Source organism: Thamnophis elegans, chromosome 1, assembly GCF_009769535.1.
Source record: "Thamnophis elegans isolate rThaEle1 chromosome 1, rThaEle1.pri, whole genome shotgun sequence".
NCBI lineage: Eukaryota > Metazoa > Chordata > Lepidosauria > Squamata > Colubridae > Thamnophis > Thamnophis elegans.
The window spans coordinates 145,938,279-146,082,457 of NC_045541.1; the positions used below are offsets into that span (position 1 = coordinate 145,938,279).

The 144,179-nt window shown below is 39.9% G+C and overlaps 2 protein-coding genes across 4 annotated transcripts; one reads left to right on the forward strand and one right to left on the reverse strand.

Annotated features, from left to right (window-relative positions):
- Nucleotides 1-837: 837 nt before the first annotated feature.
- Nucleotides 838-86,724, forward strand: EVL (Enah/Vasp-like). Of its 3 annotated transcripts, XM_032237302.1 has the most exons (14): nt 838-970; nt 21,700-21,868; nt 24,697-24,877; nt 59,074-59,137; nt 64,883-64,947; nt 73,334-73,551; nt 73,715-73,830; nt 74,392-74,452; nt 77,243-77,306; nt 78,602-78,668; nt 78,770-78,832; nt 81,049-81,115; nt 83,294-83,351; nt 84,888-86,724. In XM_032237302.1, the coding sequence occupies exons 1-14, from the start codon at nt 960-962 to the stop codon at nt 84,923-84,925; spliced, it is 1,242 nt and encodes a 413-aa protein (XP_032093193.1). In that variant the 5' UTR covers nt 838-959; the 3' UTR covers nt 84,926-86,724. The 3 variants fall into 3 exon arrangements, with proteins under 3 accessions (XP_032093193.1, XP_032093201.1, XP_032093209.1); XM_032237310.1 differs by lacking the exon at nt 78,770-78,832; XM_032237318.1 differs by lacking the exons at nt 78,770-78,832; nt 81,049-81,115.
- Nucleotides 86,725-88,014: 1,290 nt separating this feature from the next.
- On the reverse strand, nt 88,015-118,307 carry DEGS2 (delta 4-desaturase, sphingolipid 2). Its single transcript, XM_032223090.1, has 3 exons — nt 118,206-118,307; nt 101,001-101,743; nt 88,015-89,588 (listed from the first exon to the last, which is right to left on the reverse strand). Exons 1-3 carry the CDS (start codon nt 118,285-118,287, stop codon nt 89,442-89,444), a joined length of 972 nt encoding a protein of 323 aa, XP_032078981.1. The 5' UTR covers nt 118,288-118,307; the 3' UTR covers nt 88,015-89,441.
- Between the last annotated feature and the right edge of the window lie 25,872 nt (nt 118,308-144,179).

Sequence of the window (144,179 nt, forward strand, 5' to 3'; positions counted from 1 at the left end):
AACCAATCCAGGAAAGGAGCAAACTAGAACTAAGGAGAAATTTCCTGACAGAACAATTGGTCAGTGGAACAACTTGCATCCAGAAGTTGTGAGTGCTATAACACTGAAAGATTTTAAGGAGAGATTGGACAACTATTTGTCTGAAGTGATATAGGGTGTCCTGCTTGAGCAGGAGGTTGAATTAGGAGACCTCCAAGCTCCTTTCTAACTGTTATATGATTATTCCAGAACTTCATATCCTTTTCCAACAAAAACAGTGAATATTGTTTCTGCATTTTTTTCAATAAAGACATGATACAGCACACCTTTTGGATAGTGTTTGTTTAACCAGAATCCTTTTATTTATTAAGAGGACTTAGAGAAAACTGATCATGCTGTGGGTCACAGTACTGCACGATTTGTTCTAAATTGCTGCAAAAGGTTAGAATGTTGGATGACAACAGAGGTGACTCAGTTTAATCCAGGGATAGCCATGTAAACTCACTGATAAGCTTAAATTTATCAGACCAGCCTATTTAGTCTATATGCTTTCTTGAGTTCTTGGGAGGAGGGGAGTGTGCAATATAAATCTTACAGAAAAACAGTTCAACTGACTGCTATACATAGTAATAGTTTTTTTGTAACCTCTGCCCTTACCATTATGCCATCTTCTGAACATGAAGTTGATATTTTAAGAGTCTCGTATCTTTTTACAATTCATGTCTTTTGATCAATCATTGGGTGTGTTTTTTAAATCGAAAAGCACAAATTGTTTCCTGTATGTATGCTTTTTTTTTTGGTAAAGCTTCCTTTTCCTGTTTAGTTATGACTCTATAAAGTTAAAACAGTTGGCTTGGTTCTAACTGTTAATGTGTACTTCTCCTTTGCAAATTGAAACTACATGCTGTAATGCAGTATTTGTACTGGACAAATCATTAGTACTCTGATTTTCTCCAAAAATACATTGAGTAATTTCTGTGATGGCAGCAAGGTAAGATTTTGACAAGCCTGCTAAGAATGAAATACCATTTCTTTGAAGAAGAATACTCTGTATTATGATAAGTAAGAATTCAAATCTGAAATCATCAGCCCAAAAGTAAATTTAGACTTATTTATCATCACAGAGTGATTTTTTTCAGTCTTCAGATGGTTGAAGATTAAATCTTACTTGTTAGTTAATGTGCCTACCTAGTTATCTACCTTTCTCATTTTAATGAATCTTAATGATTTTTTAAAAAAATGTTTTCTTAAACTATCTTTATTATACAATCTGAATTGAATGCCATTCTGTTTAAGTCTATGAAATTATTTTGCCATGTGCTGTTGAACATGTCATGCAAGTTGCATATAGAATTCCTACAAATTTGCAACATTACTAATTCTGAATTCCGATAATCAATTCTAAACAGATTTAACTTGCTATTCTAGTTAATCAAATATATTTACAGAACTATTTCTTTAATGCTACTTTCCATGTCAATGTTTATTTGTGACACTGTGAAAAATAACATCTCTTCCTTAATGTTATATATTTAAAGTCTTTGCTTAAAAAAATCACCACTTCTTTACCATACTGTTAAACAGTGAGCAAAAAGATTATCTGGGTAGATGATAATTATTTGGCCTTTGAGTTATCTAACCTGCAAGGTCTTGAGTTTAGCTCTTTCCTTCTCCTCTCAATAACTGCAGGTCCTCCTTTGATATGTATACAAATGGCATTCCATCTTAGCTACCCCTTTCTTCTAAGCAAGAGGATAGAGATATGTTTATAGGCTTGTAGATATTCCAGCTGGAGTCCCTACATTTCTGATGCTATCTTGGCTATCTCATAATCACTCTAAATGGGAAAATATATAGTGGCTGAGATTACCACAAGGAACCATTTGAAGCAGTGGTGGATTTCAAAAAATTTTGGAACCTACTCTGTGGGTGTTGCCTCCTTTGTGGGAGTGGCTTGCCGACCATGTGACCTGGTGGGACTGGCTTACTGGCCATGTGTTCTCTCTCTCTCTACCCTTCCTTTTGTCTCTCTGTCCCTTTTTTCTTTTTTTCTTTCATCTCTCTCACTCTTTTTCTTTCTTTTTTCTTTCTTTCTTTCTTTCTTTATTTCTTCCTTTCTTTCTTTGTGTGAGTCTGTCTGTCTGTTTGTGTGTGTGTGTGTGTGTGGCTCTTTGCCTTTCTCTCCCTCCCTCTGTGTCGCTCTCTGTGATTCTCTCTCTGTGACTGTCTCTCTCTCTTTGTGTATCTCTCTCCTCCCTCCCTCTGTGTCTGTCTCTCATTCCCTCTATCTCTCTGTGCCTCTGTCTGTCTGTCTGTCTCTATCACACACACACAAATAGACACAGAAACAGACACAAACATACTGTGGTCACCTTGTTGAGTGTTCCAATCACATTTGAAACACTCAACAACTGGCCAGTATTCATGGTTTTTTGCAGCATTCTGCAGACATGGGAGCAAAATATATGGTTAAAAGTACCTAGCAGCGGCGTTCTTCCCTGGGGGGCTCCGCAGAACATCCCAAGACCAATGCCACCACATCTGCCCTCTTTGGGGAAAGGTCCTCTTCAATGTTCCCTCTAATTTTTTTTCAGTGTGTGCGGAAAAGTATAGTGTTTGAGCGGCAGATTTTCATGTCTGAGCACCTGAATTTTTTTCACAGATGTTTCACAGAGCAATTGGCTTGGTTCCGGCCCTTGGATGTGTGTGTCGAAGGGCCTGCCGGTGAATTCGACGGCCGGGGGAGAGGGTGGAGGGACCATAGATGCGGGAGTGGGCCGGAATATTGGGGTCATATTGGGGAGGGGCAGATATGGCGGGAACTTCAGGGCGAGCCATTACCGGAGAAGGAGGGTTCCCTATGTCAGAGGGATCCCTCCTTCCGGCCCTGTGAGTTCCACTCCAAGGCCAGATGGCCCGAGTAGTCAGGCCCCTGGTCTCAGGTTGCTGTTGCTAAATGCCAGGTCTGTGGTTCACAAGGCTCCCCTTGTCCAGGACCTAATTGTAGACGAGGGGGCAGACCTGGCATATATTACTGAAACCTGGCTGAGCCCGGAGGGAGGAGCCCCCCTCACCGAAATGTGCCCAGAGGGTTTTCAGGTGCTTCATCAACCGTGATCCCAGAAAGGGGAGGGGGAGTGGCCATTGTTATCCAACAGTCTTTAGTGCCTCGTAGGATCCCGGCTCCGGAGCTTGTCGGGTGTGAGTCCTTGCTGGTGAAGATGGACCTTGCGGGTCAAGTGGGCTTGTTGTTAACGTACCTGCCTCCCAACAGCGTGACGACAGCCCTCCCCTCGCTCCTCGAGTCAGTAGCTGAGCTGGCAGTTGAGTTCCCCAGACTTATGATACTGGGGGACTTCAATCTGCCTTCGCTTGGTGAACACTCTGATGGAGCGCAGGAGTTCATGGCTTCCATGACAGCCATGGGCTTGACCCAAGTAATCCAGGGTCCGACTCACTCAGCGGGTCACACACTCGACCTCGTATTTCTCTCGGAGCAGTGGAGCTGTGATCTTGGTTTGAGGGGTAGTGAGATCTTGCCCCTGTCATGGTCGGACCACTTCCTACTGAGGCTCGACTTTCGGAGACCAATCCCCCGCTGTAGGGAGGAGGAACTGATTAGGTGGTTCCACCCCAGGCGTCTTATGGATCCTCAGGGTTTCCAGACGGCGCTTGGTGTTATGCCTGATACTCTCGCCCGCAGTCCGGTGGAGACCTTAGTTACTACTTGGAACTCGGCAGCGCCTGAGGCTCTCCACCGGATTGCGCCTTTACGGCCGATCCGCAGCAGTGGATCCAGGAGGGCCCCTTGGTTTACCAAGGACCTCCGGGAGATGAAGTGCCAAAAGAGATGCCTAGAACGCCGCTGGAGGTCCAATAAATCCAAGTCAGACCGAGCACTATTAAAAGCTTGCATCGGAGCATACCTCTCGGCAATATGGACAGCCAAGAACACCTATATTGCCACTCTGATCGCGTCCGCTGAGTCACGCCCTGCCGCCTTGTTTAGGGTGACCCGCTCCCTCCTAAATGGGAGGGTTGCAGATAACCCCCTACAAGGTAGAGCAGAGGAATATGTCCAGTTCCTTGCAGACAAAGTTGCTCGGCTTCGGATGGACCTGGACTCCAATTGCGCAGAGCCAGCCGGGGTACTGGGGGAAGGTCTTGAACGACATCTCTGGACTGACTTTCAACTTGTTGCTCCTGATGAAGTGGACAAGGCCATGGGAGCTGTGAGTGCCGCCACATGTGTACTGGACCCGTGCCCCTCCTGGCTGGTTGCGAACAGCAAGGAGGTGACACGGAGCTGGATCCAGGCGAATGCCTCTCTTCGGGTGAATGCCTCTCTTCGGGAGGGCTTCTTTCCACCAGCATTGAAGACAGTGGTGGTGAGACCCCTCCTGAAGAAGCCATCGCTGGATCCAGCCATTTTGAATAACTACAGTCCAGTCTCCAACCTCCCCTTTATTGGGAAGGTTGTTGAGAAAGTGGTAGCCTCTCGGCTCCGACGGTCCTTGGACGAAGCCAATTATCTGGATTCCTTTCACTGGATTCAGGCCTGGCTACAGCACGGAAACCGCTTTGGTCGCACTGACCAATGATCTCTGGAGAGCCAGGAATGGAGGTCATCCCTCCATCCTAGTGCTTCTTGACCTCTCAGCGGCCTTCGATACCATCGACCATGGTATCCTTCTGCGATGGTTACGAGAGGTGGGGGTGGGAGGCACCCTTCCTACCTCTCGGACAGGTCGCAGTCGGTGTTGGTCAGGGGCAGAGGTCGACCCCTAGGCCCCTGAAATATGGGGTCCCACAGGGTTCGGTCCTATCCCCCCTCCTGTTTAACATCTACATGAAGCCGCTGGGTGAGATCATTCGACGGCACGGGATAAAATACCATCAATATGCGGACGATACCCAGTTGTATCTGTCCGCCCCATGCCAACTCAGTGAAGCGGTTGACGTGATGTGCCAGTGCCTGGTGGCTGTCAGGGTCTGGATGGGGGTTAACAAGCTTGCGCTCAATCCAGACAAGACCGAGTGGCTGTTGTGTTTCCCTCCCAAAAATTTGGTTAGTATTCCATCACTCAGGCTGGGGGGTGAAATTTTACACCCCTCAGACAGGGCTCGCAATTTGGGAGTCCTCCTGGACCCACAGCTGACCTTAGAACATCATTTGTCGGCTGTGACCAGGGGGGCATTTGCCCAGGTTCGCCTGGTGCACCAATTGCGTCTCTACCTGAACCGGGAGGCACTCGCAACAGTCACTCATGTCCTCGTGACCTCAAGACTGGACTACTGCAATGCGCTCTACATGGGGCAGCCCTTGAAGAGCATTCGGAGACTTCAGCTCGTCCAGAATGCAGCCGCGCGAGCGATTGTGGGTGCACCTCGGTACACCCACGTTACACTTATCCTCTGCGAGCTGCACTGGTTAACGATTGGTCTCCGGATACGCTTCAAGGTGCTAGTCGTCACTTATAAAGCCCTTCATGGTATTGGACCTGGGTACTTGAGAGACTGCCTGCTGCCAATTACCTCCCAAAGACCCATTAGATCACACAGGGCTGGCCTCCTCCAGGTTCCGTCTACCAGCCAATGCCATCTGGCTACTACCCGGGAGAGGGCCTTCTCTGTGGCAGCTCCGGCCCTTTGGAATGAACTCCCCGCAGAGATTCGGACCCTCACCTCTCTCCAGGCCTTCCGAAAAGCCATTAAAACCTGGCTGTGTCGGCAGGCCTGGGGTTGATGAGTTCTCTTCCCCTCTCGATTTGTGTGTCTGTTGGTTATTTTTAAATGCTTGTATTTGTAGTTTTTGTGTTTCCCTTGCCCCTTGGGTTTGTGCGCCGCCCTGAGTCCCGCTGGGAATAGGGGGGCATATAAATAAAATGAAACCTAAACCTAAACCAATTGATTTATAGGATCTGAATTGGAATGGAGAAAAATAGTTTTGTGCATGAGTGTGTGTGTGTGTGTGTGTGTTTGAGTGAGCGAGGGATCCGGTAAGGGAACTGTGCCTATTTAGAAAAGAAGGTAAATTATTGCAAACATGATCAGTCAAAGATAAGTATGGGGACAGGTTGGGCGGTAGAGAGAAAGTGATAAAAGAGTAGGAGGGAGGAAAAGAGGAAGAAAAAAGAGGAAAGAGAGACAGAAAGAGACAGAGAAGGAGAGAGAAAGTGACAGAAGAGTGGGAAAGAAGGAGAGAGAAAGAGAGACAAAGAGAAAGGATGAGACAGAAAGAGACAAAGAGGAGAGAGAAGGAGAGAAAAAGTGACAGAAGAATGGAAAAGAGACAAAGAGAAGAGAGACAAAGAGAAAGAGGATGAGAGAGACAGAGAGAGAAGAGAGGAAGAGGAAAGAGGAAGAGAGAACATCTCATTTCAACCCTGAGGTGCTGTCAGCTTCTGCTTTGCTGTTGCTTCAGCTGCCATTGAAACGGGGAGGGAGGGCATATTATTTGGGTGGGGTTACTTATTGTGCTGGAGGAAGATTCTGGAGATCTTTGGATGGACGTACTACGCATGCGTGGATGTTTCCCGCCTGGGTTAACGGCACCGACATTCCATCTTCGTGATGTCTTTTGAAGTTATCTCACACCTGACACTTGAAGGACTTATGATTGGACTAGGCCTATGATGCCAGGGGGGAGTGGAATGGGCTATTCTATATATCAACTGCTTTCGCGCCTAATTAACCAGACTTTGCTATGCAACCGCTCTTTAGCCATTTTTAATTAGTAAAAGTACATTTGATTTTCTACAAATGAAATCTCGTGGTCTTCTTTCCTAATTATTAAATGGAGAGGTGCTGACAGGTGCAAATATTCTCTTTGATTGGTAATTTTATTTGTCCATTTACTATCCAATACTCTCATTCCTCCTTAAGTTCATCAAGAATTTCCTTCTTTTTATTGAATTTATCACAATACCTTGAGAACAACTTTTTCAGCATAGCTTTACAGCTATTTAAAATATATAGAAATTTAGGTCATGTTTTCAGAACATTAGTCTACTATTTATAAGTCACTAAGTCAAAGAAACAGAATTCAGAAAGTTGGCTTCCCTTTTTGTAATTGCCTATTGCCTGCTTAACTTTTTACCTACATTTTTGATAACTGATATTCACTGTTGACCCAAGAAGCCCATCGTAGAAAGAAACCCTCCATATGAACTTTGTTTGGTTTCCATGGAATGAAGTTGGTCTTTTTCTCAACCATATAGTAGCATATTCTTTCTAAGGAGGATATAATCAAGATAGTCCATAATTGCCTACCAATCTAACAGTATAGCAATTGACAATCTCTTTATATTTCAACTCTAACTCTTTCAGTCTTAAAGGTTTGGTGAGGAGAAATCCAAAAATTCTTTTAAAGAGGGAAAAAATGCTTGCACAATTGCATCCATGGAGACATGTATATATTATGCACGACACACAGAGAAACAAACTTAACAAAGTGCTAAGTCTGCCCACCAACTAACTCGAGGGAGGGAGGGAGGGAGGGAGGGAGGGGGAGAGAGAGAGAGAGAGAGAGAATCCCTCCTTCCTTCAGCCCAACACTCTTGCTGGCATCCCGGCCAGATGAGAGGGACTGCAGAGGGTCTCCTAGAGTCTAGGGCAGTGAGTCATTCGATGGGAAAGTTGCCTCTTGGAAGGAATGACCTGGATTGGCTTCCGCTTTTGATCTGCCGCCCAAAGACTGAACGGAGAAGCAAAGAGGCAGGAGAGACGAGCAGGAGAGATGAACCGGGAGCCAATCCGGGTCATTCCTTCCAAGAGGCAACTTTCCATCGAATGACTCGCTGCCCTAGACTCGAGGAGACCCTCTGCAGTCCCTCTCATCTGGCCGGGATGCCAGCGAGAGTGTTGGGCTGAAGGAAGGAGAGATTCTCTCTCCCTCCCTCCCTCCCTCCCTCCCTCTCTGGCAAATCTGAGCAGCCGCTGCTGGGAGCCCATCCCATGCCTTCTCCCAACACCCACACCCCTTCTCTGAGCTACTTACTTTCTGCCTTGTGGATCTAGAACTGATTGCTGTCTCCAGGCTGGCTCTCCTCTCCTATTATGGTGGAAGGCGTCTCACGAAAACCACTGCGCGGCAGTTGGAAACTGCTGCACGGTGTTTTGTTGCCACAGCTTAGAGGGAACAGTGGTCTTCTTCAGAAGGATGAGGCCCCGCTGGTCCCCCTCACGTTCCTCATGTTCCAGCCATGGCCCCATGCTGTGGAGCAACTCCAAAGCCCATCTGTGACCCCCGTGGAAAACATATGTGCACACAAACAGCCTGCATAATTACAGGCCCAGAGAGTGAAGCCTCTACACAAACCCGGGCGAATGAGAACAAGTTCTGAAGGCTTCAGGATGAGGGACGGAATCTTTGCTGCGGGCCAGTAAAACTTCGTCCATCAGAGGCAGCAGGACCAAAGCCCCTCTCCCAACTGGCCCTTCCTCCCTCTGAGGGCAAGGGACCCGGCTGCCCTGCTGCCTCTGGCATCCTTCCAAGAGTCTCCACTCTCCAGGGCTGTAATTGTGCAGGCTGTGCGTGCGTGCTTATGTTTACAACGGGGGTGATGGATGGGCTCCAGAATCGCTTCATGCCTTGGAAAACATAGGTGCGCGCAGGCAGCGGGGCAGCTGGGACAAGGGAGTGCAACCCGCGCAGCTTGTTCAAACAGCAAAAGAAGAGAAAAGAGAGGAGTTTGGCTGTTTGAAAAGCCCCGCTTGGAACTCCTCTCCTGTTCCTTCTTTTGTTGTCTGTACATGCAGTGCGAGTTGCACTCCCTTGTATTTCATAGCCACCTCGTTTCCAATTGGGGTGGGGATCCATGGAGAGGGATGGAAAAAAACGATTTCTTCCCTCTCCCCCAATTGGAAATGAGGTGGCGGTGAAAGAAAAGGGAGCACAACCCGCACGGCTTGTTCAAACAGCAAAAGAAAGGGACAGGAGAGGAGTTCGGCTGTTTGAAAAGCCTCGCTTGGAACTTCCCTCCTGTTCCTTCTTTTGCTGTTTCTACATGCCGAGCTGGTCGCACTGCCTTGTCTTTCATAGCACCTCATTTCCAATTGGGAAGGAGATCCATGGAGAGGGACAAAAAAGATCAATCCCCCCCCCACATTGGAAATGAGGCGGCTTGAAAGACAAGGGAGCGCGACCCGGCTATGAAAGACAAAGCAGCACCACCAAAGGACCTTCCCGCAATTGCTTTTCTGAGCCGGGTATATAGGGCCAGGGGTGGGGCAGGCGTTCCGGAACTTACTTCCGGGTTCGTTGACCAACCGGTCTGCGAGGACCGGCAAGGATCAGCAGCAACCCACCCCTGATTTGAAGTGACTCTTCCCAGAACTCAATGAAGTTATTGAGGTAGAATTTGAACCTTGATTCATCCATACTGCAAAGGGAAAGGAAGAAATCAAGACATCATCTTGATCCTGTTTTCCATTCCGTTCTACTCTGTCTCCACAATATAAATATACATTTAGAATTAAATGTTCCAGTTACAAAAGAGACACAGACAGTATAGCAAAGCAAAGAGCTTTACTTCTCATATTCCTTGAAATAACAATAAATGTTTGTAAGTTTGTTCACTTTGGGGAACGAACAATGAGGTATCTACCACTGTGACTACCTGGTTTTCCCTTGTACATAGTTAAGTCTAGAATAAACACTGATGTTGAGAATTGGAAGAAAGAATTCCACTCTTTGGAACATTCCTCTATAAGATTTTGAATCAACTGTTAGTTTTTCATGGACTGAATTTGCGTCATGATTGATTTATTGATTATGAACCAACAAGTTGATGTGAATTCTTACAGGATACTAAGTTGAATTTACCTAAAAGCATCTGCCCCCAACCTGGCTCTTCAGGTCTTCCAATGGTGCACCTCTTAATACTGTAATTGAGTCCATCCATATTGATGCTGGTTATTCTCATCTTTTCTTCTTTTTCCAGCATAATATACATCTCCAAATTTCTTGCTGGTTCCCTTAGTGCTCATAGGCCAGTGATGGTTAATGTTTTTGGTGCCAAGTGCCCAAAACGTAAGCCCAAAACCCCAAAATGAAATGCGAGTGCCCCCCATGCATGCACCCCTGTGCATGTGCCCTGTGCATTCCCCCTGCACATGCACGTGTGTCCTCCGTTCATGGCCCACTCCTCTGTGGCCCGTTTTGGCTTCCAGGTTGGTGCAGGAGGCCTTCCAGGTCCAAAACGAGATTCGGGGTGTCCCCTGCATGTGCCCTCGTGCATGCACAGCAGAGACCCAAAGACTGGCTGGCTGGCGGGAGGCGCACATGCATGCACAGTGGAACTGGGCTAGGGCGGCGGCTGGTATGCTTGCAGAGAGGGCTCTGTGTGCCATCTGTGTCACGTGTGCCATAGGTTCGCAATCACAGTGATAGGCGATTCTTAAAAGGCAGAAGCTGCCTATCACTTCAGTATCTTCTTTGTTAGTTGTGTAGACTGGTTGCATTATCTGTTATCATAAGTGAGTTTTTATTTTTGGTCCCAATTTATCATTGTGCTCTTGACTTTTGTTACAAGAGCTTTGTAATCATTTGCATTTTCAGCTATTGGAGCTATCAGTGTAGTGCAGGTGGTTGATGATTTTCTTCAGTTTTTAAAACCCTTCTCAGGTTCCTTCAATCTTGCTCCCTTAATATATTTTCCACATGTAAGTTGAATAAATAATAGGAGCGTATACAACTTTGTCTCATTCCTTTGCCAGCCTGGACCCAATCTATTTTGCCACATTCTGTCTGCACTGTGACTTCCTGTCATGTTTATAGGTTTTGCATGGGAAGGAAACCCCCCACCCACACCAAAAAATTGTCTTTGAAAAGTACCTTTGGGACAACCATGACCTGGATGATTGAGAATCTCCATAGACATTGTGCAAACTATCATGCAATATCCTTAATTTCACAGATACGCAAAATAAAACCCAGGGGCATCTGATACAGATTGGAGCCCTAAATAATGTTTCATATTCTTCCACCTTTTCTAAAGAGGTGACATCTTTAGAAAAGGTAGAAGAACATGAAACATTATTTCAGATGCATGCTGGATAATTGACAAAACCAAAGAATACCAAGAGGAAGCCAGTATGGACTTCGTTGATTTCAGGAAGACATCTGATTGTGTCAATTATGTCAAAATATGAAATGTGCTCAGAAAAATAGGAATTCTCATCCAAGAAGCTTCTCCAGTTCTGATTGAATGGTGGGGAATAGAAGTATTCCACACTATTCTATTCCTTACCATTCTATTCCCTATCATTCTTCTATTCCCCACCATTCATTCAGTCACAACTGAAGAAGCTTCTTGGATGAGAAGTGAAATGTTTTTAAGGAAAAGAAACCAAGAAAGTCCAGTTGCCTTTCTTTAGTATTGATGTGTATGTTGTCCTCTTCCAATCTGTTGGCCACTGTAACATTCTCCAGATTTTCTAGCATAGGTTGATTACAAGTAATCCTCTACTTAGGACCACAGTTGCTACCAGAATTTCCATTGCTAAGGAAGGTAGCTGTTAAGTGAGTCTGTATCTGATTTTACGACCTTTCTGCCACAGTTGTTAAGCGAATCACTGTAATTGTTATGTAAATCACTCGATTGTTACCTCCCTGCGACCAATTAGATCGCACAGATTAGGCCTCCTCCGAGTTCCATCTGCCAGTCAGTGTCGAGCCTTTTCAGTAGTAGCTCCGACCCTTTGGAACGATCTCCCCATGGAGATTCATACCCTCACCACCGTCCAGACCTTCTGCACAGCCCTTAAGACCTGGCTAGCCCGTCAGGCCTGGGGATAAAGATAATATGTCCCCACCCCAATGATGAATGAATGTTGTTTACTATTTTACTTTTATGTATTGTTTTGCGTCTATTGTCTTGTACCCTCCCTTCCTTATTTTATGTAAGCCGCCCTGAGTCCCCTCAGGGAAAAGGGCGGCCTATAAATTCTAATAAAATGAAAAAAAAAATGAAAAAAAAATGAATCCAGTTTCCCACATGAACTTTGCTTGTCAGAAGCTTGCTGGGAAGATGATGAACACATGAATGATGTGAAAACTATTGTAAATTCATGCTGGTTGCCAAGTGCCCATATTTTGATCCTCTGACCATGGGGACGTTTTGATGGCCGTAAGTGTGAGGACTGGTAATAAGTCATTTTTTCAGTCCCATTGTGGTTTTGAATGGTTGCTGAGTCTTCTTTTATTTTTCCCATAAAATTTCTATCAGTGTTACATCAGCTTCTTTAACCTTCTGACTTGGTAATGATCAGATCTAACTTTCATCTTCCAGCATTAGAGATTCCTGTAAATAGGGATTATCTTCTAAAATAATTCAGCATCCCTGCCATATACAATTTCAGTACTGTATATTCCTACCACATTTGAATCTTCTTTGAATCAGTTACTATCAGTCCAGTGATTTTCTTTAGCATATCAGTTTGAGCTTAAAAAATAAAGTTAAATTTATTTTGAAGTGTAAACGGTCTTGAAAGGCAGTATAAAATACATTTTGATTCATTGCGCATCTATGTCAATAACCTTTGGATTTCTACATTATAATGCTGAGTATGGCTTCAAGTAATACTTCAAGTGTTTTGAGGTCCTATTTTGCAGATTTTTCAGATTTATTGAGGAAGTTGGCTATTGAATATGTAATGTATTTACTCATAATGTTTTTAAAAAGAAGAAAATCACTTTGGCCTTTTGTTTTGAATCATGTACTGATACATCTTTTGTCTCTTTCATCATGCAATTTCCTAATATGTACTTGGTTCTGATGTGAAATCTATTGTAGTGATAGTTCAAATTCCTCAATAACTCAAAAGTATCTTCTATACATTTTCAAATCCACTGTCACTTTAGAAACAGTTTGGTGTTAAGTAGCTGTGTGTAACAGAAAGGTTGCTGAAAGCTGTTCTCTGAATTGGTTTACTGGTAAGGTCCATCTCAAAATATTGAAATATGAGAATTTAAACTTTCAAAAGCTATTTGCAAAACAATCTATATTTACACACATGTTATGTACCATTTTAGGACAGTAGAATTAAACCTTTCATTTAGCACCTTATAGATATTTCCAGGCACAAAGTGAAGTGTTTCAAAGAGTGTGAGTTTTTAAAATTGTCTAACTATATTTTCAAAAATTAGAGCATGCAAACAGAGTTAACAATTGAACTTGAAGAAAAACTATACAGTACATATGCATTATGTCAAGTCAAAGCAATTATTTGGGCCAAATAACATTTAATATAATAATACAATAGCAGAGTTGGAAGGGACCTTGGAGGTCTTCTAGTCCAACCCCCTGCCTAGGCAGGAAACCTTATACCGTTTCAGACAGATGGCTATCCAACATCTTCTTAAAGACTTTCAGTGTTGGAGCATTCACAACTTCTGGAGGCAAGCTGTTCCACTGATTAATTGTTCTGTCAGGAAATTTCTCCTCAGTTCTAAGTTGCTTCTCTCCTTGATTAGTTTCCACCCATTGCTTCTTGTTCTACCCTCAGGTGCCTTGGAGAATAGTTTGATTCCCTCTTCTTTGTGGCAACCCCTGAGATATTGGAGTACTGCTATCATGTCTCCCCTAGTCCTTCTTTCTATTAACTAGACATACCCAGTTCCTGCAACCGTTCTTCATATGTTTTAGTCTCCAGTCCCCTAACCATCTTTGTTGCTCTTCTCTGCACTCTTTCCAGAGTCTCCATATCTTTTCTACATCGTGGCAACCAGAACTGAATGCAGTATTCCAAGTGTGGCCTTACCAAGGCATTATAAAGTGGTATTAACACTTCACGTGATCTTGATTCAATCCCTCTATTTACGCAGCCTAGAACTGTGTTGGCTTTTTTGGCAGCTGCTGCACACTACTGGTTCATATTTAAATGGTTGTCCACTAGGACTCCAAGATCCCTTTCACAGTTACTACTGTTGAACAAGGTACCACCTATATTGTACCTTTGCATTTCGTTTTTCTTGCCTAAATGTAGAACCTTGCTCTTTTCACCATTGAATTTCATTTTATTAGATAGTGCCAAGATCCTTCTGTATCTTTAGCCTATCTTCTGGAGTGTGGCTATTCCTGCCATTTGGTAGCTTCTTATAAAGTTTTGTTCAAGTCAAGCTTGACTTGTGGTGATTTCATGTCCACATAGCTTTCTTGTCAGCTACACAGATATAGTTTGCCTTACATCTTGTGTTTTGTCTTGTTTTTGACCTCTTGGTTAGCCCGGGTATTACTAGGAAATCCCATTCAGGTTCTAAATAGGCTGAACACCATCCATTTACTTGGGCAAGTGGCATTAAAAGGCAGATTACCTCTGATATGTGAAGTTATTTTAAAGTTCCATTACTTTGCTCTGTGATTAATTTTTTTCAATTCAACCAATCTTGCTTTACATTAATCTTACATTATCATATATTTTCCTAAAATTTGCCATAACTAATTTTATTTTAATTAACTGTTTAATATATTATCTCTTCAGAGTAAGTGGATTGCAGCAACAGGCATGCGGCTTCTTACCTCTATCACACTAGGTAACATAGGTCAGTCGTACATCCTGTATAATCTCAGGTTTTTTTTTTTCTTAAACAGCCATACTAAATGAAGTTTACATTAGCTTTAGCCAAATCATTCTAGTAAAGTCAGAACTATAGGTTTGTGATTTCCTGTTGGCTTGCGGGGGTCGGGGGTGGGGGGTGGGGTGGGGATATTACTGCCTTCACATGCATTAGTTAAAAAAAAACCTGGTTAACCAACAGGAATTAGATCTGCTTATTGTCAGCTATAGTAAAGAAAAAACTCATTTTTTCCCATAGCTTCCCCAGCTGTAGAATGCACTGCTGAAGTTCTGTGTGACTGGTGTGATCTATTTTGCTTATAAGCAGGTATTGTGGTCCAGCTGTGTTTGGACTAATATTACAGATACGTAATTTGGAACTTGTCTGTTGACATAGGTTAGAGAGAACTAGAATGATAAATTGTCTCATCCTCTTCAATACCAATATCTGCTTGCATATTGTTTAATGTGATTTTTTTTTCTTGGCTTTCATTCTTTTTTTTTCTGCTTGAAGAAAAAACATGAAATTATATGTCTATTCAGGACTGTTTCCCAGGAGGCTTTGATGAATGAGACATTACAGAAAACTTTGAGAATCCTGTTGGTCTTCTGGGACAGATTTTTTTGTTTCTCTGGAGCAGTGTTTCTCAACCTTAGCAACTTTAAGATGTGTGGATTTCAACACATAGAATTCACCAGCCAATATGCTGGCTTAGGAATTGTGGGAGTTGAAGTCCACAAATCTTCAAGTTAAAAGGTTCAGGGAACACTGCTTTGGAGTATGGTGGAGCAGGGGGAATGATGAGGGATATTGGAAAGCCAGTTTGTTGTGACGGTTAAAGGTGCTGTCTTAGAAACCAGGAGACGAGAGTTCCAGTTCTGCCATAAGCATGAGAAAGCCAGCTGGATGACTTTAGTTCAGTCGCTCTTCTCAACCAAATCCATCCCATGTAGCTGTTTTTGTGAGGAAATTAAAAGGATGAAGAAGAGAATTATGGATATTTGGTGCCTTGGTTTACTTATTCAGTAACAAAGGTGGGTTAAAAAATCTAATGAACAAAATAAATAAAACACCCTTGGTAGTGGTGATGGTAATATAGACATATGTGCACAACTTGTGAGCTCTCAAAATAACATGAAGATGCCTCCACCATACCAGGTCTCTTGATCTTGTATAAGAAAAACAAATATACAAGTTACTGAGATATTAAAAAAAACAAGACTTATTTAACAAAAGGAAAATAAGAAAAAACTATTAAGTCTCTAAATAACAAAATCAGAACAGTGGAATCTAACAGCGTAAGGAAATAATTCTAAAAATTATTCTTCTTTGTATACGTCAGGAGCTAAGTTGGAGATAATTGCAGTTCATTTATTCAGTTAATAGTGGAGCAGCTTGTCATTGTGGGGGAGGGGCTATTATTTCAGTCCTTCCCTTGGATGGCTTTATGTTTTTTTGGGATGCCTGTTTCTACTTTTCAGAATCTCTTTCAGTTATTTGCATTAAAAAAATTTTTTAAGGACATCCACTTCCTGATCATCTAAGCTCAAAACTTGCTATATTTCAAGCATTCCAGAAAGGCTGAATGCACAGTCTTAAAGCTCTTTCTCAAATTTCAGATATATTGGAAAATTTTATTTGACTGCAAATGCTGACAGCAACACATTAGAGCAGAGGTGGGCTGCTACCAGCTCAGACCGGTTCAGGTGAACCGGTCGTTCCAGGCCCACCCACCCACTCCGATGCTATCCCGTCCTATACATCTCACTCTCTGTCTCGCTCGCCCCGCCCTCACAGCCCAGCTCATTTCCACATCTAGCACGCTCTAATCACCGCGGCTGCCCGAGAAATCTGTTTTCGAAGCTACGCACTCACATTTTCAGTTTGCTAGGCGAACCGGTTGTTAAATTATGTGAAGCCCACCCCTGTATCAGAGGAGGCTGCACTGTTATCATATAAACTTAACTAACCTTTGCTTCACAGAAGCAAATGGAAGAAAAAGGTTTAATGTCATTGTAGAAGAACTTTGTAAGGCTTGAGAGAATATGAAGATACAGAAAGGTCTTTCAGCCTTCTAGCACTATGTATGAGAAAGACCCTGTTTTCCTCATGTAGTTAATGTAAAAAGTTGCTTCACATTGTTAACTGTTTTAACTTTAATTAATTTCTTTACTGCCTGGTCAGAATTCTTCTGTACAGTCTTGAGCAGAGAATACTTTTTACAGTCATGGAACTATCACAATGTTATTTATATCCTATGGTAACTGAACCAAAGTTTTGCATGCCACAGTGATATACTGAATTACAAACTTGGGCAAAATACTTTTGTGTTTTGGTGTTATAATTTGGTCTAAAATGATGAGGGTTGGGGTGCAATCTACCAGGAACATCTTTTGCTCAAAATGAATGAGAATTATGATGCTGTGACTCATTTCCTGCCAGATGTGAAAGCAGATCTATAGCTGCTACACAAACCATCAGCCCCAGCTCTTCCTCCTTCTCCCCTTTGTGTGGCATCACATTATTTTGGTACACAATTTCATTGCCTTTCTTCAAATTCACTGGGACTTAGGAAAATCATTGCTGAATGATATTACATCATTTTATACAAACCCCCAGACATCTCAAAGCAGCAATACAGGGCAGCTTTTTTGCAGCAATCTTACCATCTACCGTAATGTCTCATTCAGTCCCCAAAGAAATTAGACTGGGTAAGATTGATTGTGCTTAAAGTGCCATGTGTTTCTAAAAACTGTCACTTACTTAAAACAAAAATTGTAATCCCAGCAGTCATCATTAATCATGCAATGTAGTACAAAATATATATTGTTAAATGTCTGTATTTTGGATCGTTTCCAGAAGAATCCTTCACTGTTTCCTTTTTCTACACCAAGATGATTCTTGCCAAGTTTGTGATTTAGGAGAAATATGTTCTAAGTACTTGGTTGGCTTCTTCCTGAGAATTACACATACCCATAAGACCTTTAGTTGTTCAAAAGTTGGAATCTGGCTGCTTGGTATACTACTGTGTTTCCAAAAGAAAATAACGGGGCCTTATTTTCTTTTGATTCCCCCAAATAAGCATTTGGCCCTATTTTCAGGGAGGTATTATTATTTTTGAGGTGCAGGAGGCGGCAAGCATGGTTACTTCATGGCTATTGCTTATGTTACAATATTTTGGGGGAGGACTTATTTTTGGTGGAGTGCTTATTTAGCGCATGCACTCAAGAGTCCAATTGGGCTTATTATCTGGGGAGGTCTTATTTTGGGGAAAACAGGGTAGAAACCAGAAATCCAGTAATTAGAATAGAAAGCTCACAACTGCAAACATAAGCTTCAAGAATATAATTCCTTCTAAGCATCACAGAATTTTTTTTGCCATTAATACAAATGTACATGAACTAAAAAAAATGGAGATATTTTCCTATCACTTTTGATAGCTCTATCTACTTTGTGAATTCTGGGGGATTGATACCCAACACATTTAGATAGGACCAACTTGGATGGCAAGTATTGATTAGTATTGACACCATGATAGGAGTCTTTGTCAAGAGATTATATGATCAGGATTTTTAAAAGGAGAGAAAGGAGTCGTCGTGTGTGAGGACCTTTTTCCATTATTCAGCATGAAGAAAAACTTTCCTTTATCTGCCACTATTGAGCCTAGTAGTAGGAAATGCAATATACAGGCATGCATAGCTCTCTGACCCTTTTCTTTTTGGAAAAGCTTCCAATGTAGACTTGAACTAGGATATCATCAGTCATTGCTCAACACTTTGACTTCTGTACTACACTGGCTTTTCTATAGCATTAGAGCAGGGGTGTCAAACTCAATTTCACTGAGAGCCACATCAGAATTGTGTTTGACCTTGGGGATGAGGTGGGCATGTCCAGGGTAGGCATGGCCAGCTTGTCCTCACTCGTGTCAGGGACGTTTGTTGGGGCCCAGTCACTCTGCCAGCGAAAACAGACTCCAGAGCCCCATTTTTAGTTGTGATGGCATCCTGCTGCCCTCTGCCAGTGAAAATGGAGCTCATGGAGGCTATACATGCCACCCCTGAGCTCCATTTTCACTGCTAGTGGGCAGCAGGAGGCCATTGCAGCTGATAATAGAGCCTGGGAGGGCCACAAGCAGCCCTCCTGAGCTCCATTTTCACTGACCGAGGCACTGCGGGCTGGTCCTTTGCTGTTTCTAGGGCAGCCCAGTGAGCCAGATCTAAGCATCCCATGGGTCGGATGTGGCTCCCGGGCCTTGAGTTTGACACCCCTGCATCAGAGTGTGGCAGATAATAAAAATATCATTTCCCCCAGTATGCAAAGAAATATTTGCCAGGATAATGTTCTGAATTTTTCTTATTGATATGGGTGTTTATGGTGTTGTATGGAATATGATTTGTTCAAAAGGTAATTTAATTTGAGAATACTCACGATGTAATTTATGAAGTAAAATATACTTCACATTGAAATTCACAATCATGCTCTTGACATACAGTAATTGATGGTATGACATATATTGATAGAAGGACTGTCATAATTTCACGATATAATCCTACCATCTATTGTGAGCTTTTAAATAAATATTAGCATAAATATTAGCGTGAGAGTGGGAGCTCCTGAAGCAGTGTAGAAACAGGCTTTTAGACTTTTATCATGAGAATTTAGCAGAGGAGAAATTGAAATGTAAAAAGGCATTCTAGTGTTGTGAGTCTGGTAACAACTTGTATATACAGTCTTGCTGGGTTGAGTTATAAAAGAAAAACAAGAGGTTTTTTAAATCTGAAATTAGAACCCAGCAGTACGTAATGACATGGCTTATCCATTATAAACTCCACATTTGTAGCACTATAAGAACATAAGTGTCATCTTAAACACCAGTGACCCATCAGGATGGCATTCTGTGCCCACATTGCCAAACCAGATGCTTTCCCGATGCCCTGTGATGTTAACCGGAGAGTGATAATCTTTTCTTGCTATTTGAATATAGCAGTCAATATTTAAGGGAGTGGTAAACAGCTCTTTAGACTACTAGCCCCTGATAGCCAAATCTTCCAGGCCCTTTTAAAAATATTCTAAATTGGTAGCCATCACTGCAATTGTACAATGAAATTATACATTGTTTAATGATATATATTCGTGTGTGTGTATGTGCGCGTGCGCGCACTAATGTTTCTTTTGGGTAGGGGGGCTTTTCATTCTCTATAATATACTCTTTTAGATATGCAGACAATATTCCAATATAGTCACTATGATTTAGCTAAGGGGATTGCAATAGCTTTATTTTAAAATCTCCAAATTTTGTTTCCTCCCGGTTACATTCTAAGTTGATATTTTCTTGACTTATTTACCATGACTCAAGGATACTTTCCCCGATCAGCTGCTCCCAACTGCCAGCAACTTTCAACCCATTCATTAATGTATGAAGTTTGAATTTTTTTCTGCTGATGTACATTACTCTGCGTGGAACCACATTTGACATCTGGCACTCATTCATTCCTATAGTTTGAATAAATATTTTTGGAGCTCTTCGTTGTATATTTTATTTTCCTCTTGTGATAAATTTTTGTAGTGTTGGCCAATTTGGCTACCTTTGTGCTCAAATGTAGTAACAAAACAAATAAAAATGTTCTGGCCCCAATGTTCAAGTCTCTCCCGTATACATTGCAGAGCATTAATTGTAGTTTTGCTAGATTAGCTGTTCCAGATCTCCTACCAACAACTCCACTAGATTAAATTGGAATTCTAGTCACACTTTTATATTGATCAACATTTAATTTTCTATTTTTAGAATTATTTTATGATTGCATTCTTCTATCCTAGAATGCAATCTCTATGTCAAATACAGTATAAGAGGACTATAACTTAAAGTGCTTTTAATCTTAACTGTAGCACTTTTCATTGTTTTTTTTAAAAACATTCTTAGCCTAAAAAGTAGATTAGGAAGAAAGTTATAGAACAAGAAAAGGAAAAAAATAGTTGTCCTTTTATTTCTCTGCTTAGAATTACTGTTAGTAGTTTGCTTAACAAGTATTCACTATTGCTATTTAAGGCACTGACGTCAGTAGTGTAGTACAAGAAATATCTTATTTCACATAAAAAGTCTTTTTTCATTTAAAAAAACAAAACAAAATGAAGTTTCTATATAGAAGATTGGCTAAGAATTGTTTTGGTTGGTTTTTATGTCTATGAGGTGTGATAATTTAAATTGTTAAATTACTTTTTTTATATGTATATAATTAAATGAGGTTAAATTTCTTTGATTTAGCTGGCAGCAATTTAAAAAAATGCTTTTCATACAATTTGTGTGATGGATGTACACAAACTGGTATTTGTGCAATAGGACTTTCTGTACTTTTCTTCATTTGCACCGTAGCTCCAAAATTTCTTTGGTGATCTTTGGGAACTGGAAGGGCAAAAACAATCTAGTTTGCCATTCCATTTGTTCTACTGGCAGGTGAAGTCAAATTCTTAAATCCTATAAAGAGAAGTTCTGCGGTGAACAGTCTTCTTAACACTTCCCTTGGAACTCATAATGTTTAAGTAAGGATGAATGGCTTGTAAGAAAATGGAGGTTGATCAAGTCCTGGACTTCAGATAAACCTATGAAACAGAGTTTTTTTCTACATGAGAGTTCTCTAAAGAAACTACAAGCAGTAGGCAAGATCATTTTTCCCCTCTGATAGCACAAACCACTACAACTAGGCCAGCATTATAGAAATCTCTGAAGGCATGGAATTGGGTAGAGATCCTATTCTAGCATATAGTATGTATTTTGTATGCATACAGTCATTTTTAAATACTTTGTCTTACAGACTAGAGAGAATGTGTGAATCAGTCCTTTCATTTTCATGTGCTCATAAGTCTGCTTCATACACATTTGTTTTAGTCATCATTGGAAAAACAAAAATGAATTTGCATTTAAACCTGAAAATATTTATTTTCCACTGACAGTGTATTCTTCTATGCATTTTATCCAAAACGTAAAATGTAGAGACTACAAGATAATGTTCAGATTTCCATTGGTGAAGTTTGAATTGAATCATTTCATTTAAAACGCAAATGTCTTAACATTCTGAAGCACTGCTAGTTCAGATTATAAAATGTATCACAGATCTTGTGCTTGTCTTTGATTTACTGTTTATTCTTATTGATTTATTTTTCAGTGAACAGAGTATATGCCAAGCCCGGGCATCAGTTATGGTTTATGACGATACCAGTAAGAAATGGGTGCCAATAAAGCCTGGACAACAGGGCTTCAGCCGAATCAACATCTATCACAACACGGCCTGCAACACATTTAGAGTAGTTGGAGTTAAACTTCAAGATCAACAAGTGAGTCTTTTTCCAGCCTTTCAACCATACAGGTTCTAAAATAGAATTCAAAGAACAGTGGTTGTTCTGTGTCTTAGAAAAAAGTATATTAGTGTGTGAATGTATATATAAACTTTTTTTATTTTAAGAGTACATTCTTTCCTCTGTGGTTGAAATACATAATTTATGCTGAGCAAAGGACACCTTATGCTGAAGTGGAGGCTGTTGCTCCATTTAACACAGAACTGTCCCAAGTGATTGCAATAAATTCTCCAGGGTTTCAGATAATTCCAGCATTACCATGAGATGCCAGCTTTTATATGTAGGATATTGTATAAATAAAGCATGTTGTATGTCCCAAGCTTTATACTCTCCCCTCCGATTTGCTTGAATGACTTATTTATACATATTGTTCTACTTCAAACCCCACGAGACAGCTTGTTTTAGAAGAAAACTCTTGTTAACATAATAATCTTCTATAGTTATCATTTGCTCTTTGAACCCTATCACCTTAATGGTTTTCAAAAGGCAAGCAAGTTGAAGCTCTCCACATCTTCATAAACAAGATGTTTCAATGAACTCGCAGGGTGTTTAGACCTGGCCTCTGGGCCCCCCCCACACACACACGCCCCGTGAGGTCAAACACAACCCTGACGTGGCCCTCTATGAAATTAAGTTTGACACCCCATATCTAATAGATGCCTGCTGTGTAGGAATTAAAAAGTTAAAAGCTCAAATTGGCTGGAAACCTATTGGCTTATCAGTAGTCTAACTTCAATAATGTGGAACCTACCAAACTGGTGTGGGGTTTTTTTGCAGAAATAAATTGGGCTACTTCTGTTTCAATTTCTGAGTCGTTCAAGGGCAGCTCCGTTTTAAAGTATTGCAGTAATCTAAACACGAAGTGGGAATGAATCAAAGTTATATGGGCTTTCTGTTTCCAAAAGGATTGTGTTTGGCTCATCAGTCAAATTGGAAGATCTCTTAGCTAGTCTTTACGTAATGCTCAAGCCTCATTGCCTCTTTGAATTTTTTTAGGCAGTCTACAAGAGTATTGTAATTGATGGTATGAAATGCTGCTTAAATGTACAATAGGACCAGGAGGTGTACAGTCCAGTTATATATACTTTGACATAGATGATTCCACTAGAGTAAGCAATGTTGTTTCTCTTCAAGGCCTGCATAATGATTGAAATGTATCTAGATGACCCATTTCTGTTAGGATTTTCTGTAGATGAATCCCTGTCATCTTCTCTAAAAAAAAAAAAAAGATTGGGCAGAAGTTCTGTAATATAGCTGGATGGAAATACGCCTCCTTTACAGTAAATGGTTTCTCTCTTTCCATCAGAGTGGTATCACCTACCTTCTAGATCCTGCTGAATGCATTCTACTTAGGAAGCCAGTATTGGCATAAATCCAATCATGCTACAGAGGATTGTTTTCAGTTTCTTGATCTCTACAAGCTCAAAGGGATCTGAGATAATCTTGTTAGACATTACCCTCGTCACCTCATAAGATTCTGTCCAATTGGTGTCTATTTTCAATTAATGTAAATCATTTTATCTCAAAGAATCCCATAAAATTATTATGGTCAGCAGAGAAATTAGCTTCTTTAACCAGGGCTACTATGTGATATGAGTCTGGAGACGTAGGAAAAGGAGTGGGGGAAAAACACATTCCACTCCTTTTATGCCACTAAATACTCATACAATGGGCACTCACTGATTGTCTTCTGCCAACATTACTATCTCTCTCTCTTTGGCTGCTTCATTTCTTGAAGCTTTGCAGAAAGGGAGGCCTTCAATCTGCAACTTGGGAAACCCTGCTTGTATTCAATTATGTTTAATGTCCTTGTTGAATCCAGAAAACAATTACTTGAAGGCTGGAAAAATTCCTAGGTGCCCCCAGGGAATCTCTTGGATTTATTAGGTGCCTGGGGAAGTGGGGCAGGCCATTTTAACCATCCCACTGCCCTCACAGAGGCCAGGCAAGGCGCCAATGTGCATAATTGATTGGACTGTAGCAAGAGGACTCATGGCAGTGCCCCCTACTTTCAGATTACATTGCTGATACATCCTTGCAGAATGTACATTATTTCCAAACTGTATCTGATTTAGGCATTTGGATCTGAAGAGGAAGCAGACCTAGATTGAAAAGAGCAACATTTATGATATGGGGAAGGGGGATTAGGAGTCTGAGCTGTGAGGACAGGGCAAAACAAAGAGTTGTAAAGACTCTGGAGTCTCACTATTGGTGACTCTAGCAGTCACGGTTGAGATAAGCCCTAGTTCAGTTATAAATATTAGCTTTACGGGTGGGGGGGGGAGTTCAAGCTATAATCCCTAGGATCTGCAGTTAAAAGGATCAGATAACAGGTGTTGAGAAAGATTTCTTCATATTTGAGCTCATAGGAGAACAGACAATACTGGGCTAAATGAAAAGATAGAGCAATCTGATGCAATATATCTTTTAATATTTATTTTCTGGAAATATATTTGGGGGGGAGGGAAATCAAAATTTATTTCAAAAAGAAAATAAACTCTTACATAAAGAGAAAAACAAGTTATATAACACCTGAGTATAATAATGGTAAGATGATACATGGATTTATGTGTATTTTTTTCTGCTAATTATTAGAATTATCTGCTGATTCATTATTATCTTAGTAGGTTGTTGTGCTGCCTTTTAGACTATTTGTACTTCTGATGCAGCTAATTTTAACCCATTTATAAAACTAGATAATAAAATTATGCACTATTTATAGTAGTAAAAACATTGTATGAAAATATGGCATCAGATTAAAGCATATGTTTTTTAGTGACTGCTCATTTCTTCTATTTCAATTTCAGGTAGTGATTAATTATTCAATTGTGAAAGGATTGAAGTACAATCAGGCAACGCCAACATTCCACCAGTGGCGTGACGCACGGCAGGTTTATGGACTGAACTTTGCTAGTAAAGAAGAGGCAACCACATTTTCAAATGCAATGCTATTTGCCCTAAATATCATGAACTCTCAGCAAGATGGAGGTAAGACAAATAATTATGATTATCAGGTCCACCATCACCACCTCTGTTAGCAAATTGTAGTCTGATATATAGTAGTACAGATATTAGAATCAGGATACATGGCTCATGCAGAGTGCAATATCTGCCCATTTTTGAAAGCAGATGAAGGCAAAAACCTTGGTATTTTTAAAATGTACATTTTTCTGTTAAATTGTAAGAGAACACTACTGCTAGCAATAGTGCATGCTACTAGCTGTCTCTGCCCCATGGGGTGGGGGTGGGGGATATGGATGCTCATAAAACAAATAATCCAAACACTTTTCATAGCTGAAATTTTACTGTTTCCATTATTATGAAGAAATGTGATACTTTTCTTTTTCTTGTTTTAATCCACCTGTGCAAGATCTATGTGAGACATGAGTTTGCCATGTGATGTTCAGCTTTGCCTTGTCAACCCCATTAGTTAGACCAGACTATGAAATTAATTCCACAGGTTGTTTACAACTACTTTTCTTGAGATTGACTGTAACAGTAGAATCTTGTGCTGCAGATTGTGCTATAGCTCTTCTTCCTTCTTATAATTTAATAAATCAGAAGGGTGTTTGTCTGAGTCACGTCCATTCTGGAATTAAAAAGAATATTTTGGCCCTTTTTACTAGGCTAGAATTTCTGCATATCCCCAAGAAGATCATCTTCCTTACTCTCTGTATGTTTTTATCCGAAAAGAAATGTGAACATAAGATGTGGTTGACCAAGGTGTTTACTTGTTGCTTTTCACATGCATTCAAGATTTCTCTTCCCATGCCCTATAGCTTAATAGTTAAGTTAGAATAAATCTTAGCAATTTATTCTATTTTTTTCAAAAGCTAAATGCAATGGATACCCTTGCTACTAGGCACATTTTTAGCAAATGCATGAAATGAACAAAAATATGTAAAAATATCAGTGTGTAGAGCTTTTCCCATTTATTTGGTTATCACTAAGTCAACATGATTGAGTCTTCTCAAAGATGAAGAAATGTCCATATGTATTTCCTAAACTCAGATTATTATTTTATCCTATTTTGAACATTCGCTTTCTTCATAAATCAAACTCAGTACTTTATGTTGAGGTGTTTGTGGGATTTACTTCACATAGATCATCTTGAATGTTTGGCAGTAAATTGCTTATTACACCCAGACACCCACCTGTATGACTACCATGAATCTGAATTAATTTGGCAGCATAAAATGTAATTAATTGATTAATTGGTCTGCTCAGGGGTGTAGGATGAAAAAAGGGGAAATTAACACTGTATCTGCTGTCACCTGGTTCCATTTGTTTTAGATGTCACAGAATATTTTTGGAGCAGGGTGTTTTTGGGAGATAATTGAGTACCTGGGGATAGTGCTGGCCATTTTTTTTAACCATTAGTATTATCTTCATCAGTTTTATTTTATTTTTGTTTAGATTCCCTAAGGAAATACTCTCAGTCTTTAATGAATAAGTATCTTGAACCATTAAATCAAATACTTATGCTAATTTAATCAATCCATCCCAGCATTTCTCTGCTGGACAATTCCATTGAATTTCTTATTAGTCTATACTAGAAGAAGCACAAAGTCCATAGTAAAACCTTTGGGAAAGACTTTTTTTTAAATGTCATTTGGAGGGCATTAAAATCCTGAGCTTTTTTCCTTGCTCTTCAGTTCTATTCATGTGACAGCATAGCTGTTAAAATAGAAGCTAAGCACAAGCCTTGTGACATCAACTGTCTCATCAATAAAGATGAGTCCTCTTTATATAAAGATGGCATTGGTATTGCAGCTTTAACATAAACTAAGTTTTTTTTTCCTACTGCGCTGACACACTTTCCCAGACAGTAAATACAGATAGTCCTCAACATATAGCAGTTCATTTACTGACCATTCAAAGTTACAGCAGCACTGAAAAGGTGACTTATGACCGTTTTCCACACCTACAAATGTTGCAGCATCCCCATAGTCACATGATCAAAATTTAGACACTTGGCAACTGACTCTTATGATAGTTGCAGTGTCCTGGGGTCATGTGATCACCTTTTGCAACCTTCTGACAAGCAAAGTCAGTGGGGAAGACAAACTCACTATTAATTTAACAACTGCAATGATTCACTTAACAATTGTGGCAAGAAAGATTGTAAAAAAAATAACGTAACTGTTTCACTTAGCAATAGAAATTTTGGGCTCAATTGCCTAGTAAGTTGGGGATCACCTGTATTGATCCTTTATAGTTGGATTTAGATTACTTTTCTCTGTTGCATCATAGTTTTTATGTAATTATGATGTATTGGGAGGCACATTAAAGTTGACCACATGAAGTGTTGCAGTATAATTCCAAGCCTCTGGTTGTAAGCAGTCTTCAAAATTTAAAATAGCAATATGTGAAAAATACAATACATAATTACTGTATTAATGGGTGGTTTACCTGGGGGCAGCCCACAGGAAATTTCTTTTAATATGAACATCATTGCTTTTTTTTTACTTTAAAAAAAGCTTTAGTGAAGAGATTTTTGTGCCCCCTATTTGAACAGTATGACTTTGTTAATTATTTCAAATTGATCCTACCAGACATTGATTCCAAACATTTTCTTTTATTTAGAAATCATATAAATGATATATATGAACTCCACAGGAAGGTGACAAGTCCTGTTATGAGAGTTTCAATGAATTTGCCTTCGGCAATGGAGGAACAAGGAGCAAATTGGAAGTAATTTTTAAAAGAAGTGAAAAATGGGAGAAGAAAATAGGTAGAGAGTAAAAAAAAAAGGATAGGAAAGAGAAACACAAGCAGCAGGAGGAAAAACAAATAAAATTGGAAAATGAAAATGGACAACAGAAAGCACTTTTAATTTTTTTTTAATTAAAAAAAAACCTCCCCTCCCATCATTTAAAGACAGAATCTTGTTTGATCTCAGATTTCAATGACATTAGCAGACTTTAACCAGCTCTCCTTTTCAAATACAGAAGCAAGTTACATTTAAACAATTTTATTTCCCCCTTATGGTAAAGTACTGTAAGTGCAGACACTTCAACTTGGACTAGAATGCTGGCAGAGATAGGGTTTGGTTCCCCCCCTCCCCCCTCTGTGTTCCAAAACAGATTCATCCCTCTTTTACATTTTAATTTATACTGCTAAATAAGATTTAAAACAACTTGATAACTGCATTTCTGTTAAAGAAACAGAGTTTTCATGCTAACATATTTACGTGTATGAAAATGAAAACTTGTATCATAGTCATGTTTACTAAATGTAGCAAGATCTTGTGAAGCAAATGGTAACACAATTGGAGATTACAGTGTTTTATTTCATATTGCCCAAAGAACAAAATGTAGCATAAATTCTCTGACATTTTAAAAACATTGTTTGATCAGGACACACCAACATAAAATTAAATGTGCTTCATAATTTCTTAAATATTTCAGTTCACTATAACTGGTTAAATCTTTTTTTTTTTTTTTACAAAACAAACCATACATTTCTTGTTCGACATTTGCTGCTTTTGACCAGTTGTATGAGATCATTTTCTGTCATTGTCTTTTTTCCAAAGTTAGTTTTAGAGAAAGTAAACAAATGTCAACTTAGCAAAGGACCAATACAATGGACCATTAGGTCGTTTTCTGCTCTCAATTTTCTGCTTCTGCTTTCAATTTTCTGTTTCTAAAATAATAAATATGGCAATAGTCTATATATTATAACTATTCCTAATAATATGAATATGTTTCCTAGCAGCAGAAGCATTAAGAAACTTGCAATTTTAAAAAGGCAAAGTTGAAAACATTGGTTTTTAGTTTTGAGAATCATGAGAATCATTACAGTGATGAATGAGTGGTTGAAACTTTTCTTTTTCATACAATCTGTAAAAGTGAACTTTTCCATGCACTTAAATAGGATGAAAGAATCTTTGTAAAATAGTAAACACCCTTACTTAATAATTATCATAAACTAAAGTTTTTTTGATGCAATTTATTTCATTTCATTTTGTCTTTTATCTTTTTTCTTCTCTCATTGTGGACAGTATTTAATTAGGTAATATAAGAAATTGCACTGGAATAAAATGAAAAGAAAGTTTTAATAGATTATCTTCTCCTTAAACAATCAAGAATTCCATGAGTAAAGTTTTTAAAAGTTCATGAATACTAAGGAAACAATGATGAATGTTCCTCTTTAAGATTATTATGCACAGTATATTATGTCAAGCAACAATTCTGGATCGTAAAGCTTTATTTGTGACTTAGTCTGTGATGTAACTTCAAACAGTGGTTTATTTAGTAAGTCATAGTTGAAGAAACAATGGCTGAGTGCAATTTAGGAATGCAGCCTAAACTGCAACTAACTTGAATGCTGCTGGATAATCCATCTTGTTTGTTTGACTACAAAAGGAAGATTACAGTGTAACCCTAAACACACATACATAAAGATAAGCCCAATGAATCCAGTGATTCATTTCTAAGTAGGCATGTATAAGATTGAAAAGTAAAAGCCTTTATGAAATGAATAATTCATATAAAAAGTGTAGCCCTCTATACATTTATACATAAGCATGTCATTCTGAATTTAGTAGGTTATTTCCAGTTGTGTGCATATGCAATTGCAGTCTAAATGTATCTAAATGTACTTAGAAAGGTTTTTAGACTAAATGGTAGCTCTTGCAATAATTTATTATGATTTATGCCATAACCTTTCTATTTCAATTTTCATACTTTGATACTTTATGGTATTCTTCCTGCTGGGAAGGAAAGCGGGAGGGGAGAGAAGGTAGAATAGGAAGGAAGGAAGTCTTCCCTGACTCATGGAACACCTCTTGTGTACCTCCCCTCAACCTCCTTGACCCAAATCATTCTCTACGTGCCTTTTCAAACCCACACAGCTCCTCTTGCAATCCCACACATCCTCTCTGACCCATGCTTCCCCCATGTGCCTGCTCTGATCAGTGCAACATCTCTTGAAAACACCTATGCACCTTTTATAACCCACTGTCCCCATGTGTCCTCATTCCTAAACTGCACAGCACCTCTTGTGCATCCCCAGGCACCCTTCCCAATCTATACCATCTCCAATGTGCCCTCCCCAACTAGCATAGTATGTCCCACAACTCCCCATGAACACCACACACTCTTCTGGATCTGCACCTGGCCACACATCCACTCTTACAACTTTCTGCTGGTTTCTCGACTAGCTTTCTTGCTGCAAGATTCTCATAAGCAAAATAAATGGGAAAACTGGCAGGAATCTGGGGGAGGGAGGGAGCAGGGAGTAAGGAAGGAAAATGTCTGATACTCCCTGGCAGTTTCCCATAAGGAAAGTCAGTTGCAAAGATGATGAAATTTCAGAAGTCATACCTGCTCCCGCTGCTTTTTTTGTCCACCCATGGACTTTGTGTTCCTCTGTTTAGGTAAGAAAATATCTCTGAAAGGATGAAGCAGTGAGTCATCGGTCACCTAGTTATTATTATTTGATGCAGTCCCTACACAGAAGTCAAGAAGATAGTTAATTTCCATAACTTGCATTTGGTATGTCCCATAAAGTCCAACAGATTAGCAGCTTGGCAGGTTAGAAAAGTCTATATTGATGCAAACTCAGACTGAGAGCAAGGGGGAAGAATATGGCCCTCTTGAAAGGCAACCACATGCCCTCTGGATAAACGTCCTGCAGTGACCTAACATTCTCCATAGTTGTTCCTTCAACTGCCCTGCTTTGATCTCCTCTGTAATCAGAGCAACAAACACTTTCATTTCTCCACCTGCTGTGCTACAATATCTCAACAACCATTATTCTTGCTTCTGCTTCAGGCAAAATGACCCCTATTCCTCTACAAAGGCATACTGTACAGTACTATTTATAGTGAAGACTATGAGATCTGGGCTGCAGAAATGTGCTGCACCATTAGGAGATCACTTTGCTGTGCCCAGTTTGGTTCTGCATAAACAAACAATGGCAGAAGTGCTGGTGCACTGCCTAGAAGCTGTCAGGACCTGAACTGGGAGGAACAGACTCAGATGGGATTCCTCCGAGGCTGGATGATTTGGGTCTGAGGGCCAAACAATGATCTTTAGCTCTGAACGAGCTGCATTCTCCTGCTTAGAGGTGGTTTTGTCATGCTGGCTGAAGAATTTTGGGAATTGAAGTCCACAGGTGTTAAAATAGCCAAGATTAGACACCTTGGCTTAAGATGTTTTAACCCTAAAAAACAATTTTGTCCTACAAGAATGTGTTAATTTAAACAGTTGTGTTCTCATTAAAAACCCTTATATTCTCTCTTCTTGCTTGGTACACTTGGAACTCTCCTTTCTGTTATCTCTCCTCATCTATTTATTTAATTTGTTGAACATGTACTAGATAACAGGTGTAAGTATAAACATGGACATGAATAAGAAATGAGTACAAGTAAATGGGGACAGTAGGACAGGGACAGTAGGCACGATGATGCTCTTATGCACACCCCCTTTTATGGACCTCTTAGGAACGGGGTGAGGTCCACGGTAGACAGACTAAGGTTGAAGCTGTGGGGGTTAGAGGATTCCAGGCATTGACCACTCTGTTGCTGAAGTTGTATTTTCTGCAATCGAGTTTGGAGCGGTTTACCTTGAGTTTGTATCTATTGTTTGCCTATGTATTATTGAGGTTGAAGCTGAAGAAATCATTGGAAGGGTAAGTGACATCTAGCTTGTGCTCTCCCAAATGGAGCATTCCAAAATGGAATTAATATTGCTCTTTGCTCCTGATCCCTGTTTTTGTGAGGACAATATAGAGCTGCTGATACTAATTTTGCTTCTAAACATCCATTTTCAATTAATAGATATAAGAGGAAGTGTGTTACTTTGCTCTGTCTTTAGGTTCATGGATGGGCAGACACAGCTAAGCATTTAGGTAATGTACTAAAAGAGATTCCTTCAAATCTAGTCTCAAAGGAGCTCTTGATTCATCAACCGTAATTCACAATTTGAAACAGCTCTCTTTTTCCTCTTGTTTCTTTTAATCTGCTCTATTCTTAGAATGCAAATTTAAATCAGTTTAAATAGTTTCTAATTCCTACTGATACAAGAAACTGATAGGAAGGGAATTATCTATTCTGAATGCAAGAACAGTGCAATGTTCATACTTTGCAGATAGAAGATCTACCGTAATTCACTTTCCAGTGTATTCAAATTTAAAAAGAACAGGTAGCAATAACGTGAATTTAATATCATCTGGATTTATAAGTGCATATTTCAATACAGTAGATTTTGAAATGTATTTTAGAAATATCTTAGAATTTAGAGATAATAGTCCATTCATATTCATATTCAATTCCAGGGATGGAGAGAGGGAGAGGGGGGGAAGAGAGAGAGAGAGAGAGACAAACAGACAGACAGACAGACCTTCTAATATCCTAAAAATCAGAACAGTTTATCCCATTAGCTGAAGTAGAGCACACAGTTTGCATGAAGGGAATTCAGATTTCAGAGCTGCCACCCTATTTTTATTCCTATTATTTAAATCTCCCAAGTTATTTTTGCTGTGTTAAGTTCAGTCTCCAATTAAAAGAGAACAGAATAAAGGAAGACTTCTGCCTTGGGAAATGATGTCAGTGAGAACACACTATACAAAGCAGTGATGCCAGCTGGGTTTAAATAAACACACAGTAACCAATCCTTCTTTCCTTCTTTGTTTCTGATTTATTTATTTTTAGATAAAAAAATTACGAAAAAATTATCTAATTTTTAAATCCCATTTTTATTTTATTTTATAAGAAACTCAAGACAGCAAACATACTGTATATAATACTTCTTCCTTTTGTTATTTTCCACACAACAACCTTGTGATATGAGTTGGGCTGAGAGAATGACTGACCCAAAGTCACCCAGACAGCTTTCATGCCTAAATCAGGACTAGAACTCACAATCTCCTATGCCAACACCTTAATCACTACATCAAATAACATTGGTTTTCTCAATTTGGAGGGGGAAACTTAAGCACATGCACCCTGAGGCAGTGAGAACTGACAATTCAGGTTGCCAGAATACTGGAAACGCAAGACTTGATTCCACCACTAATGTCTTGATCTAACAATTCATAATAATTCCTAAATCTGCCTTGTCAACTGATTTGGGGTCAAACAATCACAGGTTTTCATGATGATCTGTTTCTGTTAAATACTAGGTCCACCTTCAATTAAGAAAACTATAACATCTGTCAGGTTTGGGACAAGATTTCTTGCACTGCATGGCTTTCACACGTCATTTCTGTATCTATTTATGGGACACATTTTATTCTTCGTCTGTCTTGGGAGAAAGTGAATCTTAAATGGAGATTATAGAAATGCCTTGCTACTATTAAATTTGAGGTATTTTGTCAAATGTGTATGATATGTCTCATGGAAGCAAATGGGGATCCAAGTGTATTCTAGAGTGTTTCTATGGAATGTTTTTCAGATTTGGCCACTCCCCATATTAATTATCTGTCAGAGACATGAAATGAGACAGTATCTCAGTTGTTTGATAAGCTCCTAAATGACCTCTAACCCATGTCAGAGTCTGTCATACTCCATAGTACATAGAAGATGTTTAAGAATGGAACGTGGTAAGAAGAGGATCCCTGATTCTCACAGCAGAAAAAGCTAGAGCTGGAGACCCTTTGAGCGCTGTATGCAACGTAATTTCATTTTAATGTATGCCGATTAGTGTACATTCAAAGTGACAATAAAGCCTATTCTATTCTATTCTATTCTATTACATTACATTACATTACATAGAAGAGACAGGTGGCAGAAGCCTTCAAGTCTAGTAAATAAGTAACTACATGGCCATGGGTTCAAATAGTGGGGAGGCGGAGACCCAGTATATAGTCCATAAAGTATATAGTTAAGATTCCATGTTAAATGAAAACATGTTTTTTATATATATAGGGCTTCCTAATTTGCACAGGTAGAAATATTGCATGCCTATTTGTATCTATGTCTTTCTGATTCTCTGTAGTATTGCCTGAAAATTCAGAGTGAGGATAGTTTAATCTGAAACTTAGCATGAAGCTTGGTAAGTGATATTTGACAATGACATAGGTAAATATATAGGTAAATATTATGGATAATAAATAGGCATGTTTATAGACTTGGATAGAAAAGAGACGGGGGTATTTTGCCTTCAACTGCATCTCCATAGAACTGAACAATAAGAGTTTTTTAATATTGTTGGCAAGATGGCAGGGATCTTGGAACTTCCAACAGGCACTGTGGTATAAACAGAGCTCCACTACGAACAGTTTGAGAAGCCTCGATTGATGCCATTCTTTGTCCCTTGGATAACGTTCTCATATCTCTTTATTCCACTGTCTTCCCCTTATCGTGGCTTATTAGGATATTCAAAGAGAGTTGGTTATAAAGAACTGAATGTAAGAAAACAATTTGAAGCTAAATCTGGATAAGACAGAATTGTCAATTCCAGAGGCTGACTTTTTGAAAATAGGCCTGCACTGAATAAGATTGTGTTTCTTCTTCAGATTTGGGGATCTGTTTTTAATGCTGACCAGACAAATTACATTTGGGAAAAGGGAGCATTTTCAGTATTGATTGATTAAAAAAAATTGTATCCTTTGCTAGAAGTAAGAAACGTAGCATTGATTAGGCATATTCAAATAATTTTTTTGATGCATTATTGCAATTCAATGTTCATAGAACAAAACCTTTATACGTCTTAGAAGGAAGCACAGGAGTGGTAGTGGTGGTGTTCCAGAGTATACCATATCACAACTGTGTTTTAAATTGTTATACTACTTGCCATTTCCTTTCTGGTCTCAATTCAAGGTACTAATTTTCCTATATAATACCTTACATCAGTGGTTCTCAACCTGTGGCCTCTGAGGGGGAGCACAATGTGCTCACAGAGGGTTTGCAAAGGCTTGAAGAAATGTTGTGATTTAAATATTAAGTCTTGGGGGGTCTGTGACCATGATCAGTTACCACAAAAGATATTTAAAGGAAGGCGTCTGGGTGAACAAAAATTTGAGAACTACTGCCTTACATAGTTTGGGCCCAGGTTAGATGCAGTACCACCTGCATCCATTCAATGGCATGTGTCTTGCAGATCCTACATAATATCAGTAACTAATTCTGAAACTGAATCCAGATTATGTAATAATTTGTCACTGAAGCTGAAACTTTCCATCTTTTTCTTTGGATCTTCAGGGCTGCCACACTTAGAGCTGTAGGAAACTGGGAGAGGGGATAGCAAGGAGTGAAAGAGATAAATAACCATAACAACATTAGGCCTCCTGCGAATTCCATCCGCCGGCCAATGTCGACTGGCGACTACTCAGAGGAGAGCCTTCTCTGTGGCTGCTCCGACGCTCTGGAACGAACTCCCCGTGGAGATTCGAACCCTCACCACCCTCCAGGCCTTCCGCAAAGCCCTTAAAACCTGGCTGTTCCGACAGGCCTGGGGCTAAAGAACTGTTGCCCCCGCCTCGAATTGGTATGACTGTTGTGTTTTAATTATGCATTGTTTTTTATATCGTTTAAATTCTTGTTTGTATCCCCCTTCCCTGGTTGAGTTGTGAGCCGCCCTGAGTCTCCTTCGGGGAAAAGGGCGGCATATAAATAAAATCAACAAACAAACAACATTCTTTTCTCTGGAAGTCAAGGATGATTCAGCCTGCACCTGGAGTGGCGTGACTGGGAGGCATCTCCATTTGGGATGGTGGATTGATTGGACCATGTGATGGACATGTGGGAGCAGGGGAAAGGGACTTTGACTTTCTTTTGAGTGGGGGAAACCGGAAGCTTCCAGATTCAGGTTTTCCCAGAAGTGCCAATATGACATGTCTAATAAAATGGAACTTTGAGGAACTTCTTGCCTTCATTGAGGATGTTACTTGGAACCTTGACATTGGTCTTCTAGAACATTTCACAATTTTAGAATTTGTAATTGGGATTTAATAATTTTATTGAATTATGAATATTTGTGGGTTGAGCAAATATTGAGACTTGACAGCCTATACAAATTTAAAAATAAAGATAAAACAAAACAGTCTACCATTGTAGTAATATCATAGTACATGGGAACAAATGATGATACTAAAATAAGATCCTGGTAAGTCAGGTGATTAAGAATGTTTTTCAGTATTCTGTTGATGAAAAGTTGTCTATTTTAAAATCTTAGGTGTCAGTAAGACAAACTGATCCGTCATGAGTACATTTTTGGCTATCATTTGATAATCATGTTACTTAATTCAGCCAGACTGGAACGTCTGACTTGGTAGTGTAAAGCTTCCTATCCCATTGCTCATAGGTACGGATTTGTTTAGTCTTCTTATATTTGACATGGGTTTTGTACGATGTGCTTATTTTTAGAGAAAATCTATGTAATACCCCATGGTGGGCACATTCCATTTTTGTTTAACAAGTCCAGTTCATTCCATAGAGGAGAATTAAGCACAAACACTTAATTCTTATTGTTTATGTCAATGAGATGCCTGAATCAAACCTACTGTGATTGGATAATTGGTTTAGTCAATACATCAGCTGGGGACAGCAGAGTTTATACTTAATCATTTATACTAATGTTGCTCCATACACAATGTTGCTCCATACAACTCAAAGGAATGTGTGGAAGATATCTTTTTGTGAGATTAAGCTTTGGAATGTAAAATCAAATGGTTTACCTTTAACATTTTAACCTTTTAACATTTATCTTTATCTACCTTTTAACATTTACCCGTAAGGATAAATATCTACCTTTTAACAATAATCACATTACTAAGTGTGTATTTGTGCATGTGTCAGGAATGGGGAACTGGAAGCAAAGGAATCCCCTTATCCAATGTTCAATCAAGCCTCCATTAGTAAGGCAGAAATAAAGTGGCCTTTTTTGTCTTTACTTAAAAAATTCCTAAAGAATACCATTCTATTGGGTGCTGCTTTTTGATTGGGTTGAGGAAATCAGAAGGTTATGAAGACTAGAGACCCAGTTCTTTCCCTGAAACCCCCAATGGAATTCCTCTTTTCATAGCAGTTGGAATGGATTGTTGACGTCTGACTTCCTACCCACAGATGATAGGATTAAAATTATAGATGTAGAGTCATGATTATGGAACATATTCTCAGAGATCATAGGGAGTGCACAGAAACTCTCTGAACTATGCAACAGTGTGGTATTTGGCAGAGTTCCTCTTTTCTGCATCACTAAAATATTGTACCATAAAAGCCCTTGTTAAGGTGGAATAAGCTAATGCTATAATTTGTCCCTCCATCAGTGAAAAGTTGTCCCATGCTGAATTCCAAGACAGTGAAATTAATACACTGTCAAAATGGAGCCCACCAATGGCAATTTACCAGAAGGTAAATGTTTGGGGTTGCTGTCTACCCAGCTTCCTTTCAAGTCTCCTAGATATTATCTAAGACTTTAGTTCCTAATTTCTAGATAGGTAAGCATACTTCCAAATAAAGTACATGGTTACAGCATCCTATTTTCATTTTTGTCCTGGAATTTTATAATTAAAATTCCTAACTGGCAGAAAATATCTTTAAGCAACGTTAGATTGTGTCAGAATGTTTTTTATTTCTAATCTCCAGTGATTCCTGCTCCCGTATATTTAACTTTATTTAGAAAAGGTGCATTATGAATGATTCTGGATAGATTAATTTTCCACTTTCTGGGTGGATTACCTATAACATTTTGACACAGAGTGACAATTTAAATAGTGGAAGCTAATTGAGGATGACAATGATATAATTTTTTGACTTTCTATGTAGTCTGTCTTGGCAAAATGCAATTCTTAAAACATTTGCTGATTGGGGACATAATTTATTTTTCTGCAGATTAATTGTTGTTAATCTATTAAAAGTCACCATGGAAATAAGTAACTGGGGAAAAGAAGATCTTCTGTTAGTGCCAAATTCTAAAAAATGAGCTACAGATTCCTAATTTATATCACTAGATTTGTCAGCTGTTCTCAGGTGGATTAATGTTATATTAGTTCCATTCTTTATCAGATTGTTTTTTTAAAAAAACCTAACATTTATAACCAGGAAAAAGTAATAGATTTGCAAGAAAAATGTATTTAAGACATCCCTGAGCAATTAAATCTGAGTGCTTGTAATATTGCCCTAGATAAATGTGTGTGTGAGTGTTAATATTTTTAAAAAGAGCTTTTAACGCATGTTATTTCACCCACTAATTCAACTTCTCAAAACAGGACCTCGGACCTCTGCTATAATTCACGTTGACAAGTGACATGTGATGCCGGTTGATGGGTCTCAAAGACTCATCTCCTGTTTCAGTCCTTCCAAAGTCTGCCTAATCTATGACATATATGGTTGAGGGAGACATGTGTCTGCTTTTTCCTGTCATCACGTCTCTGATTGGAGGATTTTTAGGTCCAAAATATCTCAAGGAGTCTTTAGGGTTATTGGTTGTGTTCCAGATTTACTCTTCTCTCTCCCTTCCCCTCCTTTCTTTTTTTCCTCACTTGGAACTTTTCTACGCAAGGGATTTCTCTTGTTATGCTGGAGAGTGATTCTGTGGCTGCTTAGCTGCAAAGTCCTTCTTCCGGATGTGTCATTTGGAGACAGTATCCCTTATGCCCAACGCAAAGATCAGTTGGAAGAGTTGTCTTGTCCCTCTTTATGTTGCAACGTGGAAAGTAACTTAATGTTTTAAAAATGCCAGTCCGACGGACTCGGCATGGACATCTGAAGGGAGTGAGTTGGGCCACTATCAGCTTGAGTGCACACAGTAAGTAACAGTTTCTGTTCATTAAGAGCATAGTCATAGCCAATTACTCAAGGCCTTGCCAATATTATGTACTGGTACATTAAATCGGGGTAGGGGTGGAACATGCCACATTTTGCAAGTGTGCATCTCTGCAATAGTGGGGAGTAACTTCTTTGCAAAATAAGGACAACTAAAAGTATCTTGCAGGTTCAGATATCCTGTTCCTCTGCAGAATAATTTTCACATTTTCAGCTTTTTATATGCTTTAGGTAACCCATATAGGATCATTTTATATAGTAATCATAATATTTATTGAGGAGAGGAACAAAAGAATAGCTAGTAATTATGTTGAATAATAATTGATTGTATTTGATTCAGATTCTTTTTGGGCTATTATGTGCATTCTATGGAAGATAGTGGCAGGACAATTTGGTGTGAAGAGAATACAAGTTCAAAGAATAAAAAAAGTAAAAGAATAGAAGAGGAAATAAAAATAGAAGTGACATGGAAAATAGAAAACAAAATAATGTTGCAGGCTTGGATGTTTACTTTCAAAGTAAAGTTCCCAGAACCTTTATAATCATAATATTTCTGTGAGTTGTTTTTTTTAATGTGCAGCCTGAAAAATGAAAGGATTTTTAAAAACTTTTTTGTTCACTGAACTAGATCACCCTATTTTTCTGTTACTCCAAGCTTGGAAGAATGAAGAGTGGCACACAGGAGTTATTTCCACAGAGTTTATTTTTGGCTATTTGAGGTTAATTTGGGTTGTAAATTATCCCCAGTACACCACTCTCTTCCCTGTAAGAATAACATGAAAGCATAAAGCCTGAAGCAAGCATGACAGAGCTATTTCCCCAGGCCTTTTATAAACTTGTTTTGTGTGCCTTGCTTTCAAGTGAACAGGATTTTTTTTTCTTAACCTGATAGCATAAGTTAATAACTGCTTTAACAATACATAGCTTTTCAGAAAACCTTTGCTTCTTAAAAAGGGTCTGTCTGTTTTAATGGTTCTCTAGGGTTTTATGGCACATTGGTCTAGACTGTGAGGTTTTATTTTTATTTTTCTGGGACCATCATTCTCGGGTACTGAAGTACCAGCAAAACATAATGCATTGACACTGGAAAATATCATGAGTTATTGCAACCTTCTCTTTCCAATTACAAAATATGGAAGAAGTTGGAGATGATGGAATTCACTGACACACTAACAGCACAATTAAAAAGCATATATGTATAGAATGTTTCATGTGTGTTAGAGGTTAACTCCAGTTTTCAGCCGTATTGACTGTCAATTAGTGGGAGCTGTAGTTCCTACATGTCTAGAAGGACACATAGGCCAAGGAAGGCTGGTGAAGGCAGTACCAAGGATGGTTATATCTTGGCATGAAGCAGTTGCTCATGTTCCATTGACTCTCATAGTATTAATGAAAATATGTACTATGTTCATACTTATTTAAACGAAAGCAGATTAACAAAAACCTTAAAATTCTAAACCTCTTTCCCTTTATGGAAAAAAATCCCTTGCTATAGGAGTAATTATTTACTCTTCTAGATTAATGGTTTAATTAATTTAAATCAATTAATTTACATTAATCTAATGTAAAATAATTTAATTAAAGTAATTTAATGAACTGTGTTATTTTTTCAGTCTTCACATGAATATTGTTTTATAACTTATTTTAAATTATTGCTGTTAGCATTACAAGAACTTTAAAATAGTTCTTTTAAAAAACAAAGTAAGATAAACTCAAAAATTAGTTTGTTGCTTATTTCACAGGTTTTTGTGTATTACCTCTATGAAGTAGATAATTAGTATCCCTATTTCATAGATTAAAGTTTGTTTGGGACTATCCATTCAGTCTATGAATAATCTCACGTAATCAATAAAATAGTTCTATCCATATCCTGAATTATTTTTTTCCTTTGGGGGGGGATTGCCATTAATTCATGGGATTGGGGGAATCACCCCTTTTTAACTGATGCTTTGCAGACCTTTGTCACTGAATATTATCAGAACTTCATCCAACATATAAGCTTCCAGTGTGAAAAGTAAGCAATCCTTTTAGTGCAATCAATTTAATTAAAACACCAGTTGTCTATGTATTTTATTAAACATTTGGGGTGGTTTTTTGCCTGCTCCCCCCCCCAGCTCTTTGTAAATCTGACAAATTTTGACTTTCCTTACAACAGTAATGTTTTCTCTATTATATCCTGTTCAAAAGAAATTTCTGAAATATTCCATAAAAAGTCATCAATGCCTGTCAGGGTAGGGAAAGTAACAAAGCCTTTTTTAAAGCTCCAGGATTCCAGTGAATCACAGAGACACCACGTTTTTCTGCACTGCAGTCTTAAATTGCTTATATGCCAAACATAGACAAGCTAAAAATGAAACCAGTTCAAGAAATTACTTTCCAAATTTTCAAGCACTTTCTCTGCTGTTTAGACTGTATTTACATGACTGTTGATTGTTGATTTTTACTGCTTGTTTGCCATTCATGGATGGATGGATGGATGGGGAAGGAAGGAAGGGGTTAATCTACTTTACCCTATTACTTGCGCTAGAAAATAGCAGAATTCAAGATAATTTCACCTGGCTTAAAAAGATTCACATCATGTCAGTCTTTCAACAATTAGTTTGTGCTCCTCTCTCTGTCTCTCTCTCCCTCCCTCTCTCTGTCTCTCTCTCCCTCCCTCCCTCCTTCCCTCTCTCTCTCTTAGTTTATCACTGTTCTATTGGTGTCATTAAATGGTCATGGAGGGCAACAACCAATGACTGGAAGGGAAGGAGAATCTTGCCAAAATACATAGTAGACAATTGGAGCAGAAGTGTTTACCCACATTAAAATGAATTATAGCAGGCAGATTGCATAGTACAGCTTGAGGTGACACAAATCAGAAAGTACTTTCAACACATAGCAAGAAAAGTCGGTTGAAAAGGTTTCTTCTTGATGAATTTGTTATAGCTCAAGGATGACACATCTTAAGTGCTGATAAAATTTCATTCAAGGATATGAAAAAAGTTCAAAAAGTGCAAAAGGAGATTTAAACCTTTTAATAGAATCCTATGAATATGACTATAAGAGCCAACTAACTACTGAATAATTGTTTCAATTTCAGCAACCTATTTGTAAGTATATTTCTGAGTCTGATTTAAAATGAATGTGAAATGAATAATTTTTGAGCTTTTTTGTTTTGATGGGCACCATTTTGCAGAAATTACTATCTTTATTAAGCTGCCTTTACTGAGAGCAAATGCTTAATGGCAACTATATTTGCATGATTTACCAATACAGCTCTAAAATAAGAGCAACACATTGGAATAAACTCAGAACCCTTGCCAAATAGTGTTCTTTAGCCTTTACTCAAATCTAGTGATGAATAGCTTATCTGAACAAACACAAGACTCTGTTATTAGCCAAATATTTTAATTAACCCATAGAGAAGGTAGAACTGAACAAGAAATCTCTTGGCTGACATTTTCCTAAGTAGTTTGTCTCAACAGTTCACACACTAAATTTAAAGACAGCATGTGTGTCCCATAAGGATATGCTAATGTTTTGATAGAGGCAGCCTTGTAGCAATCTTTTCTTATTGATTTCATTCACTGCAAAAGACTATAGTTGAGAAGACTTGCATGATCAAATGAAATATAATTGTTAATGTGATCTCAAATGAATAATATTGAATATTATACTGATGGTGGGAACATTATACTGATGAATTATATAAATGGGTGATCAAGCACAGTATTTTGTTCATAGTGCAGAAAATTTAATCAGTCATGGACCAAGGACATTGTAGAGTGATATTACAGACTGGATATGGTCAAAAATTTATGCCCAGTATGGAAAGTAAATTGGAGGGGGGAAAATACACTGGATAATTATTTTCCAAAATTTTGCTTCCTGAAAAATGTTTGGTGATTATGTTAGACCCATTCAAACTGAATGCAAATATAATTTTAGAATGACTGTCTTATAGGAAACTTGAGAAATATTAAATTAACTTTTAATGACTGTAATGTATTTAATCACATAATGATTCCAACATGCTGTGTGAATTCAACAGGGCTAAAAGCATTTTGCTACTGATTTTCATGTACATTCAGTGATATAGATGCATTTTGCTGCAGTGTCCAACAATAGTCAGCCAACAAGCAATATTCTCTGGTCCCACTAACAGATCTTTGAACTGCTTGTCACTGATGATGTAATTGGTTTAATGTAGCTTAATTCCGCTGCTTGTTTTCTTTTGTCTTCAATTTTAATTTAGTTTAAATTTTCTTTGGGTAATATCTTTTCTAGTAATAAAATTTCCTCACCAATCTGACACACTATTCTCTTCCATTTTCTTTCCGTTCTGGAGCTGTCTCAACTTCAGCAGCTTCAGGGGTGGGTTTCTGTCATCAGGAAAAAGGGCTTCTCCTCGATCAATCAGAGACTTTGCGATGTCCCTGAGATCAGCAAGACATACTCTTCTCTATTACCGCCTCTTCGGGACGGTTTAGGTCCAAAAGGACCACCCAGTGGCAGAAATGTCAATAGCACGTTGTATCATAGCGACGTCAGTTCTCTCTCCCCTAAGTTTTAGAGACATTTTTAAATCAGTCAGTCAATATAACTTTGACAAAAGAACTTGCCTTCAAAAATTAATTTTTAGTTCACTTACAATACAGAATAACAGAGTTAGAAGAAACATTGGAGGTCTTCTAGTTCAAGCCCCTGCTCAAGCAGGAGACCCTATACTATTCCAGAGAAATAGCTGTCCAATCTCTTCTTTAAAACCCTCAGTAATGGAGCACCCACAATTTCTGGAGGCAAGTTGTTCCATTGATTAATTGTTCTCACAATCAAGAAATTTCTCGTTAGTTCTAGATTGCATTTGTCCTTGATAAGTTCCCATCATTATCTCTTGTCCTGCCCTGAAGTGCTTTGGAGAATAGATTTAACACCCTCTTCTCTATGACAGCCCCTCAAATATTGGAAGATAGCTAACATGTCTCCCCAGGCCTTCTCTTAGTTAGACTAGACATACCTGATTTTTGCAACTGTTCGTCAAATATGTTACCCTCCAGCCTCCAATCATCTTTATTGCTCATCACTGCAATCTTTCTAAAGTCTCAGAACCATTTTTGTTTCGTGTGTACAAAACTGGATGCAATATTCCAAGGCAATATAAACAGTACTAACACTTCATATAACCTTGATACTACCCCTTTGTTAATCCAACCTAGGATTAGATTGGCTTTTTTGGCAGCTACAGCACATTGCTGGCTCATATTTCAGTTGTCCACTATGACTCCTAGATCCCTCTCATAGTTACTGCTGTTGAACCAAATGTCACCTAAACCAAGTACAATTGATTTTTTACTTGGATTGTATTTGGTTTTTCACTTGGACGGCAGCTTAATAACATGTTCAAAGCTTTCCAATTACCAGTGAGCCAGTTGCTATTGTACATGATTAGACCATATTTCAGCTCATTTGATAACTAGGTGAGACAGTTGTGTGTTAAAATTCTTTTGCATATTCCTTAGAGAGTACCATCATTCTCTTTTAACAGTACAACTCCATAGGGCTGTGTAAAGTTTTGAAAATGTTTCAGAAGAAGAGCTATTGAACTTTCCCCCACCCCAAATGTAGTATCTCTGTCCTGAATTTTTTGCAAGCTTCTGCCTGAAAAAGCTACTAATTTTAATAAATATATCACAATATGATTCTTAAAACACTACCCCATATTTTCTCAAGCTTACACAGAAGCCTGAAAAAATCAGATTGTTTTAGTAACAGAAAGGTGCTATAGTTTGTGTGAGGTCCAGAGTACTTCTTGTGAATTATTTTCAGGATTTCAGAATTATGCATTGCATTTGTATGCAAGAGCAGCCTTAAGATTATCTTAGGCAGCTATTTAGGTCCCATGCTAATGATGCAATGAAAGGATTTCAGTCCAGAAGCAATTAAAACAATCAGCATACTGCTTGGGATGGCTTTCCTCCTTGACTTGCATGTACCATGGCAGGTGTTGTTGAGTGATAAAGATGAGAGCACATATTTAGGAAGAGAAAGAAATCTAAATTAGTAGCAGCAAATATGATAGATGCTGGTTTTGAAAGGACACTTGATCTGAACTATTTGTATCTCACAAATATAACACCTCTTTTCTTTGCAGCCATCTGCACTGTTTGTTGGACATATTAAACAACTAATACAGCAGTTCCTTCCTCCCATTTTCTCTGGCAGAAGGTAACTGCTGTATCAGTTATTTAATACGAAGTGATTCATAAATTGGATCATTATAACGATCTTAGTTGTGTATGCCAAAAGTTTGTATGTGTATGCAATAGTTTTGTATCCTTTGGCAGAAAAATGCGGATAATATTCTTTTAAAGATACATTTCAATCTCCTGGAAACATGAAAATAATATAATGGTATGAGCACAGCTCATGGGGTTCATAAATGACTAATATAAATGGCTCCATAATGTAGAATGGCAGCAAATGCATCTGAAGCCAGTCTTCTTGACATTCTGGGTCAGCTTCTACTCAGGTAAATGTGGCATGCAACAATTTTGTCTTCTTTGATCATTTTTCTTATTGTGAGATAAAGTCTGTTAAATTGGAAATCCAGAATGATAATTGGAAACATTAGAAGCTCTTTTTTGGAACTATGAATGAAAAAGATACTATAGTAAAGGGCATTTATATACCCACAAGCTTTTGCTTGGGAGAGAGAGGGAGAGAGACCAAGATCAAGACCTTCTGTGCTGCCTCATTGGGGGGGGGGTATTCCTACAATGGCTAAAGACCATTGGGTATGTATATATAAATTCATTCATTCATTCATTCATTCATTCATTCATTCATTCATTCATTCATTCATTCATTCATTCATATTCCCAGCAGCGTTATCCAAATAAAGGTCATTCCAGCTGCCCAGCCAAAGCAAGCAGAAACCTATATTGAGCAGCAGTGATATAGGAAGATGCTAGAGGCAGTTTATTACTTTAGTGAAGATAGCATCAGTACTTGGCAAGGAAAAAGCATTGTTAAATCACTCCTGTACTTTACCAAAAGCCATGTAGATAGAAAATATAAAATTGTTATTGAAATGCCAGATGATGGGCCTTTCAGGTAGGAAGGCTGTCGACATGCTACTAAAGAAGAAGTGAGGATTTTTCAGAGAACAGAAGATTTTAAAGATATGACTAAATTAAAGCCTTCAGGACATCTAGTTGCTGATGCTGTCATACAGGAAAATGAAATCCAAAGCTGCAAAGTGGGAACATGCAATGTAAGAAGAATGAACATTGGAAAATTGAAATGAAACAACTACAGATAGACATCATAGGCATAAGCAAATTGAGATTGATTAGGATTGGACACTCAGAATATCACTCTGATTATTACTGGGGATATAAAAAGGAAAGGAAGGGTGTTGCTTTTATTAGTTTTTTTAATTTTATTGTTAGGAAGGATATAGCTTTTATGATTGATTAGATAATATTGATTAGACCTTGTGGACATTCCTTTAATATGAAGGTAATTCAAGTTTATGCTCCAACTATCAGTACAAAAGAAGTGAAGATAATGAGTGTTACGATCAAATTCAATTTGAAATCAGTAGTACTTGCAAGCAAGATGTGCTGCTTATGATTAGAGACTGGAATGCTAATGTTGGAAATTTAGAAGAGGAAACTAGTTGGATTATATGATTTAGGAAAGTGGGTGACCTATTCCTCAATTTCTGCCAGTCCAGTGATTTCTTCACAGCTGACACTACTTTCAAACAATCTATGTACACTTAAGTACATAGACAGAGGTACATAGAAATCAAATTGACAGTATTATTTGCTAAAAGGAGATGAATGCCCTCAAGTATAGCATCAAAGACATGGCCAGTTGCTGACTGTGGGATACAAACTTCTTGTGTGTTCCAAGTAACACTAATGAAAAAAGAAAACGGTTTCCTACCAGTTTCTCATAAGGACAGTGAGATGTTTTGATAAGAGCAAATTAATATCTACAGGTACAACAACCAGCCTTAGAATTGGTAATGAAGATATCAGAAGTGGTGGATAGCTTCTGCCTTTTAGGATCAACCATAAAGCAACAAGCAATCAAGAAATATGCTGCAGACTATGGCTTTGTAGAGCACCCACGAGGGCTTTGGGAAAAGTGTTCAGATGCTGTGATGTGTCCATAGCTGCAAAGTCAGAATAGTGCAAGTCATGGTATTCCCTTTGATACTCTATGGAAGCAAAAGTTGGACATTGAAAAAACAGGATAGAGACAATTTAGTAAAAGAAATTTGGATATAAATTGTGACTTGGGAAAAAGACCTATAAATTTTATTAACAAATTTTCATTTAGATCTTGTTATAAAGGTGTAAGGTTTGGGGTGGGGACCCTGATGAGAGGAGATGGGGCATAAATAGTAAATGGTTTTTAGCCAATTATAATAACAACAAGAAAATGTTAATGGACATTGTTTAACAATATATACATGCTATGGTATTGGCTAAAGTAACTTAGATATAAATTTTAGTCAGTGAGTTGGGGAAAAAAGCGGGGGGGGGGGAAGGCTTAGAAACTTTATTAATTGACTTTTACTTAAAAGATGCTATAAAGGTATAATGTTATTGGAGGATTTTTTGAAATAGCTGATGAATGCCATTATGTGGTTGTGTTTTTAAGTATGAATGATTTGAGGTAAAAGCATGTTCAAATAATTGTAGTCAAATGAGAATTGTGGTATATTGATAGTAAGATATCCAAAGATTTTTGACTTAAAGTGTATAATCTAATATGGACTATAAGTAATGACTGTGGAAGAAATGCACCAAAGTTATCTGTAACCAATCTACACACTTTCTACAACATGTAATGAAGGATGATTCTTTTTTTGTGTTTTTGTTCAATTAAAAGAAAAAAAAAGAAAAAGCAGGATAGGAACAATATTAGTGCTTTTGAAATTTGGTGTTCAGGAAGATCCTGAGAATATAGTGCACAGCCAAGAGTACAAACAAACAAATGGATCTGAACATCCTTCCAGGGTTCTCACTTGCGGCATCAATGGCCAAGCTCAAATTATCCTCTTTCAGACCTTTTATGCAATGTCCTAGCTCTCTGAAAAGGGTTCTAATACTGGGAAAGATACCACCCACAATTGGTACTAGACAGCATATAATAGTAATAGGTAATGAAAATAACAATGATGATGTAGAGGTCGTATGCATTCTATAGTATGGGAAGGTGAAATGTGTCGACTCATTTAATACCTATCCTTCGAAAGCTACAGATAAGACAAAGCAGCTGTTCGGGGACTTCCATTTTAAAAGTACTGCTTTATCATATTCTGCTTTCCTCAGTAGCCAGAAAAGTAAAATATGGAGAAAGGTCAGTCATCTTGTCCTTCTGGGACTCTTAAATGTTTCCCATAGTGCCATTTCAGCCATGTTTATTTTTGTTCTCTAGACAGAGTGCTACATTATAAACCTAACATTTAAGCCTTCTGTTACACTCAGAAGGCAGCCTCTGATTAAATAATTAAAGAAAGAGGCCCACTGTACAGCTGCAGGGAAGGTATTGATTTCATCCTGTACAACCTAGCCATTGAGGGATGCTAGGTGTTTATTTGAAAAAGTTGTCCTGAAGTTTTATTATGGTTAACAGAGAATGGATTTGCCACTGCTTCTGCCTCTGTCAGTGTGACTGCATCATCCTGTGCCGAATGTCTTGTAGGTGATGGAAATGTTTTACTTCTCTGTTTTGTGTTTTTTAGTGTCTCTTATATTCAGATTTCAGTTGCAAAGGGAAGAGTGGACGGTATTGTTAATCATCCTCTCTACTTTTATATGCTTGGACTTTACAAGCTTTGAAATGAATCTTCCTTGTCGATAGTCCTGGGGAGATGCTTTTAGTGCCATAATATGTAAAATGACTATTCTGTCTTTTCTTTTCCAATGGATGATAGCTAAAAACAGAAGTTTTTTTAGGTGATGTCTAGTAATATCAAGAAATGGAGCAGGAGAGGACTCCTCAAGTGTAGTAAACACTGACTAAAAGTAAGTTTGTCTACTAAGTAGCCATATTATTTGCTTTGAATCTCTGTAACATTTCTTAGCATGTTGTACTCTGCATTGGTGTTGTTGTTGATGAATGATTAAGCGGAACTTTTCTAAGTGAGAAGTTGCCCATTTTTCAAATACACATTCATATATTTTTTGTATATATTTAACATTCAGGAAGGAGAAAAACCTATATTTTGTACATAGATTACTATAAATAGGCTTATGCAGTTTTGAGTGGAATTGTTTAATATAAGAGCTTAATTCTTCCCATCTTAGGTTCATATTTCTAAGAGTCCCTTCATTCATAGTCACTGCCCCTCTCACTGTAGTATTTCCATTGTAGTATTTACTTCCGGAATATTAATGAAGAGCCAGCTTTAGAGGCTTAATTTTAAAAAGGAACATGCCCAGCCCTATGGAAGGGTATTAATTGCTATCTCTTAAAGGTCGCATAAGGTCGACTTAAAGGTCACCTCGCATATATGTGCTAGTTGTTCCTGACTCTAGGGGGTGATGTTCATCTCCATTTCAAAGCTGAAGAGCCAGCTCTGTCTGAAGATGTCTCCATAGTCATGTGGCCGGCATGACTAAATGCCAAAGGCGCATGGAACACTGTTACCTTCCCACCAAAGGTGGTTCCTATTTTTCTACTTGCATTTTTACGTGCTTTCGAACTGCTTGGTTGACAGAAGCTGGGACAAATAATGGCAACTCATTCCGTTATATGGCACTAGGGATTTGAACTGCCAACCTTTCTGATCAACAAGCTCAGTGTCTTAGCCATTGAGCGGCCCCCCCTTTTACTGCTATCTTTTATTGGGTCTTTAATTTTTTTAAAAAATTTGGGATGGAGTTCATTGATTGGTTGGTTGGTTTTCAAAATGTAGATGAGTTAAATGATCATAGAAATTATTGCATCAGTCACGAACATTTACAAATTTATTACAGTGAAAAAGTACCAGAACTGATTTCTGATTATAACTACTGGTTTGACACCTTATTTTAATTCGACATGTGTATTTTGTTTGAGATTATTGCACTTTTTTCTTTTTCAAAACTTTTTCAGTTTAGTACAGTACTCTTCATAGGCATGATGATCTAAAGTAGCAAATGGAAGAATTTCCTTTTTGCATTTTTTTCTCAAATTATAAGATGTGATTGTCATTTCTGATTACTGCTTTGGGTACATATTAAACTCAAAACATAAAAAGACAAGTAGAAATATGTATGGTGCCGGTAGGTCTTATTTAGCCACCACAATTGAGATTGGCAGTTTGGCTGTGTAGGTGAGTGAAACCGTAACTGTACTTTTCATTTTACTGCAGCTTTCCTTTGCTTTACAGATCTGCAAATGTCATAAATGCGAGGAATGGTCATAAACTTACTTCATCATTGTTGTAACTGCAAATATAGGACAACTTGTAAAGTGGTTTATTGTAAACTATGTTACATCATATCTTGCAATTGCTTTTTTTTTTAAAAAAGAGCTTTCCATTAAAATTCTTTTCTAAAACTAATTTAGAGAATTTTATTGTTCATTGAATACAGGTAGTCCTCATTTAGTGACTGCAATCCATTCCAGCAGATTGGTAGCTAAAGAACATGGTCCTAAACAAACCACGTGACTGAGGGGAAAAAATGCTGCAAAGACACATTTAGATAAAATTTTCTCATTTAAATAAAGTTCTCTCACATGGTATCCTGTGCTTGACCCATTTTTCTCCCCTTTTTTGCCCCCTGGCAAGACAGGGAGATTGCTTAAACAAGCTATTTCTTCAGTAGCTGATTTTCTCCACAGCACAGCATATCCCTAAAAAGTGCTAACTGCAAGTTAACAAGCTCAGCTCTGTGACCTTAATTGGTTGATTAGAATCCTCTGGCTAACTGGCAGCTGCTGTATGAAACTGACCAGGCCTTAAATCAAGTTCACACAGGAGGCTTTTGTTGTTGTAAATGCATTGATCAAGAAATATTTTTTTATTATTATCATTTATTACCGTTGTATTTGTGAACAATCACTATTCAAGGAAATTGCCACATGAGAACTACCTGTATAATTAAGGCTTTCTCTGATCAGATTATTATTGGATAAGTTGCTGAGATCTGAGCATTGTATCAAAATATTTGGATTTGTCTCATTTATGCCTGCCTTCTTTATTTGACCTGTGTGCTTCAATATTAATTGAGAGAATTAGAGCTTGGCTTTTTTTCCTTATAACAGAATCCTTGTATAGCAGTTATTATAGTTACGAAAATTGCATTAATTTCAGAGTTTAGGGGATAGGATTGCATTAGTAAGTTCTGCTTCCTGACATTTCATGTGATCATCCACGCATAAAGTGCCAACAACTAAAGCATGTACATTTTTACACATGCAACTCGGTGTGTAGGTTTTACACAAAAGAGAATCCTTTACTATTATATGTTTATTTGATTTGAAAAATATACAATTAGCATGGTTGCTAGGAGAAAAAGTAACTTATTTTCATTATCTGTGGAAATATAAATCAGTGTTTATTGCTCAGTTATTGACCAAATTATTCAAGAATTTACTGATCAAATAGTATCAAAGTCTTCTGGAAGATTTTGAAAAGAAAAAAGATTGTATGTAGGATTCCAAGACAGCTTAATTGACTTAGCTGAGAAATAGGTAGGAAATATATACCTGTTGGTGCTTTTGGTTTCCTTATCAGCTTTCTGGCCACAGTATTCTTGCAGATCAGAGATTGAAGTTGTTGGCACAGCAAGACGTTTCTTGTGACTCCTCAAAAGTTTGTACTGCCCTTTGTACTAACATCTGTCTGATGCTGATGGCCAAGATCACTCAAATTACCAGGTTGATGTATTTTTCCCTTTCATCTGAATAAAAAAGATACCCTCTCTTTGTTGGTGGTTCATCTGGAATTAGATGGATAAAGGGGAAATTCGAAATTCATATAGAAGGTGAGAGTTGCCCATAGTAAATAAGCCTAATTTTGCTAGGGTGGCAGAAATGTCTACCATAGATGGGGTAGTTATGGACCTATGGTGAGGTTCACTGTCTTGGAATGCTTTGTTTGTTTGTTTGTTGGGGGGTGTTTGCGCATAGGCATCTGCACGGATAATGTCTAGAAGCAATTTACATATTTTTGGTTGATTCATGAAGGATCTGAATGTTCTGGTACATGATTTGGTTACTTCAGGATTCCTCTTAAAGGTTATAGAAAATTCAAGCCAATTCAACAGGCAGCATCCAGATTCTTGCCAGTGTTCTATTATGAATCAGATACATGTCACTTTGGGTAAAAATCTCTTCTTTTTAATGTGCCCTTTCTTTTCCAATTAATGATGACTAAATGATGTTTAGATTAAATAAACATTAAGAGGTGGGAGAGAAAAATCCTGACTAAAACGAGGATTGTTTAATAACTAACTACACTATTTATTTCATTATTCTCTTATTTTATATGGCCCTTTACCTTTGTTATACATTAATGTTGATTTGTTAGTCATACTACTTTAAAATCTAGCTTTTTAAAACATATTAAGCATAATTCAATATGAGCCAGTTGTTCTTTCAGTGTGTTTTAAAACGTTTCCATTTACACACAGAATCAGCAACTCTTCCTTTGTGCAAAATGTATCAGGTAGAACTCTGGCCTTGAGATTCATTTTCAAAGAAAAAATTCTGGGAGGGGGTTTGGAGCAAAGGAGAACATTGAGGAAAATGTTCCTTCTGTCCTTTCCCTATACACCTTTCTTCATCACTAATTATCACTAATTTGGAATAAAAATGAAGAAGCATCTGAGGCTTAATAATAAGGATATAATTTAGGATAGTGAAATGGAGATAGATTTTTTGTAAATAGGACTATTACAAAAGATATTGATACTGATATGGAAAAGCTGTTATAAGTGTCATTTTGTGTTTTGTCTTTTAAATGTTGGAACATTCAATAAATACTATTTTTTAAAAGGGAAGAAGCATCTGAGGTGAAATATATGATAGAAACTGTTTCAGTCTATTTAGAATAAATAGAATAGAATAACAAAGTTGGAAGGGACCTTGGAGGTTTTCTAGTCCAACCCCCTGCTTAGGCAGGAAATCCTACACTGCTTCAGACAAATGGTTATCCAATATCTTATTAAAAACTTCTAGTGTTGGAGCATTCACAACTTCTGAAGGCAAGTTGTTCCACTGATTAATTGTTGTGATACCACAGTGTGGGTAGTTTTCTAAAATGTAGAAAATAGAACAATTCAGCCCTGTTTTGTTTGTGGTTTTATTTCATTATTTGCTTAGAAACAGAGCTTCTGGAAGGGGCAATCATTGTAGAAGTCATAAGAGTCTTTGCACTCCGTTACTAATCAAAAAGATCTCCTGCAGTTGAAAGATGAAGAGAGTTAAAATGAGGCGTTGCTGCTAGAGCTGGTATATGTTTGTCTAAGTCCTAACACTGTAGTTTTGTAGGGAGGATGAACGAAGACCAAGGAAAGAGGTGCCTTGGGACAGCAAAGCAGAAAACCAGCTGAACTGCCAAAGGAGAGAAGACAAGCAGAGGCAGCTGCAAGCAGCCTGGAAGAAAGAAGAAACGGTCTTGCACAAAGAAAACAAGTGAGGAAGCCAAGCCTCACTCCCAGCAGATGAAAAGGAATCTCCAAGAGAGAGTGAAGCAGAACTGGAGCTGCTGTGCAGGGAAAGAGGAATGAAAGTGAAAGTTAAAAGGGAGTCTTAGAAGTAGTTAAAAAAACAGCCATGTTTTGAAGGAGATTGTGTATCAAGTTAACTCAGAGGCTGTGTTACAGAAGAGAAAGCTTATTTATAAATAAACCTTTGGTTTAATAACCATAAGTCCGTGGACCAGCTAGTAGGCCTAGAAGTAGGAAATATTTAGGTTTAGAATGTTACATCAGTAACAATTATGGTCCTGTAGCTGCATCATAATTAGCTTCCTGTAAGGATAAAAGACATTTCTACTTATTCTGTTTGTGTCTGTACCTTCCAAAAATAAATACATGGCAGATTACCAGGGAGCTCAAATCTTCAAGAACTTTGGGGATCCAAGGATGATATTAAACTGTATTTCAAGGAAATAGTTTGTCTAATCAGGAAATGAATAAAACTGTTTTGCTTAATTATCTGTTCAGCCATAGTCTCTTGTTCTACTATCACTCGTTTGCCAGACACTATTAAGAACAAATCTGTGAGCGTATTTTAAAATTAGTACATCAGAAACATTAGGCTCTAAAATGATTAAAACAATTCTCTAGACAAGTAGTATCTTGACGAATATTCATTAACTAAAGGAAAACTCCAAACATAACTTATTTTGGTTGTTGTTCTGAAAGAATGTGCAGAAAATTGACAAAGGTTACTTAAGCAAAATGTTGGTGTTTTATTGTAAAGCAACTCCCCCATGTATTTTTATTTTATTTTATTTTATTTAGTTTGTCACTCATGTACAGGATAACAGGAATAAGAATAAACATGAATAAAAACCAGGAAATGGGTACAAATAGATGGGGACATTAGGACAGGGACATTAGGCACAATTAGATATTTCAATTCTTTCAGAAGTTGCATTGCTAATCAAACTACAGAGAAGAAGCCTTACCTTCCTGGACCAGGGCCATAAAAATTAGGATGCAGAGTAATAATTAATTAGTCTTTATTATTATTATTTTAACCATTAAATTGAACCAAGCAACATAATCCTGAACAGGTTACCAGGGAAAGCAGCAGATTCCACCTCTGCTGATATATTTAAGCAGAGGCTAAATAGAGTTTGTCAGAATGTTTAATTTACATTCTTGCATTGAAGAAGGTTTTGTGTAGTGGTCTAAACCGCCTCTTCCAATTCTGTGTTTCCAAGTCAGTCCATTAATAAATGGGGGATTTGAGACAAGGTATTGCTTTGTAAAGTTGTACTTCATCCAGAATCACGGGGCAGATGAAGAATTTTGACAGATTGTGCTTATTACAGCTTTTCCCAACTTCCTATATATCAGAAGGAAAACATAGGGCAGCTTACTGATTCCTGTTGAAGCTTGCATTTGTTTCTTTGGCCTGGCTCTCTTTTTTTTAAAAAACCCAGTGAATACAGATAATCCTGGTCTTATGATGACAATTGAGCCCAAAATCTCTGTTGCTAAATTTGTTAAGTGAATTTTGTCCCATTTTACGATTTTTCTTGCTACAGTTGTTAAGTGAATCACTGCTATTGTCAAATTGGTAACAATTGTTAAGTGATTCTGACTTCCCCATTGACTTTGCTCGTCAGAACATCGCAAAAGTTGATCACGTATTTGTATTTGTATTTATTTGTCTTGTATGACGCCCACTCCCGAAGGACTCCGGGCGGCTCACAATAGACAAGGGAAGGGGGAAGACTAGACAAGACAACACTTTAAAAACAAAACCGCAACATTCACAATTTCCGCGGGGCTGGATGTTTCACGTGACTCTGGGACACTGCAACTGTCATAAATATGAGTCTTTTGCCAAATGTCTGAATTCAATCTCATGATCATGGGGATGCTGCAATGGTTGTAAGTGTAAAAAATGGTCACAAGTCACTTTTTTCAGTGCTGTTGTAACTGAGCAGTCACTAAATGAACTGTTGTAAGTCGAGCAGTTCTTCCTACCGCTCATTTGTCTTCCTTTTTTCAAAGAGAAGCAATTGCAACTCCTAATTGTATATCTTCATTTTCATATACGAGCACATCATTTCATTTTTTTCAGAACATTGTTAATTTAAAAAAAAACAGTTGGATTCTGTTTTTGTTTCCACTGCCCATGTTTGTCTTTTTAAAAAGAAATTGATGCAGTTGTTCCACATCTATTTTTATTTTTTTTCCTGTAAATTGTAGTCTCTTTTTGTTTTCTTGTCTTCTCTTTCTTTCACAGTTCTACTCTTCTGCAAAAGAAAAAAATAACTCTTTCTAAATACTGAAATAGCAAAACTAAGGCATCTTTTTTAGAGAGCGAAAATATGGGGGTGGTTTGAAATAGAAACAGTTCTTAAGTCTTTGCCATCATGTTGTTTCTTCTCCCCAGCAAGATTTTACACATATGGATGTTTGGGAGAAATAGTGTTTAGGAGAGGAAAACAAAAATAACATTTGCCTCTATTTCTCTGGTCTTATTTTTTCCAAAACTCTTTTTCATTTAAAACCACAAGGTTTTAAGGTTGAGTTGCACAAATTGGTGTGTAACATGTAATTAGTTCCCAAAGCAGGAACTGATTTGTCTCAGACTGATCATATGTATATGAAATCTGGCTGTTGCTAAAAATAATTCCATTCACTGAATTTGTGCATGAATGTTGGGAGAGCACAAGTACAAAATTGGCAATCAGATAACATGAGCAAACAAAATTTCTGTAGTCAGTAGTTGCAACAACCAGAAAACATTCTGGTTAATTAAAATTAAACAATAGTGTTAAGCAATTGTTAGACGCAGGATGAATTGTATCTGTTTACAATGACTACATTTTTATTTTTATTTTGTTTAGGATTACAAAGAAAGAAAACTAATCCTCTGTTCTAGGGCAGGGGTGTCAAACTCACATCATCCCAGCGGCATCACATGACGTATTGGGACTTTTCCCCCTTCGCTAAACCAGGCGTGAGGGTGGCTAGCACGAGTTTGACAGCCCTGTTCTAGGACATTTGAAAATGGCATATTTGGTTTGCCAGAATGATTATGAAGAGTTCTATAATTTTGTTACTCTCTTGAATGCTGTAAAACTAACAAAACACAGTATTTGTATTATCACGTGCAAAGTGCTTATGATGGTAATAATTCCATGAAGGATGATATTAAAGATGTGTGTGCATTCTGTATTCTTAAATATTTATGAATTTGAGCCAAATCTCACCTCTCTCTTGGCTAGCTTAGTCTTTGAAATAGTTTTGTGTTACCTCTTTTCTCATTTCAGGCTCTTTTCTTTATCTATAGACTTTCTTAGCAACTAATAATAATTCCTACCTGAATAGTACCAAGTTTGATAATACACTGAGGAGAGCAGAGCTTCTGGTCCTCCAGATACTAACTTTCATCTGACCCAGCATGAAATAGCTCTTCCAGCACTGATCCTCTTATTCAGGTTATTTGACAAAAGGCTTATAGGCGTTATCTTAATGGATTAGGTATAGTTGTTGTTTTAGTGTTTTGATGCCATGTTGTCATAACGTTCCTAGCCCGGGGCCTCCTATTCCTGCCTCTTTAACTTCATTCCTTATAGTAGATATTCATGAACTGTCAGAAGTTATAATGCAACAAGTTATGGAAGGCCTCAAGTTCTTTATTCTTGCTATCATCTTGGTGACTTTGAGTCTAGCATAGTCTTCCCCAACATGTTGCCCCTCCCCCAAATATTATATTTGAGCAGGTTCAATATACACCTAAGAGATTAAACCAATTTCCATCTATGATTCGGTTCTTAACTTTTTTTTTAGTCTTAGTAATTTGACCACTGATGCAAAGGACAGAACGTGAGTGAAAGGCACATTGCAAAAAACCAACATGCATTGTGTCCAAACCAGTCCACCATACTTCTTTGTGTATATTGATGCAAGTATAAAAGTTAAGTGCCTTATAATTAAGGCACTTATGACTTTTATATATGACTCTCTTAATATCCAATTGGTAAAAATGCAGATATGCAGGCAAAGAATGAAAATTTAAGTTTTTCATTTTTCATTGTAAGCTTGATATAAGTAGCAATACCAATAACACTTAGACTTATATACCACTTTATAGTGCTTTACAGCCCTCTCTAAGCGGTTTACAGAGTCAGCATAAAGCTGTTAATTGTTTGCAGGAAAAGGGAATTCTTCTTGAGACCAGTACAGATAGTCTTTGACTTATGACCACAACTGAGCCCAGTCCTATAACCGTTGTTAAGGGAAATATTTGTTAAGTGAGTTTGTTCCATTTTGTGAAATTTCTTGCCACAGTTGTTAAACAAATCACCATAGTTGTTAAGTTAGTAACATGCTTGTTAAGTGAATCTGGCTTCCCCATTTACTTTGCTGATCAGAAGGTTGCAGAAGGGGTCACAGGATCCCAGGACACTATGACGGTCATAAATATGAACCAGTTGCCAAGCATCCAAATTTTGATCACATGATTATGGGGAAGCTGAAATGATCGTAAGTGTGAAAAATGGTCATGTCACTTTTTTCAGTGCTGTTGTGTTTTTGAATGGTCATTAAACAAACAGTTGTTAGTCAAAGACTACCTATAGTTCCAGAAGATTTGTTTTGTGTTTGTTTTGTTTTGTGATAGCTAATCTTTTTGTTGTTGGGTGCCAAAAGTGCATGTGCATGATAGCGCTTGCGTGTGCCGGCACCCATAATGCAAAGTGTGTCCCCACATGCACATGTGTGCACAACCCCTGCTCACATCCAAAATGATCTTGGTATTTCCTCTAGGGGGACAAGGGAGGCTGTTTTCGCCCTCCCCAGGCTGCAGGAAAGCCTCCGGACCCTGGAAGGGCGAAAATGGCCTCCCCCGGCCCTCTGGAAGGCCGAAAATCAGCTGGCCGCCATGCGAATGTGCGCTGGAGCTTACGGCTCGTGTGCTGACAGATATGGCTCAGCGTGTCATCTGTGGCACGCATGCCAAAGGTTCGCCATCACTGTTTTAGGGCATCTAAGAGCCCTGGTGGTGCAGTGGTTAGACTGCACCACAGTGACAGGTTACTTATGCTGGCTGCCAGGGCATTTTGATTCTTACTGGCTCAAGGTTGATTCCCTCTTCCTTCCGAGGTTGGTGAAATGAGGACCCAGATTGTTTAGGGCAATATGCTGACCCTGTAAATCACTTAGAGAGAGCTGTAAAGCACTGTGAAGCAGTATATAAGTCTAAGTGCTATTGCTATCAATCATGTAAATGAATTAAATTCCCTGGTACATCTTCTTCATTATAATGCTAATCATCTCACATAGTGATTGCTGGTTGAATAATTAAAAACTTGCATGTTAAATGAAAACATTCGCCTGGAGGATGGTGTTTGAAATGTGGCTTAAACAAAATCTATAAAAATTGTTGATTTCTACTAAAGTGGCTTCAGGAGTAATATATAGGCTGGAGTGTGGATTCCAGATATAGAAATTTGTAGCATGGTCCTCCTGGTCAATCATCTCTTCCCAGTTTTCCTCTCCTGTTTCTCCTAATTTATAATTCTATTCTGAATTAGATTTCCATCTAGTATGTTTTGTTTCATACTACTGATGTTTATGGCAGCACTTCTTTTTGATTGCAAGAGATTCTTCATTTATAAGCAATTTTATAAGCAATTATAAATCTAACAGCAGTAAATCCCAAGGTCCATTGACACTGAAACCAGCCACTGGATGTTAATCACACTTCTTTGAATAACCAATTTTTCAGATCCTTACCACCATTAACTACATTACATTGATAACCATGAAGCTGTTTTACTGTCTTCTAGGTCCCACAACCCAGCGCCAGGTTCAAAATGGACCCTCTCCAGATGAAATTGAAATTCAGAGAAGGTAAGGAACCAAAATCTACAGAAATATTCAGATTTTCATTTTAAAAATAAATAGAAGCCAAATTGTTGCCTAATATTTAAAATTACATGTTGAATTCAGTCATTAGGGGATTTGTTTAGATAATACATTTGCCTTTATTTGTGAAAAATACATAGTTGCACATTCAGTTATTGAAGACAATGGTAAAAGATAGTTAGAATAACCCATAAGGTCATCTAGTCCAGTGGTCCCCAACCCCCGGTCCGCGGACCGGTGCCGGGCCGTGGAGTACCTGGCACCGGGCCGCGCAGCGGCCGGGGGCCATGATCGCTGCAGCGCCGGGGGCCATATTTGCAACTTTGTAGTCCTCATGAATGCGCCCTTTCTCTGCCCCCCCCCCCGCCGCCCCAGATGTGCGGGGCTGGGGGGGCGAGGGGAGGCCCGATCTCCCCCCCGCCCTCTTGCTCTGCTCGCCCCGGGAGGGAGGGGGCGGCGGCGGCGGCCTCGGCCCGAACTTGGGATGCTGCTGGCGGAGGCTGCCTGGGAGACGAAACTTTGTCCGCGGACTCACCCGGCCCGCCTGCCCCGTGGAATGACGAGGGGGGTGGCAGGAGCGGGCGGCGGCGCTGCATTTTCCTCCCAAGGAGAAACTAAGGTTGCGGGGGGGAGGGGCGCAGCGCGGCCGTTTCGGGGGAACTTGGGGAGCTTCGCCGTTCCGAGAGGCGCTTCGCGCGCAGCCCCACCCAGGTGGGAGATGTTTTCCTCCACCGAGGCGGGGAGGGGGGGCTTTACGTAAGACTCGCGGCGCAGCTCTGCCCCCCCTCCTGGAGTGTCACCTGCCTCCCGCCCCTCCCCCCCGCCGCTCCGCCGAAGCGCTTTTTGTGTCAGGCCGGCGGGGCTCTCGGGGACCCTTCGGCCGCAGCCCGCCTTCTCCCCCTCTTCCCTTCATGGAGCGCGGCGCGGAGGCCCACCCCCTCGGAAGCAGCCGGCCTCCGCCGCGCCAGCCGCCCGCCCGCCCGAAGTAGGACACAGGGCCATCTTTTTCCCCCGCCGAACTGCAGCGAGGAAAAAGGGCTGCCCGAGCGAGCGGATCGCGGGGTCGGTTCCCCCTCCCTTCCCCCGGCAGCCGAGGAGGAGGAGGCGGGGCGGCCTCGCGGGCTGTCGGCCTTGGCGTGAAGGAAGCCGCCCCCCCCCTGCGGAACACGCGCCCAGGATGGCCGCCTTCCCACCCGCCGGTCCGGAAGGCCGAGGGAGGCTCGTCTGACTGGTCCGCGGCGATAAAAAGGTTGGGGACCACTGATCTAGTCCAATGCACTGTTTAGTTTTAGTTTTGCTAGAGCATTCCTGGCAGGTCACTCTCCAACTTCTGATAGAAGATTGCAAACAAATATCTGCTCTTCTCACTGAGAACTTCACAGTCTGACTGCATTTCTTGTTAACCTTGGATTTTGATGTACAACTGAATATCATCAAATATCAACCTATGCTGTCTGATTACCTCTCCCAGGAGTTGCTATAGATGATAAATAGGAAAAACAAAAGAGTAAAACTCTAGGACACCCACAGCAGAAGGCCATAGGACAATCAATTGAAATTGACTCCTAAGGAAAAAGAAGCAAAACAGTGTTTCTTCACCCACAAAGGCAAATTGCAAGAAACAATGAATGGTAGTGTGGCAAGTAGCTTCAGAGCCACACAGTTCTGGGGCTGCTTACTAACCCATAGGCAAATGGCAGATTGGCCAAACAAGCAGAGATAAGGGGAGGGGAATGGAATAAGCAGTTGAAGGAGAGGCATTCTCTGACCTTGGAAGAACCAAAGCATGGGGCTTTGAGAGACCAAGCCAAGAATGGTTTGGATTTGGGAGGTGGGTGCCCTTGACTAGAATTTCATTAGGCATAACCATGGTAATGGGGAATGCCAGGACTGCTGTCACTAAGTGATACTGTCATATGACATTGTACTTTATGATTGCATTTCTTAGCAATGGAAATTCTGGTCCCAACTGGTCATAACTTCTCAGTAGTAGCCCCGACCCTTTGGAACGAGCTCCCCGTGGAGATTCGTACCCTCTCCACCGTCCAGGCCTTCCGCACAGCCCTTAAGAACTGGCTAGCCCGTCAGGCCTGGGGACAAGGATAGTTGCCCCTCCCGAATGATGAATGTATGTTGTTGACTATTTTACCATATGTTTCTTTGTCAATGTTTGTTTTCCCCTCCCCTGATTTTGTGTGAGCCGCCCTGAGTCCCCTCAGGGAAAAGGGCGGCATACAAATATTAATAAAATCTCAAAATCTCAAAAAATAACTCAAGGACTGCTTGTATCACTTTCTATCCTTGAGTGAAGATGATTCACAGTTAATAGAATTTGAGAAGTTGGCCATAAAACCTCTGAAGGACAAATGAGATTCCATGTAAGTGTCAGCCCTTGAAGCCATCTTTTACTTGGGATGTTCAGGGCTGCCATACTTAGAGCTGTGGGAAACTGAGAAGGGGAGATTGCACGGAGTGGTAGAGATAAATAGCCATAACAACATTCTTTTCTCTGGGAGTCAAGGACAATTCAGTCTACACCTGGAGTGGCGTGACTGGGAGGCATCTCCAGTTGGGATGGTGGAGTGATTGGACCACGTGATGGACTTGTGGGTGATGGACATGTGGGGACATTGACTTTCCTTTGGGTGGGGAAAACCCGGAAGCTTTCAGATTCGGGTTTTCCCAGATGTGCCAATATGATATCCCTAATAAAGTGGAACTTTGAGGAACTTCAAACCTCTGAGTCTTCTTTCGTTGGGGTTGTTATTTGGAAAGCTGACAGTAAGATATCTTGATGAGCTAGCTTGCAACCAAGATGAAATATTTGAAGTATGGGAAGATAATGATTTGCATTGTTTTTTAAAATTCAAATGGCACTATTTTTCTGAAAGTAATTCCACATAGTTGAGATTTGTCCATCATTTTTACAAGAATTATATTTTAGAATTGATGCAACTTTAATTATATAAATCCTAGCACACAATCTTGGATATTTAAGACACTAATGCAAGCTCACTAGAATTACTAAAAAAAAATCTATATGTGGAAAACCCTACTACAAAATTTTTAAATGACAATTTTCTGTCATAGTCATATTGCTCTTAAGCTAGAAAAACTTATAGCACTCTATGTATGCATTTATTTATTAGATTTATTGGGTCATCTATCTCATAGAAAGCAACACAATGAGAACATAAATACAAAAGTAAATATATATTAAAAAACCAGAAATAACCAGAATTACAGAATTGGAGGGAACTTTGAAGGTCTTCTAATCCATTCCCCTGCTCAAGCAGACACTCTATACCATTTCAGACAAACAGCTGTCCAATCTCTTCTTAAAAACCCCTAGTGATGGAAATACCCACAACATCCAAATAACCTAATCAGCCAGACGATAAATTCACATAGCTCAGAAGATTGCCAATTATCAATCCCACATCTGAGAGAACAACCAGATCTTAAGGGCTTTGCAGAAAGCCAGCCAAATTGGAGCTAATACGATGGTAGGAAGAATTGTATTCCAAATAGCAGGTCCCGCTACAGGGAGCCATGCTTTCTGGGACACGCCAGGTCAAACTCTTCAATTGATAAGATGCAAAGCATGACCATGCTACTAGAACTGATGGGCCCGTTAGAGACAAAAGGTGATCCTAACATGTGTATCTATTTAAAATAGCTAATATAAAATTAGCTGTCACTAAACATTTGGTATGTGTAGTATCAGTGAAGTTAGCATAACTCTGAATCACTGTCTTATTGAAAACAGTTGAATGCACACTTAACTTTCTTTTCCAGTAAACCAAGTTACCACAAGGGGATGAGGGTGTAAGTTTGAAAATTGAAGTATCTTTTTTTTAATTTTGTGTAACTTAGCACAGCAACTAAAGGGAGATGACTGTGTCTAGTGCTGTGATCCTGTAATACTGATCAAGTATGTCTTGATTATTTGCAGAGCTATTTAATCATCAATATGTTAAAAGAGCAGTTGTGTTTCTATATTTGCATGTCTAGAGCTCTCGCAGCTTCTCAGCCAATTATTGTTTGCTCTTTTGGGACAATAGCTGAGCACATAGAACTGCCATCCAATCAGTGCTCATTTTCTGCCTGTTCAAAGCTAAATTGTATCTGAGCATTCTCCTAATTTCACCAATTCTATGCCCTACTAATAGTAAATAATAATAATCCCCTCTCCTTCTTCATAAATGGAATAAAAATAAATTGCTGCTGTTTCTCATCCCCTACACTTCTTTTTGCATTTCTATTTGTGGACATTTTTCCAGGATTGGGGGGCGGGGGGAGGAATTCCAGAAGGTGGTGTGGGGGAAGTGTGAAATATAACCAAGTGTATAAAGAATATTCAACAGTTTCCTACGTGGCATGGTGGCAGACCTCCATTCTTTCCTATCCTCTTAATCATGCCAGGACATCACTACAACAGGAGCCAGGCAATTGGCACAGGGCAAAAGAATAATTCCATCTAGTGAGAACATACATACAGTGCAAACGTACACATTCTTTCTGAAGGGACTTTTGCTGGGCAGAGATGATACTTTTTCTTCCACTTGCTAAAACAGTCCTTGCAATAAATATAATTAGTATTTCATAGATCTGGTGATGATATTGTAGAATTGGTGTTGAAGGAACAGCAAATACCATAATATCTCATAGCCAGGCTATGGCTAAAAACATAGATTCCATAATATATATCTTCAATAAAGGCAGTTTTCCATTCCGTACATGCGTAATGCTTCTTGATAAGTCATAACCTCGTGTACTATTGAATATACGTTGAATCACTACTAACATTGCAGTGGGCAAGTACAATTCAGATTTCTGGTTTATCATGAATAAGCAGGTATGCTGGTATGGGCTGCTTGATCACCCCTACTTGGCTGTTCTTACAATTGGGAAGACGGCCTGAGCTAAAAATATCCTTAAGACTTAAGTGGACTCCAGGAATGTTTTTCTTTTAGCAAGCCAATATCATAAATCAGTGATCTTGGCTTATAAACCTGGCTTGCCTAATAATAATATTAGGTTAATATTGTTATAATGTATTAAACAGTATTCTGTGGTGGCACAGTGGTTAGAATGCAGTATTGCAGACTAATTCTGCTGACTGCCAGGCTTTCAATCCTGACTGGCTCAAGATTGACTCAGCCTTCCATCCTTCCGAGGTCAGTAAAATGAGGACCCAAATAGGCTGACTCTGTAAACCACTTAGAGAGGGCTGTAAAGCACTGCAAAGCATTATGTAAGTCTAAATGCTATTGCTATTGCTATTCCTCTAGGAAGGATAATATGTATGTAGGTGTTTGTTTTTTTAATGCCTGTTTTTAATGTCTTGATTGTACATTGTAGATTTTGGGGGGATTTTTTAAAAAGAAAAAAATGAAGTTTTGTGTTTGTAGTTTGTATTTATTTTATTTAAAATAAAATTAAAATAGAATATAAAAAATTCTGGCTTGCCGGACGAGATACAAATTAGAGATCTGACCATGAAAAGAAGTAAGTTTCTTGCTTTCTTCTTCGGATAACTAATATTTTTCAGAAATCTAGCTTCGTTTGAGCTAGATCATTGAATAGAAATCAAACGTTCTTTATTGTCCAATGACTGCACAGAGATTTTTTTTAAAATCTCCCAATTGGACCCTCCTTGTGATAAGTGGATTCTCAAATGCATTTGGGGAACTAAAGTTGGGTTTTTTTAAAACCTTTTTATTATAGGCAAGCGATGGAGCAGCAGCAGCAGCAACGCCAAGAATCCCTGGAAAGAAGAACCTCTACCACAGGCATGTATCATACTTTTGGAAGCCAAGAGAGAACTACTTCCCCACCCCTTGATTTTCCCTATTAACTTCTGGCTGTTCCTTGTGCTTTTATTGAAAAAGTTTGGCTTCTCGTCTGTTGCTACAATTATTCTGTGGTTTCAGTTACTAAATTCATACATAATGCATACAGGGGTGTTTTTGCATTGAAATGCAATGCAGCAGGTTGTGGGTTTTTTTAATTATTCTTTCTAATTTTTATTAGGGTGTTTTTACTGTTAGGAATTAAATCAATTTTGCTTGAAATTACCCAAAGTGCAAATAGAAAGCTCATAATGATTACATTCTCACATTCTATCTTTATTTCACATAGAAACATAGCACAAATAACAAGAGAGAGTTCACTTTGTACCCCAAGATTCTTAATTTTGTATGTCTGAAAATCCTCTTTAATTTTTTATATAGTGTGATTGTGATTGTTCTTTTGTCTTTCTCACAAAACAACAGGTTGTTTTAAATTGAAAATTAGTTTTTCTATGTCTGTACCAATCTGCTGCTTCCCACATTGTCCATGCTCCCATAATTATGTAGTTTGGGAGATCTTATGGGAAGAATGAAGTTGCATTCGCTCTCTACAGAGATACCTCTTCAGCATGGGAACTGACCGAAATTAGTCAACTATGCATTATAGTCCTCACTTACTTGGTTTCTGCAATAGATTTGTTATTGAAGTTTATGTATAGATGTGGCAACTACACAGACATAGCAGCCCCAAAATTTAACAACATGCAAAATAACTTTAACGTGGTGCAACATGGTTTGCAATATGCCTAATCATAATTGGTTGTGAATTACTGCTTCTCCGAACAGAAGGGTATCATCTGTAGTTAAGAGATAATCCACATGGGGCATAGAATTCCACCACTGAGATCACAGGGATAGTCCAGGTTTGTCTTCCGCATAGAGGTATCAGGTATGTTGGAAATAGGTGCCAGAATTGTCAGTCATTGTGGCCACTGATAAATAATAATAGGGAATTTTGGGAGCTCAAGTGAAGAAGAGTATGATACATAAGTTAATGATTGTTTTGGCCCAATCAACTTTATTGGGCACTTTAGCAATACTACTGCAAAACAGATGTAGATGTAATTAATATTGGGAAAAGATTCTATGGGTCACCCTGTAAATCATAACGAAGAAGGATACAGGTACAATATAAGTAAGGAAGCACAATATAAATAAGTGGTATGTGAATACAACAAATAGAAACAAGTTTGGCAAATAAGAGTCTATGTTAGATGGGTAGGGTCTTGAAAGTGGGTTTTTAATAAAATTGGTTGTAAAGTTAAAATCTACTAATCACAGGGCAGTTCAGTGCTGTGTCTTCTGTTGGCTCTAAACTAAACAAATTAGCAGCTTTTCTGGCTTCTTCTGAATAACCATGATACCTGTATCTTCACTAATCTTTTTTAACTATTAAGCATTGGGATCATTTTGATTTATTTTTTGTTTCATTCCCTTTTCCCCCTGTCTTCTAACCATGATGCTTTCTGTCATTCCTCAGTGCCAACCCATATTATTCTTTTTCCCTTTTCTGTTCTTTATAGTCTCCACCATTCAGATTAAAGTGTCTTCTTCCCCTTTTCACTGCCAGTCTCCTCCTCCTGACTACAGTAACTACAATGCTTCTACTTCCACTGGTGCAATTGTTCCTCCTCCTCCTCCTTATGCCAAAGCAGTCTCATCAGCATCTGCTGTCCCTGAACCTGATAGCAAGGCCTCTTTCAGATCTGCTCATAGGGTCCGGGAATCCCCTCTGCGTAGCCATCAGTATTCTCCCTCTGAATTCCCACCATCTCCTGGCCCTTCCTTTCCACCAACTTGGCCAGGTTACAGAACTGTTACACGAAGCACCAAGGAAATCTCTTTATCTCCACCTCTTGCCTCTGCTTCCCCACATCAGTCCATAAGATGTTCTTCCCTGTCATATTCTCCTCAAGCTGCTTCTCCTCCTCTGACCTTTACATCCCCTATACAGAAGGGGCTGATTCTGCAGCCCCATATTCCAGTAGTCCTTCCTGTGATTGCTGCCCAGAATGGCAGACTCCAGGGGCCTACAGATGCAGTGGTCCAAGATGCCTCAGCAAATGTACCTCAGTCAGGTCTGAACGGCCGACATGAAGATTGTTTAGTTACACAAATTCCTCTAAGCTCCTCTAGGATGCAGCCAAAGAGAAAAGATCAATCTTTTTTCTCCTATTTAGAAGCAGTGCCCATTTCACATTTACCTGTTGTGACCAGCCCACCTGGGTCCTTTATCCAGGCTTTTTCTTGGCCCTCCCAACAGTTGCCTCATTCTCCACACCAGCTCTATCCATCTATGTCACACTTTGTTTCATTACACCCTCATTATGCTGCTTTTTCTGAGATGAATTTGTCCAAGAGGACTCCTTCTTACATGGCTTCATCTACCTTTTCCCACATGAGTAAGTACTTGCACTTGAAAATATGTAGATGCATTTCCTTTTTTAACACATATGTTTTAAATAAATATATATTTATATAGCAAAACACTATAGCACTAGCACAAGACTATAACACTAGTCTTCAATGGTTAAAAAAACCTGTTTTCCATTCAGTCTTTTAGTAACCCTTTAGGTACTTATGATGTAAACTACCATCTAGAGCAGTGGTTCTCAACCTGTGGGTTGCGACCTCTTTGGGGGTCGAACGTCCCTTTCACAGGATTCGCCTAAGACCATCCACCTCCACAGGTGTCGCCCATGCTCAGGAGCACGTACTGAAGCGGCAGGTGCATAAAGAGGACTGGGTGTGAAGCAGCCTTCTCCCAGCTCCGGGCACAACCTAGATGCCGCCCCGCCCGGTCTCTATGCCAGGAAAAGGCCGAGGCGCTGAAAGAGCAGAGAGACAGGTTCTTCTGGGTGGCAGATCAGCCTCGGTTCTGGCGACATCCGAAGCGAGCATGGTCAGCGGTGCTGCTTCAGCCCAGCTGCCTGCACAGGGGCTCAAAGGCACCCAGACAGGAGACCGGGGGGGGCAGTTGGGCCACCCACTTCAGCCGGCGGGATGGGCTCTCGTCCAGGCAGGCGCATGCTGGGATTCAAGCCACCTTGGGCCTGGACGCTGCCTTTGCCATCCCTACTGTACCGCGGGCTAAACTGAATTCAGAGGCTTTTTGGCCCCCAGGAAGGGCTGGCAGGAGAGGCCGGAGGTTAGGACAGGCCCTGCCCACCCATTCCTTCCATCCCGAGGAATTCCACTATGGAAGCACAGTTCGATGTAGCTTAAGCCTCCATTTAAAATCCCATTTAAAGAGCAACTTCTTAATCTGTGTTTAAGAAAGGAAGAAGGAAAAAGGAAGAAAAGAGAGGGAGGAATGGAAAGAAAGAAAGAAGAAAAGGGGGAGGAATGGAAAGAAAGAAAGAAGAAAAGGGAGGGAGGAATGGAAAGAAAGAAAAGAAAAGAGAGGGAGAAATGGAAAGAAAGAAGAAAAGGGGGAGGAATGGAAAGAAAGAAAAAAGGGGAAGGAGGAATGGAAAGAAAGAAAAAAGGGGAGGGAGGAATGGAAAGAAAGAAGAAAAGAGGGAGGAATGGAAAGAAAAAGAAAAGAAAAAAGAGAAAAAACTGGGTGGGTTGGGGGAACAGAATGTAAAAAAAGTAAACTTAATAAAGTGAAACTCATGTAAACCACAAACTGCTGCTGGAGGCAGGCAGGGAGGTTGTTTTATCTTGGAAAATCCCAGCCTGGCTGATCTTCTAAACCAAGATTGGCAGATTAATCACTATGCTTTAATTATGTTCAATTTGTAATAATGAAAATACATCCTGCATATCAGATATTTACATTACAATTCATAACAGTAGCAAAATTACAGTTATGAAGTAGCAACAAAAATAATTTTATGGTTGGGGGTCACCACAACAATGAGGAACTGTATTAAAGGATCGTGGCATTGGGAAGGTTGAGAACCACTGATCTAGAGAATGCTGTAAATGATGTCATGTAAAATCATGATTATTTTAGGGCAACCTTTTCTACACTTGGTAGATTCTAAGTTTAGTAATGGCTATGCTATTTGAGCCGTTGAAAGTGATGTATGTGGAATATATCAGGGTTGGGAAATTACTGGTTTAGTGCCCTAATTTCTATTAAATGATCAAAACGTTTTCAATGAAAGAGCATAGAAGACGGGAAATAATTATAGTTAAGATGTCATAAAGGTAGATCTGTGATTGGTAGCTGAAAAATCTGACAAGAGTATTATATTTGTATATTATATATTTGTGTCTATAATGTGTTGCAATCTGGACACTTTAAAGCGGAGAAACCAACATTTTAGTAGCAAAGAAATGCACTTATTTTTTTAATAGGTCACTAGGACAATAGCAGGTATAACAAAGAGGAGAGAGTTAGCCACAAACATGAGCAGAAATTTTCCTTCTTTTTACAGAATGTGTTTCAAAGCTGTAGAAATCTTTCTCTGTTTCACTACTCCAAGCCTATTTTATGGTATACATTATTGTTTGTTTTTAGCTTCAGAATTATAGGAATTATTGCTACAGTTCTTTGGTAAATGCAATATTGTAATTCAGTGACCCAATTGGTACCATTTCCAGGCTTGAATTAAAGATGTTTAGGTACCATATGCAAGCCTTGTGCTGTAAATTACTCGTGCTTGCACTAAAAAAATGTTCAGGCATAATATCACAATTTAAAAAGGAAGAAAAGCTCAGATCCAATCCTGTACATATTTGTGATGTGGTCCTGCTTACTTTATAAGTTGCCATCAAGATGTTATATGCAGCTGCTCTTGGCCACCAAAAGGTTCCACATCCCTGATAAAAATTGCTGTCTATGCTGATTCTGCTAGAATAGTTGTGAACTATCATTAGTCAAACAGTCCTACTCATATTATAGGCAACCATTACTGAAATTGGAATGGACACTTTGTGAGGTAGTTTCTTGTCGTTTTAATGTGACAGCTGAATACAGTACTGTTAACTCCTGTTTTATGAGAGTCTTGGATAGGAAAATGAAGAATACTTTACAAATTCAAATATTGCCATAGCCTTGAATTTAGAAATGGTTTCCAAAATGTAGATTAAAATTGCATGTTATTTTATGACAATAAAAAGCTAAACTGAAGCAAGAAGAAATCCTAATAAAATGAAAGTACAGGTAGTTCACTTGGGAAAAGTATATTTATGCAGAAGGGAGAATTGATGGTTGAATGCAAAATAGGTAATTATTACTCAACAGAATTATTTCTTTTTTTAAAAAAACTACTCGAAATGCAATAATCAAAATAGATACTTCTTCATACATTAAGGTCATAAAACTCAAGAGCTCTGGAAGATAATTCAATATGAAATGAAACATGCTTTAAATCCTCACTTTTGTTTCTTGCCCGCTATTTTTTTTAAAGCATTACTAAGCCTTATATTGACAATATATCAGTAGCTAAGACACTGAGCTTGTCAATCAGAAAGGTGGGCAGTTCAGCAGTTCAAATCCCTAGCACCGCGTAACAGAGTGAGCTCCCATTACTTGTTCCAGCTTCTGCCAACCTAGCAGTTCGAAAGCATGTAAAAATGCAAGTAGAAAAAATAGGAACCACTTTTGGTGAGAAGGTAACAGCATTCCATACGCCTTCAGCATTGAGTCATGCCAGCTGCATGACTACAGAAACATCTTTGGACAGTGCTGGCTCTTCAGCTTTGAAATGGAAATGAGCACCACCCTCTAGAGTCGGGAATGACTAGCACATATATGTGAGGGGAACCTTTACCTTGCAAAATATACTGAGCATATGATAACTTTTTTATGATGTTTACTGGAAATTACTAATTTCTTTTTTAGATGAACAGCAGGCTTAACTACGAGAATATGCTGATTAAAGCCTGATACTGATTTCAGTTTAACCTTAAAAATATTTATAAAATATAATTCTGCACATGTATTAATACCACTTTTGAAGATTGGGATTTTTGGTATAAGTTTTTAATATACTAGATTTTGCCCAATTCATTATAATAAGGACAGACTTCTGAAATAAATTAAAAACTCTTAATTTTTTTCTTAACGATTATTTGTATTGGGTGCTAATTACTGATTATTGGCTTGGTTGTAATAATGGTTTTAAAGGGCTAAATTAATGTAAGGCTACTTTTATATGAAACACTGAAGTTATGTTACTTTGAAAAAAAGATGGAGGGTGACAATGATATAACATAACATCTAATACCCGAAAATACTTATTCAAAATATAATGAAAGTGTCAAGCGCCAGGGAAATTAGGAGATTCAGACACCTCAAATGAATATAAAGATTTATTGTAAATTTAAGCTCTCTACACGAACCTGACCAACTAATAGTCCAAGGAAATGAGCAAGGTAGAATGGACTTAGATCCCTTGTGGGTGCGCATGACTTATGACATATTTGAACTCAGGCTCAGCCTGGTCATCTCCTACAGAAAGAACACTTAATCAAAAGATAATTATAAAGGCCAGGTCAAAGTCTATTTATTAGCCTAATTATGAAAAATACTTATTCTAAACTAGAGAGAGAAGGACTTGCAATGAATCTATTACAGTGATTATTCCTCAATATTTCTCTTAACCTGCCTGCTAATATGTTTGTGTTCTAAAATTGTAACTTTAAAAAGAGAAGTATCATATACTTTGTTACCTGGAAACAATTTTAATCTGGTAACAGGAAGAGCAAACTATTACATAAATTGGAAACCATGCAGATTGTATCTAATACAATAGAATAAAATTTTACATATAGATGAGATCCCTGTTGGATCAGATCAGAAGTATACATATCTAATATCTTGCTTCTATGCTGTTTTTAGATACTTGTGGTAAAACACAGAGACTCCAAGAAAACTGGTTCTACCCTTAGAAAATACATTGAATCTAGATTATTGGGGGGGGAATTAGGAACATTATACAAATCTTTCCTCTCTCTATTATTTTGATGTGGATAATTTAGCCAGTATATATGAAGTATCTGAAAAACAATTTGTCTGAAAGAACAACGTCAAAACTTTTGAATGAACAGTCCCTTATGATTAATCAAATTAATCATTGAATTTCAACAAGGGTTACTGGCTTATGAGAAAGTCCTTGATTAAGACTGGGAAAGAAGTCTGCATGTTTGGTGTTACACCTGAGCCAATATTGTTACACCTGAGATATGATTGGACTGCTCAGTTTGTTCTCACAGGTAACTGTGTAATGAAATGCTAGTTTATACGAAGGTCCACTGCAATTATCACTGATGCTGCTCTGCTTTGGCACTGTGACCATTACAGGAGCAACATATTTGAGAGATGGGGTTCTTTTGAAATCTATACTATATAACAAGTTTGATGGCAATGGATTTAATCTCATTTTAGAAAAATTAATTCTATATTCACTTAAATGCAAACGGCTAAAATATATAGGAAACAGAAAAAGGTAATTTATTGTAATGGTTAGGGGTAATATTGAATTTTGACCTTTGCCACTTGTAACATGCCAATATCATACATACAAATAATAGGGATAAGCACCAATAATTTTTTGAGTCATCTGTTTAAACCACCTGCCTGCATAAGAACCATATAGAACTTCTTTGCCTTTGAAAATAGAATTTCAACTAGGATTTAATTGTACTTAGTCAAGCTTTTGTTTTTGGAGAGATTATGTGGTTCCAAAAAAAATAACAGAATTAGAAACACAATTTGGAAGCATTTAAAAGAACTCTTTAAAATGTCACCTGAATTGAGTTGTGTAATGTTACTGTTGACAGCTGTACTCCAGAATGGAGCTTCATGTAAGATTTGAGATGAGATTTTTTGATTAAAAGCCTTGAATATGAATGCTGAAGCAAAGCCATCATTATACCTGAAAATAATGCCCATATATTGTAGCTATAATTCTCAACTTGAGTTTATTGTATAATGTTGAATCATTTTCCCCTTCTCATGTTCAGTTTAATTACTGCAAGGTATGTAGGTTTCACTGGATATTATTATGTACACAGATGCATTATTTTTAATTTACTACACATTGTTATTTTTTTATAAAATGCTGAGATATATCCTGTTCCTGGTGTAGCATTCCTAAGTCTAAAATAAGGCATCCAACTACAGACTAAATATGGTAGAGAGAGATGCCAGCTGTTTGTTACAGGCAAGAGGGAAGACCCAAGTTATTTCCCAACAAGCCCTATGGTTGGTGTGGCAGTGATAAAATCACTTGAGAGATTCTGATGACCCTAGAAACTGTCTCTCTGATGGCTTTCATTTTGACTGCTATTATTGACCCAAGCAACTGTCAGTAAAGAAAGCAAACAAGACAATACATTCCAGTTCCTGAATGACAATTCTTCGTTTCAGGTCCTACCCTACCACCAGGTCACCCCTCTGTTGCCACTGGAATACCCACATCATCTGGTGGACCACCTCCTCCTCCTCCTCCTCCCCCTCCACCTACGGGAACCGCACCTCCTCCTCCTCCCCCATTGCCAGCAGGTGGAGGATCTAGCATTGATGATGGATCAGTGTCAGGACTAGCAGCGGCTCTGGCTGGTGCCAAACTAAGAAGAGTGCAACGGGTAAGGATCTTGGCTGTGATAGAAGCATTATAAGCTTAAAATTGGGATCTTGAAATTCTAATATATAAAGAAGTATGAATGGATGTCTTTGGTGTTTAGAGTTTTCTAACAGTTAAATTATTAATGCTTATGGACTCTATATTGTTGGCTTCTGTCCTAAAAGCCAGAGGATGGATCTGGAGGTTCTAGTCCCAGTGGTGCTGCCAAGAGTGATGCCAATCGAACAAGTAGTGGAGGAGGCGGTCTTATGGAGGAAATGAATAAACTATTGGCAAAAAGGTTAGTGATGGTGATCGTGACAAGCAGTATCTCTTTTTTCTTACCCACAGTTTCAAAAAGACTAGAAAGAATTGGTCCAGGCAGGCTAAATCGCCCAGAGAAACTACGCTTGATATAAAATTAACCAAAGCACAGGACCATATCTTTAATTATGACCACTAGTGTTAGTTCAGATAGAAGATGGAGATTTTATTTGAGCTATTTGCTAGTCAATGTGAGTTGTTCATTATATATGTCCAGTGGCATACAACTCAATGTTTAACCACCTGTTCTGACAGCCCCATTGCCGCTCTCATGCCATGCTGCTAGACACAAAACAGCTGATTGACACATAGATGTTGAGGCTCAGCTCTGCTCTCAACTATCTCACAAAATTATTTTTTAAACCAATTGGCTCTCGTAAGCCAGTGTGAGCCAGCTTCAACACACTTCTGAATGTACCCCTTCACTATTTGTACAGATAATTCCAACGATGTTGGGAGTAATTAACATATCTGAATTTGTAAGTTGTAAATATATTTCCAAGGAATTGATTTATAGCCTTTTTCACTCTGTCCTAAGGAGAAAAGCAGCATCTCAGTCAGATAAGCCAGTGGACAAAAAAGAAGAGGAAAGCCAAAATGTAAGTGGAATTCTTCTGACTCGGTAGCATTTGAATCATGGAAGTCATTTGTATGTCTATCAGAACATGTGAAGAGTAGCCTTTATCTGCTCTTGTACGTAATTTAATATTGAAACATTTAATCTACCTCATCAGGAATTGAAAAATGCTTTAGACATCTGTCAGTCCCACTGTTGTTTTTCATGGGGAAACAATGAGTATCTCTAGGATCCCAAGTCCTAGGCTCATCACTACTGTTGGATGAACAGATGGAAGCCATAGCAAGAAGGTTCTCTGCCGGGTTCTACTGGTGTATCTGTTGTTACCTTACCTGGAGAGTGAGGACTTCTCAACAAAAACACCCTCATCATTATTCATTCTGTAGATCAGGGATTGGCAATTTTAAACTCTTAAAGATCCACAAAGGTCTTAACCGGAAGCTCCCCATTCAATTCTGAAGCTGACCGGAAGTCCGGTTCACCCACCACAGAGTCTCCTCCTAGCATGTTGTCCTTTTTCTTCTACCTGTCCTAACCGAAAGCCCTATCAATTGTGGAGTCGACCGATGACAAGGAGCCGCAGCAGAGGAATGAAAGAACCACATGCAGCTCCAGAGCCACAGGTTGCTTACCCCTCCTGTATATTAATAATCAATTAATTAATTAATCAACATAGGGCTTCTGTTGCAGATATTCAGAACCCACAATTCTTATATTATGCAGTCCCCTCCTGCTTTCAGGACAGTGTTAATCACCAAAAACATATAGCAGTGCATCTACATTGCAGACTCTGCACTGTTCCCTCTTGAGTTTCCAGAGCAATTTAAAGTGCTAGTTTGTATGACTTATCACAAAATACTTACCATTGAATCAAACTGTCCATTATGTTTGCTACAAAGAAAACTTCAGGCAACTTGTAATTTTCATGAGAGCGAAGGGGGCCAAGACAAGGAAGCTACTTTCTCCAGGATATTATGAACTAGTCTGTTCCTAGAAACTAGGCTAGACACATTGCTGATCTTTTGATAAGTAGTAAAGATGGAGCTAGAAAGCTTTGGTGGTTGATACTGTCTCCTATCATGATATCTTTTCATTACTCACGGAGAGTCTAATTGCTTAAATGTTGGCTTATTGTGGACATTTCATTTGTTATATTATTAACCACTGGGGTGAGGGGAAGGAGGGAGGGAGGAAGGAAGGAAGATCACAGGTTTGGTGAGAGCAGGATGAGAGTAGTGCAAGTTTTGTTGTTCTCCTTGACTTCTCAGCAGCCTTCAATACTATCAACCCTACTATATTTTTGGACCGCCAATGGGGTCTGTGACTGGGAAGCACAGTCTTGTGCTAGTTGGGCTCCTTTCTCCAAGGCCAGTCATAATCGGTATTAATAGGAATGAGAGAGCCAGCCCATGGCTGCTCTTTTGTGGCATGCCACAGAGCTCGATATTCTCTCCACTCCTTTTTAACAACTATGTGAAGCTGCTGGGTGAGCTCATCTGTCATCATGGGTTGAGATATAATCATATGCTGATGATACTGAACTTTATATCTCCACCCCTAGTGATCCAAGTGATGCTGTCACTGCCCTCTCACAGGCCTGGATGGGGGATAACAGGTTTTGGCTGAACCTTGGGAAAGTGGAGCTTAAAGATCCAGGACTTCAACATCTTTAGTTCAGGATGCAGATGCACTACCCCAGGCAGACCCAGACTGCAACCTGAGGGTTCTCCTGGACTTGCCACTTCTGCTTAAAGAGCGGGTGGCAACCCCAGCTGGGAGAGCTTTTGCATAACTTTGGGTTATGTGCCGGTTGCAGCCTTTCCTGTATCACAAGACCCTATGCTCATTCAAGACCTGGTTATCTCATGTCTAAACTACTGCAATGCACTGTACATGGGGCTACCTGGAAGAGCATTTGGAAGCTACAATTGGTGCAGAGTGCAGCAGCACATTCAGGTTTTGAGCCCATGTTACACTGCTGTTCTGTGAGCTGCACTGGCTTCCAGCTTGCTTCCGGTTGCTATTCAAGGTGTTGATTATCACCTTTAAGACCCTACATGGCATGGGCCAGGCTACTTGAAAAACAGCCTGACCCCAATAGAACTGACCCATCCCATCTGTGCTGTCACATATCATGTAATAAAATGCTTATTAATAAGGGGTCTTTGGGGATCCAGGAAAAGAGGCTTCTTTACTGTAGCTCTGGCCCAGTGGTGGGGTTCAAACAATTTATCAACCAGTTCTCTGCCCTAATGATTTCTTCCAACAACCAGCTCACCAAACTGCTCAGAAAGTTAACAACCGGTTCTCCTGAAACGGTGCGAACTGGCTGAATCCCACCACTGCTCTGGCCCTTTGGAACTTCTTGTCCCCTGAAGTGAGATTGGCTCCCACTTTCCTGATGTTTTGTGTGTGTAGTTTTATTGCTTTTAATGTAAGCCACCAACTATCACCTCACAGCAAGTTGAGTGGCAAACAAATTTAATAGGGAGGGGAGGGAGGGAGGGAGGGAGGGAGGGAGGGAGGGAGGAAGGAAGGAAGGAAGGAAGGAAGGAAGGAAGGAAGGAAGGAGGAATAATATGAGCACCAGTATTAGATTTTTGCCAACTTCAGTAAATTATGATTATAGGATGCTAGGTATGGAACAGCTGACAATAAAGGACTGAATGAATAAATAGCTTTTCCTGGTTAAAGAGAACCTCCTTTGCCACATAATGAGGTTCTGTTTCTATTGTAGAGCTAGGAATATTATAAACCATACATACTTAAAACCACAGTCACAATATTAAGATAACTTTTTGCTTGCTTTTAGGAAGACGCTAGTACTTCTCCTACACCTGTTACACGAGGCCCTGTCCAACAGCAGAATTCCTCAGGTATTCAACTCTTGTACTTGTAATCTTCCTTTGACAATATTTGTATTTGTGTTGAAATCTAAATTGTGCAAAATGGATGTGAAGGAGATTAAGAAATCTTTTAAAAGATCCCTACTCAATAATTGAAAGAGCGTCTGCCTCAGTAATTTGGTGCTTATACAGTATGCAGACATCTTGCTAAGCAGTAATGTAGTTGATTTGATTTTTACCTTAAAATATTGTGAGAATCAGTATTTGTGGTCGGCCTGTCGTGGATTATCCAAGCAAGTTTAAAATAGGTTTATAACTAAATTTGAGTTGTGAGCCTAGCAACAGTAATTCGTGTCTGGTCTGGAAATTAACACATCTTAAGACAAAAACTAAATATACAACCCATATGTCAAAATAATATTTTTGAGCACGCCTAAATGCCATTGCTTTCCAATTGAATATGCAAAACCACTTAGGATTATATCTTAAACACAGTAGATTACATTCTTGCAGTGATATTGACTTAGCAAATTTGTTGCTGAGAAATCATCAGAATATTATTCTGCATTTGAAGGTCTGCTTGATTTTTTTAAAATATATATTGAATGAAACCAGTCACAGGTAATGAAGGTTTTAAATTTTCCAGTTTGGATTCAAGATGTGTTTCTCTACAGAACCTGCACACATGAGCAGGAATAAGGAGAATCCATTTTCTTACAACCAACAGTGACAATGTGGGAATTGCTATCCATGGTTGTGTCCCATATCACTCTTGATATGTGGAGAAGGAACCAGCCCAATAAAAGAATAGGACCATGAAAAAACAAAACAATATCAGAGGCCAGGTAAAAGAGAAATACCACTCTCATGGTTCTTTCCATCTGATGCTATCTTTCCCACAGAATTGCTGGACTAATGAGTTATAGAAAATCTACATAGATTTGGATATATACAAAGGATGGTGAAATTAAGGAATATAACATAAATGATAAGCTATATTATTTTTATTTATACTTCAGTTAACAATGTTACTCTGTTGCTAAAAGTTCCAGAATTCATTTCTTCAGTATTAGCTGAAAGGATCCTTCTTTAGTGTTCTAGGTTTTTAATAGAATTCCTGATTTAGCAGATTTATAACTGTTGTTGATCTGGATCTGTTGCTTGGGTTTATTCCACCTGTACACCTGCTGCTATTAGAAACTTATTAGGTAGCTTAGTATGTTTCTTATAAAAAAATTATCTCCTCTCCCCATACCTCTGCCTAAACTCTTCTTCCACAATCTAATTCCTACAGCTTTCTGTTTGTTTGTCTGTTCTCTGCCTAGATCCTGGCAAGAAACTTTGGGAGAGAAGCAACTCCATGGAAAAACCGGTCACTTCGTTACTCTCTAGGTTAGTTGCAGAACATCATGTATGGATCACCTGCATGTATTGGACCTGTGCATGATGCTTCTGGATGTGATCATGTTGTATCCTCTCATTCCATTGCATAGAAACCCATCAGTGGGGAGAAGTCCTGAATCTAAAGGTCCTGTTCAGTTTCAGCCATCTTTTAGGTACTGAAAAACTGTCCTGACTTCTCTGTAGTGTTTTGGTTTATCCTTTGCAGAAAACATGTAACTTTTCATGCAACAACTAACAAGCTATACGCCTGGATATGACTCACCATCTCTGTTTGTTTGCTTGTTTGCTTGCTTTCTGCTGCTTATATGTCAGTGATGCTTACATTAGGATTACATAATTGAAATCAGGTAATTAAAATCCATTGTGGGTCGCTTTTACATGGAAATACCATGAAGATGAGAATGAATTCAACAGAATCAGTGAGCAAAAACCACTGTTCTTTGTTGGAAAAATAATGTCTAGTTTGATGTGTAGTTTGAAAAAAAAAGCATTGCTGTTAGTATATTTTGTGACTGTTTTGTTAAAAAAAACATTGTTCTAAAATTAAATAAAACATGTTACACAAAGGAATCTAACAGGAGGACATAGCTATGAGATGTAGAAATTACATAAAGCAAATACATTAAGGAAAGATACAGCATACCTACAGATCATTCCACCACAGATATATGGGGATGTTACTTTAACATTAGAGAATGTCAGCAAACTAAACATTATTTGATGTTGAATTATGCTTTTAAATTTTTTCCCCAATATTTTATGCAATGGCTTTGGAAGGCCAAATTAAAATCAGAATGCCAATAATGATTGCTTTGGTTTAACTGTTTTCATCTCATGCACCCCTTCCAAAATGCAGCACTCACAGTGAAAATTATACCCTGAAGCATCAGATTTGCACTAGATGAGAAACATTTAGTTGTCAACAGCTGTTTCTCTCACCTGCCTAATAACAATATAATAAAAGAGATAATTAAAATTTCCACATCATGTGTTTCCATGCCTGATCACACACTCACCTTAGTGACTATTCTATAAAAACTTTAAACATGAGTTGAGAAGCATCAAACTATATGCTTCATATTACAATAGTAATATGAAGCATATAGTTTGATGCTTCTCAACTCATATACAATAGTATATTCAATAAATGTAATAAGTAAAAATCTATAATGAAATTTGGTAGGTTCCTTCCCAAAACTAATGCATGTACCTCTTAGATTTTAGCCAAATCTGGTTATAATTTTAGCACTATTTAGCATTTGGTTAATCCAGATGTCGAGTCTGAAATATTTTGCTGGATGTTCTTAGTTCAGCCTCCAGGGTTTGCAAAAAAAAATGCAGATATCTACACATATGCTAGAAAAAAATATTATAAATTGTACAAAATAGTTTTTATTGACTTTTCTGCAATTAAAAAAAAACTGCAATGGGTATTAATGAATATTTTATTTCTGATCTATTGCATAGCCTTTGAATATTGACCAAAAGAATGAGAGAGAATTATTTGGGTTTGAAAGACTATAAAAGATAGATATTTGCATATAACCTTTTCTATACTGTCCAAATCACATTCGCCCTTAAATGCCAATAGTCCATTGATAGCGACATTTCACTTATAATTTTCCGGTAATTACTATGTAATCATCATTCAGCCTCCCATATTACATCAGACAAAAAGAGGTCATATAAACTTCTTCTGGTTCCTGATTTATTGCTTGGGTTGACCACATGATGTCCTCATGGCTCAGGCTTTGGAATGAGTTGTTACCAAAATGGCTAGAGTAAAGAGGAGACATTGTGCAGAGATGATAATTCTTCAGCACATAAATTTACATATATATTGGTGGTACTGATACTGTTGCTGTCACATGATGGTGATATTGAAGGTGATTAAAAGGAAAAATAAGGATAGATTTGCACAATGAACAGAATTTTTTGAAAGGTTACCCAGCTGTTATCCTGGCAATGAAGCCATTGCAAACAGTATCTAGTAAATAATTAACTGCAATAACAGTATATCAAGTAAAGTAGCCATGGAAACTATTTGAATTAGCATTACAGGTATAAAAAAAGTCTTCAGGTACACAAATATAATTTGGTTTGCTTTCTCCCTTCCCTGGAGCATTTTCAAAGCTAAAATGATATTTCAGTGATTTACACTGGGCAGGGTTTGAAGCTGCTTGTGTAGCAAAATTACCTGACCATTAAGTGATATAGAAAACATAACAGAATGTCAAACAATGAACTTTTGTTGGGCTGCATGGTGAACTTCCACCTGCTTTTAAATACCATTTTTTAAGGAATTACTAACATCTCAATACTGTGGAACACAGCATGGAATTGTCTCTTATTTTCTTTCTGTCTCAAGGATGAAGCCAGCAAACAGCAGTAATGATGTGGCAATGGACACTTTAGATTTTGATCGTATGAAACAAGTGAGTTGGAATTATTAGCTTGATGAATATTGGTAGAAGAAATGTTTATTAATGGTGTTCAAACCAGGAAAAAATGACAATTCTGTTCAGTATTTAATACAATAGCAGAGTTGGAAGGGACCTTGGAGGTTTTCTAGTCCTACGCAGGCAACCCTATGCCGTTTCAGACAAATGGCTATCCAACATCTTCTTAACGACTTCCAGTGGTGGGGCATTCACAACTTCTGGAGGCAAGCTGTTCCACTGATTAATTGTTATAACTGTCAGGAAGTTTCTCCTCAGTTCTAAGTTGCTTCTTTCCTTGATTAGTTTCCACCCATTGCTTCTTGTTCTACACTCAGGTACCTTGGAGAATAGCTTGACTCCCTCTTCTTTGCGCAACCCCTGAGATATTGGAACACTGCTATCATGTCTCCCCTAGTCCTTCTTTTCATTAAACTAGACATACCCAGTTCCTGCAACCATTCTTCATATGTTTTAGTCTCCAGTCCCCTAATCATCTTTGTTGCTCTTCTCTGCACTCTTTCTAGAGTCTCCACATTTTTTCTTCATCGTGGTGACCAAAACTGAATGCGGTATTCCACGTGTGGCCTTACCAAGGCATTATAAAATGGTATTAACACTTCACGTGATCTTGATTCTATTCCTCTGTTTATGTAGCCTAGAACTGTGTTGGCTTTTTTGGCAGCTGCTGCACACGGCTGGCTCATATTTAAATGGTTGTCCACTAGGACTCCAAGATCCCTCTCACAGTTACTACTATTGAGCAAGATACCACCTATACTGTACCTGTGCATTTCGTTTTTCTTGCCTAAACTCTTCACCATTGAATTTCATTTTATTAGATAATGCCCAATGTTCAAGTTTGTCAAGATCCTTCTGTATCGTAAGCCTATCTTCTGGAGTGTTGGCTATTCCTGCCAGCTTGGTGTCATCTGCAAATTTGATGAGTTCCCCATTTATTCCCTCATCCAAATCATTGATGAAGATATTGAAGAGTACTGGGCCTAAAACAGAGCCTTGGGGTACTCCACTGCATACTGCATCCCTCCATGTAGATGCAGTTCCATTGAGGAGTACACGTTGAGTGCGGTTGGTCAGCCAGTTACGAATCCATCTGGTGGTGATACTCTCCAACCCACATTATTCTACTTTATCTAGTAGTAGGTTATGGTCTACCTTATCAAATGCCTTACTGAAGTCCAAGTAAACTATATCGACGGCATTCTTCTGGTCCATTAATTTTGTCACATTATCAAAGAATGCAGTAAGATTTCTGCTTGCTGAACTGAAAATTCAAGAATGGAGCCTGGAGTTGTTGTATCAAGCTATGTACCTTAGCTAAACTAAGCTATGTTTCTTCAGAGGGCCATTTGGGCAGAATTGGCTATAAAATGTCTGTCTCACAAAGAAATGAATCATTTTCATGACCTGTGAAGGCAGTAAAATGAGAAAAGTTGTGGATGCATGAATTGTTTTCTGATTCTCTCAACCTAGTTAATAAACAAACCATTCTTAAGTGCTGTTTTCCACAAATAACCTACCTGCTTTATACAGTATTGAAGTCAGATCTTTGGTATATCTAACTCAGTACTGATACCAGTTCTCCAGATGTCAGGCAAAGAGAGAGCAGGGGATGAATCTGAATTTATTTATTTATTTTGCATGCAAAGTATTTGCTAAGATGTGTCCCTCTGACCCTGCATTAAATGTACAAAAAAAGAAAGCAGTAAAACATGCCAGCATGAAATTCAAGATTGTCTTCTATTTTCTGTGTAGTGAAGGGCATTTACCACCCCAACAATAAAATATGTGTTTTCTCTATAAACCAGGTTTGTCTCAGCTGGCTCTTACTTTCAAATTCAAGAAGTCTTCATCTATTTGTAGTGTTTGACATATGCATAGTTATTCATCATGTGGGCTTTCTGTGCCAAAATAATTCCAAGGGAACTTACTTTTCAGTTTGTTATTATGCAAGTCAAGTAAACCTAAAAGTTGCTTAACTTCAGTACATCATCTTTCTGAATAGGGCATTTTAACTCTATTTGTGTAGTGCAAAAGTTCAAATTATATTTACAGAAATATTTGGGAGAATTTTATTTTTACCATTTTAAGGGACTTGGGCCTTTACAGTGTCGAAGAGCATTTTTCAACTGCCTTCTGTTTTTCTTTCTGTAGGAAATATTGGAGGAAGTTGTAAAAGAATTACACAAAGTAAAAGAAGAGATAATTGATGGTAAGAAGCTAAGAAGGGCTTAGCTTTTTTTCATTGGCCTGGGCTAAGGGATCAAGATGGAGTCCATTTCCTGTCTTATAAATGTTAATTTGGTTAACGGTGTTCATCAACAAAGACAAGCACAACAGTTTAATCTACCACACCCTTTCTCAATAAACTGCATTCCAGATGTTGGGACAGTTGTGTCTCTCATCCCCAGTGAGGAGATTACGAAGCTTTAACTTTGTTGCATGTGAGAGATGCAAGACATTGTCCACCCTGTCAGGATTATATCCATTTAACAGCTATGACTGTCTGGCTACCCTCTTTCCATTGCCCACTTTTAGGAAAGTGGTAGATAGGAGAATCTTCAACCTTCAATTTTAGTTTAGCACAAGAAAAAATGTAAGATTTATCGATTAGTTTATAAGACTCAGATTTCCTGAGAAGTCAGGTAGAAAACACTGGAAGCAGTGTGGGGTTTTTTCCCCAGCTTCATCTGAAACCTTTTATGATTTACACACCAAGTAAACATGCTCAGTTAGCTTTCACAAAACATGGAACCAGGCTTCCCTCCTAGATCTGTATTTGTTCTTGCAGCAGCTTTAGACATATCTTAAACTCACATTCAATATGGGTTGTTGGAGAGGAAAACAGATACCACTCCAAGATAACACAGAATGAAAGATTGCCTTTCAACTTGTTAACTGAACTCAGGATTTGGCATAAAGGGAAGTAAAAATATATTCTGCCATATTATAATTTCAATCTGTTTAAGCTCAACTCCTGGGGACTATACGGACATATCTGTGCAGTTTTCTGCAGTGACATTACAAACATAGTTTGACTTCTAATGCTTTTTATTTTTTTAGTTTCTTGATGGTCTCCTGTTCAGGTAATCCAGGTGTAGTCAAGCTTAGCTTTTGAAATCAACTAAGGTTAGTTAGGTGCAACTATTAATGTCACAGTTTATACAGAGGCTTTTCAGAAATCAGGGAACTATAAAAGCATAAACCAGAATGGAATGTTACAGGGTTGAAAAATTAGCAGGTGTGGTTTTGATAAAAAGTGATGGAGGCAATTCTTATTTAAAATAAAATAGTGATCTGGAAGTAAATTTGTTGTCACTATGTTTTGAGATGTCAGAATGCAGGACAGGCTTTCTACTCAACTAGCATATAAAGGTGATACTTTTCCTAGTGTGGAAGAAGAGTGCCTTGTCTCACATACTACCTGCTCTGCATTGCTACACTAAGGAAACATACCAGACTAAGGAAAAATACCCTAAGGAAACATACCAAACATTGGAGACCAATAAAGTTGATGTGTAATAGACAGCAAGAGAGGAAACTCCAGGCCACTTAGGTGCTTGTGTCTTCTGAATTTTACCAGGAGCTAATCTGCTCAACCTTATTTTTTCTGTGCTGCTTCTGCTGTTTCAGACAATTCTCATGAATTATTTGATGGACTTTAGATTAGGCATGAGATTGTGGTTATCTTTTCTTTTGTAATAAGCCATGGCTTACATCTTATTCGATTCTTCTTGTTGTTTTTCAGCAATCAGGCAGGAATTGAGTCGAATCAGCACAACATAATGGCCACGAGACCATCTGGAAGTTGCAAGGGACATGACAAGTGATGGTTCATTTCTAAGTGTACCAAGATCATGCAGAATGGTGAAAGAGGACACCTGACAGCATCTTTTGTTTTTAAAATCCTTTTTATTAGCAGACTCAGCAGACTTTGAAGCTTGCTACTGCCTTGGATTTGCTTCATTTAAAAAAGAAAGAAAAAAGTCTTAAAATCTTTGAAATGGAAAATATTAAAAATTTATCTGGATTTTTAAAATTCATCTGATAATGCACATCAGATTTGGTCAGCCTTTTTGTATTTTGTATTTGCTTATTTAAATGTATGACATTTTTGTTTTTAGTATATTGTAGGTAAGGAAACATGTGATCCATTTGCTTTTTATTAGATGATTTCAAACAAATTTTTACTGGTAGTCTGCAGTGTAAATGAAAACCTTTTTGCCAACAGAATCTAATTAATGGCATCAGTAGTTGAGGCCAGAAGATGCCAGCTGTCAGCCAGGAAGTCCCTGGTCTCAAAACTACCACAATATTAAAGCGGTACATCGGTGCATCACAGCATCTGTGCTCATACTGGTAATAAATTGTTCACTGTCCATGTGGCATTTGTGGCATTGATTGGCTTTTCTTTCAGTTCATTCTTGCAATAGATTTGGGCTCATAATATATACTTTTCTACTTATTAACAACAGGGATGGCCAACTTGGCAATCTTGACCAGCGATGGCATTCCAAAGGAAATGGCTATGACTATGTTTACACGTTGAATGAAGCCATGGTTTATTGACTTGTCCGAATTCACACAAGATGTTATACCAAATTAAGGAAATCTTATTATGGTTTCCATATTGTGTAAACCCAGGTCTTTATCTGACCTCTGGTGGTGCTACCAGAAATACAGTTAGAGAAATAGAAAATTCACATCTTCATGTTTACATCTCCTGGCTATTGTATGAAATATATCAATTTGCAAAATTGATGGCTGCAAATCACTGGACCTAGACTGGAGAATAGAACAACTCCAAAGACAAAATGTCTTTCATCATTTTTAAGCATGTCTTCTGTATATAGTGGTTATATTCAGAATTACTAGTATTCTTCTCCCAAAACAAGTTTGCACTGAATAGATCTCCCCATAACACATCATCCAATATTTTGTCATAAATACTGTGTGATAATTAATAGCAAACTATTTTACTTTGCTTAGGCTTAAAATGTATGTTGGCTTGAGCAAACCACTAGAGTTATGTGGAACCCACATGAAAATTTTTGGTAGTATCCTTGAAACTGTTTTCTCTTGAAATTATATGGAGGTTTCTCCTGAGCAGGACCCTCAAAAGTCTCCTTAAACTTTCACTTGATGGGAAAGTCAGTGACCAAGCCTAACATTTGTGTCCTGAATATATGATTTCTTTACCTGCCTTGGACTATAAAACATCCATTTGCTGATTAGAAAGAAGTAATAATACTGTGCATCTCATGTTGCTTAATAACTTACAACATGGGGGTGGGGGTGGGGGTACTAGATAATAATAAGTGGAGCACTGGCTAGGTTTTTTTTATAAAGTTTTTTGGTTCCTTTGAAAACTTTGATTTTTTTAAATGTGGAAGCACCTCCAATTTCACACTTCAGGAGCTATGTGACTGCTGGGGTTGTGTTTTTTGTTTGTTTGTTGGTGGGGGGGGTGAGTTGTCATATCAAGAGTATATAATATAAATTTCAGAATAATGAACCATGCATCTGAGGAAGCAGACTGTAGTCCATTTATTATGTGATAATAAATACATTCATCTTTAAGGTAACACAGATTTTGTTGCTTTTTTGCTGCAATAGAATAAACATGCTTAACCCGTCTGGAAACTAATAACATTTGTAGTAGCCTAAAAAGAGAATTGGGTAGGTACAATAATACAATACAGTACAGTACAGTACAATACAATACAATACAATACAATACCAGAGTTGGAATGGACCTTGGAGGTCTTCTAGTCCAATCCCCTGGCTACCCAGGAAACCCTATACCATTTCAAACAAATGGCTATCCAACATCTTCTTAAAGACTTCCAGTGTTGGGGCATTCACAACTTCTGGAGGAAAGCTGTTCCACTGATTAATTGTTCTAACTGTCAGGAAATTTCTCCTCAGTTCTAAGTTGCTTCTCTCCTTGATTAGTTTCCACCCATTGCTTCTTGTTCTACCCTCAGGTGCTTTGGAGAATAGTTTGACTCCCTCTTCTTTGTGGCAACTCCTGAGATATTGGAACACTGCTATCATGTCTCTACTAGTCTTTCTTTTCATTAAACTAGACATACCCAGTTCCTGCAACTGTTCTTCATATGTTTTAGCCTCCAATCCCCTAATCATCTTTGTTGCTCTTCTCTACACTCTTTCTAGAGTCTAAACATCTTTTCTACATTGTGGGACCAAAACTGAATGCGGTATTCCAAGTGTGGCCTTACCAAGGCATTATAAAGTGGTATTAACATTTCACGTGATCTTGATTCTATCTCTCTGTCTGTTTATGTAGCCTACAACTGTGTTGGGTTTTTTGGCAGCTGCTGCACACAGCTGGCTCATATTTAAACGGTTGTCCACTAAGATCCCTCTCACAGTTACTACTATTGAGCAAGGTACCACCTATACTGTACCTGTGCATTTTGTTTTTCTTGCCTAAATGTAGAACCTTACTCTTCACCATTGAATTTCATTTTATTAGATAGTGCCCAATGTTCAAATTTGTCAAGATCCTTCTGTATCTTAAGCCTGTCTTCTGGAGTGTTGGCTATTCTTGCCAGCTTGGTGTCATCTGCAAATTTGATGAGTTCCCCATTTATTCCCTCATCCAAATCATTGATGAAGATGTTGAAGAATACTGGGCCTAAAACAGAGCCTTGGAGTACTCCACTGCATACTTCCCTCCATGTAGATGCAGTTCCATTGAGTAGTACACGTTGAGTGTGGTTGGTCAGCCAGTTATGAATCCATCTGGTGGTGATACTCTCCAACCCACATTCTTCTACTTTATCTAGTAGTAGGTTATGGTCTACCTTATCAAATGCCTTACTGAAGTCCAAGTAAACTATATCGACGGCATTCTTCTGGTCCATTAATTTTGTCACATTATCAAAGAATGCAATAAGATTTCTGCTTGCTTAACTGAAAATTCAAGAATGGAGCGTGGAGTTGTTGTATCAAGCTATGTACCTTAGCTAAACTAAGCTATGTTTCTTCAGAGGGCCATTTGGGCAGAATTGGCTAAACTATATTGAGGGCATTTGTCTGGTCCACTAATTTTGTCACTTTGTCAAAGAATGCAATAAGATTAGGTAAAAATAAGTTGCTTTATAAATTAGTCTGCCTTTTTCCCATCCAAACCAGTATCATTCACCCTGCTTAAAACATCTTCCCAGAGGTCTTTCCAATATTAACTACTGCTCTTCATGTAATTAGGAATACCAAGCACTGAAGCACGCAAACTATATTCATTGCTCTCAGGCTGTGTTATCGCCATACTTGCACATGACTGTATTAAGAATATACTTGCCTCAATCCATTTTAGGCTGCAATCCTAACCTATTCACCTTGATGATTGTATTAGAGAATATGTCGAAGTAGATACATATGGGCTTTCTCTTTAAATAACTTAAAAATAATAAACAGGTGCCTGCTATTCAATCATTTTAAATATACACAGCTGGGTACTTTGTAACCAGCAGTGTGGAGCTCTGATTTAATTATTGCAACTCATATGCATTGAGTTGCTCTAGATCAGGGATGGGAAACAATGGCTTTTTATGACATGTGGACTTCAACTCGCAGAATTCCTGAGCCAGCCATACTGGCTCAGGGTTTCTCGGAGTTGAAGTCCTCATGTCATAAAGGGGTCATTGTTCCACACCTGTGGTCTATCTAGATGGATAATTTTTATAGTTCTCAGAACCATTGCCCATCACAATAGTATGAGATGAGGAATTCCCACATCCTTGCAAATTGCTTAAAAGTTAATTACACGGAGACCTTCAATCTTCACCTACTTGCAAAATTCCTATCTACAGCAGGGTTGTCAAACTCAAGTCATTACAGCGTCCTGTGACATCGGGACTTTTTTCCCCTTCACTAAAAGGGGTGTGGGTACATCTGGCCCGCATGCCAGGAGTTTGACAGCCCTCATCTACAGAGATAGAGGTCTATTGTATGAACTTCCTAGCCATATACTTTGATTTGTAAAAAAAATACAGAGATAGCTACCTTTCTCTTCTCTACTTTCCAAATCTATAAATTCAGGGTCATCTGTGCTCTGGCTGTCCCTGAGTTTTGTATTGCACAGTAGAAAAGAAAAAAAGTTTTTCATTAGCTTCATTTGAATATTTCTTCATATTTGGATTTAAGACAATCCTTTGGATCCAGCAAAGTACATCAACTCCATCTACCTAAGACACTTCATAAAATGCATCATTCATGTTTGGAGGGAAACATTTTCAAGGTGCAGAAGTCCAGAAAGAAAAGCTGATGTTGGCATCTAGGAAGATTCAGAAACCAATTTATATTTTCTTTTAACCCTTAAATAAGGACTGATGTTATCATCAAAAACAAAGTCCCAGATAACATGAACCCATGACTGGTGTTGAGGTAGGGTGTCATAATATTCAGGTGCTATTTTCTTTACCTGTTAAAATCAATGGGAAACATTAATTCATAATTTCTACCTGCAAAATACTTTGTTTAATATCAGTATATACTTTATATCTCTCTTATTATCAGAAGTTATCCAACGAATCTATAAACATGTCCATGTATTTTTCAGCATTTGTTTAGGATATAATTATTTACATAGGGTGGTATAAAAGTTGATAACATAAGACTTCAAGTTTGTGCAGCTGCTGGTTTATTGATTCTATGCCAGTAAATACAAAGTTCAGAGTCACATGTATAGGTAAAGCAATCCTAAACTCAACCCATAGCTTTGTGGTGAATTGTAGTTTAAAAACTTATGCCACAATATGTTCTAGACTGTTCACTTGACTCAGAAATAATAGTTGCTATATAATTTCAGTTCCTATCCAAAGTACTACCTAATGTTATCTGAAAAATAAGATGAGATTTGAAGGGTGGGAGGTTTTTTTCTGTTTGAGACATTCATGCCTTGACTTTTCTGTCTTCAATGGAATCTCCATACAAAAGTAATTTGCATAACCCAATTTATTATGTTTCTGTTTATTATGAATTTATATTAACAAGCGTGTTGTGATATATAATGAATTGGAAATAGAAATGCATTCAATAAGACACTGGAAACACGCCGTTTAACCTGGTTGATGAAATTAGATACATAGATACACAGATATGTAACATGATTGACCAGGGACTTTGGCAGGGAGCAGATAAAAAATTAAGACAAGGTGGAATAGGTGCTTTCTAGCTAGGTATGACATCCAGTGAAATTTGTTCAAATTGAAAGTAATTTGCATTCACGGATGCCTCCTATAGGTAAAGTTTCCACTTGCATATATGTGCTAGTTGTTCCTGACTTTAGGGGGCAGTGCTCATCTCTGTTTCAAAATCGAAGAGCCAGCACTGTCCAAAGATGCCTCTGTAGTCATGTGGCCTGCATGACTAAATGCCAAAGGCGCACGGAGCACTGTTACCTTCCCACCAAATATGGTTCCTATTTTTTCTACTTGCATTTTTACATGCTTTGGAATTGCTAGGTTGGCAGAAGCTGGGACAAGTAACAGGAGCTCACGCCATTACATGGTGCTAGGGATTTGAATCGAACTGCCGACCTTTCTGATCGACAAGCGTCTTAGCCACTGAGCCACCGCATCCCTTTATGACTCCTATATGCTGCCCATAAGAACGTTCTCTCAGATAGGCGCAACTCCTACAATATGCTGACTTTAAGATAACTTGATTAACATGATGGTTTTATCTGTGATAGTGTTTATAAACTGAAGACTCCAATAATACCAACTACAATGGTTATAAATAAAATCCAGCTATTATATAAAACCAACCAATATTTAAAAAAGCTTTTAAAATCCGCAAAGCAATAAAAAATATGCAATATTAAAATGCTTAGAAGATGAAAATTTGAGTATAAAAATGGTTGTACCCTTAATTCGTTACTACTTCTTAGAACAGGCCAAGGATGGAGCAGTCTAGGAAACCAAAACAACAGCAACAACCCTTCGCCCTAGTTGATTCCAATACTTGCAATAAAGTGTGATTTATTGGCGCTACTGTATAAGTTTGTAACTTATGGAAAGCGGATCCTGCAGATAAGCAGGGCACAAACCCTGGACTTAGCTACTTATCTATCCAAGGATTTGTCTATTATTATAATAAGCAATCTAAAATTAATCCACTAATCTGCCTTGACAACTAGAATTAGAATAGTTATTCTATGCTACTAGCAAATATCTGACATATCTGACAGCTTAATTTCTGAATCTCCTTCCAGTACAGGATTAGACCTGCCTAACTGGGAAGTAACAAGAGAATGAGCATTAATAGTCAGATCTTTTCTGGAAAAACTGTGATTGATGGAGCATTCAGAGCTGGAAAAAGACTGATTTTGCTACCTGCTGCTACTACATTGATCTGCAAAGTCAAACCCAGCATAGGGTCAAAGGAGACCATAAGACTGCTCTTTCAAGGGAAGGAAACCTCCATCTACAACAGATAAAATCTTTATCATATGTCAGTGTTTCTCAACCTTGGCAACTTGAAGATGTCCGGACTTCAACTCCCAGAATTCCCCAGCCAGCATTTGCTGGCTGGGGAATTCTGGGAGTTGAAGTCCGGACATCTTCAAGTTGCCAAGGTTGAGAAACACTATCATATGTATTAGGTTTCCCCAACCCTCAAACTTCTACCATGACTAGATTATATCCAAACAAAAGCCCATCAGGCAAGCCTGAACACCTGGTGAATGTGGGAAAATTAAACATACCCAGGTACTTCAGAATTTGCTAATGAAGCAGATAAATGTGGGCAATCCACATTTATCTGCTTTTTCATTAGCAAATTCTAAATTCTATGCATTGAAAAACTGCCAAGGACAGATGTTTTACATTTTCTCTTTGCTTCTTCCTGGGGAGTTGTCACATAAAACAAACTGTGACTTTGGATGACCTGTTCATGAGAGTCTCTCCTGTTTCTTCCTTTTGAACTACAACCACATGGCAACTTTCAGCCTCACTTCTAACACCAGCTCCGATATTGGATTACAAGGTGTAAAAAGCACAAAAGGAACCAGATCCCGTCATAACTCCATAAACTTCAGGTACCAACAGAATTCTTACTACTTTTTTAAAATTATGAAAATATTGCATTATTAAAATTCCAGGTTGTATCATAATGCAGCATAAATGATTTGTTATACAATAGTCTAATGCCAAGTATTTTATTTCAGCATATTCAAAGAATGACGGATCACTCTGTAAAACAAGGAAGAGACAAGTACTAGAAAAAAGCAGAGAAAATTTTGAGAAAAAAAATGGGAAGATTGAAAGGGAGGACAAAGAGCTGAGGAATGCAAGCAGACTGGATCTAGAGGTCCAGGGGGCTAGAGGTCAGACAAATAAAAGTTAAAGAATGATAAAGATAAAAAGATATGCGTGTGGAGAAAAGGTGATCAAACAAGAATAAGTAAAATGATTTTTTTTTTAAAAATCAGTAGTCTTCAGCTTCTCTCCCCTAACCCTATCCAGGCAATTTACCTGAATAAATTTGAATAGGAAAATAAGACAATTAACAGAGCAGCACAATCCCGAAGTGTTCTGATAGGCAAAATGTACACAATTGATAAAACAGTTACTATCTACTTACTCATAGTAATATTTTTGACCCATAACATTATTCAGCCCTCTGTCCTATTTTATCCTTTGATGAAAGCTGTGGCATCAGTGGTGGGATTCAAATAATTTAACAACCGGTTCTCTGCCCTAATGACCAGCTAGATAGTCGGGGCTCAGTGGTCATGTGACTAGGTGGATGTGGGTGTGGCCAACTCAATGTCACTCACATCAATAGGTGCTTTGCCTTAGTTAGCAATAGCAATAGCAGACATATTCCGCTTCATAGGGCTTTCAGCCCTCTCTAAGTGGTTTACAGAGTCAACATATCGCCCCCACAGTCTGGGTCCTCAATTCACCCACCTCGGAAGGATGGAAGCCTGAGTCAACTTGAGCCGGTGAGATTAGAACTGCTGAACTGCAGATAACAGTCAGCTGAAGTGGCCTGCAGTACTGCACCCTAACCACTGCGCCACCTCGGCTCTTGTTGTTACAATGTAATAAGGGTTAACCGGAGGGGCAGGTTCTGTAAGCAGGACAATAAAGATTAGGCTAGAAACTATCCCCAACATGTTTCCTTCCTGCCTTCCTTACAGGATTAGCCCTGTAAAGTGGAAAAAAACAAAAGGAGATTTCTTCCAACAACCAGTTTTCTGGACTGCTTAGCAAGTTAACAAACTGTTCTCTGGATAGGTGCAAACTGGCTGAATCCCACCACTGTGTGGCATCCACAGGGGGGGGTTGAAACAGACAAGTTTGTGGCCATCACAATATCACCAAAGCCTCCCCACCCCCCCTATAGGCCTAGGTAACATGAGGGGTGGAGCTTAGATTGCAATACTGTATCTGCCATGTTTTAACCACCTCCATGGACGCCATTGTGGGGAAGAAAAGTTAATCCTTTCCATTTTACTTAAGGTGTGATAAATTACTGGTAATTTAATTAGTAAGAAAAAAAAGCAAGGAGATGGTTTTACCTTGGACCATTCAGGGAAAGCAATGGACCATTTCTGCTTCCCTTTCTTCATATTTTTTTTTTAAGATGATACAAACATTTTTTAGCACCAATCAAGTGATGCAGTTGTACCATCTAACTCAGTCTTCCTCAGCTTTGGCTCCAGAATTTTCCAGCCAACAAGGCCTTTGCTGAGAATATTAATACCTGAAACCCACACACAGCTAAAGGTATTCAGGCCAGTGGTGAAATTCAATTATTTTACTACCGGTTCTAAGGGCGTGGCTTGGTGGGCTTGGTGTGGCTTGGTGGGCGTAGCAGGGGAATGATATGCAAAATGTCCATTCCCACCCGACTCCGGGGCCAGCCAGAGGTGGCATTTGCCAGTTCTCTGAACTACTCATAATTTCTGCTACCAGTTGTCTGAACTACTCAAAATGTCCACTACCAGTTCTCCAGAACCTGTCAGAACCTGCTGGATTTCACCCCTGATTCAGGCCTAAGTAGAGTGCTCAAAACACACAAGATGTTTGCTTTCAAATACTTCATGGTAGCAAGGTGATTGCAGATTTATTATTTATCTTTGCCAATTAGAAAGGGAGATTAAATCAGTTTGACCAATCAGACTCCTAGCTGACAAGCTGGGGCTGTTCTGGACTTTGTAAAAAAAATAAGTACATGCAGTTTCCAGTAAACCACACGATTGGGGAAGGGGGGGGATTTTTAGACATGATTTATACCAAAGAGCAACAGTACAAGTTAAAATCTATCCTTTAAATTCAGTGCACAGACTTCAATCAACCCCTGTTTCTGCTGCACCCAGTTCCATGTTTTTACACATAACAGGCTTTTGTCCTTCAAGTGAAAGGTCAAGTTAATTGGTGATAAAATGTAATCTAATGTTTCCAATCAGTATACACTACCTGGAGTGTAACCCAGTTTGTCAAGTTTTTATGCTTGTTTTTTCTGATTGTTGTAGACCAAACCCAATATCCTGAAGCACCACATAAGTTATTAATTTAAGGGGCAGTGAGCCAGACAAAACAATAGTCCCCCAGAAAGGAATTCCAAGGTTTTATGAATGTTTAACATCTGACCTCTATTAATTCTTTTCTAATGCAATCAGGCTCTTTCTCTTCCTCCATGGAGAATGAGCACAAACTCTGATTTATATTGGGAAATTATTTGATTCTTAAAATGGTGGGTATATTTGCATGACGCCCTGAGAAATAAGCTAGCCACATAAGCAACCTTAGCTGTTATGCAGTCTTAGCTGTTATGCAACCTTAGCTGTTATGCAACCACCGTTCCATGTGGATCAGTGGTGGATTTCAATTTTTTTTGGAACCTACTCTATGGGTGTGGCCTCCTTTGTGGGAGTGGCTTGCCAGCCATGTGACCTGATGGGAGTGGCTTGCCAGCCATGTGTTTTCTTTCTTTCTTTCTTTCTTTCTCTCTCTCTCTCCTTCCTTTTGTCTATCTTTTTTCTTTTTTTCTTTCATCTCTCTCACTCTTTCTTTTTTCTTTTTTTCTTTATTTATTTCTTCCTTTCTTTCTCTTTCTCTCTCTCTCTCTGTGTCACTCTGTCTGTCTCTGTGTGTGGGAGGGGCAGTGGGGGGGTTCAGAATTTTTGGGAACATCTTCTGTAGGTGTGGCCTGCTTTCCGGGTCCACTGGTGGAACCTCTTCTAACTGGTTTGGTAGATTTGACAAACCGGTTCTACCGAATAGGTGCGAACTGGTAGGAACCCACCTCTGATATGGGTGTTGTATTAGGGAAATTCAAAGAAGTGTATAAGTATTCTATGGATAAACCATTATGTAGGTTTCATGAATGGAACTACAGGGACATCAACCACAAACTACACACGGCTACTCTACCTCCCCAAAAGGAAAACAGTTTCTGGAAGGTGGGAGATGTATTTCATGCCACAGGGTGGCTAGACCTAGCTATACCACAAGTGCCTTTATTGCAAGCTTTTCTTTGGTAAGGCTGTACCGGGCAATACAGAACTGTGTTCAAAGCCCACCCTCTTTTTACTTCAATAGTGGTCATCATCTTGACTTCTCCCCTCCATGCCTCTGCTATTTTGTGCATTCCCCATCTTTAAATAGAGTAGACAGACTGAAAAGTCACAATCAGGTTCCAGCCAAAGAAATTGGTTGAGGGCATTAGTATCCATACCCCAAAGTACAATCTCTTTATGTTTAGGGTCAACTTACAGAAAAATGTGAAGTTTGAGAAGGAATTCAGTAAAGGTTTAGAAGGTTATGCATGCTGCTACATCAGTAGCTCCAAAACTGTATGCCTTTATGGATCAGTAGTGTCGGTGGCAGCAGGGAGGAAAGGAGAGAGGGAGGGAGAGGAGATGGTTTTCAGGCACATCCCCACCACTTGGGCAAATTGAGTTTCATGCACGCACGCAGGGGGGGGGGGGGGGCTCTGTGATGAATGAAAGATTTATAGCAGAGTCGGCGGGGTAGCAACAACAGTATGGAACAACCATTTCCTAATGTGGTTCCTTCCTAAAGTACTAGCCTTTGTACATTTCATATTAAAAATAGAAGATGTAGAGTTTTTATAACACACCGGCTAAAGTGCTGTTGACTAGCTCAGTGCATTGTATGCAGCCACCATCATTACTGACTACATCTAGGTGTTGTGCAAATTCAGACATTTGGACCTGTTTCCCAAGCCCTAATTTACTTAATACGGGGTTATTAATAAGTTATACAAACAAAGTCAGTCTCTAATGACAGATGCAGGTAATACCTCCCTGACTTGCTTAGGCTCTCCACTGACTTTCCAGATACTTGAGGTCCAGCTTCAACCTCAGCCACCAAGGTCAATGATCTGACCTTGGTCAGTGAGTGCAACCTATAGATGTCAACTTAAGTCAATTTAAAGAAGAATGAATAAAAGTCAAAGAATGAGATTCAGTAGTGGGGAAATAATTTGCAGAAGGGAGCTGGAAAAAAGTTGAGTTCAAAAGAAGTAAATGGCAAAGAACATTGAATAAATTGGATTTATTAAGCTGAACCACTATTTGCTATTGTTTATTAGATAACTTCAACCTGCAGTTACTATAATCCACAGAAATACATAGCCAGTTCACTTATTCTATAAAGCCAGGTACAGAAATATTATAGATATCTCTATCAACCCATATGCTTCCTTTTGGGGAGGGAAAGGGTCCTTGATTGCTTTCTTGCAGACGTTTCATTATCCAAATAGGTAATATCATTAGTGCTAGACTAAGCTTATGCTTCCTCTTATTTGTCTAATCAAGCGTTTTTTAAGGAACATCAAACTGCTTATAGCTTATTTTTGAGGAAGCTATAAAAAGACTGGGGTCTAGAAAACTAGGTTCTGACATGAGGGTCATGTTGCCAAGGATATCATAGTGAATTCATAGCCTCCCCAATGCTGGTAAGTATGATAAGACTTGTAACCCTTTAGCCATTGACTAAATTGAACTAATTTAGTTCAGAGCTAAATTGAACAGGAACAGGGAAAAGATAACATGCTATGAAGAATCATAGAAACAAATCTTACGCAAGTATAGGCTTTTTTCTGTGTAATGAAAACAGTAAGAATGTTTGTGGATGTCTGCATATGTATTTGGGGTGTGTGTGAATTGCATTTGTAACCTTGAAGCAATAACATAATGGTCACCTGATGTTTAGTGCTCTATACAAAAAAAAATCAAGCTATATTTTTTACTAGATTTCAATGTTTTTTATGTTCTGGAAAAATTGATTTGTTTGTTCCTATTTATGTGAGAACACTAATTAAATGAATGAGAATGTCTCCCATCAAGCAGTTACTTCTTTAATAGGTTACCTATTTTGTTACAAATATTAAACCTGTAGGAAGCGCCGATTTCTTCTTAGCCTCTTGCCCTCCCCCCACCTTCCAGATGCTGGCTATGCTGTCTCTTATCTGAGCAGCGTCAGTTTGCCACTGTCCCCCAAGGTCTTTCTCTCTTTGCCACTGTCTCCTAAGGTCTTTCATTCCATAACAGGAATGCTTATGAGGGGGAGGGTGAAGATGAAGCATTACCAAAATTCTAGATCAAAGTTAGATTGCTCTTTCATCCTTTGTTTACACATTTCTTTATTCATAAATGTGTAAACACAGATGGAGGAGAAAATCTGGCAAGGTTTTGCCCAAAGACAAGATGTCTGAAGGGATAGCAATAGCACTTATATATCTCTTCACAATGCTTTACAGCTCTCTCTGTTTCCCCCAACAATCTTGGTTCTCATTTTAACCACCTCAGAAGGATGGAAGACTGAGTCAATCTTGAGCTGGTAAGATTTGAACTGACAAATTGCAGGCAGCTGGCAGGCAGCAGAAGGTAAGATAGTAGTTCCACTCCATGCAAACTGAGCTTTTGTCCCCTCTTTGACTCCATAAATAATATTCACATTATTTTTTATTATTGGAATGTTAGAGAAGTTATTTCCCACTGCCTGCCCATGTGTTTAACTTCTTTGATAGCTATTCATGTTATAACATGGCTTAAGACCCACCCACCCAAAACTGAAGGTATGGTTAAGGGTGATAAGAGTCTTCACAAAATAATTTTTAAAATCAAACGTGTTAAAAATCAGAAAAAACTGGTTTGTAACAGGCTTTCCAGAGGAGTACCCACCAACTCTCAATATGTCAGAGAGATCATCAATTCCCTCGGCACATTCCAGGTTGCTATCTCATGTGTTTACTTTTTCTAAAGTTGTTTACTTTTAAAATAAATGTAACAGGTTCACTTAAACCAGTTTAAATGGAAAGCTGCCATGTTGCAAAACTAAGCATCCGTTTTTTTTGCATTATCTCTTTTTACAAGAATGTCTCTGGACCACACCCAAACATTCCTAAAGAACTGATAAGTGGAGGATTGGTGCACCTCCCTTCTTTGCTTGGTCTGTGCCTACTGCCCCTCAAAAGTCAAATGGCAGGTTAGAGAGCATCCTAAGACTATCGGAAGGATAGTGGGCATTAACTTCACAAGAATAAATGCTTGTGTAAATAAATGGAGAATAAATGCTTTAGTTCAGTTCTACACTGGAATTATAGAGTTTGTCATCTGCACCTCCATAACTGTTTGGTTTGGCTCTGCAACCAAACAAGACAGACACAGACTTCGACGGATAATTAGAACTGCAGAAAAAACAATTGTTACCAACCTGCCTTCCATTGAGGATCTGTATACTGCATGAGTCAAAAAGAGGGCTGTGAAAATATCTGCAGAGTCAGACCCCTCACATCCTGGACATAAATTGCTTCACCTTCTACCCTCAAAACGATGCTATGGTGCACTGCACACTAGAACAACTAGACACAAGGACAGTTTTTTTCCCAAATGCCATCACTCTGCTAAACAACTAATTCCCATAACACTGTCAAATTATTTACTAAGACTGTATTACTATTCTTCTTCTCTTCCTTCCTAGTACCTAGCTCTTCCCACTTATGACTATAACCATGTTGCTTGTATCTTTACAATTCACATTGTTTTATTTGTTGTAATACGATTTGATTGCTTATTAACCTATGACTATCACTAAGTGTTGTATGTTATCATTCTTTATGAATGTATTTTATGTACACTGAGAGTGTATGTACTAAAGACAAATTCCTTGTGTGTCCAACCACATTTGACCAATAAAGAATTCTATTCTATTCTATCCTTTATAATTTGACAGGCCCACCACAGCAGTGGGAAGGATATTAGAATTTGCAAGATGGCCATTCTGGTGCCACAGTTAGAGAACTGCCCCTCTGTGTATCACAATCCAAGTGTCTTGCAACCATTTGGTGTTTACGCAAATCTCACAGCAACAGTGATTCAAGTTAGAAAGGACTCCCTTGCTAGCTAAATTCACCTACAAATTAATCATGAAGAAGCAGACCAGAATGTTTGACAATGAAATATATACTGTATAATGAAGGATACATTAGTCTACAACACTCAGGGGCCCTACAGAATACAATACAATGCATTTTTACTTTGTTTGTGGAATCCATGCTCCAAGCCGCCATTTATTAGCGTATGAGGGCATATGCTGTGTGGGTTTGGGGCAGGACCACAGATGCACAAGTCACATGCCCTTTAGGCAATGATTTTGTAATTGCACAGTGCTGTAAATTATGGAAAAATCATGTGAACATTCTTTTTTTTTTGTCTAGTAAAACAAGCAAAAATTAATGTTTAATTCTTGAAAGTTAGGTGCTTTTTAAGAGAGGTTATACAAATAATAGTGTGGAGATTACATGCTAGGGTGTGTGTATGTTGTTGTTTGCAGGGGTTGGTATGCAATATAGGGCAGAGGTGTGCTATTTTCCTTCGGAAGGGTGGGTAAAAATATGTGCAGATGAATCACCGAAGGATTGAGAACAAGTTCAGATCCAATTTTGTATAAAATTAGGTTTATATTTTAGAAGGCAGCCCTGGCATATATATCACTAGTTCAGATTTGAGAATATATTATTCATCAATAATTCCTGGTGAAAAACACTAGCTGTCAGTTGAAGAGGACAAATGTAAAGGCAAATGAGGAGGAAGAACAACTGAACTACAGCCTAAGTCTCAAAGTATGTACATTGATATGTGTTCATACTCTATCTGAGGGGACGCAGTGGCACAGTGGCTCAGACACTGAACTTGTCGATCAGAAAGGTTGGCAGTTCGGCAGTTAGAATCCCTAGCGCCGCATAATGGAGTGAGCTCCTGTTATTTGTCCCAGTCTCTGCCAACCTAACAGTTCGAAAGAATGTAAAAAGGCAAGTAGAAAAATAGGAACCACATTGGTGGGAAAGTAACAGCGTTCCATGTGCCTTTGGCATTTAGTCATGCCAGCCACATGACCACAGAGATGTCTTCAGACACCACTGGCTCTTCGGCTTTGAAACAGAGATGAGCACCCACCCACCCCAGAGTCGGGAATGACTAGCACATATGTGTGAGCGGAACCTTTACCTTTACCTTACTCTATCTGTCTCCCATTAAATATGGACAGAAGAAAGTATCAATGACTTGACATTTCATTTATAATCCAGTGGAAAAACAAAAACCATTACTTACCATACATCTGATTTCACACCAATAATCACTATTTTTCATTAATATCTATAACTTTTCCTCTCATTCCAAACCATATTTTGGTGCCAGAAGCTTTATCAACTGTCTTTTACTATTTCATTCTGCATGCTTTAATTCTGTTATTCTTCCTGTCACATGATATAATAGGGACTTTGAAGAAGTTTAATAAGCAATGTACCAAAACAATTTGAAACATTGAAAGGAGGGAATATCAGTGCTTACCAATGGTAGCCTAGATCCAGGAATGCTGGGGAAATCATGATGTTCCATATGATAGCCAACATTAAAGGTGATCCAGTTGAGAGGTCCATAGTACGAATATGTCTCATGTCCTTTCAAAAACATGTAATGCTCTGCTATGAAATGCCCAGAAATAGGGTGCAAACCCATGCACAGCAATGTTCCTGCTATTAAATAAACAATAGGCTTCCAACCCCACAAATAATAGATTGCAAGGTCAATGGAGAATTGGACCAAAGCATTACATATTTCCATCTCAGTAATTGCTTTGGGGTTGACACATAGTGGCCTCAAACTGTAAACAAATGGCTGGATAACAATCCAGATTAGTTTCCGAAATGGAGTACAGAAGAACCAGCCCTCAAAATCAGTAGGGATGTCCACGTCCAAAACATCTCCACCAAGGTATCGATGATGATCAATGTGGTACTTCTTGAAAGAGGCAGAGTAAGGTAATCCAACAGGCAAGTTGGCAAAGACTGCAAACCACCTATTCCACTTGACCTGCTTGTTACCAAAGGCAATGTTGTGAGAGATGTCATGGATGGCTAGTGTTATGGAGTGGTTTATGCAGCCCCCAAAACTATAAGCCCAGAAGAAAACCCATTTCCAGGCTAAATTTCTCACCAGGTAGCAGGCAAGAAGCTGAGTGAATACCATTCCTGTCACAATCCATTTTAAATGGGGATCTGAACCCATTAGAGACTTGATGGCGGGATATCTGGCTGAGGGAGGAAAGAAAGGAGGCATTAAAGGCAGTTGAGAACAGTCATTCTTTTTTAAAAGGCTCATCTAGCCCAGCAAAGTCAGGTCACCATTCCTCCAACTGTCTCTTCCACAAAATTACACCCATGTGACAGGAAGGAGAAAAGAGGTTATACTGTAAACCACCTTGTTTGAAAAATCACACGCTCATCTGATACAAATCAGAAAACAACAACAAAGTACAAGGCCACCATTTCATGGTATTTATTTTTTTATTTTATTTTAATTTGTCAACAAGTACAAGGAAACAAGTAGAAAAAACACATGAAAAAATGGCACAAATAAATGGATAAAAATAAACCAAACATAGCCATAAACACGTAAAAAGAGTACATATAAATGGGACAGTAGGACAGGGATGGTAGGCACGCTGGAGCGTTTATTAACGCCCGCTTAGGGACCTCTTAAGAAATGCATAAGGTCCACGGTAGACAGCTTAAGGTAAAAGGTATGAGGGTTAGAGGAACTAACAACAGGATCGGGTAGGGTGTTCCACACATTTACTATTCTATTGCTGAAATTGTTTTTTCCAAGCCCTTGTGCTATTGCAGTTGAAGTGAAAGTAGTCATTAACTGGTAGGACGTTACGGCAGATTATCTTGTGCACTAAGCTCAGATCGTAATGTAGACGGTGTAATTCAAGATTATCCAGGCTTAAATTTCAAGCCTGAGGAATATATGAGAACTCTTTAATTGCGTAGTAACATTCAGTCTTTCTGTTAAAGAGTCCATGTCCCAGGCAGTCTCCTAGTCAAATAACTAGTCCTGCTAGTCTCAGCAAAATTGCTCTATCACATGCCTTCAAATCCTTCCTTGGGATTTTCCAACAAGGATCCTGTAATCCAATTACCATATTTTTGGGACTATAAGACGCAACCCCCCCCCCAAAAAAAAGTGGGTGGAAATGTCTGTGCATCTTATAGAGAGGATATTGTGGCGGTGGGGATTGCCACTGCCACCTATTGCCGCCTCGCCACCCATTTGCAGCAATTAGCAGAGAACGGCCCGCACTGAACACGCCATGTTTGCGACATGCCTGCCAGCTGGTGGAAGAATTGCAGCGCTCTGATTGGCTATGGTATAAATAGCTGTCAGGTGGGCTACTGTCATTCTCATTTGGTGAAAGTGTTACTGAATTAATAAAGAGTTATTCTGTTCCAGCCATTGCATCTTCATTATTAGCTTAAGGCTAGAGATTAAGCAAATTTGACAGCAGAAACACCAAGGCCAGCTCAAGGATATACTGAATGGCCCCTTGGTGTCACCTTCCTCTGATGCAAAGAATTACTTTTAGAATCATTTGGAAGAAAGTATTCACTCATGTCTTTGTTCGATGACAATTCTTTCCCCAACTGTCAAAACGGGAAGAGCATGACCAATAAAAATGGCCTCCACTGCTGAATTTCAGCTCTGCCTATCTATAAAAAGAAGTCCTTGATCTCCCAAATCCAAGCTCCAAGCTCCTGAGACTTGTTCCATCTTTAAGGCTATGAAAAAATAGTCCTTGTGGATATATGAACAGATTATCAAAATTGTTAGCTTATTCAACAACATTAATAATGGTGTAGGAATTAGGGACTGAAATCTGGTCCTGTGTTGAGAAACTGAAATTTTAAGCCCTGGCTCCCTCTAGTGGTGTCTAAGACCAGAGAAAACACACTATTCAAATAGTCTTATGATCTTCCTACCCTGGCTTCTATCCAGGCTGGTGATGGATTTCTTAGAATGGTATCTAAGCTTGGGATCCTTTGTACAAGAACAACTTGTACAGAACAACTCTGTTGCTTAAGCTTTATAAGTTTGTCTTGAGCTCTAGATGCTACATGGACATGCCCAATGGGTTTTCTTGTCAACGTACTCAACTAAGATTTCTAATACCAAGGCAGTTTATACAAGGGAATTTGTAGCAGACATTATAGCACCCTTCAGACATTCGTGGTCTGTAACTCCCAGAATTTCCAACCAGTATGGTTTATAAGTCTAAGAGATATTTTTGCCCTAACAGGTTTACTTGTTATCCTCATGGGAACAATATAAAACATTAAGTAATGCAACTGATTTTTTTTTAAATGTGTGTCACTGCCCTTCCCAACTTTGATCAAGTTGAAAGATACTATGATCAAGCACCAAGTGTACGTTGCCCTTTTTCAGAGCATTGGCTGCCATCCAACATGAAGCTCCTGGCTGCTCCAAAGTCCCCTTGAAGGCAGCCAGGCACAACTTTTAATGATCCAAGGGCAACTTCAGTCTTTGAACAAGCTACTGCAGCCTACATACTGCAGTAGAAAGAGCCAAGGTGGCGCGGTGGTTAAATGCAGCACTGCAGACTGACTGCTAGATCAGCAGTTCAGCGGTTCAAATCTCACCGGCTCAGGGTTGACTCAGCCTTCCATCCTTCCGAGGTGGGTAAAATGAGGACCCGGATTGTTGTTGGGGGCAATATGCTGACTCTGTAAACCGCTTAGAGAGGGCTGAAAGCCCTATGAAGCGGTATATAAGTCTACTGTTATTGCTATTATTATTATTATTGCTATTATTACATACAAATATTTAAATGGTGGGGTGTCCATTTGATTTATTAAATATTAATGCTTACACTTCAATGTAGCTATGTATTTGCAATGATTCCAATCTCTGTCCCACTCTATTATTTGCCCTTCAAACGGGAGGCATCATATGATTAAGCCATCCCCAGCTTGTTGATAGAGATTGTTTGTTAGCTAAGAAGAACATCTAGAAGAAAAGTGTCTGTGGAGATTCTTAGTCATCCATGTCATGGTTGTCCCAAAGGTGCTTTTTCAAGAGGCAACTTGAAGAGGCAGCTTTTCATCTCAGCTGAAGAAGCTTCTTGATTGAGAAGTGAAACATATTAAAAGAAAATCCAGAAAGTCCAATTGCCTCCTGAAAAGGCACCTTTGGGACATCTAGAAGAACCATACAGAATAGGACAGACCCTTGTGAGAAATGGAAAAGAAAGGATATCCCTCAATCTAACTTTATATCAACTGTTTGAAAACTGTCAGCCTCTCAAGTAAATCAGATAGGAAACATAACAAGGTGAGCTATTTCTACTTTTACACACACACAAACACACACACACACACACACACACACACACACACACACACACACACACACATATATATATATATATATATATATATATATATATATATATATATATATATATATATATGATTCCCAACATGGGTATGGCTAGCTGATGAGAGCTAAATAGCTTGAAATAGATTTATACTAGTCTCCCTTTATTTATTTATCAGCACAAATAAAACACACACACACACACACACACACACACATATATCAGCTGATAAGGAGGAGACCTGTGGCATAATGGCTAAGTCGTTTGCCTAAGATGCAATACATCACAGGTTCGAATCCCAGTAAGGATATGGCTATCTGATGAGAGCTAAATAGCTTGAAATAGATCTATACTAGTCTTCCTTTATTTATTTATCAGCACAAATAATATATATATATATATATATATATATATATATATATATATATATATATATATATATATATATATATATATATATATATATATATATATATATATATAATCTTGTAAGTCTAACAGTATAAATCTCCACCATCTTTTTTATGGCCTTAGTTAAGATGGATCCTTTTCCTTTTATCTGATTGTTCCCTGCCTAGGCAGCATCTCTCTCCACCACCCCATCTTCCAAGGTCATTATCACATTCCATTAGAGCAACAAATAGTTCGCTGTGATCTGAGATCATACTTACACAAATTCCCATTTACTTTTAAACATTACTGGAATGCCACTAATTTCTTTCTGTCCCAGGAAAATAGTAGCAAATTGCTTTTCTTTTTGTAGGAACATCTTCTAAATATCTCCAATTTGTGTGTAGGTGTATATGTGTTTGTGTGGCTATATAAAGACATTCTTTGAACTATGGTGCTAGAGAAGATTCCTGCGAGTCCTTTGGACTGCAAGGCGATCAAACCGGTCAGTCCTAGAAGAGATCAACCCTGACTGCTCTTTAGAAGGCCAGATCTTGAAGATGAAACTCAAGTACTTTGGCCACCTAATGAGAAGGAAGGACTCACTGGAGAAGAGCCTAATGCTGGGAACGATTGAGGGCAAAAGAAGAAGGGGATGACAGAGAATGAGGTGGCTGGATGGAGTCACTGAAGCAGTAGGTGTGAGCTTAAATGGACTCCAGAGGATGGTAGAGGACAGGAAAGCCTGGAGCAGAGGTTGACCTTAAACCAGTGTTTTTCAACCTTTTTTGTGCAAAGGCACACTTTTTTCATGAAAAAAATCACGAGGCACACCACCATTAGAAAATGTTAAAAAAATTTAACTCTGTGCCTATATTGACTATATATAAAGTAATTCTCTTGAATAGGAATAAATAAACAAAAAGAAATTATTTTATAATTGTTCATATTTCTGTTTACTTAGTCAGTGCGAAACCTGGGCCTGTTTTTCTGAACACAAAGCTGATATTCTGGCAGAAATCGAAGAAAGACACACACGTAGCTCTTCATCAACAGCTCTCAGTCTCTCTCTGTCTTTAGTTTTTATAGCAGTCAGGCTTGAAAAGCTCATCTCACACAGTTATGTAGTGGAAAATGGGAGCAATGTCAAAATAGCTTTGTTTGCCAGAACGGGGAACTCCTTGGCAGTATCCAACCAAAAACTGTCCAAAGGTAGATCAGCAAATCTTAGCTTGAAACCACGATTTTGTCTCAGTTCAGTTAGTTCCTCCTTACCAACACTTACCAAGTTGACAGCGCGCGTTCTCCTCGCTGCTCTGGTCCTCCGCGATTGTTGCTATGGGCGCACGCATGGGACGTCAGTGACGTCCCTGCGTGCGCTACCTCCCGGCGGTCCCCGCGTTTTTAAAGTAAACGCGAGGCCGCAGGGACTTAATAGAGGCATCCCTGTGTCCCGAAAGCAACTTTCGGGACACAGAGATGTCCCGAGGCAAAAACACCCAGCGGGTGTTTTTCCCACGGCACACCTTACACTATGTCACGGCACACTAGTGTGCCGCAGCACAGTGGTTGAAAAACACTGCCTTAAACACTCAAAGAGCCACAAAGATCCTAACCGGAAAGCCCCCCCCCCCCTTCAATTCTGAAGCCAACCAGAATTCCTGTTCCCCCACCATAGAGTCTCCTCCTAGTTTGGCATCCTTTTTCCTCTACCTGTCCTAACCAAAAGCCCTATCAATTATGGAAAACCGGCCCTTTCCATGAGTCTCCTCCTGGCGTGCTGTGCTTTCCTCCCCTCGCAACTGGAAGCTCCTCTCAAAATTGTAGCACTGACCAGCGACAGGGAGCCACAACAGAGGGATGAAAAAGCTACATGTGGTTCCAGAACCGTTGCTGATCCCTGGCCTGGAGGAATATTGTCCATGGGGTCGCGATGGATAGGAAAGACTTCACAACGAACAACAACAATAAAGACATTTCCACATACAGGCATACAACTGTGTGTGCATACAGAGAGAGAGTTAAGTTAAATTTCTACATACAAGGTTGAACAATCAAATTATGGGTATATACAGGCATAACAAACAGCTTAAGATAAAATCCTTCTTTTCAGCCTGCACCCTATTTTTTATGCTTGTCAGCAATAAGGAAATGGGTTATCTGGAAGCTACCCCAATCCACCTCAGCAGAAGAACAGTAAACATTTGGAATTGTTTCATTTTTAAATGGAAGGGGAAATTACTTATTCCAGATGAAACTTCCATTAGCAGAGACTCAGGATTTTATGCTGAGGACTAGCACCTTGACTCCAGTCTATAAATTGGGTTACATGCTAACAGAAAAGGTTAATCCTTGGCAGCAAGGCACCTGTGTGAATACCTCCTTTTGTGAGAAGGTGATTTGACTTCTTGAGTTGTTCATTTCAGCACCACGTAATAAACCAGTCATTTTTAATCTATTATTTAAACATGGGGAGGGAACCTGCTTTTCACTGGCAGTATAGTAGCTACAAAATTGGGGCAAAGTTGTTTTTCCCAGGCAGGGATGGTTTTAGTGCTGAGTGTTTTTCAACCTTGACCATTTTAACAGGTCTGGACTTCAGCTTCCAAAATTCTCCAGTTGGCTGAGAATGGGAATTCTTAAATTCTAGTCTTAAATTCTTAAAAATTCTTAAGTTTCTATTCTCTTTCACACATCTTTAAGATTTCGCACATCTTAAAAGTTGTCAAGGTTGAGAAATACTGTAGCTAAAGAACTGCTGAATAGGGAGACCCACAAAGATGTGTCTTTCTCAAAATCTTGAATGCAGCCTTTCAAAGCTATTCCCAAAGTAATGGAAAAGATTAAAATTGGGGGGCGGGGAGGGGACAATCATGTTGACTTCATTTATTTCATTTTCAATTAAATCAGGCTTAATTATGGTCCTGCCTTCTTTCTGATTTTTTGTACTCTTAACACAGCCCATCAGATTACTCAAATGCTTACTGTGACCAAGTCCCCATCAAGAACTGTGCATCTCTTCCCAAAATAAAAGAACATGAAATATCATTTTCCACAATGAACTGAATGGTGGGGGAAAAATGTGATGCAAAGTGTGTCCTGGGTGATAAGCTGCTCTCTGTGATTCAGATATATTCTGCCTCACCCCTTCCTTCTGGAACAGTGAAAGAAAACTTGCCTGCTTTCAAAGGCGCACCTTTTCTCCTTCTCCAGCCTGGTTTTTTTCCAGATGCAGAAAAATACACAAAGCTAATTTGATGGTGTTGATCATGTTCTAGAGTTCCAGAAAGCTCCCTTAGCTATCTAAATTTTATTAGTCACATATGTCTTTTTATAATGTCATATAAGTATCTTATTTATTTATGACAATAGGTAGTAACAGCAAACTGTTAGAATAAAAAATTTAAAGATATTTTCTAGAAACAATCTTGACGATATTTGACCCTTTTTAAAATGACCTTGGAGAGAAAAGCAAGAATTGGTCAATGAAATCTGCCATTTTCATCCAGTTTATGGGTAGGATTGAAATTGTAAAGATGCAAAATGAGGTGAAGAACTATAAAAGTGCAGAATGACTTGTCCTCATGTAGGTACATTCCGATCTGAGCTTAGTGCACAAAATAATCTGCCATAAGGTCCTACCAGTTAATGACTATACTATCTCTTATTCAGTATATGAGCCATTTCAAGGACATTTGCGAAGTAGAATTTCTCTAATGGAATACCACCTTAATGACACAGGTAGAAATAGCAGCATTAATATAATCTAGGTTTCGTGTCACAACAAAACTACCAGAATGGTTTGAAAGCTAAAAGGAGATAAATCATACATCTAATAAAACAAAATAAAACATTGCTTCTTTCTTTGCCCCAATTACCTTAAATGCAATTTCCAATCTTGGATCTCGAGCTGGATTGGAATCTGCAAGTTTCTAGCTATTTTTGGAATCAAATTCCCATAAACCAGCAAGACCTATAGCCAGGGAGAATGGAAATTTTCATCCAACACTGTGACTTCTTCATTAAGCCAGTTTCCCTGCCACTCTTCAATGTTTATTGTATTTTGCTTTCTGGTAATGGAATGAGAAAGCCAGGGAGAATTGTAGGTCCCTCATCTGCCATGCATGCTCATTCTGAGTGATTTTTAGTGTATAAACCAGTGGTGAAATCTATTTTTTTTGCCACTGGTTAGTGGGCGTGGCTTGGTGCTGGGGTCATGTGATTGGGTGGGCGTGGCCAACTTTTTTTCACTTTTTAAAGCATTTGTTTACTACCTATTCAGAATTGGTAGTAAATGAAATCTTTAAAAAGTGGTGTGGTGAGGTTCCCACGATCGCGCAGATCAGCTGAGTGTCAGGAAAACTTTTTTCTGCACTTTTTAAAGCTATTTGTTTTCTACTGGTTCGGACAAACCGGTCAGAACCAGTAGCACTTCACCCCTGGTATAATCTATAAAATGGTGCATAGGTTTAGCCAGAAGTCCCAGAAAAGCTCTTTTCATCTCTGTGTATCTGGTGAAAGAGATATACCAGAGGTCCCCAAACTTGGCCACTTTAAGATTTGTGGACTTCAACTCCCACAATTCTCCAATTCTCTGGGAATTGAAGTCCACAAGTCTTAAAGCTGCCAAGCTTGAAGTCCTCTGAAATATAGCATAGACAAAATATTGAGATTGCAATATTGCAATATTTGCTTATCTGAGCTTTTGCTCAGGCAGGCAACAAAAGGCTTGGGCTTGTGAGCTAGTCTCAGCATCAGAGAGAAAAACATGAATTAATTATTGCTTGATAAACTATATTGTGCTATTAGGTAGGATATGAAACAAAAAGCCAGATCCTAGCCTCGGAGGTAGCTGGCTACAAACATACCAACTACAAGTGCCAATAAAAACTTAATTGTCTTGACCAACAACATGCCAGAGCATGAAATCTGTAGTCTAGTCTTTAGCATTTAAACTTTGAAAAGTGGGGAAAAGGCATTGAAAAATTCAAAATTCTTGGACCTTGAATGTTTAGATTTGAGATTTGGGTGGCATAACATATTTGTGTTTGGTAAAGATTGCCAGGAGAAATATCAACAACCTTGGATGCTATTTAATGGCAGAAAGTGAAGCGTAAATTAAAGAGCCTTTTGATGAAGATGAAAGAGAAGAGTGCAAAAACTGGTCTGAAACTCAACATTAAAAAAGCTAATGTCCAGTCCCATCACTTCCAGTCCCATCACTTCCTGACAAATAGAAGGGGAAGAATGGCTGCATAAAGAACTCTCTGACAAATTGAAAGACAAAAAGGATAAGTATAAAAAGTGGAACAAGGGGACAAAACTAAGGCAGAATATCAGCAAATAGCCCGAGCCTGTAAAGATGAAGTGAGGAAAGCTAAGGCTCACAATGAAGAAAGGCTTGCCACAAAAGTAAAAAATAACAAAAAAAAGCTTTTTCCAACATGTTATAAACAAGAAAAAGGTTAAGGAAACAATTGGTCCATTGCTGGGAGAAAGTGGCAAGAAGGTGACAAGCAACAGGAAGAGAGCAGAACTATTTAACTCATTTTTTGCATCTGTCTTTACACAAAGGGATAAAACAGTCCAACATATCAAAAACAGCACCACAAAAATCAGATTAGGAACACAAGTTGAAATAGGGAAGAAAATGGTAAGTGAGCACTTGTCTACCCTAGACGAGTTCAAATCACCAGGACAGGATGGATTACACCCCAGCATTCTGAAGGAACTGGCAGAAGAGATCTCAGAACCACTGAACTATATCTTTTAGAGATCCTGGAGCACCGGGGTACTACCAGTGGACTGGAAAAGAGCTTATGTGGTTCCCACTTCAAAAAAGTGGGGGGGAAAGATCCAGGACTATACACCTATCAGCCTGACCTCAATACCAGAAAAGATTCTGGAAAAGATAATCAAGCAACGAATTAGCAAACACCTAGTAAGTAAACAAAGTAATAGGCAAAAGCCAACATGGGTTTGTCAAAAACAGATCAAGCCAGACTAATTTATTGCATTCTTTGCCAAAGTAACAAAATTAATGGCCCAGAGGAATGCTGTCGATATAGTTTACTTGGACTTCAGTAAGGCATTTGACAAGGTCGACCATAATCTACTACTAGATAAAGTGGAAGAATGTGGGTTAGACAGCATCACTACCAGATGGATTCATAACTGGCTGACCAACCACACTCAATGTGTAGTCCTCAATGGAACTGCATCTTCATGGAGGAAAGTATGCAGTGAAGTACCCCAAGGCTCTGTTTTAGGCCCAATACTGTTTAACATCTTCATCAATGATTTAGATGAGGGAATAAATGGGAAACTCATCAAATTTGCAGACGACACCAAGCTGGTAGGAATAGCCAACACTCCAGAAAATAGACTAAAGATACAGAAGGATCTTGACAAACTTGAACATTGGGCATTATCTAATAAAATAAAATTCAATAGTGAAAAGAGTAAGGTTCTACATTTAGACAAGAAAACGAAATGCACAGTACAGTAGGTGGTATCTTGCTCAATAGTAGTAACTGTGAGAGGGATCTTGGAGTCCCAGTGGACAACCATTTAAATATGAGCCAGCAGTGTGCAGCAGCTGCCAAAAACCCAATACAGTTCTAGGCTACATAAACAGAGGAATAGAATCAAGATCACGTGAAATGTTAATACCATTTTATAATGCCTTGGTAAGGCCACACGTGGAATAGAGCATTCAGTTTTGGTCACCACGATGAAGAAAAGATGTGGACACTCTAGAAAGAGTACAGAGAAGAGCAACAAAGATGCTTAGGGGACTGGAGACTAAAACATATGAAGAACGGTTGCAGGAACTGGGTATGTCTAGTTAATAGAAAGAAGGACTAGGGGAGACATGATAGCAGTACTCCAATATCTCAGGGGTTGCCACAAAGAAGAGGGAATCAAACTATTCTCCAAGGTACCTGAGGGTAGAACAAGAAGCAATGGGTGGGAACTAATCAAGGAAAGAAGCAACTTAGAACTGAGGAGAAACTTCCTGACAGTTAGAACAATTAATCAGCTTCCCTCCAAAAGTTGTGAGTGCTCCAACACTGGACGTTTTTAAGAAGATGTTGGATAATCATTTGTCTGAAGTGGTGTAGGGTTTCCTGCCTAGGCAGGGGGTTGGACTAAAAGTTCTCCAAGGTCCCTTCCAACTCTGCTATTGTATTGTATTGTATTGTATTGTATTGTATTGTATTGTATTGTATTGTATTGTATTGTATTGTATTGCATTGCATTGCATTGCACTGCACTGCACTGCACTGCATTGTATTGTATGTGGTGGTCATGTAAAGATGCTAAATACAATACTGCTTATGTAGAAAATAATTAAAATAAATAAACTAATTAAACCTGAAGCCTTTCTTTGAGGCATTATGGATAAATCGATAGAAAAACTATTTGGAACTTTCTTTGCCATGATCACAGCTGCAGCAAATACAATTGATGCCATGCATTGGAAAGAAAAATGAATGCCAAGAGTTGAAGAATGGGTTGTGAAACTAACTGAATTGACAGAGGGGGTGAAACTAAGTGCACTCCTTTGAGATAATACTTTGGACAATTTTTGTAAGACAATGGAAACCATTTGTGGAGTTTCTGCAACTTAAATACAATATTGGACTCTTAATAGAGGGCTTTGAAGATCAGCTTATTGTGGGGGGGGGGGTATACCAGTTAACAGTTTTTTTTAATAACTAACAGACATTGAGTTGACTTGATTGATAGATATTAGATTTCTATAGTTGAGATATTTCATAACTGTGATGTAAAATAGTCATATATCAAATATACTAAATATACAGTAGATGAGAAGATTGATAATTATTTGTAAGCCTATTGTGTAAGGGGGAAGGAATATATTACATTTATTTCAGATATCTTTTTCCACACTCAACCAGGGTAGATGATGTATGTTTAATGTTGTTTCCGTATACTGCATTTTTCAGAGTATAAGACACACTTTTTCCCCTCAAAATAGAGGCTGAAAATCTGGCTGCCACTTATACATCGAATGCAGCATTTTTTTGCCTCCCAAAGCCCTGCCCCTTCACAACAATGGTTGTGCCTAGCCTTATAGAGGCTTTCAGAGAACTCCTGGGGGCTGGGGAGGGCAGAAATGAGCAAAAAATGGCCGTTTTTGCCACCCCCAACTCCCAGCAGCACTCTATAAGCCTCCATAAGGCTATGCATGCAATTTTTTTGACAAAAAAGGGCCCTTTTTTGCTCTTTTTTGCCCCCCCGGAGCACTCTACAAGCCTCCCTCCCCAGACTATTCAAGCTTTTATTTGAAAAAAACGAGCCCGTTTTGGGGAGGTTTGCAGAGTGCAAAACCTTTTTTTTCCCTTTCGCAAAGCTCTTTAGTTAGAGTGATTGATGAGAATTAGATTGATCAACTGCTGTGCCAGCAGAAACAAGTCTTAGGTACTGCAGGTTGTCAGCAATTTCCTTCTCCAGCACATGGATAAATACACCTGAAAACATCTATCTACCTACCTACCTACCTACTCTCTCTCTCGCTCTCTCCCTACCTACCTTCTGTATTTCTCTCTCTTTCTCTCTATCCCTCCCTCCCTCTACCTACCTACCTACCTACTCTCTCCCTCCCTCCCTCCCTATTGTATTTCTCTCTCTCTCCCTCTCTCTCCCTCTATCTACCTACCTACTTTTTTTTAAATTTGCCTCTTCAAAACCTTGGTGTGTCTTATACTCCAGTGCGTCTTATACTCTGAAAAATACGGTATGTTATGTGCCAGTGGTGGGATTAAACTTTTTTTTACTACCGGTTCTGTGGGCATGGCTTGGTGGGCATGGCAGGGAAAGGATACAGCAAAATCCCCATTCCCTCCCGATTAGCTGGGACTCAGAACGCAGAGAATAGATGGGGACGGAGCCAGTCAGAGGTGGTATTTACTGGTTCTCTGAACTTCTAAAACTTTCTGCTACCAGTTCTCCAGAACTGGTCAGAACCTGCTGAATACCACCTCAGTTGTGTACACTTCTTTTTTCCTTTCCTTTTTTCTTTTTCCCTTGTTTGTAATTTTTACGCTTTTTTTAACTGAGTTTGTAATTGTTCTTATATGTAATATCCTATCTTTGAAATTAAAAAAAAATCAAATGAAAAAAATTTAAAAGGTTAATAAATATATCAATACACTTCCTCCTTCTATTTTTTCTACAAGTTGGGCTGAGAAAGATTAACTGGCCCAAAATCACCCAGCTGGCTTTCACAGCTAAGGAAAGGACTAAAACTCATGGTCTCCTATTTCATAGCCTGATGCATAACCACTAGACAACACTGCCCTATGTAAGATATAAAATAATATCAATAATAAAATATATAGGTTAAAATAGACATACTATCTTTAATAATTAGTAATGGACTTTTGCTACCCAAACTGAACAAGGCTTTAAGGATTTATTTCTAGGTAAGAGACATGGAAAGAAATAATCTGTTGAGGAGGTGATAAATTACTATGGTAAAATTGTTTATACTTGCTGTGATAAATGGGAAAGTAATTTCTATATACGTATATGTTTTATTTTTCTTTACTATATTTAATTTTTTCTTTTCTATTTTTCTATTTTTTTGTCTTTTTTTCTTTATTTTGTATTAGTTTTTATCATTTTAATTGTAAATAATAAAATTACTATTAAATAGTTTGAATTTGAAGGTCTCATTCATTACTCACCGGTATGCTGTCAAGCCTAATGCTGTACCAGTTCCCTTTAATGTAGGGAATAGAGTAACTCAAATCAGTTTTTAGATTTCAGGTTGCTTCACTACTGTTTTTTGAAAACTTAAAAGGGATACAGGTAGTCCCCAACTTACAATTACAGTTGAGCCCAAAATTTCCATTGCTAAGCAAGGCAGTTGTTAAATGAATTGGATCCCATTTTACCACAGTTGTTAAGTGGATAAATGCAGCTAAGTGCATTTACCCACCTTGGAAAGATGGAAGGCTGAGTCAACCTTGAGCCTGGTGAGATTTGAACTGCCAAATTGCAGGCAGCCAGCAGAAGCAGCCTGCAGTACTGCACTTTAATGACTGCCCCGCTGAGACTCATCTCCTAAAACTTCAAGAACTTCAAAATTATCCAAAATTGTTTAGGGCAAAAAACACTAGGTACTACCTGAGATGAAGGGGAGGAAGTATTCTGGGGAAGAGTGACTGCTTGGTTGTTACGGTCTCCACAGGAAGTTTTCCCTACACCTTGGAGTAGATGCTTCTTGGTCTGAGCTAATGATTAAGTGATGAAATAAAGAGGAGCCTCTGATATACTTTCCTGACAGGGGTTTATTATCAGGTTAGCCATGCTGGGAAGGGAATATAAGAAAACGCCCCAAGGGACGGAACAAGGAACATGTGTATTACACAATCATCCAACCCGCACAGCCCTAAGCACTTAGTTTGGTCTTCCTTGACCTATCACCCTCCAGAGATGGTGGATTAAAACTCCCACCACTTCCAGTCAACAAGAGGGGATGGGAATTGTGTGTGAGATACTTGGAGAACTCTAAATTAGCTTATTTCACGAGTCAAACAGGACAGTTCGGCCGAACTGGTAGTGGTTTGTCAGCCTGGATCACTGGAACTGGTAGCGACCCAGGCCTGCCATACCTCCGAACTGGTTCCCCAGTCAGTGTGGCCTTTTCCTCCCATTTTTTAATTTTCTGTGCATGTGCAGACCTATTTATGGGCAACTGCGCATGTGCACAAAATTGCACGTGCACCGGACCAGCAGTAATGCCTGCAGCAACGTGCCCCTGGATGGAACCTTCCAGAATTACAGACACTCTGCTACATTTACTTAAGCCTGTAAAAGTAAAAAGGGGCTCTGATTTAGCCACAAGAACCATGAGAGAAAAGTGATTGCACACATGATGGCTATAGAGCAGTGTTTCTCAACCTCGGCAACTTGAAGATGTCCGGACTTCAACTCTCAACTCTCAACTTGCCAAGGTTGAGAAACACTGCTATAGAGTATGCCTTAAATGCAGAAATTTAAATTCAAGTCAACCCATTTCAAAGTAAGTATATGTGACACAGGCCTCTGCCTACTAAATGAGGCAGATGGAATTAAAAGAGAACAAATTAAAAGAGAACATTCTTTCCCTTGGGAAAGAATACGGTTTGACAAAGTTGCTGCAGGCAGGAATTTTGTACAATATCCTTTATTGCAACCAAAGGAGAACCATTTTTCATAAACGAAAAAGAAAGGTGGTAAGTGAAAGGAATTTATACAATCCTCCCTTCGGCCAATAAAAAGAGTCAGTTCAGGAAGGACTTTGCGCAATACATAGTCATTTAACCTGCTATGAAAATAATAATAATAAAGGAAGTCATGGTAATCAGAGGAGGATCATGGGTCCCTAGCCTGTGGCCATGACTATTCTGCTAAATCATCCCACAGAACTGCTGTGCAGTAAAAAGACATGGATAGAGAACTGCATAAAATAAGCTTATCGGAGGAAGAAGACTGGATAAAAATAATATTATTTATTTTAAAAAGGTAGCAAGCCTCATCCTTGTTTCATCTAGTCCGTTTGGTGTGGCTAAACTAGATCCCAGTAACCATCTCACATGATAGGATTAGGGATCCAAAATGTATCAAGGAATTTTTTTGGGACAAGAGGGAGAATAGAATGAGGGAGAAAGGATTAGGTTCATTTTAAACTGGAAAGTATGGTTTTAATAATGGGCCAGGGGAGGAAATCAGAAAATATGAGGCATTGGTTCCTTAGATGTTAATGTATATGCTGTTTTGCTTTTTTTCAAAATCTGATAATAAATCAGCTTTGCTACATTTAGGGATCTTTCTTTCAAAAACTTGCTCTGACAACCTCTGACTCTGTCGTCACTCCTTTCTATTTGTTTTAATTATATTACAGAGGATAGCAGGTTTAGTTGTTGTTCAGCATGCCTGCAACAAAGAGGAATCATTGAGCCCACTCGACTTCTCTTGCCTACCCCATAGTCCACCAAGAAAAACCCACAAAACCCTTGTATCCGATCCCTATTATGAGCAATCCTGTTGAAGATTAATTTGTGAAGGAAGCAGAGTCTACGCAGGAAACTGGTTTAAAACCTTAAAAATATTTTATCTCCATGGCCCAGATCCCCCCCTCTCTCTCACCCCCTCTCTCTCCCTCCCTGTCTGCTTGCATACGATGCATATGATATGATATAAAACCCATCCTTTGTACTGTGATATCAGCAAAATTACACCAGTTAAAAGGATCTTTTTACCTGTGTTTTTTAATGTCCACTGTAGGGGTTGATTGAATTTTTTGCAATGCTGAAAAGCTGTTCAAGTTAGAAAAAGTCCCATATAGTGTGTGCATGTCTCTCTCTCTCTCTCTCTCTCTCCTTCCCTCCCTCCCTCCCTCTCTCATTCTCCTTCCCCCTCTCCCTCCCTCTCTCATTCTCCCTCCCTCTCTGTCTCTCACACTCACACACACACACACACCAAGAAAATTATCCTGCAGCACCCAGCCCATCGTAGGTATCAAACTAAGCAGGTCTGGAGCTGATCAGTAATTGAATAAGGAACCAGGCTTCTGTATTAGTTGAGAAAATACAAAAGTGCCCTGCAACGGGACGTGGCAAAACAAACCTTGATTTAAACCTTGATGCTGAGGAAATTATTAAGGCTCCTCACGGGCGTCAGAAGACAAACTCGACCTCAGAGTTTGCAGGGGGGGGGGCGAGAGGGGAGATGGGAAGAACAAGAAGCAATGGGGAGAAATCCAGCCGCGCTCCTATGTCATCCCAAGTGATCGACCCGACCACCAACTGGGAATAAACGGCAACTCTTCGCGCTTAAGAGGGGAAAGAAAGGTGGACGAACGCCTCCACCTCGTTTTTTCGAAACGTTAAGCCAGCGCCTCAATCCTGACTTACCCAAAATCTCCTTCCTCCGTTGCGTATGGGGCTGGTCGGTGTAAACCCACTCGAAATCCTCGCGGGCGACCTTGTTTCCCATCACTACTACTATCGCACAAAGCAAATTGGTCTCCGGTGCTGAACAGAAAAGCGCGCTCCAGCGAGGCACCTTATATCAGCCCGGAGCAGCCTGGAGGCAGATCCCGCCCCACGGAACTTCAGCCACCGAGCTCCCAGGCCCGCCCAGCTAACCTGACTTTGCTAAGTCAGCCCCCACCCCCCTTTGCGTTCAGGGGAGCCGGCGGGGCGCCCTCTTTTGCCGGCTGATCGGAAACCATCCCCCCCACCCCCGCTTCCTTAGGCGCAGGTTGGTGAACGTCCATCGTTTAAATCCTGGCCCGCACAAAGCAGGAGACTGTCGGCTTGGGCTCAGCAATTCTGGAGGAACATTGGGTGGGGGGACCCAAACAAAGATGCTTGTCCCAAAGGTGCTTTTTTTTCAAGAGGCAACTGGACTTTCTGGTTTTACTTTGAAGACGTTTTGCTTCTCCTGGAAGAAGCTTCTTTGGCTCTGGGAAAAAACCACCTTTGGGACAACCATGACCTGGATGACTGAGAAGCTCCATAGACAAGAGGGGGCTTGGTAACTGTGGAGTGAAGTGACTGGGGAGTTAGTAGGAGGTGACCAGGGAGTGAGCAAAAAACAGCTGGGCTGATGGACAACACAAGATTAGATACTCAAAATATGAAGCAATTCCATTCTGATGCAAGAAGAATGCAGAAGTGTATCACAATTAAAACCACTTCTGCAAAAAAAAATCTTCAGATTAGCATGGTTGTAAATTTTAACAACAATGTTATGAACAGTCCAGAATAGGAGAAAAAATTCATATGGGATCTAGATAGATGATCCTGTAGGAATCCTCCTGAGGAAGATGTCAAAGATAACATCAAAGGGGACAGTCATTTATCAGATTGGCTCCAATCAAAGCATGACGCTCAGCTTCCTGATCCACCACTGGCAGGAGTTGCAGTTAATCAGTTTTCCACCTAAGAATCCATCTAAGAAGCAAAAATGTGAAAACATGACTTGTTTGGCTTTCTATGGTTTCTTTTTTGGGATCCAGCCAAAAGGTAAGTTTGCAGAATTGACCATATAAGTATGAATTGTAGGAAATTGTCCCAAAGACACCTTTCAGGAGACAACTGGACTTTCTTGTTTTTCCTTTTGATGGCATTTTGCTTCTCATCAAAGAAGCTTCTTCAGCTCTGACTGGATAGTGGGGAATGGAAGGATTTATATTCCTTGCAGATAGCTGGTAATCTGTATCCTTTTAGAGCAGGGGTATCAAACTCATGGCCCATGGGCTGGATGCATCTCACGCTGGCCACTCTCATCCCCAGTTTAGTGAAGGTTGGGAGTCATGATATGTCATGTGACGACATGAGCTTGACGCTGCTGTTTTAGAGGGTTACTGAAACACTTGGAGGTTTTTCTGTGTCCTCGGAGTTATGTGAGTAGTGTTCCTGGTTCTTGTAGTCTGCTATTTTTCTCTGAGGATGCAGAAAAACCTCCAAGTGTTTCAAAGACCCCCCAAAAGGATACAAATGACCAGCTGTCTTCAAGGAATGTAAATCCATTCCCCACTATTCTGTCAGAACTGAACAATTTCTTGAATGAGAATTAGGTATTTTAGGTATTTATTATAGGCCGCCCTTTTCCCTGAGGGGACTCAGGGCGGCTTACATAAAATAAAGGGGGGGGGGATACAGACAATAGACACAACAATACATAGAAGTAAAATAGTAAGCAACATTCATTCATCATTCGGGTGGGGACAGTTATCTTTGTCCCCAGGCCTGACGGGCTAGCCAGGTCTTAAGAAATGAAACTTCTTCAAAAGACAAAACAAGAAAGTCCAGTTGGCTCTTGGAAAAGCACCTTTGGGACAACCATGACCTGGATGACTAAGAATCTCTAAAGACTTGTAGGAAATTACCATATTTTTGGAGTATAAGATGCACCGGAGTATAAGATGCACCATGATTTTGAAGAGGCAAATAAAAAAAACAGGTTTTACACTCTGCAGACCTCCTAAAAATGGCCTGTTTTTTGTCAAAAAAAAGGGCATGCATAGCCTTTAGGAGGCTTGTAGAGCCTCCTAAAGCCTCCGGGGGAACAAAACATGGCACATTTTTTGTGAAAACAGGCCTGTTTTTTGTCAAAAAGGGCATGCATAGCCTTTAGGAGGCTTATAGAGTGCTCCTGGGGGCTTGGGAGGCAAAAATGAGCAAAAAACAGCCCAGTTTTTGCTCATTTTTGCCCTCCACAACCGCCAGGAGCACTCTGGAAACCTCCTAAAGGCTATACACAGCCATTTTTGCAAAGGGGGTGGAGTTTCGGGAGGCCAAAAATGCTGTATTCGGTGTATAAAACGCACCCAGATTTTCATCCTCTTTTTTGAGGGGAAAAAGCTGCTTCTTATGGTCCAAAAAATATGGTATATGACAAAGAGCTGTGAAGACAATATTAGTCAATTTCACCACTACTTGCAATAGCAAAATATGGCAAATCCTCTTTCTGTAAAAATCTCCATCAAAATTAACAGAGAAAAAGAAGTATCATAACAGAATTCGAAACTTGTTAGACATTACTTTGAGTCTGGCGGGGTGGGGGGGGGGAATTGCCATTCCAGAGATTCCCTTTATGCTTTGATAACTGAATGCTGTTAGTTTCCCCTACAAAGTTGATGAAAAATACAAGCAAAGTCACAAGTGTCACTCTGAATCAGTTATGGAACATCAAATGGCTGAAAAAAGGAAGAAAATGCAAGCATGTTACATATATTTACATGGTCCTATCTTTTAGAGATGTGCATTAGGAAAGTATGCCAAAATTAAGAGCCAGTTGGATGTAGTGATAAATGCACCAGGCGAGAAATGGAAAGATCATGAATTCTAATCTTATCTTAGGTGCACATCTAGCTAGGTGCGTTTGGAGTAGTCTTGATCTCCTTTCCCTCACATAATCTCCAAATCTATATATGCCATGTATAAGTAAGAATTCTCAAGTTAAAATATATTTTTGAGATGTATAAAAATATTTTCATGTTCTTCTACAAAATGAGAAGATCTTTTTTTAAAAACCTATAAAAATCTTAACTTTATTTCAACTAGATGGAACCTCCTTGATTCTACTTATATTACTGGGCACCTGCGGTGACTCTACAACTTTGAGTCAGCAATGTTGGAAGAAATGTCCTTCTGGGTTCAGTTCCAAGTGGAGAGAAAGACACTGAAAACATGGTAGATGTTTGGAAAGATGGTTTTAATGGTGGACAGGATCGCATGCCTTGAAGATGTTGGGTGAAGAAAAAAATGGGGAGAGATGCTGAGATTGCCTGAGCTTTATACCCCCTCTGTGCTTTGAACTTGAGCTTGTATTTTGATTGGTTGTCAGACTCCCATGGGGCCATGCAGGGACAACTCTGTAAGCTGTCCTGAGTCCCAGGCTTGGTTGAACCTTGCTGGGTGATGTAATCTTCCCAGGTGCCATATGGTGAGATGGGTAGAGGGCTAATCCTACCTTTGTTGCATTTTGGGTGAGGGCATCTGCATATGAATAGACCTAGCTATCTCTTTAGCTCTTAAGTGCAGACATCTGATGTGTGGGCTATTGAGGATGATGGGGGCTTTAAGAGTGAGTCTGTTTCCTGCCAAAACTGTTTCTCCATTTCTCATCCAGGAAAATATAATATTCTGCCTTTATTATTTCCCAGAATATTTTATTTTTCTAGGAGATGGGTGGGTGCTAACGTCTTACAATCCCCTCTTTTTGCCAAAATATGTGGGTGGAACACACATGTTCTTGGCAAAAGGTTAAAAATTAATCAGATCAGGGAGACTCAATGGGTGCTTTTACTTTTTTTTTTGATGCAAAGGGGAAGGCATTGATAAAGGCAGCAGCAGAAGGATTCCTTCAGTGGCTCCCAAAAGAGAGCTTTCAACCATGAAGGTTTAGCACCCCGGGCAAAAGTTCTTGAAAGAAATTTACAGTATCCAATTTTCTATGCCAATTAATTTCAGGTGTCACTTTCTGTGCGCTTCCAGTCAGGTTTCAAGCAAACACAAGTCCCAAAATTCTTCAAAGGTATGGTTTTGATTTAAATTACAAGCTGCCCATTTCAAGGGTTGTTTCTTGAACTTGCCCTTGCTCCTATTTTGTGACACCAAATAGAGGTTAGCCATTGTGCAATAGAGGCTATTTAGATATGTTTTCTGTCTGTCCACCTAAATTGATCATGAAGTAATTGTCTTAAACGATTGCTTTTCTTCTATCCTTCTTTGCTCTGCTTTTCAGGAAAAGTTTGACTGTACTGCTGGTCAGAAAAGTCTGTCTTCTCTGTGCCTGCTGCTTCCCTCCCCCCACCTCCCCCTCTTCAGGAAGAGTCTGTGCCTGTTTATGGCAAGCCTCAGCAGCCCTTCTATAATATCAGGCAAAAGGCTACTGAACCGTATCCTGGTTTTGTTACAGATTGCAGGATGCTTTAAAACAACAAATAGATAATTCTGAGGGTCAGATGAAGTTGTTGATGAAATTAGCAAAGGAAAATGCTACTTTTGAATGCTGCAGGGCAATTATTGGTCTTGAGAACGATCCTGATTTGGTAGATATGATTAAAGCGTGTCAAGACATAGAAACAGCCTCTTGCTGAACTAGTTTGGGATGTCATAATCCATGGAGAGTTATGTCTGCAACCTCCCACGGTCCTTTCCATCAATGGTCAAAACTAAAAACAAAATGCCCAAAGTTATCAGATCTTTGTTGCAGAATTGAATCCTTTTCGTAAGCGTTATCCATTGGGTTTGGTAAATCATTATTGAATATTGAATATTGAATGGGTTTATTTATACTCTCATTATGTGTGTCAACTTATTTTAAATCTTCCAGGTTCTTACATCACACCTAGGATTGGTTCTAATCTTACGACTTTGTTTTTAACTTTGCAGCAATTATTACAAGACCGAAAATATTGATATTTTGTTTCTCATATACGTAGTCATTCGCCTCTTCCTGGACTTCTTTCTGAAGGTAACAGTCAAGCAGATGCTGCTGTCCATGTTTTACCTAATCTCTTTTCAGATCCATTCTTCAGTCATTCTTTCTTCCATCAGAAAGCCAGGGGGCTGGCACAAGCTTGCCATATTCCAATTGACCAGGCCAAGCAGATTGTTTCATCTTGTTCCAAATGTTCTGGGGCACCCGCTCTGGGGACACAGAAGTTAATCCCCATGGTTTGGCCTCTAATCAACTATGGCAAATGGATGTCACCTATGTTTCCTCTCTGGCTCTCTGAAAGTATATTCATTTATCTATTTTTACCTATTCAGGAGTGTTTTGGCCAAGTGTTCCATCTCTCAGGCTGGGGGGTCAAATAGTACGCCCCTCAGATAGGGTCCGCAACTTGGGAGTCCTCCTGGACCCACAGCTGACTTTTGAACACCATTTGTCAGCTGTGACCAGGGGGGCATTTGCCCAGGTTCGCCTGGTGCACCAGTTGCGTCCCTACCTGAACCGGGAGGCTCTCACAACAGTCACTCGTGCCCTTGTGACCTCTAGGCTGGAATACTGCAACGTGCTCTACATGGGGCTGCCCTTGAAGAGTATTTGGCGACTTCAGCTTGTCCAGAATGCAGCCGCGTGAGCAATTGTGGGTGCGCCTCGATTCACTCACGTAACACCTATCCTCCGCGAGCTGCACTGGCTGCCTGTTGATCTCCGGGTACGCTTCAAGGTGCTAGTCATCACCTACAAAGCCCTTCATGGTATTGGATCTGGGTACTTGAGAGACCGCCTACTGCCAATTACCTCCACTAGACCAATAAGATCCCACAGACTAGGCCTCCTCCGAATTCCATCAGCCGGCCAGTGTCGACTGGCAACTACCCGGAGGAGGGCCTTCTCTGTGGCTGCTCCGACCCTCTGGAACGAACTCCCCGTGGAGATTCGTACCCTCACCACCCTCCAGGCCTTCCGCATAGCCCTTAAAACCTGGCTGTTCCGACAGGCCTGGGGCTAAAGACTTGCAGCCCCACTTCGAATGGTATGATTGTTGTGCTTTTTTAACTGTGTATGGTCTTTATGTTTTGTAACTTTGTCTGTTTTTCCCCTCCCTTGAGTTGTGAGCTGCCCTGAGTCCCTTCAGAGAAAAGGGTGGCATACAAATAAAGTAAAATGAAAATGAAATGAAATGAATGTTTTGGGCCACATCTCAACGAGGAGGAACAGCTAATCATGTTATTTCTCATCTTTTTTCAGCTATTACTGCTTTAGGTAAACCCTCTTCTTTAAAAACTGCTAATGGCCCAGCCTATATGTTGTTGGCTTTTTTACAATTTTGTATAACTTGTTCCATGGGTTACCTATACTTCCACATGTCAAGCCATCGTGGAATGTGCTAATTCAGTGTTTCTCAACCTTGACAACTTGAAGAGTTGGCTGGCTGGGGAATTCTGGGAGTTGAAGTCTGGACATCTTCAAGTTGCCAAGGTTGAGAAACACTGTGCTAATTAGTCCTTTAAGGACTGTCTTCACAAACAAATAAAAAAGGAGGGATCTCGGGTACCTAACAATTTGGCGTACCCCAATTTGGCTAATTTGGTGTGGGTAACAGAACAGGTTAAAAAAGTTTCTTTGCTTCCCTCTCTAGGGGGACAAGGATATGCTGTGCTTGCTTCTACAAATCTTTGTGGGTTCTAGCACATTCGTCAAGCTAAGGATGTCATGGTACCAGTCCCCAAATCCAGTTCCACCTGACCAAGGTGATTCTACAGACTGCACAGTGGCCAATACGATCTTGTCAGACCAGCTGTCCAGTGATGTGAAAAACCTGACCACCAAAGTGCAAGCAGTGCTGAAACAATGACACATGGAACAAATCCCCGAGAACTTATGCGCTGCCATTTTTGCGGTTTTAACTGCCAATGCCTTAGTCATCATTTGTTTATGTTTAATTGTTAATTGCTTCCCTTTAGCAATAGCTGCTGTCATCTCACCCAAAAACTCATTTGAACAGAGACTGAAGAAAAATCTATGGGTGCAGCTAGCTAAAATCACCCACACTGGTGTCTCTTGCTTATCTGAATTGTACATGGAAAATTTGCTTTCTACATGCTTGGTTCCTATTTCTATTCTGTCTGCAGTAATTCAACACTTCATTGGTTTGATGAAAACTTTAACTATAAGACAATATCTAGTTAGAGGTTGATTGCTTATGATCTGTCCCCTGGTGCAATTGCTTTATATACTCCAATGGTAGCAGTTTCTGAGAATACAATGTGTGAAAAAGAAGTTAATTGTATATCTTCAAGTAAAAAAAACCTCACTGTCTTCCTATTAGTTCACCTGCTTTAAATTGTACAGATTTTGAGGGAAGTTTCTTTCACTTTGCTTATATTTGGCTCCCGCAAGGATGATTTTTACATATGGTCAAGAAACTTTTAATTACATTCCTGCTAATATTAGTGAGGCACAATGTTGCCTTAGCTAGTTAATTCCTGTTTTGCTTTTTAAACAGCAACTTCATTCCAGCCGTGTTCGACATGGAGTCACGCTAGATAGCACTTATGATTTGAGATAACTTTGGTTAATAAAGTAAAATATATAGCATTGGCTATATTCATAGTGGGTGTGCTTGCGCTCATATTAATGCTGTTGTGTGTAATTTGGTAAAAACAATTAATGCTACTTCTTTAGCTATTTCAGCCATTAACCATGAGCTACAAGCTTTGCGTAAAGCTATTTTGCAAAATCGTGCTGCTATTGATAATTTGTTCCTTCGCCAGCATATGGGTTGTGAAAGTTTTGAAGGGATGTTCTTGTTTTAATCTTTCAGATGAATCCAGAACTATCCAGCACCAATTCAATATTTTACACAATTTGGCCTCTGATTTGAAAATTGATACTTTAGGATCTTGGTGGGAAAGCTTTTAGGCTTGGTTGCCACAGGTCTATTGGGAAATGTTCTACGTTATTTAGTAATCATTTGTGCTATTTTGATTGTTAGGTGCTGTTTTATTCAGTGTCTTCCGTCTCTTTGCAAAGCATATCTATCACAGCTTTTTGCCCTAAACCCTCTCCTGCATTGACTCAAGTATATATGCCCTGTATAAACAATTGCAAGGATGTTCCTTTTTTGATTGATTCTTTTACTAGCCCCTCCTACGATGCCTTGTCAAACAAAACAAAAAAGAGTGAGATGTATGAATGAGAGGAAAGGTTACGTAAAGACATGTGCAGCAAACTGCCATGATCTCAGTGTCTTTTACCTATTAACCTACCGTGTTTTCCCGAAAATAAGACAGAATCTTATTTTCTTTTGCCCCACGTAATATGGCCTTGGGCTTATTATAGAGGGAGGGCTTATTATTTTCTGGGGCAGGTGAGAAGTGAGGTGCGCCTTTTACCTTTCCAGTTCCGTCGCGTTCCTCACCATTATGTTCAGGGAAGCCACTGGTTTAAAAAAACCCTTCTCGTGAGTTCAATCAAACTTCTTGAAATCGCGAGATGGAGTTTTTTTCCCACCAGGGGCTTCCCTGGACACAATGGCGAGGAACACGATGGACCTGGAAAGGTAAGATGCGTGTCTCATGGCCCAACACCGCCCACCTCGCCCCAATGGTAAAGGCAGCCCACCTCGTTCCCTTCCCCACTGCCCCTTTAGCCAGGGGTGGCAAGTGGGGAGGGAGAAGCGAGGCGCACCTCTTACCTTTCCAGGTCCGTTGCATTCCTCACCCTTTCATCCAGCGAATCCCCTTGTAAAAAAAAAACCTCATGAGTTCAACTAGGATTCACTGGATGAAAGGGCAAGGAATGCAACAGACCTGTAAAGGTAAGAGGCGCACCTCACTTCTCCCCCCCCCCATAAAGGGGCAGTGCAGAAGGGAACCAGGCAGACTGCCTTTACCATTGGAGTGGGGATGGGCAGTGTTTTTTTGCGCGAGAAGGAACAGGTGGGAGGGGGTGATCACATTGCTGGCCTGCCGCTCTTTTTGCGACGGGCTCGTTTTGTGTGGGAGGGAAGGGCGGGGGTGGAAGCACTTTGCTTCACCTGCTGCTGTTTTTGCGGCGGGCCTTCTTTTTTCCCTGCAAGCTGTACCGGTAGGTGGTACAGTGGTAATGGCCGGGACCAGTTGCGCATGCACTTAAATAGTTGGGGCGGGCTTATTTTGGGGCGAGGGCTTATTATGGTGCATGCTCTGAAAAGCCTGATTGGGCTTATTAGCAGGGCATGTCTTATTTTCAGGGAAACACGGTATGATCTCACCGAGCAGAGACAGGCCGTATCAGGGAGTTACGTGAGATTCAACCTTAGCTGGGATGGCCTTCTGGATTCACAAGGGAAAAAAGAGGGAGTAAACCAAAAATAATACTATTGCTGTCTGTGCTCTGTTCTGCTTGTTGAAACTGTATAAAAAGGCCAAATAAACTCTGCGTAGGCAACAGACATTTTGGACACAACCTGCCATGCTGGATTTCTGAAACTACAATCCATTATAGTGCCAGTCCCTAAGCAGACAGTAGTCGTATCTCTTAATGATTATAGACCAGTAGCTTTAACATCTGTTGTCATGAAATGTTTTGAGAGACTGGTGTTGAACCATATTAAGGCTAGTCTTCCATCTACATGGGTCAGAGATAGCAGCTCTGTCCAGTGAGGAGCAGCTACCATCAATGGCCACAACATGATCACAAACCTTTATTTTTATACCTTTTCCACATCTCCTCTGTTCCCCTGGAATATTATCAGAATTAACATACTCTTTTTCCTCCTTTTACTGTACTTTAATGTGCAATCTGGGATTTCCTGCTCCCTGCACTTTCACTTCCTCGTTCACTTGATGCCCCAGACAGTCTATTTTTAAAATACTACAAAACTGATTTTACACTGCATATTATAAGGCTTTCACAATAAGAATTACAATTTTATCTGCAGGTTTTAGCACACGCTATAATGTGCCAATTTATAAACCTCCCAATAAAGGCACAGGACTACAGGAGCATAGGTATAGAATCAAGCAATGTAGATACAGGAGGAATCTTTTTTTCTCACACTCCCTCCTGTTTTCCTGGAGGACAACATCAGATGTAATAATAAAGACATTCTCCATGTAAGAGGAAGGAGGAATCGACTTAGATTACATAGTTACAAGCAGAAAGGCCAACTTAATGAGAGTGCATATGAGAGTGCAGTAAACTAAGGCTACTTAATCTGGCTAGAAACATTCATGGCAGCATAACACCTGTCTTCATGGCCAGCATGGTCTGGCTGGGAAGCAACAGCCTTCTTTGTGGTAACACAATCAGAATTGTTAGAAACTACAAGGCCATCAAGGAAGGCCCTAGCCTCCTGTGTGGTGCGCACAGACTTTTTTGAGTGTTCGGAGGAAACAGATCTGATGGAAGGCTTCCTGCTAGCTTCAAGCAAGGAGCAACTCCCCACCTCACTAGCCACTGCAGGATCAGTGACGGTCATAAGAGGAGTAGGAGAAGTCTTTTGCTCTAACGCACTGCTTGAGCACAATAATAATGATGCATGATAGAAACACCATGGCCAAAAGGGATATCAGACAGAGCAGGATCTTTCCTCCTAACCCAGAAAAAATCCCACCGAACACTCCCGAAAACCCTTCCTCAGTAAAGGACCCATAAGGGTTCATGGGACCTGTTTTAAAGTCTATTATGGCCTGACGGAGGGGTTTTTTTTTTGAAAAAAGTTTTTTATTTTTAAACAAAGACACACAAAACATGAAAAATAAAACTCTCTTCAATTACATATAACATGTCGTTAGGTTACAAGCATTTGTGCATCACTACTTTCAATTCTATATAAGGCCATAGATTATCCATCAAGCATACGTAGATACATTATTATCATTGCACATCATATTGTTCAGTTACAATTGATATTCCTTCATTTTAAACAAATATTCTAGAAACTAGATTCACATATATATCAATATTCCATTGCATCCTTATTTGTCTATTTAATAATAATATGTCTTTATATAATCACCTATTTCATTATATTATTTTTGCAATATGAAAGAATTCTCCAACATTTTATATTTATGCATCACTACTTTCAATTGTATATAGAATCACAGATTATCCATCGAGTATACATAGGTACATTGCTATCATTGTACATCATATGTTCAACTATAATTGTTACTCCTTCATTTTAAACAAAATGTTCTAGATATTCGATTCATGTATATACCAATATTTCATTACACCATTGTTAGTCTATTTAATAATAATATGTTTTATAGTATCACCTATCGTATTCTATTATTCTTACAATATGAAAAGCTTCTCCAACATTTTTCATTTCCATGTTTTTTTATCAAGCCATTGATAAAACAAGTCCCATATCTTATAAAATTGTACATCTTCTTGTTCTCTAATTTCAAGTGTCAATTTACTCATTTCAGCACATTCCATTATTTTTTGAATAACTTCCTCCTGCGTTGGTATTTTCTCATTTTTCCATTTTTTTGCAAATATAATTCTAGCTGCTATTAAAACATTTACAATCAAATATTTCAAATCTTTGTTATATGTTTCTGGTATAATTCCCAATAAAAAATCTCTGGTTTAAGGTCTATGTGTTTTTGTATCATTTTCTCCAACCATGTGTGGATTTTAGTCCAGTATCTTTTAGCTTCTATGCAAGTCCACCACATATGATAATATGAGCCTGGTGTCTGATGACATTTCCAACACTTTTCTGACTTGTTCTTGAACATTCTTGCTATTCTCGTTGGGGGGTAGATGCCACCTGTAAAGCATCTTATACAAATTTTCCTTGTCAATGTTTCCTTGACATTGTCATTTTATAATTTTGAGACCACAATTTCTGCCATTTCTCTAATTCAATCCCATGTCCAAAGTTTTTCCTCCAAGCTATCATGGTTTCTTTGACTTATTCTTCCATTAGCTTAAGCTCTAGTAGATGTCCATATAATTTTTAATTACTTTTTCATCAGTACCTGTCAAAATTTTATCTAATTCAGTCATTTTATCATAGAAACCTTCCATTTTATGATCTTTATCATATCTAGATTGTATTTGCACATATGTAAACCAATTTATTCCTATTCCTTCCTGTTTCAACTCTTGCATAGATTTAAGGTCACCCTCTCCATTCAATATTTCACTATATCTAACTGTTTGTTCCTTTTTATATATTATTGGATATGAAAAAGCTTCAATAGTTGATAGCCAGCCTGGAATTTTTAGGTAATATTGCCTTTTGATCTTCTCCCAATTTAGTAACAAAGCCTCTCGTATACAATGTCTTCTAAAATAACCCTGTTTTTTAGTTCCCTTATACCATAAAAAAGCATGCCATCCCAACAGCAAATAATGTCCTTCTATAGTCAATATTCTAGAATTTCGTAATGTTATCCACTCCTTAACCCACATCAAGTTCGTTGCCTGGTAATATAATTCCCAGTCAGGTAGGCCCAATCCTCTTATTCTAGTGTCTTGTAACAATTTTGATTTTATTCTTGCTTTTTTCCCTTGCCAGATAAATTTCAACACTATTTTATTTAGTTCATCAAAATAGTCTAATTGGGGCTGTCTGGAACAAATATAGTATTGTGGGTTAAATGTTCATTTTGATTGTAGATATTCTCCCTATCATTGATAAATGTAAGTTTTCCCATTTCATTAAATCAGTCGCAATCTGCTGCTTGAGTCTAAGATAGTTGTTCTCTTTAAGTGTACCACATCTAGCAGTTAAATATATCCCCAAATATTTAACCTTATTTGTAACTTGAATCTCCAAAGTTTCCACCAATTCTTCCTTTCGTCTCAATGATATATTCTTTGTCAGAATCTTCATTTTATCTTTATTTATTTTCAAGCCTGCTACTTTTCCATATTCCTCTATTCTATCAATTTTGATGCAGTTTTTAATGGGTCCTCAAGGATAAAAATCAAATCATCTGCAAATGCTTGTAGTTTATATTCTTCTTTTTTAATTTTCATACCTTTTATTTCTTTCTCTACTCTAATCTTTCTATTTAAAACTTCTAATGTTAAGGCAAAAAGTAAAGGTGATAGTGGGTAGCCTTGTCTCGTTCCTCTCTTTATTTCGATAGAATCTGTCAGTTCTCCATTTATCATTATCTTTGCTGTTTGTTTGTGGTATATGGTTTGTATGGCTTGAGTAAATTTCTTACCAAAATTCATCTGTTCCAGTTGTAGAAACATAAATCGCCAGTTCACATTGTCAAATGCTTTCTGTGCATCTAAGAATATCAAAGCCACTTGTTTTTCGGGGTGCGCCTCATAGTACTCCAAAGTGTCCAAAATTATTCTTGTATTATCGTTAATTTGTCTCTTTGGTAAAAACCCATTTTGATCAGGGTGGATCAAACTGTTTAGATAGTTTTTAAGTCGTTCTGCTAATATCAAAGCAAATAGTTTATAATCCGAATTTAACAAGGAGATGGGTCTGTAGTTTTTGATTTGTGTTAGATCAGCCTCCTCTTTTGGCAGAAGTGTAATATATGCTTCTAACCATGATTTGGGTATCTTGGTCTCGGACATCACCTCATTCATAACTTCTAATAGTGGGAGGGACAATGATTCCTGAAATGTCTTGTAAAATTCTACTGGTAAGCTGTCTGGGCCTGGGGCCTTTCTGTTATTTTGTTTCTTAAGTGCTTCAGTTAGCTCCATCATAGTTATTTTGCCTTCTAATATTGTTTCAGTTTCTTTGAGCATCTGAGGGACAGAGTTTGTTGATGTTGTTGAACAAACTGTGATTTCTGTCAGGTATATATCCACAACAAGAGGACCCTATGAGCTTATATACACCCCCCCTCCTTAGCAAGAATCATATCAAGAGCCAATCTATTTTGCAAAACAGTTGTTCTCATCGCAGAAATTTCCGCTCCTACTATCTCGAAGCCTAAAGCGGTGGCATTAGCAGTGGATTCAAGGAGAAAAGAGAATCTTTTGCATTGTTCTCACACCATGTTGATACCCAATTGGGGGATAAGCGAGCCAAAAAATGTATTCCACCCACTGGTTAGGGATGTGGCATCAGCCAAGATGTTATGCTGGGGGAATGGAAGGGACAACCTAGATCTGCGAAGGTCCTGAGGTTCCATCACAGGCAAAAGGCCAGGAAATCTTGCATCCACATAGCACCTGCCTTTCCATCTGGGGGAAACTAACGATATGCTACGTACCCACAAATGAAGTATGACCCTTGTGGAGCAGTAGTACGAAACACAAAGTTTGAAAGTGCAAAGACCAAAATCTCCTCAATGGTTGCCTGATCCCATGTTTGTGCTACAGGCCTGAGAGATGGGGGCAATGCATTGCCTGTGCTTCGGCTCATGGCAACCTCATCTTCACAGATCTCAAATGTTCACACAGTCGAGTTGAAGTTACAACAACATGCAGTAATGTATGGTCCCTTTGACCACCCCTGGATTTCCCTGTTCTGAAGCAGATACATCCCACATTTTTGGATATCTTATTGTGCAGCAACCAATGATCAAAACAAGGATATTCATGCCATGGGGAATATGCGCAGGAGTCCCTCTCAGAAGGATGCACCACTTGGCATTGCGCAAATATGTATGGGAAATTGCAAATTTACATGGTCTTACATTTTTGTCCCCAGGAAACACTCTCCACTCAACAGAGGCTTTAATAGTGAAAGTGCATGAGCTGCATCCGACAGTGGTGATGAGCTGGTCCATAGTGAGAACTCCTGCAAATTCGAAGCAATAACCTCCCCTTCCCTGTGTCGAGAAGGGGAATTGCCATGATGGGGATCAGTAGTTCCTCCCTATTGACTCCATCATAACCAGAGGAAGGAAATAGTCTGAAATGAATTTCAATCTGCTATTCTTCGCCCTCTGTTTATACCACTCATTTGGAAAGGGCCTGGCAAACATGGAGATAACCTTATCTTCACCCCAACATAGTTACATATCCAGCAGCTAGACAACCGGTGGTTGCCATGGGCTGCTCGATAGGATTCAATATGCGACAAGTAAGCATTTTGCGTAAAATCCTCCTTAGGACTTTGTCCCTGAGTGGGTGTTAAACGGGGGCTCTGGGAATTCCTTGTTGATCACGTAGTATATGATATAGTGGTGTAGTGGCATCGACAAATGGGTTAGGTATAACTGAAACAACAGAAGTTTTTTTGCTTCCTAAAAGGTGTAATACTCTGATAAAATGGAAAGCAATGCTAATTAACAGTAACACCACAATTGTCCATATGGCAGGCATTAAGGCTTTCCTAATACATGCTGTGGCCTGCAGGTGCCACTGAGCTTCCATGATTTGTATAAAGTCACTCTGCAATGAGGGGCAAAGATGTCATCATGCTGACCTTTTTCCACCTGGAGCAAAGATAGTAGGGTGATCGGGGGCAGAGGTTACTAGCACACAATTTACTTGTGCTCCAGTATCTATTTTGAATGTGACTGGAGTTTTGTTATCCCCTATCTGTAATGTTACATATGCTTCATCTGAAGAGTGATGTGCTTTCTGTACCGCTGCAAGATATATCAGGGAGCAGTCCGAGTCTGACACTGCATTGTCACAAACCACACAACCACTTCTGCGCATGTGCGGACTCAGATGGCTGCCTGGCTTCTCACTCTACAGAAGCCAGTGCCGAAGATAGAACACTCTGAGTGCCTCCGGTGTCCTTTTTACATTTATTCAATCCTCCCCGGTGGAGCTTTACCCCAGGATTCGTCTGCTGATCTGTTGGCTCCTGGCGGTCATCTCCCGAGCAGCGAAACGGCAGCGGCTTGAAATCGGAGGGAAAGCGTGGGGGGAAAGATGGCGGCGCCATACAGCTGATCCGCAGCATTTTTACATCTTGAGCGTCTCTTCCCCCCCTGGCCAGCCTGATTGAGCCTGCTTGAGCCGAGTGACTGGTGAGCCCTGAGGGTTTTAATTTCAACTTTAACTTCAATTTTGAAGAAGGGGGTCGTCGGAAGCTGTATTGAGATCGCGGAGCGGCGGATTGGACGGCTGGCTGTGCTCGCCGCCGCCATAGCCGCCCCAGACGCCCCCCCCTCAGTTCTATTTCTGCTCGCCCTGCTAACCGTTGCCTTGCTCCTGCGGCCCCTGGGAAAAGACCTGGCCATTTCTGGCTGACTGGTGTGGTTGCTCGGGCAGGGAAGAGGATGACGCCCTGAGCCGAGCCCTGTGTCATTGTAGCCTCCTCTGGACATTACTCCTTGCTTCCCGCTCCAGCCATTAGGAGGAGTAGGGTTGTGGCTGAGTTGGCGTGGGAGCGATAGAGGATGGCGGCCGCAGTGGCGGGGACTGGGTTTCGAAAACATCAGTGTTCTCCTCCTCATCTGCTAGAGTGGCTCAGGTCAGTTTCAGACTTTGGCCCCCCAGATTGGGGCCCTTACTCATCTTTAGGAAGGAGACTTTTAGGCATACGGCCCACTGACCTTCATTGGAAGGGTGAGACTGAACGGTTGCCGCCTATGAACACTAGACTTTTACAACCTCAGGATGTTTGATTCGAAGGGCCTGCTGGAGCATGCGAGGGTTATGGGGGGTGGAGGGGCCACGGACACAGGAGTGGGCCAGAGCATTACGGTCTTAACAGGGAGGGGCAGATATGGCGGGGACTTTAGGGCTGGCCATTACCGGGGAAGGAGGGTTCGCTACGTCACAGAGATCCCTCCTTCCGGCCCTACGAGTCCCACTCCAAGGCCAGATGACGCGGGTAATCAGGACCCTGGTCTTAGGCTGCTGTCGCTAAATGCCAGGTCTGTAGCTCATAAAGCTCCTCTCATTCGGGACTTAATTTTAGACGAGAGGGCAAACCTGGCATGTATTACTGAAACCTGGCTGGGCCGGGAGGGAGGAGTCCCCCTCGTAGAGATGTGCCCAGAGGGCTTTCAGGTGCTTCATCAGCCGAGGGCCCAGGGAAGGGGTGGGGGTGTGGCCATAGTTATCCGAGAGTCTCTAGCACCTCGTAGGATCTCTGCTCCGGAGCTTGTCGGGTGTGAGTCCCTGCTGGTGAAGTTGGACCTCAAGGGTCAAGTGGGTTTGCTGCTAACGTACCTGCCTCCCAACAGCGTTGCAGCAGCCCTCCCCTCGCTCCTCGAGTCGGTAGCCGAGCTGGCAGTTGAGTTCCCCAGGCTTATGGTCCTGGGGGATTTCAATTTGCCTTTGCTCGGTGAACACTCTGATGGAGCGCAGGAGTTCATGGTTTCCATGACAACCATGGGCTTGACCCAAGTAATTCGGGGCCCAACCCACTCGGCGGGTCACATGCTCGACGTCGTATTTCTATCGGAGCAGTGGAGTTGTGATCTTAGTCTGAGGGGTAGTGAGATCTTACCCCTGTCATGGTCGGACCACTACCTACTAAGGCTTGACTTTCAGAGACCAAACCCCCACTGTAGGGAGGAGGAACCGACCAGGTAGTTCCGCCCCAGGCGACTTATGGACCCCTCGAGGTTCCAGACGGAGCTTGGGGTTATTCCTGATACTCTCGCCCACAGTCCGGCGGAGACTCTGGTTGCTGCTTGGAATTCGGCAGCAACGGAGTCTCTTAACCGGATTGCGCCTCTACGGCCGCTCCGAGGCAGTGGATCCAGGAGGGCTCCTTGGTTTACTGAGGAACTCCGGGAGATGAAGCGCCGAAACAGACGCCTAGAGCACAAGTGGAGATCCAGTAAATCCGAATCGAACCGAGCACTTTTAACAACTTGCATCAGAGAATACATCCGGGCAATTAGGACGTCCAAAAGAACTTATATTGCCTCTCTGATTGCTTCCACTGAGTCGCGCCCAGCCGCCCTGTTCAGGAAAACCCGCTCCCTGCTAAATAGGAGGGATACGGGTGATCCTTTGCAGGGCAGGGCTGAGGATTACGTCCAATTCCTCGCGGATAAAGTTGCTCGGTTTCGGGCGGACCTGGACTCCAACTCTGCAGAACCAGCCGAGGCACTAAGGGATAATTTGGTAGGTCATGGCTGGGTTGACTTTCAGGCTGTTACCCCTGAGGACGTGGACAAGGCCATGAGAACTGTAACATATGGGGTGCTGCAGGGTTCGGTCCTGTCCCCCCTACTTTTCAACATCTACATGAAACCGCTGGGCGAGATCATTCGGCGGCACGGGATAAAATACCACCAGTATGCGGACGATACCCAGTTGTATCTGTCCGCTCCGTGCCAACTCAATGAAGCGGTGGAAGTGATGAACCAGGGACTTGAAGCTGTTAGGGACTGGATGAGGGCTAACAAACTCATGCTCAACCCAGATAAGACCGAGTGGCTGTTGTGTTTCCCTCCCACCAATTTGGCAAGTATTCCACCTCTCAGGCTGGGGGTCAAACACTACACCCCTCAGATAGGGTCCGCAACTTGGGAGTCCTCCTGGACCCACAGCTGACTTTCGAACATCATTTGTCAGCTGTGACCAGGGGGGCATTTGCCCAGGTTCGCCTGGTGCACCAGTTGCGCCCCTACCTGAACCGGGAGGCTCTCACAACAGTCACTCGTGCCCTTGTGACCTCTAGGCTGGAGTACTGCAATGTGGGCTGCCCACATTGGGGCTGCCCTTGAAGAGTATTCGGCGACTTCAGCTAGTCCAGAATGCGGCCGCGTGAGCGATTGTGGGTGCACCTCGCTTCACCCACATAACACCTATCCTCCGCGAGCTGCACTGGCTACCTGTCGATCTCCGGGTACGCTTCAAGGTGTTACTTGTCACCCATAAAGCCCTTCATGGTAGTGGATCTGGGTACTTGAGAGACCGCCTACTGCCAATTACCTCCACTCGACCTATCAGATCTCATCGATTAGGCCTCCTCCGAGTTCCATCTGCCGGTCAATGTCGACTGGCAACTACGCGGAGGAGAGCCTTCTCGGTGACAGCTCCGACCCTGTGGAATGATCTCCCCATGGAGATTCGTACCCTCACCACCCTCCAGACCTTCCGCACAGCCCTCAGAATCTGGCTATCCCGTCAGGCCTGGGGTTAAGACTGTAACCCGCCCGAATGGTATGAATGTTGTGTTTTAATTATGTATTGTCTTATGTGTTAAAGTCTGTCTTCCTCCACCACCCTTTTAAGTTGTGAGCCGCCCTGAGTCCCCCCAGGGAAAAGGGCGGCATATAAATAAACTTTAACCAATAACCAATAACCAATCGTATCGGCCTAGTGGAGGTAATTGGCAGTAGGCGGTCTCTCAAGTACCCAGATCCAATACCATGCAGGGCTTTGTAGGTGACAAGTAGCACCTTGAAGCGCACTCGGAGATCAACAGGCAGCCAGTGCAGCTCGCGGAGGATAGGTGTTACGTGGGTGAAACGGGGTGCACCCACGATCGCTCGTGCGGCCGCATTCTGGACCAGCTGAAGTCGCCGAATACTCTTCAAGGGCAGCCCCATGTAGAGCACATTGCAGTATTCCAGCCTAGAGGTCACAAGGGCACGAGTGACTGTTGTGAGAGCCTCCCGGTTCAGGTAGGGCTGCAACTGGTGCACCAGGCGAACCTGGGCAAATGCCCCCCTGGTCACAGCCGACAAATGGTGTTCAAAAGTCAGCTGTGGGTCCAGGAGGACTCCCAAGTTGTGGACCCTATCTGAGGGGCGTAGTATTTGACCCCCCAGCCTGAGAGATGGAACACTTGACCAATTAGTGGGAGGGAAGCACAGCAGCCACTCAGTTTTATCTGGGTTGAGTACAAGCTTGTTAACCCCCATCCAGTCTCTAACGGCTTCAAGGCCCTGGCTCATCACATCCATCGCTTCATTGAGTTGGCACGGGGCGGACAGATACAACTGTGTGTCATCCGCGTATTGATGGTATTTTATCCCATGCCGTCGAATGATCTCGCCCAGCGGTTTCATGTAGATGTTAAAAAAAAGGGGGGACAGGACCGAACCCTGCGGCACCCCATATGTTAGGGGCCTGGGGGGTCGATCTCTGCCCTCCGACTAACACCGACTGCGACCTGTCCGAGAGGTAAGAGGAGAACCACCGTAAAACAGTGCCTCCCACCCCCACCTCCCACAGTCGTCGCAGAGGGATACCATGGTCGATGGTATCGAAAGCCGCAGAGAGGTCAAGGAGTACCAGGATGGAGGCATGGCCTCCATCCCTGGCTCTCCAGAGATCATCGGTCAATGCGACCAAAGCGGTTTCTGTGCTGTAGCCAGGTCTGAAGCCGGACTGGAATGGGTCAAGATAGCTAGCTTCCTCCAAGGACCGCTGGAGCTGAAAGGCCACCACCTTCTCAACAACCTTCCCCACATAGGTGAGGTTGGAGACTGGACGATAATTGTTAAGAATGGCTGGATCCAAAGATGGTTTCTTCAGGAGGGGTCTCACCACCGCCGCTTTAAGTGTGGGGGGAAAGACCCCCTCCCGAAGGGAGGCGGTAACAACCGCCTGGATCCAGCCCCGTGTCACCTCCCTGCTGTTAGCAACCAGCCAGGAGGGGCACGGGTCCAGTACACATGTGGAGGCACTCACAGCTCTCATGGCCTTGTCCACGTCCCCAGGGGCAACATCCTGAAACTCAACCCATAGATCCCATAGATTAGGCCTCCTCCGAATTCCATCAGCCGGCCAATGTCGGCTGGCAACTACCCGGAGGAGAGCCTTCTCGGTGGCTGCTCCGACCCTCTGGAACGAACTCCCCGTGAGGATTCGTACCCTCACCACCCTCCAGACCTTCCGCGTTGCCCTTAAGTCCTGGCTGTCCCAACAGGCCTGGGGCTAAGATTTCAACCCCACTCGAATTGTATGACTGTTGTGTTTTTAATGATGTATCATTTTTATGTCTGTGACTCGTTTGTCCTCCCTCCCCTTGAGTTGTCAGCCGCCCTGAGTCCCCCCAAGGAAAAGGGCGGCATACAAATAAAGCATCTCAATCTCTCAATCTCAATTGTCACCATTGTCCTCTATGGCATGTGCAGCTCGTGTTTGTGACCTTCCGGATTGTGAAGACAGTTTACATACCCTGGCAAAGTGTTCTTCTTTTCTTGCATGTTTCCACAATATTCACAAGCTGCTTCTCTGTTACTCATCCCAGTGCCATAGGTGCCTTTTGTTCCTTTGTATTCCCTTTCTCGACCATATCTACTGCTTTGAGTTTCTATAGCATTGATCTGGTGCTGTGTTACTTCCAGCACCTGCATGTCCTTTCATGACATTTCATATGCTCTGGCAATCCTTATGGCTTTCTCAAGAATTAAGTCTTCTTCCTGCAGCAATTTTTCCTGAACTTCCTTAAACTTACTGCCCATCAGAATACGGTCTTTAATCAGATCTCCAGCATCATGAAAAGCACAGTCTTTGGCAAGCAAGTGCAGCTGTGTCACCCATTCATTCACAGATTCACCTCCAACTGGTTCCTCTCATAAAACAGTTTTCTCTGCACTGTGGAGTTTTTCCTTGGGTTGCAGTATTCCTAAGTTACAGCAGGCAGAAGTAATAGAACAAATTCACCAGGGACATTTGGGCATTACTCTGTGCAAGCGCAGAGCACGGGATTTGGTTTACTGGCCTAATATGGACTCTGATACTGAAACACTCGTGAAGAAGTGTGACACCTGCCAGACATTTCAAAGAAACAATGTGAAAGAACCTATTACACCCTGGAATGCTCCTTCAGAGGCGTAGCAGAGACTGGTAGATATTTTTCATTTTAAAAACATCCACTACCTGATGGTAGTAGACTACTACAGGAAATACTTTGAACTAGTGCAGCTGGGAAGTCTAAAAGCGTCAACAGTCATATGGGCTTTTAAGACAATACTTTCAAGACATGGAGTGTGTGAAGAACTTGTGTCTGACAATGGGCCACAATTCTCATGTGCTGAATTCCAATGCTTCCTGCATGAATGGGGAATCAGGCACAAACCCACAAGCCCTTATCACCCACAGGCCAATGGCCTAGCAGAGAAATATGTTGGCATAGCCAAATCCATTATACAGAGAACACAATCATCAGGGCAGGATGTGTACTTAGGCCTGTTAAACTACCGTGCAACAGCCATTGAGGATTTATGCTCACCTGCACAGTTGCTAATGGGGAGAACACTGAGGACCACAGTGCCTACTGCACACATAAATTGCAGCCTCATTTTATCTCACATGAGCGGGTAACAGCTCAGAGCATCATAAACATGAGATAGCAAAAACTGTATTTTGATAAATCTACCAAGTCTCTTTGTCCACTGTGTGCTGGGCAAGCTGTGAGACACGGAGTCACTGGGAGAACATGAGAATCTGCTCGAATTGTCAGAGAAGCCAATTCACCAAAATCATATGTAGTTGAAACCAAGTGTAGACAGCAACTGAGAAGAAACAGGCATCATCTTCATCCAGACACTGATGCTGATACTTCATCAGAAGAAGCAAATAACAAGGAAAATGAAGCACAAATGCATGATGGCACAGAATTCCTCAACAGGGATATGCAGTCTACCGAGGAGACCAAGGATAACGCAAGCGTATCAGCATGTGACAATGCTGGGAATGACTTTCAACTTGACACAATCCTACTGCTGATGAGACAGCGGTTACTTTCTCTCGCTATGGTCGAGCCATTAAACCAAAAATATGGAAAGACTTTGTATCACATTAGATGTTTAATACTTAAGAGGGAAGATTAAATGATGTGTATGCTTTATGTTATATTTCAAGTTCAGTTGTTATGCCCAGTTCTTTATGTATGTTACGAAACAGTTAACATGTCTAGTCATCTGATCTGGGGGCAAGAAGTTGTTGTAAGATGGCTGCTGCTGAGTAAAGACAAGCCTCTGGTTCCAGCTCCTTGTTATCTGCCTTTATGTGTATTAAATCATCACAACCATGGCTCCTGGGTAGTTGGATAAAGTCCATCTGAATGTGCACAAAGGGTCCCCAAGGTGGTAGATGGGATCCTGAAGTGGTGGGAGTGGAACGACCTACATTGTGCTGTTGGCAAATAGAACAGGTAGAGCAAATGTGTTTGGCCATAGCCTGAGCGCCCGTGGCAAACTATTCTCTACCAATAGATGAGGCCACTCCTGAAGTGGTGGGAGTGGAACGACCTACATTGTGCTGTTGGCAAATAGAACAGGTAGAGCAAATGTGTTTGGCCATAGCCTGAGCGCCCGTGGCAAACTATTCTCTACCAATAGATGAGGCCACTCCTTCCCTCCTGTCCAACTTGGGCCGGGCCATGTTGGAGATGAGTACCATACGGCAGCAATGACCTAGGGCAAAGAGGCCGGCCATCGGGTGTCTCCACACTGTGTACTTATCAGGTGGAAGGGAGGGGGACAAAACTTAGTCTTAGTATTAAAGGGTGGCTATCGAATTACAAGGACGCTCAGTATATCGAGCGGATAGAATCATTATCTCCAGGAAGAGCAGAAGGGAGGGGACCTCCTCAGGGTGCCGTCGGCCAGACAGTGTCGGCTAGTGACCCCCAGGGGGAGAGCCTTCTCTGTGGGAGCGCCTTCCCTCTGGAATGAGCTGCCCCGGGAGCTTCGTATAATCCCCGACCTCCGATCCTTCCGACGCACCCTAAAAAGTTGGCTTTTCCAACAAGCCAGCCTGGCCTGAACAAAACAAAATAAATTATTGATCATTGTTAATTTTAATTTGATTTTTTTAAAAAAAATGTTATTGTCAATTCTTATTGGGTTTGTTTGGGATATTCTATTTAATTTTTTAAAAACCTTTGTATTATGTGTTTCTTTTAATGTTGTATGCCGCCCTGAGTCCTTGGGAGAAGGGCGGCATATAAATCTAATAAACCTCAACCTTTGTGTTTACAAAATAATAACTGGAGCACAAATGTTAAAATAATGGACGCTCACTGTTCTCCTGATCTGGAGTATTTAGCAGTGAAATGCCAACCGGTTTATCTGCCTTGTGAGTTTAATATTGTAATAATAATTGCAGTACTGTATATATACTTCCTGATGCTAATGTAACCACAACCATGTGTCACCTGTTATCTGCTATTAGCAAACAGCAACAGGCCTAACTGGATGGAGTGCTGGTGGTTGCAGGTGATTTCAATCAAGCCAATTTAAAGACTGTCCTCCTAAGGTCTCTCAGTATATAGACTGTTCCACTAGAGGGGAAAATACCTTGGATCAGGTATATAGTAACATCATGCATGGATACAGGACTATGCCTTTACCCCACCTGGGTAGAGAGCTAATCCTACCTTTGTTGGATCTTGGGTGAGGGCATTTGCATATGAATAGACCAAGCTATCTCTTTATCTCTTAAGTGCAGGGATCTGCTGTGGACTATTGAGGATGGTGGCGGCTTTAAGAGTGAGTTTCTGTTTCCTGCCTAAAAACATGTTTCTCCATTTCTCATCCGGTGAAATATAATATTTTGCCTTTTTCATATTTCCTAGAATATTTCATTTTTCTAACTTCTATACAATACAATAGAAGTTATACAATTACTCCTATACAATTGTGAAATTTTCTTAACAAATGCAATAGCAGGATGTGACAATGCAAACTGAAAAAAAGTAACCTATGATCATTTTTCACACTTAGCTCCTCACCCTCCCATAGTCATGTTGGAAGAAATGTCCTTCTGGGTTCGGCTCCAGGTGGGGAAAAACACACTGGAGACATGGAGGCGGCTTGGAAAGATGGTTTTAATGGTGGACAGGACCACATGGCTTGAGTCCTGAACAGAAAAGATGATCACATGCTTCAATGTTGGTGGAGAAGAGAAGGGAGGAAGAGAAGCTGAGTCCCTGGTTTTATACCCTCTCTGGCCTTTGATCTTGAGCTTGTATTCTGATTGGTTGTCAGACTCCCATGGGCCATGCAGGGGCAACTCTCTAGGCTGCGTTTTGAATCCAGGTTTGGTTGAGTTCTCAGATGCCATTTGGCGAGTTGGGTAAAGGGCCAATATTATCATGCCTTAATCCCATCACTCTGGAGCTGAAGGGGAGAACTCTTTATTATGTAAAGTGGACTAGCTCAAGCTTTAATGGTTCGTTGACAAAGGGGGATGGGCAGGAAGCTGCAGGCAGCTATTCTGTCTTTTAAAACACGTTTCTTCCTTTTCACATCCAGAGAAATATTCTGCCTTTTCAATATTTCCTAGGATATTTCATTTTTTCTGGGAGAGGGCTGGGTGATAACTTCCTACAGTCACATGATCAAAATTCAGCCACTCATATTTATGATCGTTGCAGTGTCCTGGGGGTCATGTGAACAGGCGGATTTACTTAACAACTGCAGTGCTTCACTTAACAACTGTGGCAAGAAGGGTCGTAAACAGGGCTGCACAAGGGGTGGGCAGGCATGTGAAGCTGCATTTGCACATGCACAGGAGCTAGGTTGTGCATGCAAAATTATCCCTTCCCCCTGCTGTCACCATCACCCCCACTACTGCTACTGGTCCATGAAGCCAGAAAGGCTGAGGACCACTGCTGCGTACTTGGGAGGAGTTACAGGTTCTTCCTTGGAGGAAGTTGGAACTACTAACGTGCATTCACTGAAACAAACTATGTTGAAAAAGTTCTGGAACTTTCCCAAATGGCAACGATGAGGAAAGATAAAGATAAAAGGAAGCTGGAAAAATTACTGACTCATATGCCCGTATTCATCCCAAATAATTTCATCACTTTTATGGAAGTTTCATTGCTTAGCCTCTTGACCACGTCCCAAACAATCCCCTACCCCTCATTAAAATCACTCTGCATGTTCTTTGCCTCTTTAAATCTGATCAGTGCTTGTTCTCTTCAGTCACATTATCCTGTTCCATACGTCCTATTATAGTAACTCCACATAAGGTAGTCCTTGAGTTACGACCACGATTGAACCCAAAATTTATGTTCCCAAGTCCAACATTTGTTAAGTGAGCTTGCCCCATTTTACGACTTTTCGTGCCATGTTTGTTAAATGAATCATTGCATTTGTTAAGTT

Coding starts and splice junctions, on each gene's coding strand:
- EVL (XM_032237302.1), top strand. Junction 21,869..24,696: donor TTAAACTTCAAGATCAACAA/GTGAGTCTTTTT, acceptor TTTCAATTTCAG/GTAGTGATTAATTATTCAAT. Junction 77,307..78,601: donor CCAACAGCAGAATTCCTCAG/GTATTCAACTCT, acceptor TTCTCTGCCTAG/ATCCTGGCAAGAAACTTTGG.
- DEGS2 (XM_032223090.1), bottom strand. CDS start 118,287: ATGGGAAACAAGGTCGCCCGCGAGGATTTCGAGTGGGTTTACACCGAC. Junction 101,744..118,205: donor ACGGAGGAAGGAGATTTTGG/GTAAGTCAGGAT, acceptor TTCCTCCCTCAG/CCAGATATCCCGCCATCAAG. Junction 89,589..101,000: donor CTGGATCTAGGCTACCATTG/GTAAGCACTGAT, acceptor TGATTTTAACAG/GTAAAGAAAATAGCACCTGA.